This window comes from Schistocerca nitens, chromosome 7 (assembly GCF_023898315.1).
Source record: "Schistocerca nitens isolate TAMUIC-IGC-003100 chromosome 7, iqSchNite1.1, whole genome shotgun sequence".
NCBI lineage: Eukaryota > Metazoa > Arthropoda > Insecta > Orthoptera > Acrididae > Schistocerca > Schistocerca nitens.
Window position 1 is genome coordinate 1,446,644 of NC_064620.1, and position 144,179 is coordinate 1,590,822.

General features: G+C 41.1%; 1 protein-coding gene across 1 annotated transcript; it reads right to left on the bottom strand.

The window, feature by feature from the left end:
• Nucleotides 1-6,626: 6,626 nt before the first annotated feature.
• LOC126194724 (ARL14 effector protein) lies at nt 6,627-71,331 on the bottom strand. The gene is made up of 4 exons (XM_049932974.1): nt 71,174-71,331; nt 51,995-52,116; nt 44,835-44,981; nt 6,627-7,067 (listed from the first exon to the last, which is right to left on the bottom strand). The coding sequence occupies exons 1-4, from the start codon at nt 71,270-71,272 to the stop codon at nt 6,992-6,994; spliced, it is 444 nt and encodes a 147-aa protein (XP_049788931.1). The 5' UTR covers nt 71,273-71,331; the 3' UTR covers nt 6,627-6,991.
• Nucleotides 71,332-144,179: the final 72,848 nt, after the last annotated feature.

The window sequence follows — 144,179 nt, forward strand, 5'->3', positions numbered from 1 at the left end:
GGTCAGCTTCTCCAAGTTTTTCTATTCTTTTGTAAAAACTTTGTGTCATCATTTTGCAAACATTACCTATTAAAATTATGGCTCAGTAATTTGCACAAACTTCTTTGAAACTTGATTTATTCTTTTCTATTTAATTCTGGGAGTATTTCACCTGTCTTACATCCTGCTTACCAAGTATCTTTTCCAAGGATCTTACGAGGGTGGTTTGAAAAGTTCTCAGAACGAAATATAAAAAAAGTGCTTACATCACTGAAACTTTATTTTTCAATGAAGTTGATTAATGCACTTGGTCCAATGATGTTCCAGTGCCTTGATCCCATCTTGAAAATGAGTTTCCTCCAGGCCTGCAAAAAACTTTGTCAACTCCAGCTATCAATTCTTCGTTTGAAGTGAATTTTCGTCCACCAAGAAAAATTTGCAGTTTTGAGAAGATGGCAGTCTTATGGAGCCATATCAGGTGAATAGGGCAGGTGTGGCAACAATTCATACCTTACTTCGTGTAATTTTGGCATGGCGATGGCACACATTGGCTGGTGTGCATTGTCTTGATGGAAGACGAGTTTCTTCCTTGCTAAACCTGGCCTTTTTTCACCTAGCTTTTTTTTGCAATTTGTCCAGGAGGTTAGCATAGTATTCTCCAGTAATTGTTTGCTCAGTGGGGAGATAATCTAGGAACAGAATCCCCTTCTCATCCCCAAACAGTGATGCCATGACCTTTCCTGCTTAAGGGATTGTTTTTGCTTTATTTGGTGGTGGAGAATCAGCATGTTTCCACTGCTCTGACAGTTGTTTTGTCAATGGGGTGTAGTAGTGCACCCAAGTTTCATCTGTGGTCAGAAACCAGTGCAAAAAAAAAAAAAAATCTTGTTTGTTTCTCCTAAAATGGGCCAAACATTGTTCCGATATGTCCATTTTCATGTGTTTCTGATCCAGCGTCAAGAGTTGCGGCGCCCATCTTGCAGATAATTTTTTTCATTTCTAATTTTTCAGCTAAAATGTGATATATCCTTTCAGATGACTTCTGGCAAGCATGAGCAATTTCACACACTTTCAATTGGTGACTCTCCATGACCATTTTGTGCACTTTTGCAATGATTTCTGGAGTAGTGACACACCCTGTCCGAGCACAGCGCGGATCGTCACCTAAGCTCTCCTGACCAAATTTAAACTCATTGTCCACTTGGCAACAGTTGAATATGAAGCAGCAGAGTCCCCAATGTATTCTGGAAATCGGCATGAATGTCCTTTGCTTTCATACTTTTCTTTGCGAAGTACTTAATCACTGTTTAAATCTCTATTTTTTCCATCTTCGTAAATCACTACACGGGAAAAACAACAGAGCCATGTCACCAACACAGCTCTTTTCCAAGTGGACTGATGCAACTCGTGCTTACAGGCAACAGTCCAATGAATATCACATGAACAGCTCTTTGAGCTAACACAGACCTCTCATGGTGATTCCAAGAACTTTTCAAACCACCCTCAAAATAATTCTAAGGGAATGTAGACTTCTCCAGTGCCTTGTTTGGACTTGGGTCTTTTCACGCTCTGTCCAATTTTTTCCCACAGTGTTAAGAGTTCCCATATCATCATCATCATCATCATCATCATCATCTCCTCCTCCTCCTCCTCCTCTTTCTATAATATTGCCTTCAAGTTATTTTTGCTTCTATATATTCCTTACAGCTGTCAGATTTCACTCCTTTGCTTGGTATTGGCTTGCTATTAATTCATACAAGTGCTTCTCTTTTCTCCAAACATCTCTTCAGTCTTCCTGTAGGTGACATCTATTTTTTCCCCTAGTTATGCATGCAACTACAGCCACACATTTGTCCCCCAGCCATACCTGATTTGTCATTTTGCACTTTCTATCAATCTCATTTTTTAGATGTCTATTCCCTCTTACCTGTTTTATTATTTTATTTTCCCTTCCGTCAATTAAATTCAGTTTCTGATGTTAGATGAGGATTCCTACTGGGCCATATCTTTTTTCCTACATGATATGCTGCTGCTTTCACTATTCCAGAGCTACCCATTCATCTTCTTCTGTATTCCATTCCCTTCTTTCAGTCAATCGTTGACTAATGCTCCCTTTGAAACTTTCAACCACCTCTGTTTCTTTCGATTTACCTAGGTTCCACCTCTTATTCCTAACTCTCTGCAATTCTTTCGGTCTTAATCTGCAGTTAGTAACTGGAACCATCCCGGTATTAGCCTTAAGCGATTTAGTGAATTCATGAAAAACCATAGTCTGGATGATTGATAGGGGATTTGGACTGTCACCCTCCCAAATACAAGTCCAGTGTGCTAACCACTGTGTCACCTCACCCAGTGTTTTGTAGTTTAAAATCTGGTTTTGAAGTCTGTGTTAGATTAAGAAATTTATATTAACATTAGATCAACATAAGAGGTCAAAGTTACATCCCACTTCTTTCTCCATCATTACATTCAATTTTTTTACTTCAGTCATGAAATTTTAGAACTTTTCCTAAGTTTTACTCCTCTTTTCAATGATGTGTAAAGATTTTACAAAATATATTTTGTTGGAACCAGTACAGGACAGGATAGAAAAATCAAGACTGCAGTGGTATGGACACATGAAGAGAATGGATGAGGGAAGAATTCCAAAGAGGATGTTTGATCTGCAACTGGAGGGGAAGAGGCCCAGAGGAAGACCAAGAGATAGATGGGTGAAGGGAGTGAAGGAATGTGTGACGAGAAGAGGAGAGAACTGGACGAAGGTGGAAGAGGGGGAATGGTGGAAAGACAGAACACGATGGAGAGGCTTGTGTTCCCGACAGACCCAGCCAGTGGCTGGAAACTGTCCAAGATGATGATGATGATGATTTTGTTGGACAGTTCATTTGCTACATCTAGAATGGTGGAAGGGGTCAATCTGACACCACTGTAATTTCTCTTGTAAATATATGTAAGTAAACTAACAATGAATTTGCAACAATCAGCACTGTTGTGGAGCTGTTGCTGTTCATTGTTGTATCTTGGCACATACACATTCCAATCTGCAACAGTTTATATCTTGTAACTGGATACATAAAAAGTCTCACTGACCAGGGGCAGGAGCAGAAGCACGCACATATAAAGGTATAGAAATTTACAAGCTTTCGGAGCCAGTGGTTCCTTCAGCAGAATGGTTAAAGGAGAAGGAACCCTCCTGCCAGCAAAAGGAGCCATGGGCTCCGAAAGCTTGCAGAGCCTCATACCTTTATACGTGTGTTCTCCTGCTGCTGCTGCTGCTTTGTGAGTAGATTTTTATCTCTTCAATTACATTACATTTTCAAGAACTGACAATTTGTATCGTGTCATTTAGGAAATATTCTTTGTCTATGAAAGATCTTTTTGAACACAAGTCATCAGTGTGGGCTTTCTCACAAAGAAATTTTTGTAATTAGAGAATTCCAACATTGTATCGGAAATTGACTTCACATGAAGATAAGGATTTTGTACCAAGACAACTGAAGATTAAGACATTGTGAACAAGGAAGGATTAATGGAAGAGGATTCAAATGCTGATCTACATCAATTCTCACCTCATCCATCGCAACAGGCCCAGCTGAATGCCTCTACAAAGACGGCCACTAGGGATTGAACTGAGAAAGAGAGAGAGACTGCCAGTTTTTCATCTTCTGGATGGAGGGCGGTAGTGAATGATCTAAGGGAGAGAGGAGGGCCCATTACTTACACTTGTCTATGAGTAGAAAACTCTGTCGTTTTCCAGGTTACTTCTGATGAAGCATATGCTCTATCTCATCATTAAATACACAGAATCACACACAGAATCAAAGTACTAAAAAACAATAATTGGACCATGTCACTTCAGGTACTGGAAAAATTGATAGCCATCGTATAAGCTCAGGGAGTAATTTACGTCTGTGGGTGATCTTTGGTCACTTTTTTGGGGGTGATACTTTCGTCACAGATGTTGTTATGTTATTCAAAGGGGCAGATTTCGGGAGATTCTCACATTTCTCCATTTTTAAGAAAAACCAACCAGAGATTAATGCTAACAAATTTGTTCTTGTATCTGAAATTGCAGTAAGTTCACTGAAAACGATATTTGTTATTACCATCCTGGAGGAAGTACAATCATTGACGAACAATTATTACCACATAACACAAGATGCAGATTCAGTCAATTCCTGCCCGACAAATATGGTCTCAAGATGTGACAATATAGCAGAGAATGAGGGGTGTTGGTGTTCAAAACTTATTTTTCTGAAAGCAAGTTGGTTTTATCCAGGATTTCAATAAACCATATTATTTCCACTTTCTGCAAAACCACTTTTTTCAACATAATCTCTGTTCAGTGCAAAGGCGTTACACCACCTTACTGTGAAGGCATGTATGCCTGCATGGTTCTCTATGTTGGAGACGTCTCGCTGCACAAATAACCTCCCCATCACCCACATATTACTTCCTGCAGAGTGCATCCTTCATTGGATCAAACAGATGGAAGTCTGAAGGTGTGATAACCGAGCTGTAGGCAGATAGGAAGCCAGTGGTCACACACCTTTGAGTATACCAACTGGTGGACAAGTGTGTCAGCACTACCAAGAGAGACGCCCAGCTGCGCAGTGAAGTGTTTGATCGTGATCCGTCTACCACACTGAATGAGATTGTCTGCACTTTCTAACATTGCAAGAGTCACAGCAGTGTGCAGCTGGCCGGCACATGGGAGGTCGGATAGGTTTGTGCAACCCCATTGTGATGATGAAAGATGCCTTGTCAACGACTCCCTGTGCCTTTGTTCAATGCCAGGTCTCGGCAGATGTGCAAGTGCCTATGAACGTGTGCAACACACTGGTTTTCTTGCCAAAAGAAACTCAGTGTCAGTTCTCTACTTGGAACGCACCTCCGTTATAGATGCCATTTTGAAGGCTACGTATAGTGCTGCCATCTATCAGAACGTCATGAGCTGAAGTGGAAATATTCCACAATGCCCACAAAAAATTCAGCATTTTTTCAATATATATACTTTCATTATTCTTGACCCAAGTGTTGGCAGTTATTATTTTGTGTCCTAAGCACAGTTCTACCAGGAAGTTTTACGTTTCAAAATCTCCGTTGCACAAATATGTGCTGTATGAGTAATATGTGGTGCACACCCACATCAACTTGTAGACATCTGTTTGCAGAGTTGGGCATTCTGACTACTGCTTTGGAGTATATTTATTGCTTCATGAAGTCTGTTCTAAATATTCCACTGCAATTCAAAAGGAACAATGATGTACATAATTACAATAACAGAGGCAAAATGACATTCATTATTTCACATTAGCACAAAAAGGGGTGCACAACGCAGCAACAAAAATGTTTGATAACTCATCCAGAGATATAAAATGTCTGACAGATAGCAAAGTAAAGTTTTAAAACAAACTAAAAGTGTTTCTCCTTGACAACTCCTCCTATTCTGTAGAAGAATTTCAATTACTGTAACATAATTAAAAAAAGCCCTTTATAAATGCTCAGCAATATTTAAAAATTAATTTGTGATGTGTGTGGAAAATGACTCATTTCACATCATTATGAAGTATCACGCAAATGGTTCACGGAACATGAAACTAACTAACTTCCTCCCTCACGTTCTAACACGCCAGGGGGAAATGGGTGTTCAGTAAAGTAAACCAGGTTAGTAAGATATTCTAATGTATTCTTTTATTTAGAAATTTACAAATAAAAACTACATGTAGTAACCACGCTTACCCACTTAAGAGTCGCTAAATCGTGCACTTTTGTCAGGACAGATAATCTGATACTGGCCACTTCCATCATGAGCTTCAAACTTTCTCAGGCAGTATCTAAACACGCGAATGCTTCAGAGGAAGCCGGTATATTTCCAGTTTCATTTTCTGAATCACTAGTCGACATACTGAGAATTTCAGACAAATTCAGTTAATAATTTTAAAAAGACTTTGGGAACTAAATTTTTGACAATATAAAGTAAATGGACAGATAAAAATCTACTCTCCAACCGGCGGCAGGAGAACATGCACGTAAAAAAAGGTTTTACTTACACAAGCTTTTGGAACCAGTGGCTCCTCCTTCCAGCAGAAGGGTTGAAGGAGAATGAAGAGGGGGTAGAAAACACACTGGAGAGGTTTAGGAAAAGAGGTAGAGTTCGGAAAAGCCACGAAGAACTTGGGATCAGGGGAGACTTACTGGACAGGATGAGAAGTCACCTGTACAGAAGACTCGTTTATGTGCCATACACCACCAATCCCCACTAAAGTTCGGCCTATCCTTTTCTGATTTGTAACTTATTTATCCTACCCACCCAATTAAGGGCTCCAACATTTCATGCTCTGACTCAGTATTGCAGGGCAAGATCAGTCAATCATCCAGCATGTTGCCCTGAAAAGGTTGCCGATCCTCTTCAGAAACCTCTTTAGACTGGCCTCCTCACAGATATCCCTTCAATGTGGTTGCAGCTACAGTATGATTACCTGTACGATATATGCAAGCGAACCCTCACACAATGAGTGGACGAAATAGTTAATTATTAAACTACAACCACTGTAATAAGTAATAGATCTATTTAGGACCAAGTAAATATACAAATGAAGTATGATAATACGGGTAAAAATAAGAAGGTGCAGATTAGAGTTACATATTTATTTGTTCACATCAATATTGGAATTGACATCTCCAACTTAGATTCTGCTGTACAAACCAATAGCATATAAGATGTCACAGTACTTCAGTCATACTTTGATATATTAATTCTGTAAGAATATTCAATTCCTGTATATATTACTTCACAAAACAAACAATCACATAATTCAACTGCCTATTCCTTTTATGTGAATGAACTTCCTCATTTCAATAAAAGGTAAACCATTCCGTAATGATAAAAAACAATTTAACTTCACAGACACTTTCTGTAAATAACACAAATTTTAAAACCTGAAAGCACATTTCCATGTACGCAGATTGTAAAACTTCTTCACAAAAGAAGGCAGCAGAAGTTTACTTTTCATTTAAATTTGTTTTTTATGACAATGTCAGTGCCTTCAATTTCTATCTGTTCATAAACAAATTTCCTGTTGACTCTGGAAAAGAAAAAAAATGTTTGTAATTTTGTTGATACTCATTACTCAGGCTTAGCAAATGAAAAATAAAATCTTAATTTGAAATATTTTATTTCAGCTATTATCTAACACACAAACTAAAAAATTCGGAAATGGGTGGCAATGGCAATGGGCATAGGGATCTCCAACTTCAGGTGCACATTATTTACACTAGAACAAGGAAACAAATACAAATAAACATATCCTCAAAACAATAATCATGTTGAGTAACTGAAGAAAGTTAATGTTGAATGTGTTATGCATCTAAAATTTTAATTGAACTTATAATACTTGTGCACAAAATACTTTTTGCCACATATCATACTATGGCTTGCAGAATACAGACGTAGGTGCCAGAGGTAGAGAAAAACTGAAGGAGTGTGTGAGAAAAATTAGGAAAGATGCAAATTGCAATACAACAGAATAAGGTGAGCTAACTGAAATATGTGCTACACTCTTTAGTAAACAAGCTGATCTAGCTTTTATAAGGCACATAAATGCTTATTATTGCAATTTTTATGTTTCAATCATTGTAAGAAGGGTCATTTTCAAGAACATTTTCCCCACACAAGTGACTTATTATTTAACACCCCCTCCTACCACCCTTTTCCCTCGTACACCATAATCTGTCAGTTTTTGCTACTAACTGTGACACACACTGTATACTAATCTTGCACTTGTTATCCCTCTCAACTTGGCACCTCAACCACTACAAATTGTGATATGTCCTGTAAGATATCTTACAATTCTGATACCTCTAGCATCCCAAGCAATGGCTTGACACTTGGGCCTACTGGCCCTGATTGTAACTATTGATTCATTATACTACATGCATACATAATTATCATTTTATGAAACCTATGTTTGTTAGTCATAGAAATACTGTCAGATTTCCAGTATTTTGTAACTCACTCTCGAAGTGAGAACAGAGACACTGTTGTTGTGGTCTTCAGTCTGAAGACGGGTTTGATGCAGCACTCCAGGCTACTCTATCCTGTGCGGGCCTCTTCATCTCTGAGTAACTAATGCAAGCTACGTCCTTCTGGATCTGCTTACTGTATTCACCTCTTTGTCTCCCTCTACGATTTTTACCCCCCCCCCCCCCCCCCAACTTCCACCAAGTACTAAATTGGTCATCCCTTGATCTCTCAGAATGTGTCGTACCAACCGATCCATTCTTCTAGTCAGGGCATGCCACAAATTTATTTTCTCCCCAATTCTTTTCAGTACCACCTCATTAGTTACATGATTTACCCATCTATTCTTCAGCATTCTTCTGTAGGATCACATTTAAAAAGCTTCTACTCTCTTCTTGTCTAAACTATTTATCGTCCATGTTTCACTTCCGTACAGGGCTACACTCCACACAAGTACTTTCAAGAAAATACTTCCTGATGCTTAAATCTATACTCAATGTTAACAAATTTCTCTTCTCCAGAAACGCTTTCCTTGCCATTGCCAGTCTACATTTTATATCCTCTCTACTTCAACCATCATCAGTTATTTTGCTCCCCAAATAGCAAAACTCTTCTAGTACTTTAAGTGTCTCATTTCTTAATCTAATGCCCTCAGCATCACCTGATTTAATTCGACTACATTCCACTATCCTTCTTTTGTTTTTGTTGATGTTCATCTTACATCCTCGTTTCAAGACACTGTCCATTCTGTTCAACTACTCTTGCAAGTCATTTTCTGTCTCTGACTGAATTACAATGTCATTGGCAAACCTTAAAGCTTTTTATTTCTCCTCCTTGAACTCAAACTCCTAATCATGAAACTTTCTTTTGTTTCCTTTTCTGCTCACTCGATATACAGACTGAATAACATTGGGGATAGGCTGCTACCCTGTCTCACTCCCTACTTCCCTTCCATACCCATCGACTTATAACAGCCATATGATTTCTGTATAAATTGTAAATAGCCTTTTACTCTATGTATTTTACCCCTGCCACCTTCAGAATTTCAAAGCGAGTACTCCAGTCAACATTGTCAAAGACTTTCTCCAAGTCTACAAATGCTACAAAAATAGGTATGTCTTTCCTTCACCTATCTTCTATGACAAGTCATAGGCCTTGCATTTTTCTACATTTCTCTGAAATACAAACTGATCTTCCGTGAGATAGGCTTCTATCAGTTTTTCTATACTCCTGTAAAGAATCTGTGTTAGTATTTTACAACCATTACTTGTTAAACTGATAGTTTGATAATATTCACACCTTTCAGCACCTACTTTCTTTGGAATTGGTATCATTAAATTCTTCTTAAAGTTTGAGTGTATTTCCCCTATCTCATACATCTTGCTCAGCAGATGGAAGAGTTCTGTCATAGCTGGCCCTCCCAAGGCTATCGGTAATTCTAATGGAATGCTGTCTACTCCCGAGGTCTTGTTTCGATTTAGGTCTCCCAGGGCTCTATCAAATTATTCACACAGTATCATATCTCCCATCTCATCTTCATCTATGTCTTCTTCTGTTTCTATAATATTTCCCTGAAGCACATCTCCTTTGTACAGACCCTCTATACACTCCTTTCACCTTTCCACTTCCTTCTTTGCTTAGGACTGGTTTTCCATCTAAGCTCTTGTATTTGTATAGGTCGTTCTCTGTTTTCCTGTAGGCAGCATCTATCCTTTCCCCTAGTAATGTATACTTCTAAATCCTTACATTTGTCCTCAAGCCATTCCTGCTTAGCAATTTTGCACTTTCTATCAATCTCATTTACCAAATAAATGAAAAGTGCTCCTTTGCTTTTGTTCTACAGTATTACTTTTATTGTGTTAACTGGTTTTCAGCTTACAAGGCCATCTTCAGGTGTCTGAAAAAGGGCTTTTACACCAAAAACCGGTTAACACAATGAAAGTAATACTGTAGAAAAAAAAGCAAAGTAATGTCTGAAGATGGCCTTGTAAGCTGAAAACTGGTTAACACAACAAAAGTAATACCGTAGAACAAAGGCAAACTAGGGGTTTTTATTTATTATAATGTTGTTCTACCAAGAATGGGCAGAAAATTCAGTTAATGTAATTTTTCGAACATTTGTAGTCTCTTTCACTGCTTCATTTACTACATTTTTGTATTTTCTTCTTTCATCCATGAAATTCAGTACCTCTTGTGTTACCCAAGGATTTCTACTAGCCCCCCATCTTTTCACCTATTTGATCCACTGCTGCCTTCATTATTTCATCTCTCAAAGCTACCCATTTGTCTTCCGCTGTATTGTATTCCTTTCCACTATTCTTGTCAATCGTTCCTTAAAGCTCACTCTGAAACTTTCTGCAACCCCTAGTTGTTTCAGTAATCCAGGTTCCAACTTAAATTCCTGCCTTTTTGCAGTTTCTTCAGTTTTAATCGAAAGTTCGTAAGCAATAAATTGTGGTCAGAGTCCACATCTGCCCCTCGAAATTTCTTAGAATTTAAAATTTGGTTCCGAAATCTCTGAGTTACTACCATATAAACAAAAACTCGGCCAGCAACAGGAAGGGGGGGGGGGGGGGGTTTGACATAAAAGGAAGATAGGGAAGCCTACACAACTGAAAAAAGAGCATTGGCAAAGGCAAAGGCTGAGGCAATGGAAGAGTTGTATGAACAGTTGGAAAGAAGACAGGATGGCAGGCAACTCCTACAGGTTGCTAAAGCACGAGATAAGGTGACCAAGGACATAAAATCAATAAGGCAGATAAAGGATGAATCAGGTATAGTATTACACGACCTTGAGAAAATCCTGAATAGGTGATGGGAGTACTTTGAAAGGCTATTGAATGAGGAAAATGTACGAGAGAAGAATGAGGATGAAGATACAAATGAAGGAATGACCCACAGCATAAGTAGGAAAAAAGTTGAACACGCGATAAAGAAAATGAAAAATGGAAAGGTCTAGGGGCAGACCAAATTCCAATAGAAGCATGGAAAAGTCTGGGAGAACAGGGAACTGATATTCTCTGGGATCTAATGCAGAAGATCTGGAAAGGAGAAAGAATGCTGCATGCATGGAGAAGCAGTATACTGGTTCCCATATATAAGGGGAAGGGGGATATCCCAAACTGTGGCAATTATAGAGGGATAAAACTGATGTTCCACACAAGGAAGATCTGGGAAAGAATAACTGAAAAGAGGTTGCATCTAGAAACTGAAGTATGTGAAGAACAGTTTGGATTTATGCTGGGAAGAGGAACGACCGACGCAATATTTGCACTAAGGCAACTGATGGAGAGGCACAGAGAAGTACAAGTTGAACTGCATATGGTGTTTATCGATCTTGATAAGGCACATGACAGAGTGCCGAGGCAAGAGATATGGATGTGTCTGAGAAGTAAATTTCAGGGTGGTAGATGACATGTATGAAGGTGCAATGACACTAGTCAGGAGCAGTGCAGGTGCCACAAGGGCTTTCCAATGAAAGTAGGACTACATCAGACATCTGCTCTCAGCCCATATCTCTTTGACCTTGTCATGGATGTACTAGTCAAACACATGAAAAAAAGAGTCACCTCGGAGCATGATGTTTGCCGATGATGTAGTAATCTGTGAACCCACGTGGGAGGCACTTCAAGAAAGTGATGGAGGACTATAGGCCGAAATACAGCACAGGATAAATAGTGGATGAATGAACTGGAGGAAACTGAGTGGAGTACTGTGTGATAAGAAGGTTAGCTGCAGAATGAAAGGAAAGCTTTACAGGTCTGTGGTGATGCTTGTGATGCTGTATAGTGCAGAAACTTACCCATTACCAAAGCCCAAGAGAAAAAGATGGAAGTGGCAGAAATGAGAATGTTAAGGTGGATGAGTGGGGTGACACGAAAGGATAGGCTAAGGAATGAGTACATCAGGGGAACAGTGAAAGGGGGGCCCATAGGGAAGAAGATCCAAGAAAGTAGGCTAAGATGGTATGGACATATGCAGAGAAGAGGGGAGTACTATGTGGGGAGAAGAGTTGAAGACCTAGAAATTGATGACTTAAGGAGAAGAGGAAGACTGAAACTGAGAGGGAAAGACAAGATAGCAGGGGACCTTCACGAGAAAGGGTAGCTCAGAGAAGAAGCAGTAGATAGGCATTTATGGAAGAGAAGGATCCAGCGAAGCAACGCCAACCCCACATGACGTGGGAAAAGGCTGAGATGATGAGTACCACATAATCAGTCTGAAACCTGCCAATGTTTCCAGGTTCCTTCCACGTATATAACCTTCTTTCAAGATTCTTAAACCAAATGTTAGCTATTATTAAATTACTCTCTGTGCAAAATTCCAACAGGCAGCTTCCTCTTTCATTCCTTTCCCCTAGTCCACATTCACATACTATTTTTCCTTCTCTTTCTTTTCCTACTATTGAATTCCAGTCCCTCTTAACTATCTGAATATTTCTTTTATTTCATAATATATTTCTTCAATCTCTTCATCACCCGCGGAGCTAGTTAGCATATAAACTCTCACTACTGTTGTGGTGTGGGCTTTGTGTCTATCTTGTCTACAATAATGCTGACAAAAAAAAAAAAAGTGCCACAAATATTGGTAATGTAACTGGAAAAGTAATAATATGTCTAGTTATAATTTGATAATTCATAATTGTTAAAGACAATCACAATAAAACTTAAAACTGAATCATATTTATTTCTTATTTCTGAATATACCTCTAAGTTAACTTGCTATTAGCATTTCAACACCATGTGCATCATATCTGACGCACATCAATTTTTCCATTTTTGCCATGTCCATCATATTCGAGCATGCGAGGGTTTGAGAGTATTTGCCTGTGGTGCATACACGATCACACCTGCGTTGGAATCAAATGGGCATCGAATAATACCGGCCAGTGGGAAAAGTACTGTGATGTTGGTTTTGTAGTGGCAGCAATGGCTGACAGGCAATTGTTACCTGTTTACGGTGTAGCATCAATACATGTTCCTTGCTGGCACTGACATTTTGTTTATAGATATGGCGTTGTGGTGCTTGTTTTCAGTAAGATTTTGTAGATGTATGGTGAAAAATGGATTCACATGAGGACAGAATCCGAAAATGGTTGGAGGAATCGAGTTTATCAGGTGAATCACTGTTTGGAAGTGGTAGCGATTCCGACCCAGAGTACTGTGCTCATTCCTTGATCGAGAGTAGTAGTGAAGATGAAATAATTCCTCTGAAGAAACGGAAGGTACATATGCAAGTTACGAATAATACGTCTACAAATGGTGCAAACAAAGTTTCATCTTTCACTGACAAAAACCGTGAAAGTGAGACATTACTTGGAGAGATCTCTTGTGCTGGTGGGTTCCCTACTTCATGAATAAAGTGGTTTGATCTACAGGGAAACCTAAACTTTTTTTTTTCTTCTTCTGGTAACTGTGGAATAAGCAATGCACTTTTGGACAATCTACCTGCAAATAGTCATCCCATTGATGTTTACATTTTTTTTTTTTTCTTGGTGAAGAAATGTGCAATTTCATAGTGAATGAAACAAACCGTTATGCTGAGCGAAAGATTGTTAGTGGAATAGCTGCATGAACATTATCACCATCATCTAGACTGACTTTATGGAGTGATATCAGTGTTGATAATTTGAGGAGATTTATGGGGCTTATGTTGTGATGGGGCTTGATCATAAACCAAGATTGGAGGATTCTGGGGACCAGAATCCACTTTACAAAAAAACCAGGTGTCTTCTATCACACCCTGAAATAGGTTTGATTTGTTCCTCAGTTGCATACATTTTTGCGACAAAACAGAGATGAACATAACAAGGTGTCCAAAATTAGGAAGCTTGTGAACTCTCTGAACACAAAATTCCAGGAAGCTTTCATTCCACGTGAAGCTGTTTGTATCGATGAAACAATGGTTCGATTTCATGGAAGGTTACGATTTCACCAGTACATTCCTGGAAAACTGTTTTCAATATGGAGTGACATTATACAAAGTGTGTGCTGTAGGTGAATATACTTGGAAAGTTAAAGTGTATTGTGGAAAATAAATTATGCTATAGACTTAACAACAGCAACTTTTTAGAGTTAATGGATTCACTTTTGAATTCTGGAAGGACACTCTTTGTAGATAACTTTTACACTTCTATGAAGTTGGTGCACATTCTTCTAGAGAAACGAACTCATCTGGTGGGAACACTATGCGCAAAGAGAAGGAGGAATCTGAAAACTTTCATGACAAAAAAGTTGAAGGGGGAAACAATGATTGCAGAAAGCAATTCAAAGGTGGTGGTTAGAAAGTGATGTGACAAGAGAGACATAATTTTTTTTTTGACAACCAAACACAAACCTGAGCTTGTGGCTGTGAAAACAAGGAGAGGTGAAGTGAAAAAACCAAATGCAATTGTGGATTACAATGTAGTCAAGCGCTTCATTGATCTTTCAGATCAAAAGAAAACCTATGGCTCATGCTTGAGGAAATCAGTGAAGCAGTATCGCAAAGTGGCCTTTAAATTACTATACAATACTACTCTTGTAAATATATATGAAAATAGTAGCTGTTCTTTAAAGAACAGATACCATTGATGACCGTGCAGCTCCTCTAGAATAAATGATAATTAATTGAAACTCTCAGCTGCCGACAGGTGTTGTTGACATACTGTACCTCGATGGGGGCAGCTGAAAACGTGTGCCCCCTACCGGGACTCAAACCCAGGATCTCCTGTTTACATGCCAGACGCTCTATCCATCTGAGCCACCGAGGACGCAGATGAATGCGCGACTGCAGGGACTTATCCCTTGCATGCTTCTCGTGAGACCCACATTCCAAACTGTCCACAATGTACATACGTAATGTTCCTAATAGGTACTTTGCCCATCCACTCATTAGTCACGCCTACTAAGGTGACGATTCGGCAGCTGGGGGTTTCAATTAATTATCATTTACTCTTGTAAATGCTCATACTTTGTATGTTCAAACTACACAACAAAAAATGGGTATCACTGCTTTCCCCAAGGCTGTTTCAAATGCGTTACTTGGGATTGATGATGTTTGGGAGACATCAATGAATGGCAATCACAAACTGGTTGAAACTCCAGTGATAAGACATTTTAACAACTGTTACCACAAACTCTCCAAAGCAAGTGGGTGAAAGCATGCCATCAAACATAGCAAGCAGGTGTCAATGATATGCCAAATTTGTCCACATAGTTTCATGTGCATGGAATGTTTTCTTCTGCAATGCATAAATGTGTAAAAATGTACATTTTTTTATTTTGATAGTTAAAGCAATTATATAACAGCTAGTTGGTGTTTTTATTTTCCAATAATAACCTCTTCCTCAAATATATGGGTGTGCATCAGGAAAGATGTTCATTTGCATATAAAGCTTCTAGTTGCATCAGAAGTTTAAAATGGACAATGTGTATCATGTTTAATCGTACCATATTTATCAGGTTAGAACCTGATTTTTTACAATGTCAAGCATGATCAGATGTACAAACTTCAATGTTTTAAAATAACGTTGAGAATTAATTATTTTTCTTCATTTTGTTGTTGGATGTTGTGCAAGTCTGTTTGTTTGTTTTTTTTTTTTTTTTAACACACGTCAAAAACAGTTTTGAATCACCCCGATTCCCAGAACTCCTGAAGACAGACGTTGACTGTGGATATTATATCACAGACACAGTCCCATTGACTGTTCAAACATGTCTCTAAACCTGCCCAAAGGTGTAAACAACCATGCGTGAATAGTGCCTATTAGATAGAGGGGGTCTGACAGCTGATCAGTTCCATTCACTCCACCAGGAAGGAGGTGCACCGCTCCTGTTGTCTGTAGTTCAACTACGCCTATAGTCTGATTTAAAGTAGTTGTCACTTGACAGGCACGGGCTGCAGGGCTCCCGCCAGCAATAAACCAATGGCAGCCGGCACTGTTGGCTGCCACTGCGTTGCCACTTCGCTCTGCTGAGCTGACAGGCATTGTGCCAGCCAGTCCTCAGATGTCTGATGAAAGCAGTCGCAAGAGAGGGAGGCCGAGGCTGCACACTCCTCGGAAACCTCCAAAAAGTGGCGGACGTGGCGTCGTTATACGCAGTCAGGTGCGCGAATGTGTGTGTTCCTTAAGGGAGTATTTTGTTAGAGAGAAGGATGCAGGAGGGCCTGTCGTTCATTTGGATAAGGTGGTGGAGCGAACCGCAGCTGCTCTGCAAGTTAGCGAACGATCAGTAATAAGAATCTGCAAGGAGAAATTCATGAAAGAAGGCTCAAGTGAATCATCTGAATTGGAGACACCTGGGAAAAAAGAGGCGACTAGAGAAGAGGGTCACAAAACTTGACTCTTTTCAGGAAGATGGCATTCGTTGTCAAATATACGCATTTTATTCGAGGAAGGAGTACCCAACACTCAAAAAACTACATGCTACCCTCACAGCGGCTGACCTGTTTCAGGGTAGTAAATCGTCTTTGAGTCGTGAAAATGTTAGGATTCCGCTATAAATCCATCTCTGGCAGAAAGTTACTAATGGAACGGCAAGATATTGCAGCCTGGCGATACCGCTTTCTTCGAGAATTAGTGGGGACAAATTTTGATGATATCGTTTGGCTTGATGAAACGTGGGTGAATGCAGGACACAGTTTAAAAAAAGGCTGGACAGACGGTACCATCAGCGTTAGTATGGCAGCTCCGATCGGCAGAGGAAAAAGGATAATTGTAGCACATGCCGGAAATTCAAAAGGTTTCATTCCAAATTGTCTGCTGCTATTCAGTTCAAATAAGACCTCCGACTACCACGAAGAGATGAACCACAATACTTTTGTGAAATGGTTTGAAGACGGTGTGCTCCAGAACTTAACAAAAAACTCTGTCATTGTTATGGATAACGCTCCTCATCATTCAGTAATACAAGACAAAGCACCCACAAAGGCAACGAGGAAAAACGACATTGTTAGCTGGTTATAGAAACATAAGGTGCAGTTCGACAGTAATTTTACAAGGGCAGAATTATTAGAACTTGTATCGCAACACAAGCCAAAGAACCCGATTTACATTGTGGATGAAGTAGCAAAAAAAAGTAAGGGCATAAAGTGCTCAGATTGCCTCATTACCATTGCCATTTCAACGCAATAGAGCTGATTTGGGTTCAGGTTAAACGGCATATTGCTGCAGGAAATAAGAAATTCACATTAACCGAAGTGGAACGCCTTTTGAAAGAGGCAGCTGAAATTGTGACATCGGAAGACTGGCAGAAGGAGTGATACACGACGCATGGAACAATGAAGGTATCTTACAACAAAGTGTCGAAGACTTGATTATATCTGTCAATACGAGCAGCGAGACGGATAGTTCCACTGACTCTGACTCTGAATTAAGCGGTGTTTTCGCACTGTCTGATTAGTGTGCAGTGTACTTACTGCCATTAAATACTGTGTTTGTGAATTTATTTAGATTAATTCTTATTCTTGTTGTGAGACTAAGAAATAAATACTGTTTGGCCAGCTATCGTCATCTCCTTACGGTAAGTTAGACGGAATTTTAATTCTATTTCATTTTGTATATACACCGAGATGTTATTCAATATGTGTAATAGTTTTCGAGATTTGGGATCTAAAGAAGAAAACTTTTCTGGACGCGAAACTTTCTCACACTTCAACAGTTAATGTAACAACGGCCCTAATTAAAATTAAGAAAAGGTATTTGATATGCTTATAGATACCACTGAGACCGATACTGTATGTAAATTTCAAAATATTTACATAATATTTATAGGAGATAGAGATTTTAAACGTCATACTTGTTTCGAGTTCAGTACTGATAGGGTTGCTTGAAAACGCTGTTTTCAGAAATTTATATACAGGAAACGTAATGCACTACGAAAACTTTTAAGGATTCTTTGCCGAGTGCATTATTTTGGTAATGAATGGAAAAAAATATTTTGCTGTGACACCAATAGTTTTGCAGTAATGACGTGATAAGTTAGAAGCTGTTTGCGAAATCGAGAATTTAAAAGGTTTCAAACAAATTAATGTAACTCTTGTCCTTATTAAAATTAAGAATAGATATTTGACAGATTGAGAGACAGTGTAGAGATATACGTCATATGTGAGTGTGAAAATTTTTACTTACTTTTTGTAGAAGATACAGGCTTTAAAACGATTTACTATCGCCAGGGGTAGCGATGCGCTGAGGCGGCTGCTTCCAGCCAGTGCTTGACGTGACAACGCCGCAATTTCGCAGCGCAAACGTCAAGTGACAACTACTTTAAATCAGACTATAGTCTGTCAATACCGCGGTTTGATCGCATCTGTACTGGTGCTTTGTGCCAGGAAGGGCTCACAAAAAGAGAAGTGTCCAGATGTCTCTGAGTGAACCAAAGCGATGTTGTGCGGACATGGAGGAGATACAGAGACAGGAGCTATCGATGACATGCCTCGCTCAAGCTGCCCAATGGCTACTACTGCAGTGGATGACCGCTACCTAAAGATTATGGCTTGGGGGAACCCTGACAGCAACACCACCATGTTGAATAATACTTTTCGTGCAGCTGCAGGACATTGTGTTGCGACTCAAACTGTGCACAATAGGCTGCATGATGCGCAACTTCATTCCTGACATCCATGGCGAGGTCCATCTTTGCAACCACAACACCATGCAGCACGGTACAGATGGGCCCCTAACAACGTGCTGAATGGACCGCTCAGGATTGGCATCATGCTCTCTTCACTGATGAGTGTCACATATGCCTTCAACCAGACAATCGTCTGAGACGTGTTTGGAGACAACCCAATCAGGCTGTAACGCCTTAGACACACTATCCAGCACGTGCATCAAGGTGGAGGTTCTTGATGTTTTGGAGTGGCATTATGTGGGGCTGACGTACGCCGCTGGTGGTCATGGAATGAATGCCATCCTCCGACCAATAGTGCAAAAATATCAACAGCATATTGGTGAGGCATTAGTCTTCATGGACGACAATTCATGCCCCCATTGTGCACATCTTGTGAATGACTTTCTTCAGGATAACGACCTCGGTGGACTAGAGTGGCCACATGACCTCCAGACATGAACCTTACTGAACATGCCTGGGACAGAGTGAAAAGGGCTGTTTATGGACGACGTGACCCACCAACTACTCTGAGGGATCCATGCCGAATCGCCATTGAGGAGTAGGAAAATCTGGACCAACAGTGCCTTGATGAACTTTTAGATAGTATGCCACTTCGTACACAGGCATTCATCAGTGCAATAGGATGTGCTACTGGGTATTAAGAGGTACCAGTGTGTACAGCAATCTGGATGACCACCTCTTAAGGTCTCGCTGTATGGTGGTACAACATGCAATGTGTGGTTTTCATGAGCAATAAAGAAGGCGGAAATGATGTTTATGTTGATCTCTATTCCAATTTTCTGCACAGGTTCCGGAACCGAGGTGATGCAAAACTTGTTTTGACGTGTGTATGTTCCACGTATCTCTTTTTTAAAAGTAACATTACAGTAATTATTCTTTGCCCAGTAAGTTGTTTCTTGTCCAAGCAAGCTAGATGTGAAGATGTTAACATGTGCTCCTGTAAACAACACCAAATAGATAGTTGCAACTAAAATCAGAATTTATCGACAGGTAGCCTGGAGTAGCATCACTGAATGAAGAGGATTGAATTATTTTATTAATCATCAATAAAAACACAGTTAGAAAAGTCAATTATACGATTTAACGTCACAGATACTAGACGTTTGTCTGTTTTCAACGGATTCTATGAAGTCATAAACGGAACTTTTGTCAGAGAAACACAATGGAAATGTCAATTACATCTTTTAGCAATTTAAGCTAGACTTAACATTAAAATCTAAGAAGTTGTATAGAAACAATACATGGTAAGAAATGAGATTTTACTACTGAAGGTTTGCAAAGAAATTTTTTGCTCCTAATACAATACTACTACGGTTGTCGCAAAATTGAGACACCTCAAGGTCACACCCACTCCCTGGAATCTGCCGGCACTATGCCTCATGACTTAGTCGCCACACGTACACTGTTAACACAGCACAAGGTCAGTGCCAGCTGAATGATCTGTTTTTCTGTGTCATATCATCTTTTCATGGGTGGTTTCAATTTTCCATGGCACAGTTCACAGTAGTGAGTAAAATGCAGGAGCATGGGACCATGTGTAATGCTACTCCTGTTGGTGAGTGCGAAGGGTGAGAAGACATTTGAAAGCAATCTAAAATTGTCACATCAGATGTACTGGTTTTTTTACTGATCTGGCTGAAAGGGAAGAAGCCAGGAATAATGTAAATTTTGTGCAGTAACATCAGCAGAATCTCTAAATATGAGCACCAGTTTTGAATTTCCAAGAAAAAAATATAGATGAAAACTGAAATTACAGAATTTGACAATTCTGAAAATAAGTTAGTGCGTAGAACTGTGCTTCGATACTACGACGGAGAAGCGCATCCAACAGCTGGAAAAATACAGGGTGATCTACACGAAAAATGCTTGTTGGTTGGTTGACTGTTTTAGGGAGGAAACCAAACAGTGAGACCATTGGTCCCACAATCTAGGATGGCAGGAATCAAGGAATGAACAACACAAACAGCACAGCCTAGTCAAGGAAAGGGATAATGTACAAACAATGAGGGAAAAGGGGCATCAGGGCAGCATGAGGAGGAAAGAAGAGGTGCAGGATGGGTGGAAACCGGGAGAGCAGGGGTGCCCCAGAAATGCTATGCACGATAGGGCACCAGTACCACCACCCACATCATACCATTATCACAATAGAACAGGGACGACACCTGGGGAAGAAGGCACAAGAAAAGGGGAAACAAAAGAGCACAACAAATCAGACAAAAGTAGAGAAAGGGGGGGGGGGGGGGGGGGAAATGTGGCCGGGGTGGAGGCATGGTGAAAGACTCTGTAACCAATGCCTATGCTGAGAGACTCAAATGCTAGAGGAAAATTCAAGGACATGTACCTGAAAGCACAAACGACTTTCATGAACAAAACTGAAAACAGCCTAACCATGCATGGATTGTTTGCTAACATCTGAAACAAAGAAGGTGGGAGGGCATATTTAGTGCAAAAGGCCGAAAGGCAAGGGCAGTCCAGCAAAATATGGATCACCGTGAGCGGAGCCCCACAACTATAAAGGAGGCAGGGGGCTCGTGGCGGAGTAAAAACCAATGGGTGAACCTAATATGGCCAATACGAAGATGGCAGAGGATAGCAGATACTCACCAGGAGGGGCACAGGGAAGAATGCCACATGGTGGGGGTCTCCTTTTTTTATTACACAGGTGAGTGACTTCCTAAGGGTCAGCCCACGATTGAGCAAAATGACATTTGATGTAAAGCCGCGAATCTGTCCCCAGAGGGGTCATGGAGAATGGGGGATAGGTGGTCGCGACCCTCAGCCAGATGATCAGCAATTTCATTACCTGGAATACCTATGTGGCCAAGAACCCGAAGGAAATCAACTGAACATGCAACATCACGATTAGCTAGGAGGTCACGGATGGCATAGACCAGGTGTGGCGGGAAAACACCGAGTGAGAGCCTGAAACCCACTCACTGAGTTTCGAGCTAACAAAACTTGGGTGAGATAGGACTGTTTAATAAATCAGAGGCCCCAATAGATGGCTATCAGTTCCACAGTCGACACCCCACACGTGGCAGACAAGAGATGGTTTTCTGTACCAATAGAAGACATATCCCACAGGATCATCAGCGGATTTAGAGCCATCAGTGTAAAAGAACAATGTCATCCTGAAACTCCTGTAAGAGCATGTAGAAGAAACAATGGAACACCACTGGAACAATGGAGGCATTTGGTTCCTGAAAAAATCCATCTGAATCCGAGGCTGAGGAACTAAGCAAGGCGGGGGGAGGGGGGAGGAGGGAGGGGGGGGGAAGAATGTGGGGAAGAGTATAAGGAGGGGAGATCAAAGTCATGGTGGAGAGAAGTGAGGCAGAGCCCAGCTGGTAAACACACCCGAAAGTGGGCTGTGGAAGGGCAATTGCCTGAAACTGTGAAAAAAATAGAATAGGAAGAGTGAGCAGGGGAAGAGTGATACTGGTGGCATAGGAAACCAGGATCTGGGACTGCTGAATCTAAAGGGGAGCGATCCCAGTGTCAACCAGAAGACTATAAAACAGGGCTAGTGTGGAAAGCACTAGAGGCTAAACAGATATCACAATGGTGAACTGGGTGCAAGAGGAGCAGCATCGAAGGGGATGCTAATCTATGAACTTGACAACCGTAGTCCAGATGGGACAGAAATAATACCCAGTAAAGGCCGAGAAGGGTTGAATGATCTACATCCCAAGAGGTGTGGGCACGGAAGCAAAGAACACCGAGTTTACACAACCAACCAACCTTCAGATGACTGATATGTGGGCAAACAAGTAAGCTTGATGACAAAAAGAAGACCCAAGAAACAAACTGCAGGACCACAGTCAGGTGTTGGGCATCGAGGTAGAACTCTGGAACAGGATGAACCATAGTATGCCAACAGAAATGCACCATCCTTGACTTACTTGATAAATGCGCGTGAATGTCCACATGGAAGCACGCCGGTTGGCATCCTGGACCTGTTGTTCTGCTGAGCTCACCGATTGGGAGCTAGCCCAAATACAGAAATCACCCACATACAGAGCAGAGTGACCAATGATTTGGCAGAGGTCAAAAGTCCATTAATTTTGATTAGAAAAAGGACCTTAATACAGAATCCTGTGGAATACCATTCTCCTGGGTCTGTGAAGAACTAAGAACAGAGCCAACCTGGACTCTGAACGACCGGTGGAACAGTAACCGGGAAATAAAAACCGGGAGGGAGCCCTAAGATTCCACTCATCGAGCATAAGGACGATGTGATGGTGCCAAACTGTGTCGTAGGCCTTACAAAGATCGATGAAAATTGCAATAAGATGGCAGTGCTAAGAAAAGGCCTGCTGAACTGTGGCAGATGATCAATTGGAGACTGTCCCTCCTGAAAGGAGAGAAGAATCTAGAGGAGGCAACGCATTCGTGCTCCACCACGCAACTGGTCGACAGTGAACAGGGCACTTCAAGTGAGGAATGCTGGCAGCACGGATTATTTTATCAGACACGTCACAGACGACTTTATCGATACAACCTGAGAAAGAAGGTGGAGAAATGACCTGCGAGGTCAATTGGCACAATGGGAAGTCCAGTGGCGAAACCTGGACATTGGGAGGCAGGAAGGGAATGAGAGAATCAATGTAAAGCGGTCACTACCACACAGGTCATAGTATGGTGACCAGTGTAAGAAAGGAAGTAGGGGAGAAGAAGAGAGCAAAAGCGTAACTGCAAAGAATGTGCCTTACGCAGCAATATAATGAGCAGGGAAACCATTATTCAAAAGGCACAGGTCGTGGTCCACAAAAAATTGGACAATGATGAGCCCCAACTAGATGAAGAAGCACTGCCCCACAAACGGTGATGGGCATTAAAATCCCCAAGGAGAAGGGAGGGTGAGGGAAAGCGGGAGTTGCTGAAGAAAGGCAGTTAGGAGGGGGACACAGATTGCAAACCGTGACCACAAAAAGTGGTACCATACAGCAACCACTTCCGATATGATACGAAGTGGGATCCGTGTACTAACAATACCTGTATGGACCAATGCGCAAACATCGCCAGTAGCCCTAAAAGCACTGACCCGGTTCTGGCAGAAAGCATGAAACCCGTAAAGGGTTGGTGAGTGAGCATCAGTAAGAGGAGCATCCTGGAGAACAATAGAAGCTGCCGAGTAATAGGCAATAAGAGATTGCACCGAGGTGATGGTAGTATCCATTACAGTTCCACTGAATAATCACGGAGTGGGTATCCAAGTGGGAGGCGAACGGGCTGGAACCAATCACACTGCTGGGTCAACATCCTTCACCAACAACAACGGGGTGACATCCGTAAGACAGATGTCAGACTAAGGTTGTGGGTGGAGGGGTTGGGGAGATTTATCATCTGAGGGGCAAAGGGGGAAGCCTTCTCCTGGGACTCGGGTTTCTTCTTCTTCTCTCTTTCGTAAGTTGAGGAGGGCAGGGCACAACGCGAGAGCAGGCTTCTGTAAGACCCCGAACTGAAAGAGAGTGGGTGATCTCGGGGTGCACTGACTGTGTGTCGTGTGTCCGAGTTGCGGTAGCAGGCCTCCGACCTGAGAGACGCCGAGGGGAAGCGTCCTGGGAGCGAGCCCCATCACCTGTGGGTGGGGCACCCAGAGGGGATGTGGTCAGTACCGTAGGAGAGGGGAGGGGAGGGGAGGGGAGAGGACAGGAGAGGAGACGGGGAGAGGACAGGTGCAAGGAAGAGGGAGGAGAGGGAAAGGACATAACAAAGGCAAATGTAGAAATCATTGATACAGGCTGGAGTCTGTCTGACAAACCTCTTTCTTGTAAGCTGGGCAATCTTGTGAGCACGGAGAATGACTGTCGTGACAATTTACACAAATGGCTGGAGGAACATAGGGGCACCCTTCACGGAGTGTGTCTCCACAGTCATCATTCAGAGGATCCGCCATACATCGGCAATGCATGCCCGAAATGCAAGCACCTCATGGATGGTAGGATGTATGGCGATAACACACAACCTTAATCTTCTTCGGGAGGATATCTCCCTCTAAAGCCAGAATAAAGGTGGCAGTATCGGTCAACAAATTGTCCTTATGACCTTACTGCACATGTCGAACAAAATGAAAGCCGTCATTCTAGAACAGCCCGGCAGTCTCTCTCAGTTTTAAGGATGAGGTCCCAATGAAATAGGACTCCCTGGACCATATTGAGAGACTGGTGAGGTGTAATAGCCACCAAGATGATCACGAGCACATAGAGCTGCAGAGGGGGTGGCAGAATAAGCTTTGATCAACAGGGAACCCAACTGCATCTTACTGAGACTCCACTTCGCTATACTCTTCTACGATTTTTTTTTTTTAAATGAATATATATAGTGGCTTTGTGGTGGTGAACGCGCCCCCCCCCTCCCGGCTGTGTTAGTACAGACCAGGTAAAGGAAAAGTGTGTCACTCCATGCTGATGACTCAGGCCCTCCTCTCCGGCAAGGGAAGGCCAAAGAGTAATAAGAAGCAGAATTCGATGATCCACATTACCACTCAAAGAGACGGCTGTCTAAGAACGGTCAGTTTTTTGGAGCTTAATACTCTTCATGCGCAAAGCATTCCCATTCCTATCAGAAGCTCTCCCCGTGGGTGCCACCCAGCCACTGTAAGGGGCACCTAGCATGCAGGCCGTTGCTAGAAGTTCCTATGCCCCAGAATACCAGGAACCATTCTTGGGCATACCTGGGGTGGCAACAGCTCAGGTATTGGAATAGAGATCCCTGTGTTGTCAGAGGCTCAGCCAGATGGGTACATAAACAGCCCCACCACATGGACTGGTTACACACGCTGGTGACCTAGCAGGGCGAAGGGGGGCTACGGTGGGGAAGGAAGAGGGAAAGTAACAGGGGAGAAGAAGCCACGCCATAGATGCTAAAGAGTGAGTTCTTCGACCAAAGGCTCACACTACAGAGGGAAAATTTAGAAGAGGGGATCAAACCCCTAAGGGGACCAAAAACACAAAAGGATGAAAGGTAAAATGCTTGGGAAACCAGGTGGATGGCCACGTAGACATAAGTAAGAACACCGAAGGAGAGGAAGGTGGAGGCAGCCGTGAAGGAACGAGGATGGGGAAGGAGAGCCACAAAGAAGGAAATGCAGCTCGAGTAGGAGAATGGGCTGCAGTAGCTTGGGGCCCTGTGAGCGCCACTCAAGAACTCACGAAAGAACCGTGAGCCCCCTGAGGGGGTCCATGAAAAAATTAATTATTCTGCCTCAGAGACCTCCACTGTCAGTCTTCTCTGTTCACTTGATTTTTGATTCAGAAAGTGTAACGATGGAGAGACACTGCAGCAGCAAGAACAAATTTTTGTCTACAATGCACTTACTGCATGCAGAGACCAATACTCTTTGTAGTGCACTTTGATATAATTTGGGTTTTACAAAACCACATGCAAAAATACATTTTGTTCATTTTCGATGGCAATACTGGCTGAAAGTAGCAAGAGTTACTTCTGTACAATGTATTGAGTTATGGGTGCAGTGACGAGGGGTCAGTGAAAGCTGCAAATAAAAAAAATTATTTAGGTAGGGAATATTCTCGGTACTATTTAGGTCAGCTGTCTGAACTAAAATCCTGACAGCAGCATACCCTATACTTGTGCACTGTTGTGCACAGAGTCTCTTTTAAATAAAATGTGTTCATAGGTGACAATACGGTAGTGATATCCTGGCAGCAGCATACGCTATACTTGCGCACTGTCGTGCACAGAGTCTCTTTTAAATAAAACATGTTCATAGGTGACAATACAGTAGTGATATACTGGCGCGACCAACATTAAATTCATAGTTTTCTTAACAACATTCTCACTGGAAGTTTCCACAAAGTCCAACGGAACAACACAAATTCATTTTTTGTTACACAGGCGGATCAGTTTCCCACCTCTTTTGGTATTTTATTTTTTAATTCTGAATACTTTTATGTTCTCATGATAAAAGGTGGATCACATGCATCTATAAAATCCGAGACTGTTTGTATACTATTTTAGTCAAAATACGCCAGTTCTGCTTCCAGTTTGACGAAAAAAGAATTTTTTCTTCAAAATTTCTTGTTAACATTAGTTTTTATATTTCTTTGTAGCAGCTAGCAAGAGTGTTCTTACGGAAAGTACTCCATCAATTCTAGACTGAAAATGCGGATATCTAATATTTTATTCACAGCTTTTACTAACATTTGAAATTACCACAACTGGTAATGCTGTATGACAGTGAGATGGCCTCCGGGAGCCTGTTTTCGTGATACTGCCTCAGCAAATCAGCTATTCAAACTGTATGCAGATTCAAGAATACATGGAAGTTCTAACAGCAGAAAGCAAATCTGGGAAACAGAGCTCAATTTTGTCACGAATTCTTGGAATGTTACATGCGAAGCTTCACCATTTTCGTACTGCATGGGATAATGTAGCAGCAGCTGACAAAAATGTTGACATTATTTGAATGTTTGCAACTGGAAGAACATAGATTAACTGAGGCAAAACAGTCAAATATGTCCCAAAATACTTTATCTCTAAACAAAATAAGCAATCTGTCAAAACAAGCCAGCAGGAAAAGTTTACAGTTCTGTGTTTCAAATGCAACAAAAAATGTGCTTGTAGAGAAAAATTGCAGAAATAAACCATATAACAAATATTTAGCACATTGTAAGCAAAGAAAATCAATCTGACAGCTGCAAACAAAAGGGTCATTTTGCCAGATAATGCCAAACATATCCTAAAGACAGAAATCGGGCAAATGAAAAACCTAAACCCGTACAGAATCAAAAGATTTTAAACACAAAGCATTAGCCACTGCTGTATTATCTACTGCCAACATAAATGACAAGTTTACAATCCGACTGAGAAAAATATTTTGGTGCAAAGATTGTAGCCATGCAACATGTGACATTTTGGACGGACTGGCTAATAAATTACATAAAAATAAATCAGTATATGAAAGTTTTGATTGGCGACACTATTGAGTTAGAAGCATGTGGAGTTGGGGATGTCAAATTAGAGGCCTTTGATGTAAAACTAGTGTAACATAGTGGAAAATGTTTTATTTGACTGAATATAAACTTTATTTTCTGTTTCTCAAATCTCATGCACAGGCTATGTTCAGACTGCAAATGCAGACATCTCAATTTCCAAAACTGCTGACATTCTGGAAACTGTAGGAACAGGCAGACATGAGTGACAGCTGTAAAAAACCTTGTTTTGTAAGAGAGGAAGTAACAAATGTTTGACAGCAATCTCAATTAAAATGTGGCACATCAAAATGTGATGTACTAAAAAGAAATGACAAAGGTTATATTCATGATTGGAGTATGTATTGTATGTGTGTGTATCTACTGCAAACAACATCACAAATCTCATCCAACAAATATGAATGTTGTTAAAAATACTCTGCATGCAATTCATGTTGACTGGTGTGAAATGAATCTCATATGATTAAGCGGAACAAGGTATTTTTTGTTATATAAGATGATTTTGCCATTGCTGGACTGTTTATTTTCTGTAGACTTAAGAGGAAGCTGTCTCCCAATTAGAAACTTTGAAAAAAAATTGTGCAGTAACAGCCAGCAGCGTTAAGCCAAGAGCCCCATTATGCAAAGACAGGCTGAGTAGGGAGGGGCCAGTGAAGATGCTTGTTCCTTGAATTTCTGACCTATAGCTGAGATATAACAGAGGTTTTCTCACCTCAGGGAACTACGAGGGGCGTTTGAAAAGGCCGTGCAAAAATAAAAACTGCTTACGTGTTTAGGATAAATCTTTTTATTTTTTGACAGTCTCCATTTAGACTTATACACTTCATCCAACACTGTTCTAATTTGATGATCCCTTCTGAATAATACAAATTGTCCAAGTCTGCAAAATAGCTATTAGTTGCTGCAATCACCTTCTCATTTGAATAAAATCTTTGTCCCACCTGCCATTTCTTCAAATTGGGGAGCAAATAGTAGTCCGAGGGGGCCAAGTCTGGAGAATAGAGGGGGGGAGGGGGGGGATGTGGATGTGAAATGAGTTCCTTTAATTGTGCGACCACAACTGCTGACGTGTGTGCTGGTGCATTGTTGTGATGAAAAAGGGCTTTTTTGCAGTCCAGTCACCTGCGTTTTTCTTGCAACTTGGTTTTCAAAAGGTCCAATAATGATGAATAATATGCATCTATAATAGTTTTACCCTTTTCCAGATAGTCGATGAGAATTATCCCTTGCGAATCCCAAAAGACAGTCGCCATAACCCTTTCGGCCGAAGGAATGGTCTTCGCTTTTTTGAATGCAGATTCTCCCTTGGTAACCCATTGTTTAGATTGTTGTTTGGCCTCAGGAGTATAGTAATGTATCTATGTTTCATCCAGTGATGAATTGACGCTTGAAGTCCTGCGGATACCTCCTGAACAGCTTCAAACCATCCTTGCAACAGTTCACATGATTCCGTGTTTGATCAAGCGTGAGCAGTCGCGGAACCCATCTTGCGGATAGCTTTCTCATGTCCAAATGTTTATGAAAAATATTATGTACCTGTTCATTCAAGATGCCCACAGCACTAGCAAACTCTTGCACCTTAACTCTTCTGTCATCCATCCCCATATCATGGATTTTATCAATTATTTTTGGAGTTGTAACCTCCACAGGGCGTCCAGAACGTTCAGCATCACTTGTGCCCATATGGCCACTCCGAAAATTTTGAAACCACTTATAAACTGTTCTAATCAAAGGTGCAGAGTCATCATAATGTTAGTTCTCTTTAGTCTCCTGAAGCGTTTTGCCTTTCATAAAGTAACATTTAACCACCAAGCGAAATTCTTTTTCGTCCATTTTTTGACAATCACTCTACTTCCTTGATTCACACGAATGCCAAACACAAAGAAATAGACCAATATGGCTGAAACTTTGTGTGCGTTCTTTTGAAAGATGATACTAACTAAACATGACCTTGATACGCGCCGGTGGTGCCATCTCTCGAACTCTGCACGGACTTTTCAAATGCCCCTTGTAATTTGTCCGCATCAGGGTAATTTGATTGCACCTCTTCTGCAAGGTGACAGACATAATACGGGGGTAGGGAACCTAAAGCCCCTTAGTTGCTCTAGCTATGCATGAAGCACCATCAGTTACTAGAAGCCTCTATTCACACACTCTGGTCACAAGAGCTGCACAGACTTGTCAAACAAAATGGCAATTAAGTTGTTTACTCTCTTGAGAGCTTCACATGCTAGCATACGGATTGACACGAGTTCCCACACTTTTTAAGATCAAAATAGCACAATGAAGCAAAAAACATTATAAATACACAGTATCAAAATTCAGTTTCAGTTTCATATTTATATTTATTTCACTTTGGCACATGATTTTATCCAAAACATTGGCCAATGGGTATCAGTTCCATTCTGTAGGAAGTATACACACCTGTGGGTTGACAGCACCCATGTGGAGTCAAGTCAACATTCCCCCTCTCACAAACACGGAGGCTAAACAACACACTCCCTCTGCATCACACACGCCTTTGAGGTAAGTGACTCATAAAATGGCACATACAACAACGTCTGCTCTTAAAAACTTTTTCCTCAGTTCGTTTTGGGACAAGGTTTCATCTTGCAATACTGGAAAGTGTGATGAGCACACTTCACAGTTTTACACAAATTTATACTGATGTTTGTGTGTTCATTGGATTATGAGCGGTGGAGTATTTGTTACAGTACAAACATTTGAAGTTAGTGTTTTATCTCAAGGGCATGAAATTGGAGGAGAGCAAGAGAGTACCAATATCGCTGCAATAAGGGGAGGCTTGAGAGGGGGAATGTCTGTCTCTGGTTTGGAACTAACAGACACGAGTTCGTACACACTGTACCAAAAAGCTACAATGGTATAAATTTGTAATGAAAGAAACAGGTTTGAGATTGCTCATTATACACATAGATGTTGATCTTCAAATGTGTTCCTCACATGGATAAAGGAAAATGAGACTGTTTTAAAGGTGTTATAGCATTAAGAAATAAGAATAGAAAAATGACACTTCAGAACGATCTGACCATTCTAAGTGGTGACATAATCTTATCAAAATACAATTATTACCACTAGTAATTATCACTCATTTTATTATTTACACTGTCAATGCCAGACACTACACCATGGCAAAGCACCACTTCCCTCACATCTTTAGTGCCACAACAGTAAGATTTTGACTACGTCACCAATGGAAAAATATTCTGACTTGTTCTGAAAAGCCATGGGAATAGCTGAAAATGTGTGTTCTGTACTTCTGTCGGCCACTTTTCATTGTGGGTGACAAGGAAAAACTTTTGTTTTGTCAATTAACATCTTAACATAGATGTGATAAGAAAATGGTTTAGGCCTATTGTGTTATATTTTACACACAATTCTTTGAAACAAAGGCCTCCAGAAATTGCCAAAATTTCTCAGTTCTAAAATAATAATTAGGTCATCCAAATTTCCATAAATTTTACATAATCTTCAATTTGATCATAATTTACATGAGAAATGAGAGTACCTATCATGTCTATGCAAACCAGGAAGATTAACTGTATCCCTTATAAATGTCTAGATATGAGATATTACATTAAAAAGTCTGTGACATAAGAATTTATTCCCTAAAATGGTCAATACATGAATTTGCTTGGAAATTCGGGCTCTGGCCATTATAGAGCTGGCCAATTTCAAATGTGACACTTATTTGTAGCAAATATGTGGAAAAAATTAAGTCTGTTGGAATACATCACAGTGAATAGAAGAAAATGATAGATCAGTGAGGCTGCAAACAAACCCAAGACAGCTCACACAAAGTGCTTTGAATGTGGGCGATATTGGATGACAGGACTATGGATTGTCGCAACTATTAGTGCAGCTAAGGGTAATAATAAAAAATTGTTTTTAATAAAAGTTAAAGTAAAGTATTCGACCGTGTTCAAATGCTGATCACTGGCTCGCCCTAAGACTATCATACCCACCTGCCATCATCCTGACCAGTCAAATACCTTATAAAATGGTGTCAGAAGTGGGATCCTCTGGAAATCCTTTCCTGGGGAGAGAAGAAAACCTAGTCTTCCAATAGGGTATAGCGATGATTGGCATTGTTCGCGAAGTTCGTGTTTCATATCCGTATGTGGAAGCAGCACAAGGCAGATACTATCCTCCGTCGGAGCACATCTCTGCAGACGATGCAACGGAACGAGACCCAGCACTGAAGGTAGGACTTCAGCAGATACTGGCTTTGCTTGGTTATTCAGTATGGTAGAGGCACAACAAGATTTGCAGACTGTTATAGAACAGTTACGAGAAGAAATTCAGTGATTGGAAACAGATGCAGAAAGTAGAAGAGATGTGGGACAAGTGAATAGTAGCCTTTGGAATGTAGCCGATGAAAGCACAACACATTCAGCAGTAGTTAAAAAATTTTCTTTGATCCCCACAGTTCCAGTCTTTCGTGGGAAGTCTGATGAGGATATTCACGTGTTTTTTTAGTAACCTGGAAAACGCAGCAAGTGACTCACATAAAGTAACTGTGGCAAAATTGCGAATTCAAGATGATGCACTCTATTTTGTTACGTGTGATACCATGTGCACTCGAGCAGTTACCTACGACGTTTTTAAGCAGACACTGGTGCAATGGTACAAAGGGAAGAAGACAGCAACATTTTACAGGGAACAACTGCACAACATGCGTATATTGGACGGAGAATGTATTGAGCATTTTGCTGATCGCATTAGAAAAGTTAACAGTAATACGTATGAGCTCAGCGAGAACAATTCGCACAATGAGGAAAAATTGTTTGAAGCAGGAAAAAGGGCATTAGATATGTTTTTGAATGGGTTACAGGGTTAAGTCGGTTGTGCAGTCAGCTTGGCACGTTGTGAGACATTTGAAGAGGCCATACGAGGTGCGGCTGGAAAAAAACCGGACTGATGCTGGAAAAAACATTTATTTACAATTATATACAATTTTATGTTATCTCCTTCAATGTACTTTCCTCCTCGGTCTCTACACCGCTCCATACGAATTTTCCACTGTTCATAGCAATGCTGCAGATCACTTTCGGTAAGTCCATACATTACTTCCGTCACTTTTTTTTTTACTGCTTCAACAGTCTCAAATCTAGTTCCTTTCAAAGCTGACTTGACTTTAGGGAAAAGAAAAAAGTCACAGGGGGCCAAATCAGGTGATTAGGGTGGATGATCTAAGATGGGAATGTTGTGTTTTGCCAAAAACGTCTTCACTGACAACGCACTGTGAGCTGGGGCATTGTCTTGGTGAAGGATCCATGACTTTTTTCTCCACAAATCGTTCAGTTTTCTCCGTACTCGCTCACGTAGGGTAGCCAGGACGCTAATGTAGTAATGCTGATTCACTGTTTGTCCCTCTGGTACCCAATCAATGTGCACAATCCCTTTGATGTCAAAAAAACAATCATCATTGCCTTGAATTTCGATTTTGACATTCGTCCTTTTTTTTGTCGTGGAGAACCAGGAGTTTTCCAATGCATCGATTGGCGTTTAATTTCGGGATCGTAAGTAAAAAACCACGATTCATCGCAAGTAATAACATTTTGTAAGAAGGTGGAATCACTTTCAATGTTTTCCAGGATGTCAGAACAAATCATTCTTCGGTGTTCCTTCTGTTCAATTGTGAGACACTTTGGAACCATTTTTGAACACACTTTGTTCATGTTTAAACTTTCATGAAGAATCTGCCTAACACTTTCCTTGTCAACTCCTGTTAACTCAGACACTGCTCCGATTGTTAAACGGCGATCTTGAACAAGTTTACCGACTTTTTCAATGTTTGCATCAGTTTTTGCTGACAATGGTCTGCCAGTGCGAGTGTCATCACTGTTGTCTTCGCGGCCATCTTTAAATCGTTTAAACCACTCAAACACTTGTGTTCGCGATAAACAATCATCGCCGTACACTTGTTGTAACATTACAAACGTTTCACTTGCAGATTTTCCTAGTTTGAAACAAAATTTGATATTAACACGCTGTTCTTTCTGTACACTCAACATTTTCCGACGCACAGACAAAACGTCAACTACTTAAAACAGATGCCACGGGCAGACAGTGCAGGAGGCAGATGAAACTCTAGCAGTAGGCGGAGCGAGAGTCACGTGACAGGCCACGCGACTTCAGCCTTATTGCATTCGTTTTATTGTTTCACCAGTACTAGTCCGGTTTTTTTCTAGCCAAACCTCGTACAGATGGCAGTTCGATTTGTGGAAGAGCTACGGAGACCTCAAATGGACCACAAAGCGGATCGGCGTGTGTTCGAAGCTTATTCAGGAACCAGTTATCATGGGAATGGGCAACAGGCGGCCAATACTCATGGGAAGAAGATTCTGTGTTTCGTTTGTGGAAGGGGAGGCCACATAGCGCGGAACTGTAGAGGAAGGAATGCGAGGAGTACTTTAAACGACAGAGGGGACGGGAGGGCCACCACTACTTCCGCCCCCAAGAAGCAATAGGTTACTGCGAGCTCCACAAATGACAGTTCTGAAGGCCTGCTTGTTAATGCAATTTACAGTGGACAGAATGTCCGTTTTCTAGTTGATACAGGGGCTCAAATTTCTCTAATGTGGTGCCATGTAGTTAAAGAGAGAAGCTGGAGGCAGCCGAGCTGTACCATTAAAGGTTTAAACGGCAACCAGGTGCACAATTACGGAGAAGTTGTGGTTAACTTCGTGATAGGCCAAGATGAATATGAGGCTGGAATGAAAGTGATAAGAAGTAGAGAGAAACGATATGAAGGTATACTAGTGTTAGATTTCTTGTCAGCTAACCACGCTCAGATCGATGTAGCAAAGAGAGAAATTCGATTCCGTCATAACAATCGTGGCTGCAATGGGAACTCTAAGAGTCAGACTCAAAAGAATGTAGTGATGCTGAGGTAATGCGCAAATCTAGTAGCAGCACAGGTGTACCGTTCCGAGTTGACGTACATTTGACTGAAAGTGAGCGCATCCCCCGGGAACAGGAAAAACACTGTATATCGACGTGAAGATACCGAAGTGCCGAGGAAGTAATTTGTTGTTAACAGAGCCATCAGTAAACGGTGATTTGCTAGACCAGAAGCACTGTTATGTAGCAAGAACTGTCAGTGTTACTGAGGACGAACCAAATGGGAAACTGCGAGTACCAGTGAACATTGCTAACACGAGTAATGCGGAAGCGGAATTACCATGCGGAACTACTGTGGCAACAGTATCGAACCTAGATCCACAAGACGTGATAGAAATCCCTACAAGGAGAAAGATGTACAAGTAGTAACTTACGGTCCACCGAATGTCAATACAGGAGAGGCAACTGTCGAAGCACGTGGATCAATCGAACAAGAGCTGGTTACTAAATTATACCATTTATCACCGGAGGATCGAGAAATAATTTTACCAGTGCTACTTAGCGACTCGGATCTCTTCCGTGAGCAGGAGACTCTTCCAGCAACTCCATTAGCTCAACATAGAATACATACCAGAGGAGCAGCACCCATCGCTCAATGACCATTCAGAATTCCTTATAGCCAAAAAGACTTTGTTTGAGTAACCCCGTGTTGAAGAAGGGTCACGTTAAGAAATTTTAATTGCATTGGAAAGGGCCATATAAGGTCCTTGAAATCATCTCCCCGGTCACATTAAAAGTCCAATTGCCGTTTCGCTCTATCATAGTGCACGTGAACCGTGTAAAGCCATATTTGAGCAATCCAGCGCCGGAACCAGCCGACGAACTGGAAGAACGACCCCGAGGCAGACCCCGGAAGCAGCCGAGACATCCGCAGAGCACTCCCCGACGGTAACCAGCCGGTGTGCCGTCGACACCGAGATCCACGGTTCGACGACAAGGAGCCAGGACGCCGGCGAACGTGCCCCGGTGCGGCCCCGAGCTCCCCCTCGTCAAGGTATCTGCTACGGCCGAGACAACACTAAGCGCGTGCTAAGTGCGTATACGGCATTTACAGCAGTGTGCAGTGTCTAGTTGCGTATGTGCAGAAGTGGAAGTGTGTTATTCTGGTAACAACCAACTGAGTCAGTGTTAACATTGTTCTTATTGCAGAAGACTAACTTCTTGCCTTCATTATGTTAAATTTAAGGATAATGATTGTTTTTGCTTGGATCACTTGCTTTTATTTTAGGTTTTGTTTGTCTTTTAGAATCCTTCTGCATCAATCTGGTGTTCTTTTCGAACCACAAACTAGTATGGTAGTAGCTAGTGGTAAAGTATAACCTAAGTGAGGTAGAAGAGCAGTTTCAGAACATAAGTGAACTCATGAACCTTATTGAGGTCATTCCAGTCAACCATACGATATGGGATCCAGCACTGTTATGGTATCATAGTTGGGTTATGGCTAAAAACCAAGTCAAGGTAGCCTTTACCGCATATAGAAGGGAAATCGATTGCTTTTTAAATCTTTTACCCCACAATAATCTCGTTAGACATAAGCAGGCTCGGTTTGAGTTTGGTGGCAATATACTCAGAACTGTCTTCGGAACATTAACTAACTGGGGCTTGGTTGACGTGAGTAACAAGTTGGAGCAGCTAGGGGAAGAAGTACATTCCAATGCTAATGAACTGTCTGAACATTTAGTTATACTACGCGATATGCAGCAGACAATTGCTAATAATACCGTGTTCATTGGTAAGGTTGTTAAGCAGTTCATAGCTCATTTTAGGAATCTGTACAATGAGACTACAAGAGTCCAAAGGGAATTACGGAACGAAGTCAATATCTTGAATGCCCATGTAAAATTAAATACTTTGTTGTTTAGGATTACCGATAGTTTATCAAATGCACAACTAGATGCTTCTAATCTGAGGCAGGCCATTGAAACTAGCTCAGCTAATCATTTGAGCAGTGTTTTGCTGCATCCTGAAGATTTTTTGGCATTGCTAATAGCTACGGAAAGGAAACTAACTAATCCTGCGACTATGATCCTACCTGTCAATATGCAAAATTTGTATTTCTACTATCGATTGAGTTATGTAGATGCAATCATGATGGACAATGAATTGGCTCTAATTGTCACCATTCCCTTAGCAGACTCCAGACATCACTTTGAAGTTTACCGCTTGTATACCTATTGAGTATTTTGGGCGCCCCTCCATACCAATGTTCAGTACCATCTGCGGGAGTACTTTTTAATTAGTCAGGACCGAAGATATTTCTTAGCTTTATCTCAGAGCACTTTTCGTGAATGTGAGCAAAAAAAATCCCTTGTTTGTCCTTCGAATATCATATTTTTCGACAGTCGTGTACACAGCTGAGAGAGAGAGAGAGAGATCTTTTCATGAATGTTCAACCCCGGAACTACTGTCCCAGGAACCTGAAAACACTCACTCAACCCTCCTACAACGGTTCGCAGAAGGTATCATTATACTCTTCCAACTCAACAATTGACCTGACCTTCATGTGTAACAAGTGCTTCTCCCCCTTTATCCAAAAGATACAAGGTAGTGGTTTTGTGGTAGACATAGAAAACTGTGAGCTGTCAAGTGACTTTTTCCATGTACCCCAAATATCCCAAGGCACCTTGTATGTAGAAGGCAAGTTATCTGTAACTCCATTTCTACTGTATTCCACAATACTACTTACTTATTTGAGTCAATGAATTCATTCAACTTTAATTTAAGTGGGACAGTCGAACTGTACAACCAATTAGTCCAATCCATAAGTACTAATGGCAACGATTTGAATATGATTCATGCTTTTAACAGTATTAACCAGTATCAACAAGTTACTAAGAGCACCATTACTTTAAAGCTTTCCATTGGACTAACTACAACTTTTGCAATAACTTTGTTATGTTTGATCACCTTTGGTTTTTATGTATTAAAACGGTCAAGGCCCTCTGTACCTGCTGAGCTCAAATGTGTTACTGCCGGTGACATTGTAGTTTACTTGGCACCTATTGTGAATGAAGCCTAAAGTTTTTTAGAAGTTATTTGGAAGATTTGCGCAGTTAATGAGCCACCAGGTAGCTCAATTTTAATCGGGAGGGTGGTGTAAGGGAACGGGTAAAGTAGACAAGCGATCATTCACCCTCCAGCGCGGTACACATATTTCCGCCACCGCTGATTCCACATTGCCGGGATGCTGCCTGTGCGAGTCAGCTAGCAACGCAGAATAAATGTGGGTCTTTCTGTCGGCCAGGCGGCTGTTGTCATCAGACACCCTGCTGCATCGTCAGACACCGGGCTTCCGCATTGCATTCGGGTCGGTAGGCTGCGAGGACACTGAGCACTTCTGAGTATGTATGTAAAGAGTTTTTAATAAAAGTTAAAGTAAATTATTCGACCGTGTTCAAATGCTGATCACCGGCTCGCCGTAAGACTATCATCCCCACCTGCCATCATCCTGACCAGTCAAATACCTTATAAAATGTTCATAAATTAGTAATTTAAGTATTTTATTGTAGGCATGTACAATTTGCACATACATTTGGTAATAAAAAACAAACAAATCAATTTAATGAAAGAGCTTGCATATTTTTGCAAATATTTACAATTCTTGGTTGAACAGAAGAAAGTGCACGAGGTAAATCATTAGCAATATTGAGTTTGCTGTTTTTATTTTGATCGCTACAGCTGTTGAAGATGCCCTTTCACATAAATAAGTGCTTGAAAATGATAAGTAAAGTTGCTGTACTTGCTATGCTTGGATAAACTTTAAGATATTTTATCCAAGATAATGACTCATCCATCTTCTCAAAGTCATATTTGGCTGCAGAATCTTTTTAATTTCCAAAGCTTGTTCTTGTAGTGTTTCTGACAGCACATGTATGTCAACGTGAAAAGGTTCTGCTGCCAATCTGTACATAACACGAGGTAGGGAAGTAGCATTTGAATTCGTCAATGAGATGCTGAAAATGATTTGATATTTTATTTGTAGTATCAGATTGCTTAAATATATGAAAGCGTGCTTCTTCCAGGAATCCAAGTAATGTGGGAAAACAGGAATAATTGCAGGGCTACAATTTTATGTTTCCGAGGTTGCAACTTGTCAGTATATGCTGCGATAGCATCCTGATGACAAATTATGTTAGAATCTACACCTTGCAATTTCAAGTTCACAGAGTTCAATGAGCCAAAAATATCTGACAGGTAAGTCAACACAACTTTAACACTTGGCTTATAGAGTTCCACACACAATTCAGTTTGGTGTGGATTTTCCAAAAACTGAACCACTTCATCTCTTAAATTCAAATACTCTAGCTAACATATTTCATTTTCAGAGCCAGTGTACTTTTGTATGAAATAGCAATTTTTTATGTTCTGTTCCCAAATCTCCACAATGGGCTGTAAAAATACAAGTATTTAACGCACTCTTTTTAACATGATTCACAATTTTGACGCATAATTTTAAGATGTCACTCATTTCGTTTGGAAGCGTCTTAACTGCCAAGGCTTGATAGTGTATAACAGCGAATTGAAAAAACACTGATTCTTTTCTCTGACCATCTGCACGAATTCTGAGCGAGATTCCCGGTTTCCAAGTTAAAAATACACTTTCTCCCAGGTGAAAGTACATTTTTTCCGTGTTAATTGACAACATTACTTTTCACTGGAGCTGTGAAACATATCAATCCTTCAAATGGTAAAGGTTTTGTGTGTCAGTGTACAGCCTCTAGGCATATTAGGAAAATAAACATACAAAAAACAACCATTTTGGAAAGATCTTTGTTACATGACAATACGTACACTGCATAAATGCAAGTTACACCAATTACAGCATGGCTGCTTCCGAAGCACTGAAATACAGAGTGTGATCTCACCACCCAATGACAGCACATATTCAGAGAATAGTGCACGTTATGTAGTCAGCCAATGGCAACACCAGTGTTTAATAGTGTAAGGTTAATGGTTTAAATTAATATACATACACTATTGCTACAAGAGAAGCTAAGCTTTCACATATAACATTAGTAGTTAAAACTTTTTTGCCCCCCCCCCCCCCTCCCCCGCCTCTCTAGGCCTGTCAACTTTTAGAACACCCCGAACAATGCTACCCACAGCCCCAGCCCATCCACATTGGTGGCTTCATCTATGGACACCCTGCTCTTTAATCAGCAACACTAATTCGTATTTTGTTGAGCGCCTCACAACACAGGGATAAATAGTTCTTTCTCAGTGTACAGTCATCTGGACCTGGATATGCTGTATACTTCTCCACAAAGTGCTGGACGTGTTGATTCTTTGGCTTCTCCAATGGGATTTTGCAAGACACCATCCTCTCGCACAAGTCCTTGAAGAATGATTGCATGGTTGCAGATGGATTTGTCTGCTTAAATTGCAGTATTTGTCAGCATTCCCAGTTTGTGTTGAAGGATTGTGGGAGTCGCCAGCAGAACATCCGTAGACGCACAGTGAAGGATAGAATTATTCTGTGGTGGCGCGCACAAAGGAAAGATTGTTTATTCTTTGATTATATACAATAGTTCTGTTATTGATTCAATGTTAATATGAGCTTTTCGTTGCAATTAAAAAAAAAAATTAATAGCCTAACTACTTCGTGAGTCTTTTTGAAGATTGTAATGAGTAGTACGTGGCTAAAGTGGTGACCCCGTGTAAAGAATTTCGTTGTAGACAAACAAATGCAGCCCAGTTCAATATCATCTAAGGGTTTACCATATTGCCTCGCGTACCTCGACGACATCTTGTTTTTTTCGGTGTCTGAGGAATTGCACGAACTACATCTAAGGACTGTTTACCAAAGTATTGAGGCATATGGCATTTCGGCCAATGAATCGAAGTGTTTCCTTTGACAATGTCAGGTGCCATTCTTGGGCTACTCAGTGACAGCAGCCGGTATCAGCTCACTGCAAGACAAACTCGACCTTATCGAAGACATGACTCGCCCCACCTACTATCGCCAACTACTCCAGTTTCTTGGAGCAGTTAACTTCTACAGACAACATCTGCCTAATGCGGCGGCCATTCAAGCACCTTTGACATCAGCACTAGTCGGCAAGGATGCAGTAGGCAAACGACCTTTACAGTGGACATCATCAGAGATGAAGATGGCATTCGACAAGATCAAAACCTGTCTATGTCAGGCAATAATGTTGGCACATCCGGTTCCTCAAGCACGACTGGCAATTGTTGTGGATGTGAGCCAGCAGGCAATAGGTGCAGCTCTACACCAGAAGGTGGGGAACAATTGCCAGTCCCTAGGTTTCTTCTCCCGCAAACTTACATCATCACATGTAAAATGGAGTGCCTATGACAGGGAGCGACTGGTAATTTATGAAGCCATCAGGCATTTCTGACCGCAAGTAGAAGGCAAACCATTCATTGTTTTCACAGACCACAAGTGAGTTACCTTCGCCTTCTTCAGTAAGAACAAGGACGGTTGCTCACCACGACAATTTAGACAACTCGAGTTTATCGCCCAGTTTACGACAGACCTGCAGCACAAAAAAGGAGCTGAGAACGTCGTGGCAGATTTCCTGTCTAGGTTGGAAACAATCTCTCAGACTACTGACTACAAGGAAATAGCTGCAGCACAGGAAACAGACCAGCAATTTGCTAAACTCTCTCGTGATAGTATGTCCGGGTGACGCTTGCAACAAATACAACCTACGCGTGAACACTTCCGAGTTTGGTGTGACAGATCACAAGGAAAACCGAGACCGTTCGTACCTGAGAGAGTGCGACAACAATTATTTGATAGCATCCATGGACTGGCTCATCCGGGAATAAACGCCAGCGTCAAAGTAATGACAGACAGATTCGTGTGGCCCGGTATAAATAGAGACTGCCGTAATTGAGCAAAAATGTGCCTGGACTGTCAGAGGGCCGAGGTGGGATGACACGTGCATGAAGCGGTAGGAAACTTCCCACTTACCACACGTTTCAGACATGTGCACCTGGACATTGTGGGACCGCTTTTGCCGTCGGAAGGATACCGTTATCTCCTCACTGCAATGGACCGCTTCACCAGATGGGCAGAGGCGATTCGGTTATCAGATATTTCAGCAGAAACGGTGGCACGTGTATTTCTTTCATCTTGGATTGCATGTTTCGGCTGCCCTTTACATGTCACCACAGGCCAGGGGCGTCAGTTTGAATTGATGTTGTTCTCAGAATTGGCCCACCTCTGCGGGTTCCAACACAATCGCACCACAGCGTACCACCCGGCAAGCAATGGGATGGTGGAACGCTGGCATAGAACATTAAAAGCTGCATTAATGTGCCGTGCACAATCTTGGTTGTCAGCGTTACCACTAGTTTTGTTGGGCCTATGCACAGCATTGAAAACGGATTTAGGGGCATCCACCGCAGAATTGGTTTATGGTGAACCCTTACAGCTGCCTGCAGAATTCTTCACCGATAAAGAAGGGGCACGACAGACCAAATTGCCGTTTACATTGCAAATGGTACGCGAGCGTTTGGCCAGACTTCGCCCATCTCCTGTCTCGATACATGGAGTGGTAAATACGTTTGTGCACAAAGATCTACGCTCCTGTACACATGTGATGCTACGGACGGATGCTGTCAAGTCACCGCTGCAGCCTCCATATTCTGGACCTTACAGAGTGCTCTCACAGGATGAACATACCATGCAGATAGATCTAAATGGAAAGAGTCAAGTGGTATCATTGGAATGGCTCAAACCTGCACATATGTTGCTGACTGAAGAGGACACAGAGGTCAGGCACCAAGTGCCACCTTCCACACCACTGGACCAGGATGACACCACCTCACCACCACAAGAGGAAGAGAGGAAGCGGTACCGTCACTACCAACAACAGAAGCTGAAGAAGTTCAACCAATGCCTTCAGTACAAACAAGAGATGGGTGTCGGGTGAAATATAAACACCCCTACATTCCAGGAGCTCCGCTCTATCGGAGGGGGGCTGTGTGGGAGTCGCCAGCAGAACATCCATATATGCACAGTGAAGGATAGCATTATTCTGTGGCGGCACGCACAGATTGTTTATTCTTTGATTATATATAATAGTTCTGTTGTTATTGATTCAATGTTAATAAGAGCTTTTCGTTGAAATTTAAAAAAAGTATTATAGCCTAACTACTTCGTGAGTCTTTCTGTACTTCGTGAGTCTTTCTGAAGATTGTAATAAGTAGTACGTGGCTGAAGGATTTTTCCTCCAAAATCATGAACAAAACCTCGAAAATTCATGTTGTTTGAGCACTTTACTTTCAGCACGTTGATCTAGATTGAGTCTGTATTGAAACTGAAAAGACACAACCCATGTGTGACGTTTATGTTGTTAGCCACCTTTGTTTGCTTTGTTGAAGCTGGGCAACAATGTCTTACATCAAGCGATTACTGAGTTTATTCTAAAATTCTGGAAGAAAATAAGACTGGTCATTAAAATCCGGGTCCTAATGATGTGCCATTTGAAAAGACTGAAATCTACTGAAGCTTTAGGGAGTCTATTGCGACTTGCAACATCATCTTGCCTGGATATTAGTTTTGCTATTAATTACTTAAGCAGCTTTAGTAATAAACCAATGGTTTGTCACTGGAAAATGGTGAGAAATCTTTCGGTGCCTATAAGGAACTGTGAAGTAAGGTATATTCTTTGATAGAAGCTCAACACTGCTTTGACTATGCTGATTATGATTATGAATGCGATATTTCAATTAGAAGTGCCATCAGTGAAGTTCTAATCATGTGAGGAGGACCCACTGTCTAGTACACTCTAAAGAAATCTCCAGAAAAATACCTAACTACCTTTCTTCGATCGATGATATATATCGGATACGATGCCTTGTACAAGAACTTGGAATTTCAGGCTTGAATCAACTGACAAAACTGAGAATTGTCAATCAAGCTGCCATACGTAAACTAATACCTATGAAGTAAAAAAAATGAGCGTCAAGAAACATACTGAAATTACATGGATGTTTATTCAACAACATATGGAAATGATTATCAAACGGAAACGTGGAAATTTCAAGTCAATTTGCTAACACACTGACTAAACTACAGATTTGTCAAGTCTCTACGAATTAAGAAGAGAGATAATTAAGGAGGAGTGTCGAGAGTTAATTATTTTTGTATGTTTTATTTTTTAGATGTTTGTTCAAAGTGTTTTTATGTTTGTTCCAAGAATATTTTTTTAAATTATGCTGTAGTAATCACTCTTTGCTCTGTCAGTTGTTTCTTATCCAGGCATGTTGTATGTGTGTAAGTTGTATTGAAGTGTTCACCTTTAAACACCACCAAAACTAATTACTTATCACCGAAACTAGAATTTATCAAGACTGTATTACTTTTAATTAACATACAAATACTTCGGCAGCTGCACCCACTAAAATAGTGCAAGCTTAGATAGAGGAGTGCAAGACCAATGCAACACAAGATCAGGTTAAAACTGTCTTGATTTTAAGAAAAATCAGTGAAGAAATTTTGGAAAATCATTAAATGGAGCTTTAAGCTACATATTTGGGCATGTGTTGTTATTTCGGAGTACTAAAAATCCAAACTTTAAATCCAGGACACACTTTCACTTTTCAGCCACAATATCCTTCAATTGCAGCAAGTTTCATAATGTCGTAGAAGTAAGCGCAACTGATGAACATTTTTGTTTCAATTACTGGCAGGGGAGTGCTACAACAAGCAGCATAGATGAAACAGCTGGCACAACAGTGCCAGCTGCAAATCTTGTCTGCTAAAGGAAAACTGCAAGCAGCAGGTACAAATGAAACAGAGGATGATATGAGTCCCTCCATCAAATTCGTGACAGTTGGTACATTGCCAGGCAGTCAAGACTTTGGTCTGAAATGGCAGCAGTCCATACATTATCCATAAGAAAGCTTTCATCCCAGTTGATCACGCTGGCCACCAATCTTTATTTCCATTACTTCCGTGACCACAGAACCTCCAAGGGATAAGGCTGTGTTCAGAGTAAGATTGTCTTGTTTCCATGTAGTAGCCGGTGAAAATACCTTGTCTAGCCCCTGCAGATTATTTTGGCTGTAGAATACATGCGAGTCATCGCTTTACTATCTAATTTAATTTGACAGTGTGAGAGATTAGTTCTATAAAATCTTTAACCACACTGGCTTGAGTTTTATAGATTCGTTTTGTAAAAGAAAATTATACTTCAAAATACCCATAAGAGATGCTGGTAAGTGCAAGATAATTTTCACATGCTACAGTTTGATCATCTGGTGGCGATAAAGCGTTAATAAACATCAGCTTGTAATTTCCTGCAGCTGTTGTTTGGTACTCTTTCTTCACCGTGACTTTTCCAAATCTTATTTCTACTTACAACTTACCTGCACTCCTGCCCACATTTGTTTGAACGACATTTTGGGCATGGGAAGTGGCAGCCAACACATGTCTCATCTAGGCAATCACAGAGATCCTTTCCAGTGGCAATATAGATACCTCTGTCATCATATAAACTGGCGGCTTGCCTGCGCCTATAACATAAATATAAATACTGCATGTCAAATGGATTTATTTTATAAGAATAATCAACAGACTGGACATATTAAATTATACTGAAAGGTAACCCAAGTCTTTCTGAATATAATTATTAATCATACATTTAATTACATAATTACTAAATACTTATATTATTAGTAAATATCTTCCATTTTCTGCACTTATTGCTTAAACATAAATAGTATTTATCACAAATGAATGTGGGGCAGTAGAAGATTACCATCAACTATGGTTTAGATACTGTCTGTTGTTTTAAAAAATGTGGCTAAGGTCCTATCCCTACTCAAAAGGGAAAGACTGAGCTAGACAAAAATTGTAACCACCAAAAGGTACTCACTGACATTTCCATATGTACGAATGTTCAAGAATCCATTTTCAACGGTGAATGACATATTCTGACCAACTTTATAAAGCTGTATCAAATATCCTGATATAATGTAAAGCATGTAAGAATGAGGCCACACTGGAGTATGTGATACTCTATAACTGGGTCAAACAATATGATGTTAAACATGTTCTACAGAAAATACACAGTTCAGCTGGTTCAAATCCAATAACCTGAATCATTACCTTATCACACTTTGGGGCACACTTATAAACAAACCTTTTTTCCTTAAATGCTACACTGCTGCCAGACAATAACAATTACATGTTAAGGGTGGTGAGCACCAGCCAGGAGTAATTGGAACTAAAGTAGTCAATTAATCCAGGAGTAAATTTTTCATTTACTTCCGAAGTAAATTTATTTACTTCGTTACTGGTGGAGAGCATGATTGAAGAGTATGCTACTACATTAGTAACTTAAGGAGGATAAAATGCCAAAATTTACTCCCAGGCAGTAGTAGGAGTAAAGTAAGAGAGTAAGGTGCAATCTTTGAGTACTGTGTTTTAAGCATAGACTGCTATGGATTACATGGACTATGAAGAATATATGGAGATGGAAGAAGTAGTGAACATACCAAGAATGAGGGTTGTAATGGATAGGAGAGATCCATTTGTGATGTATAGCGACTGCGATTTCAATGAGTGGTTTGGGTTTCGTAAGGAATCTTTTGAGTTGCTGCTTGGTATACTGGAGCCATTACTGCAGCATAATTCTGACAGGAACCGTGCTTTGTCTCCTAGGCTGAAACTACTTCGTAGACTGCCAATCTTTCCCACAGGTACTTATCAAATCATAGCAGGGGATTGTACTACTGCTCGAAGAGCTTTTAACAGTGTGATAAACTGTGTCATTGCCTTAAAGCCACTGTACGTGTCCATGCCACTGAGCCAAGAAAATATACCAAAGAATTCTATCTAACGGGTGGATTCCCAAATGTCATAGGGGCCATGGACTGTGTACATATACCCATACTTTGTCATTCTGGAGTACAAGCAGAACTATACAGAAATCTCAAGGATTTCTTTTCTCTCAATACACAAATCATCCGTGATGCCAATAGGAAGATTTTAAATGTGGCAAGCCGTTGGCCAGGTTCTACGCATGATGCACACATTTGGGACATTGGTAGAGTTGCCGCAGAATTTGAAAATTGACAATATGATGGGTTGCTTATTGGAGATAGTGAATATGCTCTCTCCAAACATCTTACGACACCTGAGTTCCGAGCCCACACAGGAGGCGAATGGAGCTACAATTGAGCCCATATTGCTACCACATGTGTAATAGAGTGATCGTTCGGTGTCCGCGAGAAATGTTTCCAAATTCTCACTAAAACAATGCGATTTAAACCAAACAAGTGTGGGAATTTTATTGTGGCTGGTGCAGTTCTATACAACTTTGGAATAGATGTTAGAGATGTGTTTCACCCTGATGCTGTGGAGGTGAATGACATCGAACAATATGCATTTCAGCCAGAAGCAGATGATGCAGGCCAAGCTGTCAGAAGGTCTATTATACTTAATTACTTTAATTAAAAATTGTACCTAGTTTGCTAGTAAAATTAGAAGTAAAATAAGCCATAGGATTGTTATTACTGCAGTGAAAAATGACTCCTTTTATTTATGCGCAATTTATAGTCACTTTTTTTTCTTTCTTTTCTGCTAGGGAATTAACATTCTCATTTTATTTTGTAACTGAGTACACAAAGTCATACAATGTTTCAATTATTTTAAAAAAAATATTTTATAATATTGATAATTCAGATAAATATTAGAATGTGGTATTAACAAAAATTATTACCGATGCTAAAATGATAAACAGAAATATTATGCCATGCAAGAAACAAGAACATATTAACTATTTGAAAAAATACCAAGGAAATAAAAGATGTTTTATGCATATTAATATTTTCTTATTCATTCCATAAAACCCAAATTTCTTAAGCACACTGGTTGAAGGACTGGAACCTGAAGATTGCACCTTTATGTTCTTGAATTTAGTCATAATTTCCATTTTAAGGTTAAGCTCTTCTTATATGATTTCTCTTTGTCTTTCTATTAATAACATTTTTGCATTGTATTCCTCTTGTATTAAACGCATTTTTAAGGAATGAAGCTCATCTGCTTTTTTCAACAACTCTCGGTTCTTCACTACAACTGCATGTTCTCTCCCTCTTTTGCTGGGTGCATCTTCTGATAAGCTCCCGCCTGAGAATGCAGGCTGAGGTTCAATGACTATGGGATAAAGTTCCTCCTTCAGCAGTTTCATAGCTACTTTCAGAGCAGTTATCATCAAAATTGCTTGAAAGTATCACATTACCTTCAGATGTGTCATTGTCATTAACTCCAGCTAATCTCTCGGAAACTTGTGGAATCATTTCACTAATTATTTGGCTTATATCATCTATCTCATCTTACTTACTCCATCGCCAGTTCAAAATTGTTCTCGTATACTTCCAGCTTTTGTTTTCTTTGCTTTCACTTTCTTTTCCTTCCACATTACTGTAAGCTGCTCTTGTGAGCTTTGTGTAAGAGCTTCTGTGTTGTATTCAACATGTATTTTTTCCCAAGCATACTTTTTCCTTTTTAGCCTGTTGACATCGTGCTTTTTAGATTTAATAGTAGTTATGTACTTTTTCATTATTTCAGGAAACTATTCATTTTCTAATACGGCTTTTGAACATTTCTTGGCTATCTCCATGTTGCTGCTAGCTTGTATCTCAAACTGGTACTTAAATTAACACGTGTCACCAACCAACCATGGACAATGGTAGCTGTAGATGGCGGGGTTAACAACAGATTCATCCATTAATAGAACATTTCTTTTTCATAATACACAGATCTTGTCTTTAATTAGTAACATAGCATTTAGATTTTCCAATTTTAACAATTCAATTTAATAATCCTGTCTAGCTTCTAAAATTATAGCGATGAAATTAAGTTACGCAAAAAGTGATGCAATAATGTCTGCTGACAATCAATATTTTCCGAGAGGGAATGTAATGCTTGTGCCAGCAGTGTGCAGAAATGGCTTACTTTTATAGTAAAAAGGTGTTACTACTTTAGTTATAACTACAGAAGTAAATAGAAATTGAGCTCTCCAACAGTTACTAAAAGAGTATATTACTACAGAAGCAATTTACTACAGTAGTCCAGAGTAAAGAAGTAGGAGCACAAGAGTAATTTATACTCTTGGTGGTATAAATAGAAAAATTTCTTATGTCGCACACATTATTCCACTGACCATTGCAACTGTTTTGATGGAATTGAATGAAGAGTATGGAGACTTTACGTATTACTGCAAAGTACATCAGTTAAGTCAAGGGGCAGATTTGGAATGATTTTTTTGATTTAAAACTTGGTATTGCTGAATTTAAGCAGGAAAAGGAATGCAGGAACTAAAATTAAAACATCCAAATGGACTGCAAACCTCGCATTTTAAGTGGACTTAACTGCACACTGCTCACAGTGAAACACTGCAAGGCGAGGAACAACTTCTTTCCGATTTGATGGGAATGACTTTAAAAAGGAAAATTGCATTATAGAAGGGACACATTTTGACAAACAGTCCAGTTCCTTAAGCTCACTATAGTTAAAGAAAACACAAGGTTTGAATGTCAATTTTCCAACTGTTTTCCAGACTACTGGCCTTTCAGTTGAAAGCGCCCTTATGCATGTGCAGACGCAACTGAGTGATATGCAAGGAAATCCCTTTTAATGACAAATTGTTTTACATTAAAACTGTCCAGGATGTCTACATTGCGTTCCTCATGTAGAGTTCCCACATTTCATAATGAGGTTCCAAAAAGTGCTACATATTTCAATCGATATCTTTGTGTGAAAGACCCTTTTTTGATTATGAAACTAAAGAAGTCATGATTAGCGGCAACAAGAGGGCGCAAATCTGTGAAATTGCCTGTGCCTGTTGATATGCCAACAGTTTGTACCAGAGAAAAATTATTCATCTTCAGCGCTCCGAAAATAAATAATACCAAAGATTTGTTTTGTTTGTTATCTATGTTGCTGAAGAACATGAAATATAGAACCAAGTCGTACAAAGTGTGACTGCATTGCCATTTAAATGCTTCACTTATTCATTATCAGTGCAATTTAATATAATTAAGTGAGTACCTGTTCAAGGGGTGCGACAGGTACCTATCATATATACGTAATTGTTTCATTATGAGTGATAACAGGAATCTGTGTTGATAGTGTATTAAATACGTTGATTACCTAAGTACTAACAGACCAGTTATTTTCCAAACCTTTTATTCACACTGATAATCTCTATGTCACTATGCAAAAACAAATACATTTTTAAATTTGAAAACAAAACTGAATTAAGAGATAATATTTGATATTGAATACTTGAAAAGTACTGTTTTATTGTAAAGCAAACTGCAGGTTGTTAGAAACAGTGATTACCTGAAGTCAAATGTACCTTGTCAAGATATTGCTCAAGTCAAATAAAAGTGCCCTCAGTCTTACATGGTGGACCTGCCACAGTGTCAGGCACACAGTCACAATGATGTCAGGTGCTGTAATTTAGTGGATAAACACAACTTGTTGGCAATACGCATGCCAGTATAGAGAGGCACCTTTGCATTTACAAAGGCCACCATTGAAAACTTTGTAACTTGGCAATGGCTGCTGCTGTCAACAAAACAAAGTGACACCACATTCAATGTTTACTGCTGGCAGGTAATGAGATACAATGTTCACTATTCTACTACAAAATTTACATGCCTACCACGCCACTGAGATGGCAACGTCCTGTTCACACATGCACATTATCACCATCTTAATGCAAAACATCCACTTTTTCTTCACGGTGCCACAGTTTTCACAAACAATTATATTATCTGCATATCATATCTCATTATAGTTGAAACATCTAATATACTTCACCTCACTTATTGGTGACAACCTCAATGTTCTAGCACTGGGTTACTTATAACCTATCCAACACAGTTGCAGTTTTATTTTCACAGTACTTCAATTCTGGTAATTGACCGATTTTTTTTCCCCCCTTTTCCTTTTGAAACCATTTCTTCCTTTACTCGACAGGTAAAACTGCTTCAGTAAGTTATTTGTCCATCATTGTTCCCACTCAAAGCCTGTTCTCTATCTATGTGTTGATGTGTTCAACATCAATTAACAAAATATCCTTCACAGAGGATGATCTATTTTCATAGTTTCATCTTGGTCTCCACAAGACTGTTTTGACAGTTTCTCTGGTCCAGTCTACATACTACTTTATTAATTTACTGTATTTGTTCCCAACAGAATACACAATTAGGATGGATGAGCTGGTTTCCCCAAAATATCTCTTGTTAACAAACACTTCCGACCAACCATCTACAGCCTAGCTCCCCATATTAAAGACACAAACCATCTCCTTCACTGACTCAAATCATCCTCACTCCACGTCCCTACTCTACATTGTTAATGTCATCTCCCTACACATCAAGATCCGCATACCATAGTTTTGCCACTGTCTAAAACTAACTATTACAATGTCCTTCCAACTCCAAACACAACTCCTTATTCCTTATACGCCTAGCTAAATATATCTTCACACATTACTAGTTCCTTATTTTGCAGGATTGAAATACTAAAAAATGAATTATGGCATGGCCATGGACACTGTCATGACACCCTTCTATGTTAATCTATTTATTGGTTACCATAGGAAACCTTTCTTGTCTTCCAAATCAAAATCATTGCCTAGTTAAAGTTCATTAATGATATGGCCAAAGCCTAGCCCCCCCCTCCTCCCCCGACACACACACACACACACACACACACACACACACACACACACACACACACACACACACAGAGAGAGAGAGAGAGAGAGAGAGAGAGAGAGAGATATGCTCTCCGTACAGTCAGTGCGTCAGTGGTTTCACACACTATCCATCAATCAGCTACAGACAAATGAGTACCCTTTTTATTTACATAGTGAAATTTCTGGTGTTATTACAAACAAATACTTAAGTATTGACAAAAATCAGGAAGTGGTAATACTACTTAGCTTCTTTTAAAACAATCTGCCCCCAAGTTTCAGTGTACTTTGAAACAAAGGTTATACATTCAAAGAAATACATTGTTAATGAAGCTGCATTGCACACAACCATTTCACTGTCAGCAGAGTTGTGCAAATAATGGTGAATTTAGCCACACTTCTCTCTTCATCTAATAAATACAACACTAAGCTATCTTTCATCCATTACTATCCTGTAATCAATTCCTTTCAGCTGATGTGAAAACTAAGGTCAGTGAGCTGGGAAGAAAAGACCACTATTACTCCCAATGTTCTCTGAATGACTCTTCTTATTTGTAATTCTCCATCCCACATTATTAGTTAACAGCATTTCCAATTATTGTTTAATTCATATTATTTTAAGTATTTCCAATTATCTTCTTTTTGTGACTTTCCATCAGCAGCTTTTCATCTCAGTTTAGTGCTGCACATTAATCCAGTTTATATTTTTGTTATTGCAATCCATGAACTTTTCTTGTTGAAGTAAGTTATAATCTACGTATGATGTCGGCAGTAGAAATCCAAAAAATAAAATCAATAAGAACTTGCACTGCTTACCCTCCATGACTGATTTTTCGTGTCAGTTTCCGTTTCTCTCTGTTACTAGTTTCAGGGTTGAAATTTTCCATAAATTTCATGTCCTGGTTTCTTGTCAATTTCTTCAATACAGGATTTGACTTCTGAAACACAAATTTTGACTTTTTGTCATGTAAAATGCTTATTATGCCACACAGACACACGAAATAAATTTATTTCTACTTTGCTCAGTTTCTTTTGTTGCATGGAATTTTTTCTTTTGCATGGAGAACATTCTTTTCATGTGCAATCATATTCCAAAATATTTCAATGGATAGTCAAGATAACTTTTTAAAGCAACAAGAAGCTTATCTTTTTACAACACCAAAGTTCTTATGTGGAATGTCAAGATCACTGGTATTTCTATTCTATAGTGATCGCTTAGGTATCCAGAGTATGATGCACAACATGACACTGCTTCCTACACTTCTTTATTTCTGCTTGGATAACAATTTTGTGCATTTTGACTGACACGTGGTCAGTAACATGGATCTATGTTGGTTCTACCAATAAGGAAAACTATAAAATTGGAAAGAAGTACTGTAAATCTGCAATTTTTTGAAGCCAGCAAAAACATTGCACCAATACGGATAGTGCTAAATACTCTGAACATAATAAAGAGAATAAACTCTTACATGTGCCTGTTTTCTCTGCAGTCCATTATCATTTTGTATAGTGCAGTTCTATTTTTATCGACATCACATTAAATGTGTTTTGTTACTCTACTCGAGCAACATTATGCACAAAGGTCTTCTTACAGGTTCTGTTCAAGTTACTTGCAATGTCTCACTGCAGAGGAATGTACGGGAAATTCTGCAATACATTCAGTGTAAAATTAAAAGCATATTTAATCTAATGAGCCTCTTTTGCATGAATAACTGTTCATTATAAAGAGAGGCCAATACTCATGAAATAGAAGAGTCAGTCAGTAAGCACACACTAAATGACAAAAAACTGTTACTAAGCTTCATCTCAGTTTTCCTCCAGTGCTCTCACACATCCTCCCTCCCTTGTCAACCCATATCAAATTCTGCATTACAGGGGAAACTGGTTGTAGCAGGGACCGAAGTGGGGTCTATTACAGTGAAATAATAAGGTATTTAATTTAATTTATTTATTTAATTTATCAGGTCATGGAACAAGTAACTTCATAATTCACAGAAAGCTTGTAAGAAAATTTAATACAAAAACAATATATTTACAATAGTACTGACAAATATGTTACAGTAAAAGGCACTAAAATTGTATTAGGAACTCTTTCACAAAATTAAACGAGCTAATGCCAACACAAGTGAGCTTTACAGCTTACATACGAATGTTTTAGGTTTATTGACTGAAATTTTTCCATTCTGCTGGCAGCCAGCTGAACAAGAAATTTACAGAATAGTGAACACCTTTCTGCACACTAAAAGTGTGATCCAAATACAGATCATTTCACAGAATAAGGCCATTTGGATATGTGGATGAGACCAGTGACTTTTTATCAGATTAGATATAAAAGTCAATGTATTGCTCACATGCTACTTTGTGGACTTATTAAATGTGTGAATAAAGTGAACAAGTTAACACAAAAATTACAACAGCAACACACAGTTGCACAGTCAATACATGGAAGAATAAGATCAGGAACTGCATATTTATACAGAGGAAACATGTTTTTCCTTACTGATTAACTGAAACAGGATTTTATTTTTTTCTAAAAATTTTGCTCTCACTAACAGTTCTTTTACTACATTTTTGAAATCTACATACCTTAATTAGGTTCAGAAAATAATCTCATGAGATATGTTCTTTTTGCCAGACTCTCCTGAATGTAATGGTTGGCTCTCTCTAACATTTCATTTCATTTGGCATAGCTTCAATTTCCTGACAAACTAGTATCTTAAGGTCATCAACTGTGCACGGCTTGTTCCTGTACATACTCTATTTAAAGCTGCCCCACAAAAAGAAGTCACAGGTTGATAGATCACATAAGTGTGGGGGCCGTGGAACATCACGATATTGTGAAATGACATTTCATGGAAACAACTGTCAAATCACTTCCACGAATGTTCTTGCCAAGTGAGCTGAGCTGTGGCACCACCATCTCTGAACCACATTTCTCTCATGTGTACATGACACCTTTGAAGTTCTGGATGAAGAATGTTCTTTAACAAGTCAATGTAGCATGCTGATGTCTTAGCAAATGCCGTTCCTCTGTCTTCAAAAAAGTAAGGTCGAACAATCCCTATTTTCTAGGTTATCTGCTAGGACATCACTGGCTAAAATTGAGGGTAATGAATCAGTTAGTCTTATCACAACAAAAGTTAGGCAAACTATTAAAATACATGCCACGCCACTGATAAAGGGGCACCACAACTGCAGTAATGGGGAGCTTTTTGAGAATGTATTTGTGAGTCAATCCATACTCCAATTAAAATTACTTTGTGATTGCTGTTGCAGCGAGTTGAGTGTTCAGACTAGAGACCAGGCACCACCCAATCTTAGTTCTTTCTTTTGCATCATGTGCTGGCTGTGTTGCTTATTTTGCAGGTTACATGCAGCGCGTTGTGACGACTGGCTGGCTGCACGGTGGCAACACTCCACCCCTGCCACTGCAGTCGCTACACGGTTAATCTGAGTATAGTGTGACCAAGACAGAGCTGGCAGTGAATTTTAGGTTCTCAACAGGACAAACTGCATGAAGACGTCTGTGCAGTAGTTTTTTATTTTATGGTACATAGCTGGGTAATGGTAGCTAAAGCACACTACTCTCTAATAAATAACACTAGGAGTTGTTGGGATAGGGTCCTACATAGGCCAGGAACCAGTATCTGCAATTCTAGGGTATCCTTTTTCAAAGGCTCTTGTCAAATGATCTGCAAATTTGTTTTCTGGGATTTTGATGTGGCTAGAGGCCCAGGTAAATAAAATCAACCATCTGGTGCTTTGAAGCTCGTGGGAGAAGTCTTGACTGACTAAAACCAGTAAGTGTCAGGGATAGAGTTTGAACTTGTAAACTGTTCAGAGCTCCAATGACCTAGTGTGAGAAAAGTGCAACTGTATCTTAAGCGCACTATCACGTGCAATACTTGGGTGCGAGATGTCTTTTGGCATGAAGGCTGGATCTAGATGAAGTTGTGAGCAACAGATCCTCTTAACAGGATGTCTGCGAGGATGACAGAGAAACATCTCAGAAAGTGTTCTGTGTAGTTCAGAGGCTGGACCGTAGACAAGCTGATACTGAGACAACGGACAGCATTTTTGTGCACGCCTTGTCCTTTTATCCAGGAAGGGAACAAGGCGATTTGGGTGTTCTTTGACGCCTCATTCATGGGCAACACAGTTAAATAATAGTTGGGGCTGTCTCAGTATGGTCACCTCTGCCAAGTTGTTATCTACAGGGCTCTTTCAAAGGTGGTGTTGCGAGTCTTCTAATCCATGAGCCAGGCTACCATAGTCCAAGAGGGGTGGTATGAGACCTCTTTGAAGTCACAAAAAGGTGGTCTGATCAGTGTCCCAAGAAGAGTTGGTGAAGCAGTGTAGGATATTAAGTTTTGTCTGGCATGTCTCTTTCATGCTGGTGTTAGGTTAGCATAAACATTAATTCTATGAAGTGATATGTTTCTACTACTATAAGTGGTTTATCACAGAAGTAAAGGTTCTGCTGTGGGTGGACAATTTTGCAACAGCCGAAATGCATTATAAATTTTGGAAGCAGTGAATTGGATAACTCTGGTGAGGGTCAATCCGTACAATATACTGAAGTTAGCATTTTACAACACTTACATCTGAAAAACTAATTTATACTACTAAATAGCTAAAACTGTCACTTGGTCCCAGAAGCAGGTTGCCTATCTAAAGGCTTATATGGGTAACACAAATTTTATTATCAGCATTTCATACAATTATTGACCAAATCTAAAAATTTGTCAATCTACTCATTACTAGGCATACTGTTACATTAAAGGTTTCACACAATACACCAAGTACTAAAGTTAGAAACTGTGTCTATATCTTGAGGCAGCATAACATCAGACAAATTACACAGCTGTATTCATTCAGTTCAGTAATTGAAAGTGAGAGCACCTAGAACACTTGTGAAACATTTCTCACTGACACAACCCACTAAACAATGAAACGTAAAAAGTTTACCAGTTATTACAATTTTGCTTTTCAAGCAGTAAAATTTCATTAACAAGCAAGAGGTTTTTATTAATTCTTTATTGTTAATTTTATTTGCACCACATTTTGTAGATAATATCCACACTGTGTGTACCGGCAAAGTCGGATCATTGTACGACATATCTTACGGAGATATGATGTCACTATCACAGATACGTGACGAACTAGTTTGTAATGCAATCAAGTCAATAAGAGTACGAAAAGCACAATACCATTGGGTACTGATATCCTCAGGTGGGTATAAATAAGCCTGTATAGTCACATTATACATACTTGAATTAATGTTGAAGCATTTTAGTTAAATTTATGTAAATTCATGTTTATTAATTGTTTCAAAGATGCACCAACAATTATTATCAACAAAGTTGTAAACTCTTTGACCTTGTTAAGTCTCTGTTCTTGAATGTGCACTGTCTTAGTGGGAGAGTAGTTTTAAATGGAAACATTATTTCATTAAAGAATCACTGGAAGCCACCTGACTAACACAATCCCTTAACCAGTTAATATCTCTTCATGTCAGAAGTAGGATCCAAGACAAACATATTATCCCACAGAAGACAATGAGGCCACAAATAAAATAACGAGGTAAGTGATATTTTATAACTCTAGATGTGGATGAGGGATTCAATCCAAGTACTTAAAATAAATGATCAACATCTTGTTAGAAGATGTAACTGAACATTAAGCACTGAAGAATCCCATCACAATCTTTTCTTAAAATGGAGTGCAAATTAACTGGACTATATTGATCTATATACGCGGGGTGTATGAAAAGTCCGAGCAAAGTCCAAGAGATGGCACCACCGGCACGTATCGAGGTCATATTTAGTTAGTAGCATCTTTGAAAAGAACGCACACCAAGTTTCAGCCATACTGGTCTATTTCTTTGTGTTTGGCATTCGTGTGAATCAAGGAAGTCGAGTGATTGTCAAAAAAATGGACGAAAAAGAATTTCATGTGGTGATTAAACGTTACTTTATGAAAGGCAAAACGCCTCAGGAGACTAAAGAGAAGCTCCATAAACATTATGGTGACTCTGCACCTTCGATTAGAACAGTTTATAAGTGGTTTCAAAATTTTCGGAGTGGCCATATGGGCACAAGTGATGCTGAACGTTCTGGCTGCCCTGTGGAGGTTGCAACTCCAGAAATCATTGATAAAATCCATGATACGGTGATGGATGACAGAAGAGTTACGGTGCGTGAGTTTGCTAGTGCTGTGGGCATCTCTAATGAACAGGTACATAATATTTTGCATAAACATTTGGACAAGAAAGCTATTCCCAAGATGGGTTCTGTGATTGCTCATGCTTGACCAAAAACAAAATCATGTGAACTGTTGCAAGGATGGTTAGATGCTGTTCAGGAAGAATCTGCAGGACTTTAAGCTTTGTTTCGTCACTGTGGATGAAACATGGATACATTACTATACTCCTGAGGCCAAACAACAATCTAAACAATGGGTTACAAAGGGAGAAGCTGCACCAAAAAAGGCGAAGACCATTCCTTCGGCTGGAAAGGTTATGGCGACTGTCTTTTGGGATTCGCAAGGGATAATCCTCATCGACTATCTGGAAACAGGTATAACTATTACAGATGCACATTTGTTGTTGTTGTGGTCTTCAGTCCGCACATTATTCATCATTATTGGACCATTTGAAAACCGAGCTGCAAGAAAAACCCCGGCAACTGGGACTGCAAAAAAGCCCTTTTCCATCACAACAATGCACCAGCACACACCTCAGCAGTTGTGGTCGCAAAATTAATGGAACTCTTTTCACATCCCCCCTATTCTTCAGACTTGGCTCCCTCGGACTACTGTATGTTCCCCAATTTGAAGAAATGGCTGGCGGGACAAAGATTTTATTCAAACAAGGAAGTGACTGCAGCAACTAATAGCTATTTTGCAGACTTGGACAATTTGTATTATTTGTAAGGGATCAACAAATTAGAACAGCGTTGGTCGAAATGTGTAAGTCTAAAAGGAGACTAAGGCGAAAAATACAAAAGGTTTAACCCAAACACGTAAGTAGTTTTTATTTTTGCACGGGCTTTTCAAACGCCCGTTGTGTATGTTCTCATTACGTGAAAGAGAAGCTGTTTTATACATGGGAGTTAAATGCTTTTAAGTGTGTGTGTGTGTGTGTGTGTGTGTGTGTGTGTGTGTGTGTGTGTGTGTGTTTCAAGGAGGCACTTTTTTACAGAATCGTTACTGTTCACGCATGGTACTTATTTGTAGCAAATAATATGAAATCAAATTAATCCAGTCCTGACAAAAATATTCAGTGAGTAAGAGAGGAATAACATTTAAAATATGCATTAAACTTTTACATCACAAATAGTGTAGCCTGGCTGTGTGACATAAACTGAACATCGAGTACGTATGTATATAAAAATCAGGATAAAATCAAACTTTGATGTTAAATCAGACTTAATCAGAATCAGTAGCTAGTTTTCAAATTTAGATTCAGATGAAAGGATATCCAGGCTACATCTTTCAGTTGGAAACAAGTTGCTGTTTATCGATAATCAGAGCTTCAAAGTCTGGCTCGAATGAGCTCAACTGTACTCAAGTCCTCAACACACAGCCTGTTTCCGCATTTATTTATAATGTACAAATCAGAAAACTTGCTTTCACACACATATGTAGTAACAAACGGCACCAAAAATCAGACTGCTTGTTTGAAAAGAGAATGTATTCTGTTTTGTGATTACACGGGAAATTCGCCACACCACAGACATTGGCCGCGTGGCGTGGTAGTCATTCGTTTCGGTTTAGCTCAGTACACGGTGTCTGACAGATTTATTACACACTAGAACAAAACAAATGATAATTAAGATTTAAAAAATAAGTCACTCGTTTGTTGAAGAAGCAGATTTTTATGTAGCATGTACCAGTTTTCTATTGCTGTTTACCTGTTGAAGACGCATTACTGCTTCCTCCTTTGGCACATTTCTTCATGGCTTCCCTCTTTGCTTCTCGATGCAGATACCCTAATCCTTATAAATGTTCTTGTTCTTAGATGTAGAGCCATAACTGCGTCATGAACGTCACGAAACTTTCGTTACAAAATAGAGCACAGAGACTTTACAGTTTTTCTTTGCCCAATCGATTTCCATGAAAAGCAGCATCATCTTCAAATACTTCACTTTTTGTTGCTGGAAAACCTAACGATTTATGGATGTTTTGGCACTTAAACGCAACATAGGCTGCAATGTATTTCATTGCATCTGGAAGAACATCTGAGATTACAGAATTGTCGCACATTATTACCACATCTATTAATAAATTTTATTCGATGTTCACAGCTTCTGGGATTTCTAGTACTGCCTATTCACCATCAACATAGAGCTCACTCGTAATTAAACTTAGTGGCGCAGAATCTGAAGCGGCCCCTAGATGGCCAATAATATTGTGCAATATTATTGATGTTCTCCTTACCCTGCTCAATAATATTGTGGTTTGGACTGTTGACGATAAAGACAATGTTTCTGTGACAATTGATCTACTCTGTTGCGAGCAGAAAAAAGAGGAGGATGAAAAATTGTGCCAAGGAGTGTCGAAGATCAGTCACGGAAACATATTGGCGGAATTTGGGTTAAAAAAAAAAAAAAAATAATTATCGTAACTTTTTATGAGTTGATTGTCCAACATCTGATACACTACTGTGAATGATTATCAGCATATATAGGAACCCCCCCCTTTCCCTCGCTCGTGGATTATGGTGTACAGTGATTTTATTCATTATAAAATTTTATTTACTTGATGAAACCGTTTTGGAAAGGCAACAATCTGTCTCCATCACCAACTTCTTTAGTGTATTCACCTAACTTGTGAGATTAATTCCAAATCCACGATGCATTCATGTTTTGGAGCTGTTGGAGTTCAAGACATCAAAGACGTCGTTAACCAGTGCAATTAAATTACTTTCAATGTCTTTGTGAAGAATATAATTCAAGTGCACTGCAGTAATGCGGTGTGTTACCCTACGTTTAAAAAGTTTTTATGTAAATGCCTTAATTATTTTGGACCCATTGGGTAGCTTAATGAAATGAATCCTCAATAACTTTGGCGGTCAATCAATTTCAAATCACCCAATATAAATAAAATTTGTTGCATAACATTTTTATTTTCCTGATTTTTTATTGTGAGTTTGCCATAGGCAGACAAGCACAGAACACCGTTTGAAAAAAATTTTCAATGCCACAGTTTTTTTTTTTCTGGCCGTCATTCTTAAAATGGCGGTTGGGCAAGTTTTAATGGAAAACGAGGTTTGCAGAAAGTTTAATTGTCAAGTTATTTTAAAGTATCAGAATAATTAAAAAACCAGTGTGTTCAGAATGAAATGAACTTCAGGCATACATTTTTAAATTTTTTTATCATGCAAGAGTCAGTCAAGCCCATTCCGGAAAACACAGAAAACAAATTATCAATCATTAATCATTAAGACCATAATTTTTTTTTATGAAGGAAGACAGACTCACTCATAATATGTTAGTTCTGTATTGAGTACTTACAGAACCACATGCAGTACACGTTTTAGTACTGAGAATGCACTCCTTTCTTTACTAGAGCATTTCAAAAAATGGCTGAAATCTTTATATGTCAATTTTCACAGGTCACTATCCAAGAAAAAAAAAAAAGTGAAAATTTTACAGAATGTTCTTTATACCCACAGGAATATTTCACAAATAAATTATGACAGACTCAACTACATTGAGAGTAACAGAGCAGTGAATTTCAGTAAATTGCAACACATATACGATCGTTCAATGCCAAGTTAGTACACAAATGCTTGAATATTTAAGTCATTGCATACAATAAATGATCAAATATTTCTACTTTTAAATAACAAAAGGCAGTCATAACAGGTTAGATCTCTACTTCTTAAACTTAACTTACCGATACATTTGTTGTACTACACTTGCATAGAGTATACACACAATAATGTTTCTCTATGTATTTAGATTTAAACTGTAGGTGTGATTTACATCCCAGATACAATTTCCATTAGAGAGTTAAACAAACCTGGTATTTCATTGCGTAGTTTATCAGTATGTTCTACCAGACACCATCGTGAGTTTCAATGGAGTCACTTTCTGTACTATTGTCTTTGCAGGCACTCTGCACAGTATCATTTTTGGAAAGCTGAAAGGCAGTTTTTGGTCCATAAGGGTGAAAGAAATGCACCACAACAACCTTGTTATCTTCACTTCTATCTCCAGTAATTCCAAGCCACTACATCTCATAATATATACAAACACAAAAGTCATTATTTGTGAAAGAGGATATGTTTGTAAAATGTACTGAAGTTTGATGATCATCAAACTCTGAGCCTGTAGAAGTAAGAATGCATCTTATTTGATTGTCACTTATAGGGACGTATCTGTGATGGCTCCTTTTTTCTTTTAACTGGTAGACAACATTCAAATCCGTCAGTTTTGTTTCAATTTATTCAATTTCAGGTAAAGAAAGAAATATATATCTCCAACTCCAGTAATATTCAGTATTTGAATATACCTTGTGGAGTCAGTATAAGTTCTACGTAAGGTCTTTAAAGGGAAGATCGTGTAACTTCTTGTTTTGTTGTTCCACCTATCCCATCACAAGAATTCTTTCCATGTTATGAGGCACAGTCTACTATACTAATAAATCAAAGTCATTTTTGTGTTTGGAAACATTAATGAAGTTTCCTTTTTGTACTGGCTGCTGAAGTTAATAACCATTTCAACATTATTATGATATTCTTAATTTCCCTAATGAGGTGATTGTTGGTTGGATTAAAAGAGGGGGAAAGGGACCAAGCTACAAGGTCATCAGTCCCTTGTTCCAAATAAAACAATGCCCCAAGTGTGAGAATAAAACAAACGAGACTGGGAACTCAAAACGGAATGAAAGGAAAAAAAAAATCACAAGAACGATGAAGGGCAACAAACATGTAAATGGACAAACGGGGACAACAAAACCACAGAAACGGAATTAAGAGATTAAAACAACAAAGCAGATTACCATGGCTGGCTGACCGTGAGAATAACAAAGGGGAAGCCAGCCACCCTGCAACACATTAAAATTTCCAACCTAGAAGCACTAGGGTGGAGGACACACAGCGACAAAGGACATGCACTAAAACTTAGATCAAATGATAAAAACCATCCTCACGAAAAAAACGTAAAACTAAATCAGCCGACGAGGCCTTGTCAGATAAAATTAGCGGCAATGAGTCAAGTAACCCAAGACTTCGTCGCTGGGCACTCAAAGTGAGACAGTGCACCAGAATATGGGCCAGTTTCAACTGGGCGCTGCACCCACACTCAGGCGGGTCTTCATGGCGCAGGAGGAGACTGTGGGTTGACCAACCGTGCCCAATGCAGCTGATTCCCTGCAAGAGGCCCGCATGGAAGACTTCCACACATTCGTAGTCTACTTAATGACGCGTAGTTTGTTCTGTGTACTCTTATACCATTCCGTCCCCCAAAGCCGAAAAACCCTACAGCATAAGTCAGAACGCAGGTCAGGTTCAGAGATGCGAATCTCCAGAAGTAGTTTCTGCATAACCTGTTTGGCCAGCCTGTCGGCAAGTTCATTGCCTGGGATGCCGACGTGTCCTGGGGTCCACACAACCACCACTGAACGACGGGACCAGTCCAGGGCATAGATGGACTCCTGGATGGACGCTACCAATGGATGGCAAGGGTAGCACTGGTCGATAGCTTGTTTGCTGCTCAAGGAGTCAGTACACATAAGAAACGATTACCCGGGGCATCAATGGATATACTGAAGTGCACGAGAGATGGCCACCAGCTCTGCAGTGAATACACTACAGCCATCAGGCAAGGAATGCTGTTCAAAATGGCCTCTGTGCACGTAGGCGAAGCCAACATGACCATCAGCCATCAATGAGGCGAAACTGAAAGGTGTACACAGTCATGGTATTGTGATCAAGGTGGTCATTAATTACACAAATAGATTTGCATCACACTTTGTCCTAATTTTTAAAGTAGGTGACAAAAGAATGCAGTGGTGGTTGTGTTTTAGTCCAGTGAAAACTTTGAATTTCATCCTGTAATGTAAATGTATAGTTTTCTGCAAAATTAACAATCATTTCCTTGAAATATTGGGTTTGAGCTTTTATGATAAAAGTGGTGGGATTTTAAAAGCACCAGCTTATCAACAACAAGAGAATGTAAAAATTCATCACTGGGGATTACCTGTGTAGTGATCTTGGCTCTATTGGTTTGTACCAGCGTTGGAAAATTACTTCATCAGGAAAGATGTCAAGTTCCTTTAAGACGCCAAGTAGGTTATTTGGTCCAGGACATTCTCCACAGGTGCCAAGCATACATTTTTCACTATTAATGTCACATACCATGAAAGCTACCATGTCTTTATAATTTGCATTAAGATGGTTGGTCGGTTTGTGGGGGTCGAAGGGACCAGACTAGAAAGGTCATCGGTCCCTTGTTCCACGACCATAAAAACAAGTAAAAGAGGTAACAAGGGACGACACAGAACAAGAAAGACACAGACAAAGACCAGAAAACAAGGAAATAAAAGCACATAGAGATTTACAGTGGTTGGGCGACCATGGAAACAAAAAGGAAAAGCCAACCACCAAGAAACACACTAAAAACCACAATCTAAAACCGTAGGCCAAAGGCCAGACTTAACACAAAAAAGGACACAAACCCTTAGATCGAGCGATAAAAGCCCCCTGCACGAATAAAACTCTGAACTAGGTATGCCACTGCTGTGTCATCCGATAAAAGTCCAGGGAGCGTACCAGGCAGCGTAAACGTCTGCCTAAGTGCAGTTAAAAATGGACACGCCAACAGGATGTGGACCACTGTCAACACCGATCCACAGCGGCAGAGAGGTGGGTCCTCACGGAGCAAGAGATGACTGTGCGTCAGCCAGGTGTGACCAATGCGGAGCCGGCAGAAGAGAACAACTGAGTCCTTGCGGAAGGCTCTTAAGGAGGACTGTCACACACCGGTCGTCTCCTTGACGGCCCGAAGTTTGTTGGGTTAAGGCAGGGTGCACCATTCTTCACTCCAGGTGCGAAGTACCTTCTGCCGCAAACCTGACCTGAGGTCACTCTCCGAAAGGCCAATCTCCAAGGCCGGTGCACCGACAGCCTGTTTGGCCAGCGTGTCAACACGTTCATTTCCTGGGATACCGACACGACCTGGGGTCCACACAAAGACCACAGAGCGGCCGCAACGGGCAACAGTACGGAGGGACTCCTGGATAGCCATCACCAGACAAGAGCGAGGGAAACACTGGTCGATAGCTCGTAAACCGCTCACAGAGTCACTACAGATAACGAAGGACTCACCTGAGCAGGAGCGGATACACTCTAGGGTGCGAGAGATGGCGACCAGCTCGGCAGTGAAAACACTGGAGCCAGCCGGCAATGTGTGTTGTTCGTAATGATCCCCTAGAGTAAGAGCATAACCGACACGACCGGCAACCGTCGAACTGTCAGTATAGACAACGTCAGAGCCTCGAAATGCGGCAAGGATTGAAAAAAAGCAGTGGCGGAGGGCCTCAGGAGGGACTGAGTCCTTCGGGCCCTGTGCCAAATCGAGCCGAAGGTACGGGTGGGGGCACACACCACGGAGGTACACACATATGGGCCCGGAAAACAAGAGGGAGAGGGTAAAACTCGAGCCCAGAGAGAAGAGCCCGGACACAAACTGAGATCGTACACTCTGATCAGGGCCGCCGCCACTGGCAGATGGACAACTGAGTTTGGGAGTAGCAGACGGTAATTCGGATGCCTGGGCGAGCTACAAACGTAGGCAGCGTAAGTGGCCAGTAATCACTGTCGCTGGATCCACAATGTAGACACACCAGCCTCCACAAGTACGCTAGTGACAGGGCTTGTGCGGAAAGCTCCAGTGGCGAGTCTGATTCCACTGCGAAGGATGGGGTCAAGCAACCGCAACGCGGAAGGGGATGCCGAACCGTAAGCCAGGCTCCCATACTCTAGATTTGACTGGATTAACGCCTGGTACAGGCGTAAAAGGGTAGACCAATCGCCACCCCAGCTGGTGTGACTCAAGCAATGAAGAGCGTTAAGATGCCACACACGCGTCTGTTTAAGCTGCCGAATATGAGGAGCCAAGTCAACCGGGTATCAAAAACCAATCCCAAAAACAGGTGTGTGTCTACCACTGAAAGAGGTTCGCCGTCAAGATAAAGCCGTGTCTCAGGGTGAACAGTGCGAGGCCGGCAGAAATGCATAATGCAGGTCTTGGCAGCCGAAAACTGGAAGCCGTGCGCTACAGCCCGAGACTGCGCCTCGCAGATAGCGCTCTGCAGCTGCCGTTCAGCAGCTGCAACGTTGGTGGAGCTGTAGTATAGGCAGAAGTCATCAGCATACAAGGAAGCTGAGACAGACGTTCCCACTGCCGCAGTGAGCCCATTAATTGCAACTAAAAAGCGGCAGACACTCAAGACAGATCCTTGCGGGACCTCATTCTCCTGAACTCAGGAGGAACTATGGGAGGCCACGACTTGCACACTGAAGGAACGAAGAGACAGAAAATTTTGTATGAAAATCGGGAGCAGACCCCGAAGACCCCACCTATGAAGCATAGCGAGGATGTGATGTCGCCATGTCTTACCATATGCCTTCTGCATGTCAAAAAAGACGACAACCAGATGCTGATGGCGGGCAAAGGCCATACAGATGGCAGACTCCAGGTACACCACGCATTTGAGCAACTTGCAAAGAACGTTGGTGAGGCTAATGGGGCAGTAGCTGTCCACCTCCAGTGGGTTCTTGCCAGCTTTCAACACAGGGATTACGATGCTTTCCCACCATTGTGACGGGAACTCACCATCAACCCAGATACGGTTGAAAAGGTCTAGGAGGCATTGCTGGCAGTCCACCGAGGGGTGTCTGAGCATCTGACAGTGAATGCAATCTGGCCCGGGAGCCGTTTCAGGGCAAGCAGCTAGTGCACTTTGGAATTCCCACTCACTGAATGGAGCATTGTACGAGTCAGGGTAGTGCGTGTGAAATGAAATGCTCCGACGTTCCAACCACTCTTTCAGGGAGTGGAAGGCCTGCAGGTAATTTGCAGAAGCGGAACTCTGAGCAAAATGCTCCGCGATGTGGTTTGCAACTGTGTCCGAGTCAGTACAGACTGCTCCATTCAATGAAAGCGCAGGTACTCTGATGGGTGTCCAACTGCCATAGAGTTGCCTAATCTTGGCCCAAACCTGCGATGGAGAGGTACGGAGGCCAATGGTGGAGATATACCTTTCCCAGCACTCCTGTTTGCGTCAGCGAATGAGACGGTGGGCTCGCACACAGAGCCATTTAAAGGTGATGAGGTGTTCATTTGAGGGATGCTGTTTGTGACGCTGGAGGGCCCACCTGCGATCTTTAATCGCCTCAGCGATCTTGGGCGACCACCAAGTTACAGTCCTCCACCGAGGGGACCCAGAAGAACAGGGAATGGCAGATTCTGAGGCAGTAACGATGCTGATGGTGACCGAGTGAACCACCGTATCAATGGCATCATTGGAAAGAGGCTCAATAGTGGCAATGGAGGTGAACAAGTCCCAGTCAGCCTTATTCACAGCCCATCTGCAGGGGCACCCAGAAGAGTGACACTGGCATGACAGGAAGTTCGGAAATTGGTCACTACTGCACCAGTCGTCGTGCACACTCCACTGGACACACAGTAATAGGCTAGGGTCGCAGATCGAAAGGTCGATGGCTGAGTATGTGTCATGCGCCACACTGAAATGTGTGAAGGCACCAATCTGAATATTAAATGGAGTAACTGTAGCAAAGGACTGACCTCCTTAAGTCCATTATACCATGAGGAACTGAGGTACAGCTGGGAGAGTCTCTGAATCTTTAGCCTAATTCCATTTACATTTCATACATATAGACTGAGAAGGCAATTGGCTCATTGCGAGAAATTCCCCCACGATTGCCAGCATCTCCAGTGGCAGGCTCCCTTCAACTGCGGGCGGGGGGCCTCACCAACCTTAGCCAATTGTTCACACCTACTGAACTCCTGACAGAGGGACCAACTGGAAATTTGGGAGGGTAACAGCACAGGCAAACATCCATCCCTGGGCCTGGCCTGTATCAGAGGGTACATGTGAACACTACCTGTTGACCCAGGGCTGGGAATTATGTATTCTGATGTCAGGCTACTGAAAATTCACAACACTTTCCCAAAAAGTATCATGTTCCCAAGGGAGCGGAAAAAAGAGTAGCAGGAGGATAGACGTGCAGCACAGAAGGGAAAAGATGCTGCAAAGTTGTGGTAACCAAGCACGAACTCGCCAAAGAGTGGTGAGTGCCCTGGGGGCACCAAAAGACTGACAGATAGCCAAATATCATTTAATAACAAATAAAAAATTTCTGAATGACAACACCTTCTATTCAATACATGAATTTTTAGAAATAAATTAGTAATCTTTAAAAAAATATCTTTGGAGCAAGTATTAATCTAATCCAATAAAAAGGACTCACTATCTGTTCTGGAACTAGTAGCATATTTTCTCTTTGATTAATGTATCTGTTTTCCTCCCATGGCATACCTACAGGAGAAAATGTATTTGGATTATATCTCTCAGCATTTTAACTGCCTTATCTTATCAATGACACTGCTGCGGTGGAGGGGGGGGGGGTTATGAGCAGCAGCTTGCGATAGTTTTGGTCTCTTCATTATGAGTTTTCCATCTTGATGCCACACACTCAAGCCCAGTGCTCTTTTGATGAGCAATGCCATGACAAATTGCCTCCAGGTATGGGTATTTGTCGCACAGAGTTCTCTGGCTCTAGATACGATGAACACATACTTCTAGGCGCACAGGGGCACCAATAGTTTGCAGTGTCACCCCTGTGTGGTTGGACAACAGTCCAGCAGGTACTTAATAACTGGTCTGATTTCAGTGTGGTACAGCCTAGGTTCTGATGTGAGATTTCTACTTACAAATTATCTTTTTCTTATGTTGAAATATACCACAAAACACTGCCTGGGATCGCCTCTCATCACTCCGCATTTTGCAAACATCTACCCAACCTCCGTATTATTTAAGGCTTACATCTACATCTATACTAGTAAAGCAACTGTGAAATACATGGTGGAGAGTACATCCCATGGTGCCAGTTATTACGGTTTCTCCCTGTTCCTATCACACACGGGGCATGGGAAGAACGATTGCTTGAATGCCTCTGTGCATGTAATTATGCTAATTCTCTTCTCACAATCCCTATGTGAGTGATACATGGGAGATGTAGTATATCCTTCAGAGTAGTCATTTAAAGCCAGTTCTTGAAACTTTGTTAGTATTCTTTCTCACAGTAGTTTACATCTTCAAGAGTCTTTCAGTTCAGTTTCTTACGCAGCTCTGTGACACTCTCGCACAAGTTCAACAAACTTGTGACGATTTGTGCTACCTTCTCTGTGTATATTCAGTATCCCTCTTATCCTATTTGGTTTGAATCTCAAACACTTGAGCAACATTCTGGAATGGGTCATGCAACTGATTTGTAAGCAGCTTCCCCAACATTCTACCAGCAACGCAAAGTCTATCGGCTGCTATACCTATGACTGAGTCCATGTGATCATTCCCTTTCATATCCCTACAAAGTGTTACACCCAGGGATCTGTTCAAGTTAGCCAATTCTAACTGTGACTCATTGATATTATAGTCATAGGAAACCATGTTTTTCAATTTTTTTGAAGTGCATAATGTTTCATTTCCAAACGTTTAAAGTAAGATGCCAATCTCTGCACAACTTTGAAATCTTAACATCTAACTGAATAATTATGTGGCTTTTTCCAGACAGTACTTCATTACAGATAACTGCATGATCTGCAGAAAGTCTGCTGCTACTATTAATTTTTGCAGTAAAGTGACCGCATCAAATGTTCAGTCCCAAAGTACCACATTGCTGTCCTTAATGTTCAATATCTCTACTATTGTTGTCACATCACTTCATAAGGCTAGCTTTGATGGGTGCGCGCACACACACTACAAGATTCTGGTCAGAATCAATTTTACTCGATGACGCAATAATCAGAAATGCATAACAGATACAGTTTTTCAATTAAGTGGGTTGGAACAATGCACAAAGCTATTGCAATCCACAACACTTTTAATTGTTCTGTTTATTTGAGTATTATTTACAAAATATTTCTCTCCTTTTATTTATAAGTACAATGTGGTTCTTTTAAGGTGAATGAGCACCACATTCTGCAGAGAGGCAATGTTGTGAAGTTACAGATTTGCTCAGTTTCTCTTAGCCCCCAATCACAAGCTGTAAATGCTGTCTCCTGGCAACAAACAATAATGATTGTATGATTTATGCGGAACCTGTATCAGCTCTGCTGCTGATTTTGGTTCAAATGGCTCTGAGCACTATGGGACTCAACTGCTGTGGTCATCAGTCCCCTAAAACTTAGAACTACTTAAACCTAACTAACCTAAGGACATCACACACACCCATGCCCGAGGCAGGATTCGAACCTGCGACTGTAGCAGCAGCGCGGCTCCGGACTGGAGCGCCTAGAACCGCACGGCCACCGCTGCTGATTTTAAAAACTTACATAGAAACAATGTAGTACGGCAGCATCACTCCAACAAGTAGCTTCCACCACTACAGAAAAATGTCAATATGGCATTCAATGTAAAAAGACAAAATTAAATGTTGACAGATAGCCTACCTGAAGATTAATCAGTTGGTTGAACACTGTAATAGCCCTACAACCATATAAATTGAGTAGACTATCAAATAAGACTGATTGGTGATCCTATGACATCATTGATACCATTGCAGACATGATAGAAACATCATAGTGAGAATGGCACGACAGGTTCAATTGTGTGAGATTCTGGCAACATTGTGTCAACGTGACATCTCATAAATGCAACAGTGAAGGTGATGTCAATCACATTTAATCATAGAAGGCATCAAGAAACTAAGACTCTGATATAGTGTTTTGTGTCCTCTGAAAATGATTAACAAACATACACTGAAACTCTTTTTAGCAACAGAAGATAAAAGATTTGTAAGCTTCCATAGGATTTTGTGGCAGAGGGTCAAATAAGAATATATGAAAAGAGAACTTTAAAAAAGTTAGTTGTGTCTGTAACAATTACATTTATTTCATTGTAATATGTTTCAGAAGAAAATGAAAACAACTATTTTGTGTATGCTAAAAAACTTCTGGTGAGAAAGAGTGATTTCGTGCAACTTAACTAAAAATAGGTGCTGCACATCCAATTTTACAAACACTAACTTACATCGATATTACAAAACTTTTCACTAGCGACTCCGAACTCTGATACTAAATAATTCCTTTTCTTTCACAATGGTGTAAGAAAAATGACTAAATTATATCTGTACCAATTTTCGTAGTTTACCGCATGTAGCCTACCATTCGTTAATGGGGAACCACGTATTCTCAAACAAAGTACGAAACTTCAAAATGCAACTTTTAATCTGAGCTGCTTGTTCCGACGGCTGCGTTTCACTGCATTTATTGCTATTATATGCTTCTGTAGACGGAATACAACACCATGAATGTAGTAAACGTCACATGATAAACAACACCGCACACTCACTTAAACTAAAGACGCTCGTATCAGTTTCACATAAAGTAATTAACTCTTTAATAGACAGTGTTCCGTATCATCATTTAACAGTGTTCATCACTTCTTACACATAACGTTCCAAAAATTTACATGCAGCAGTATGTTGTGCAAATGAGACAACCTCGCCACATCGAAAACGAGCGTTGCCGCCGACATTTTTGCTACTTACAGCATCAAAGACTTACGCACGTATATGCAAACGACGAATGAATTACATTTTGCCAAACAATCAACAATAATAACAACACCAATACAATGTATAGCACGAACGTTTCAAACAAAGAGTTACGTATGAACGCACTCCAATGCAAGTACAATGCTTACACCTAGCCGCTACATTTATATGTGTTGACTGAGTATTACCGATTGCGCTGACTTCGTAGTGTTTTCATTGCTGGCCTCACTCAAGTTAGAGGAGTCTTCACATGAATCAATACTCAGAGCCCTGAGTGATCTTTCCATCGCATTCACAACAAAACATCCGAACTCGCTCCTTTTTCCCAACGATACCACTTCTTCGGAGTTAAAATTTCACGTATATCGATTGTTAACATCGTTGAGGGAAATGCTGTGAAACGTTTGTTCATTGGACTTCCCGGTTTCTCTATACCGCTGCCCCACAAAGTCTATAGTTTAGTTTTGTATTATTATTTGACATTGTCAAATACGGTGACAAGTGATCTGTTATGTTGAAATGTATGGATTAAAAATCCTAGTTCACAATCGTAAAAAAATATTTACTGACAACTTGTTTCAGCTCATGAGCAATCTTCAGACCTTGAACAAAAAAATGACCAGGCATGATTGAAGAAAACTGCCCATGATCTGAAGGTGTCCCATTTCTGTCCTACAGAGCCGCTTTGATCACTACAGGGACAGTTTTTGTACATGGGTTTCCGCCTGTATTATCACACTTACGATACGGATGGTTTGAAAATGGACTTTAGGTGGCCGAACTTAGTCATTGTCAAGAATAAGGAAGATACTTTTTAATGCATATTATGACGGAGCTAAAACCATTGATTTCAAACATAAATTGCAGTCAGGCACTTCGTTTGGCTTCAGGAAGCAAGTTTCCACAGAAAATGCTATTCATTCTCTTGTATATGAGCCACTATTTTTTGTATGAAGTACTAGCAGGTCTAAATGATAGGCTGAAGACAGAGTTATTTTACTTGATATTTTAAAAGCATTTGATTGTGTGAACCATAAAATATTTTTGGATGAGTTTGAACAACATAGGAATAGGGAAAAACTCAACAGTTGTTCACTTTGTATCTATAAAGTAGAAAGTTGATGATTGTCCTCCATTTTCAACAAATAGGGAGGAGGTCTGAATACGACTAGGGTCATGTAAAGAGGGGGGGGACACAACAAAAGTTTTGATCTGGGCCCATTTCTTTTCTTCATATATATCAATGGTCTTCCAATAAACATAAAATATGACACAAAAATTGTTCTCTTTGCATATTACTCAAGTGTTGTAGTGAAAGATTGTGAATGTAATATAAATAATGTATCTAATAAGATAGTCAATAACTGCAGTATGTAGCTTTCAGAGAATAGATTAATGCTTAACTGTAACAAAATGTATGACATTCAGTTTCATGTAAAAGCAATACTTTACTCTACAAAAGTGGACATTCACTCATGTTAACTATCATATATCAGATTCACATTCAAGATACTCTGTAGAAGCTGTATGCTACCCTCTCTATAAGAATTATCTACAATATCTCTGGCACTGAAACATGTATGTTGTTATATTTTGAGGCAACTCTGTGGACCAAAAAAAAAAATCTTTTAGTCCAGAAATGGGCAGTCAGACTCATCTACAGGGTCAGTTAGCGAATTTTGTGTAGTTAGTGGTTCAGGTGTCTTGAAATTTTAACTTTTCCCTCACCATACATATATTCCATCATCAGATTTCTTGTTGGCAACACTAAGTCATTCAGAAGAAACTACAACATTCGTTCTGTGAACACTAGATAGAAAAACCATTTACACTTGGATAACACTCCCTTAAACAGTGTATAGAATGGTTTGCACTATTCAGCATGTTCCATTTTCAGTAAAACTCAGCAGAACTTATAAAAAATACATATGAATCCCAAGCATTCACAAATCCAAGACGTATTGTCCCCTTGTGGCATATTTCAATTACTCTGTACATGAGTTCTTCACAGTAAATGGTTACTTGTTCCATGGATCAGATTTGCAATAAAAATTATTATGTGGTACATGTCAACAGAACAAATGAAACACTTATATATGCAACTAAAAATAAAATATAATATTTACATTGCTACATGTCAGCCAATTACAGGATTTTTCTTTTAAAAATTACTAATTACTTAAAGAATTTGCTATGGTACAGAAGGAGCTGTTAAGGAGAAACTTCTTTAATCTACATTTGAAGATACAGAAGTAACTTTGAGTGTGCCCCAGGGAAGTGTGTTGGGATCCATTTTGTTCATGTTGTATATTAATGACCTTCCAGATAAAATAATAGTAAATTCAGGGTTTTTGCAGATGATGCAGTTATCTGTAATGAAGTGCTCTCTAAAAGAAGCTGCATAAATATTCAGTCAGACCTTGAGAAGATTTCAAAGTGGTGCAGAGATTAGCAACTTGCTTTAAATGTTCAGAACTGTAAAATTTTATGCTTCACAAAACGAAAAATCATCGTATCCTGTGACTATAATGTCAACGAGTCACAGTTGGAATCAGCCACCTCATACAAATACTTGGGTGTAACACTTTGTAGGGATATGTAATGGAATGCTCTCGTAGGCTCAGTCTTGGGTAAAGCAGGTGATAGACATCTGTTTATTAGTAGAATACTGGGAAAGTGCACTCAGTCTACAAAAGATATTGCTTACAAATCACTCGTGTGACTGATTCTAGAATGTTGCTCAAGTATGTGGGACCTGTACCAAATAGGACTAACAGGAGATATTGAACACATACAGAGAAGAGCAGCTCAAATGGTCACAGCTTTGTTTAATCAATGGGAAAGTGGCACAGAGATACTGAAGGTACTGAACTGGAAGATTCTTGAAGACAGATATAAACTATCCTGAGAAAGTCAATTAACAAAGTTTCAAGAACTGGCTTTAAAAGATTACTCAAGGTAGGAATATACTACAACCTCTTTGTATCATTCACACAGGGATCGCGAGAATAAGATTAGAATAGCTACTGCATGAACAGAGGCATTCAAATAATCGTTCTTCCTGTGTTCCATATATAAATGGAACTGGAGGAAACCCTATTAACTGGTACAGTGAGCTGTACCCTCTGCCATGCATCTCAAGGTGGTTTGCAGAATATAGATGCAGATGTAGATGTAAAGGAAAACACTGCTATCATGCAGATATTTTATTTCCAATGATAAGTTATCAAAGAGTTCTATAGTTTTGTATTTTTGCCAGTTTCTGCGCCAAAGTTGGATTCATTAAAGGGTAAGGCAGATCATTTTTCCTTTTAATGTCGTACTTGTGAATATGTCTGTTGATCTCAGACTGACTGTTGATAACAAATTTCATAACTGAATAAGACTGTGGTTAATATTCCCAACTGCTTAAAGAGCAAGATGAACTCCACACACAATTCTAAATACTTGTTTTGTGGAATGAATATTTTTTGCCTAGGTGAGCAATTACTGAAGGATATTATCCCTGAAGACATCAGTGAATGAAAATATGCAAAATATGTGTACTTACAAGACTATATCCCCAATATTGGCAATTATTCTTATGGCAAAAATAGTCGTACTGTGGCAGAATGCTACATATATTTGTTAAAAAATAAAACAAATGGAGTTATTGTATTCTGATGAATAATTCATCCTGTGATTCTAGAAGTGTTAAAGTGCAATATGTTTTGTGCAACGAACATTAACGTTTGGAAGAAAAGAAATTATTTCTAGAGAACTAAAGATAATGATATCGAACCGTCTTTACTTTATCTGTGTTGGTCAATGAAAGAGACCAGATAAATTGTATCATATTATGCTCTTGTCTTCGATTCTTGTATGAATGATAGGGGCCATGGTACACTGGATAGAACTGTGTGTGAGTTCTGGAATATAAATAATATTTTCATGCAATAACATTTACTTTTGTACAGCTCACACCTCTCATATCAGTGAATCAACATTTTGTGTAAATTTGTTGTTTTATCGTGTGCTCTGGAGGGGACCATCATTTCTACATCTACATCTACATTTATACTCCGCAAGCCACCCAAAGGTGTGTGGCGGAGGGTCCTTAACGTGCCCTGTCATTACTTTCCTTTCCTGTTCCAGTCGCATGTGGTTTGCAGGAAGAACGACTGCCGGAAAGCCTCCGCGTGCGCTCGAATCTCTCTAATTTTACATTCATGATCTCCTCGGGAGGTATAAGTAGGGGGAAGCAATATATTCGATACCTCATCCAGAAACGCACCCTCTCGAAACCTGGACAGCAAGCTACACCGCGATGCAGAGCGCCTTTCTTGCAGAGTCTGCCACTTGAGTTTGACAAACATCTCTGTAACGCTATCATGCTTCCCAAATAACCCTGTGACGAAACGCGCCGCTCTTCTTTGGATCTTCTCTATCTCCTCCATCAACCCGACCTGGTACCGATCCCACGATGATGAACAATACTCAAGTATAGGTCGAACGAGTGTTTTGTAAGCCACCTCCTTTGTTGATGGACTACATTTTCTAAGGACTCTCCCAATGAATCTCAACCTGGTACCTGCCTTACCAACAATTAATTTTATATGATCATTCCACTTCAAATCGTTCCGCACACATACTCCCAGTTATTTTACAGAAGTAACTGCTACCAGTGTTTGTTCCGTTATCATATAATCATACAGTAAAGGACCCTTCTTTCTATGTATTCGCAATACATTACATTTGTCTATGTTAAGGGTCAGTTGCCGCTCCCTGCACCAAGAGCCTATACGATGTAGATCTTCTTGCATTTCGCTGCAATTTTCTAATGCTGCAACTTCTCTGTATACTACAGCATCATCCGCGAAAAGCCGCTTGGAACTTCCGACACTATCTACTACGTCATTTATATATATTGTGAAAAGCAATGGTCCCATAACACTCCGCTGTGGCATGCCAGAGGTTACCTTAACGTCTGTAGACGTCTCTCCATTGAGAACAACGTGCTGTGTTCTGTTTGCTAAAAACTCTTCAATCCAGTCACACAGCTGGTCTGATATTCCATAGGCTCTTACTTTGTTTATCAGGCGACAGTGCGGAACTGTATCGAATGCCTTCTGGAAGTCAAGGAAAATAGCATCTACCTGGGATAGCATCTTGCAGCATAGGTCGGCCATTACGCTGGCAAAAGAATTATTCGTATTAAATGATTTATTCAACCTATTCCCAACTGTAAACACACCAACCAGGATCACAAAAAATTCAAATACAGCTCTAGACCAGATTTTCATAAACGCAGACAAGCTACACCACTCAATCACCAGCACAGGTTACAGTGACCATGAAGCCCAAATACTAACGGCGAATTTAAATTACACAGGACAATATCCCACAATAACTAAAACGCAAACGATGATAATATAAGGCTTTTTAACTACCTGTTAAGGGCCGAAAACTGGGGAGAGGTCTATAAAGAAAATGATGTAAACTACATATTTAATTCCTTCCATGAAACATTTCTCCACCTGACTGATGACCATAGATGTTAAGTCCCATAGTGCTCAGAGCCAACCATTTCTCCACCACTTCAATACTGCATTTCCACTGAAATCCAGGAAAATCTGAAAGAAACACACAAACTCATGGGTAACAATATGGATAAGGATTTCCAGCCAAAAAAAGCGTGACTTCAAAAATCACATGAAACACCATGAAGTCGATGATCAGTTTAGGTCATATTGTAAGACCTATTTTGCAATCTACAGAAAAGTAATCCAACAAGCAAAACGATTATACAATGATAAATTTATAAAGGAATCTAACAATAAAAAGAAAGGCTTGTGGACAGTTGTAAAAAATGAAACAAACAGTAAGGAGCATGTTATTAACAAAACATTAAAACTAAACCTAAATAATGAAGTCACATCAGATCCCCAAAAAATAGTAAATTGTTTTAATGACTATTGTAGCAAAATAGCAGAAAACCTGATAAAGAAAAACTGCCACAGCCCAAATACTCAACACCAAACACTAATAGAAACCATACCAGTAGAGGCATCAATGTTTCTTCACAAAGTTTCCAATACTGAAGTACTTACAGCTATAAAAGGACTAAAGAATAAGTACTCCAGTGACAGTGACAACATTCCTAATTTATTTGTAAAGAAATGTGGAGAATCCATTGTAGAACCCCTAACCCACATAATATATGCATCCTTTACAAACTGAGTTTTCACTGACCTACTAAAGACTTCTAAAATTACCCCACTTCACAAAAAGGGCCCTAAAAATGATGTAGCCAATAACACGCCTATTCCACAACTCAGCTCAATCTCAAAAATATTTCAAAAATTATTGTACACCAGATTGGAAGACTTTACTAATAAACTATCCTTATTAAAAAAACACCAGCATGGTTTTAGAAAGCAAAAGACAAGTACCACAGCTATTTATGAGTATCTCAACAAAACCTTAAAAGCACTGGATGGTAAGGAAAGCACTACTGGTATCATTTTAGATTTATCCAAAGCCTTTGATGTAATTGATCATACCATACTCCTTAGTAAGTTAGCAAATAAAGGTATAAGAGGAATTGCAAAGAAATGGTTAGAATCTTACCTGTCAGACAGATTTCAAAAGGTTGAAATTAATTTTGGGAAAGAGAATACAACCACCCATCAACCTACTGTCCACTCCTATGACACAATCCTATTAGATATGGTGTGCCACAAGGCTCAATCCTGGGACCCATACTGTTTCTGCTATACATTGATGACATCAGCATGAAACTTGCTACAGGACATACCACACTATCTGCCGATGACACAAATATACTAATAACAGGTACTGAACAGAGGGCCACAACCAAAAAGTTAAGCCGCTTATGTCGCCACTCAGCAAATGGTTCGATGAGAACAAACTGATTATAAATATACAGAAAACAACGTACATCAACTTCAGACTCTCATCCCAAATGCCCGATGTGATTCTAAATAACCAAGAGCTTATGTGTGTCGAGTCTGTCATGTTTGTTGGCATATGGCTTGAAGAAAATCTTAAGTGGGAGACACACAAATTGTTGTTGTTGTTGTGGTCTTCAGTCCTGAGACTGGTTTGATGCAGCTCTCCATGCTAATCTATCCTGTGCAAGCTCCTTCACCGCCCAGTACTTACTGCAACCTACAGCCTTCTGAATCTGCTTAGTGTATTCATCTCTTGGTCTCCCTCTACGATTTTTACCCTCCACACTGCCCTCCAATGCTAAATTTGTGATCCCTTGATGTCCCAGGACATGGCCTACCAACCGATCCCTTCTTCTAGTCAAGTTGTACCACAAACTTCTCTTCTCCCCAATCCTATTCAATGCCTCCTCATTAGTTACGTGATCTACCCATCTAATCTTCAACATTCTTCTGTAGCACCACATTTCGAAAGCTTCTATTCTCTTCTTGTCCAAACTACACTCCTGGAAATGGAAAAAAGAACACATTGACACCGGTGTGTCAGACCCACCATACTTGCTCCGGACACTGCGAGAGGGCTGTACAAGCAATGATCACACGCATGGCACAGCGGACACACCAGGAACCACGGTGTTGGCTGTCGAATGGCGCTAGCTGCGCAGCATTTGTGCACCGCCGCCGTCAGTGTCAGCCAGTTTGCCGTGGCATACGGAGCTCCATCGCAGTCTTTAACACTGGTAGCATGCCGCGACAGCGTGGACGTGAACCGTATGTGCAGTTGACGGACTCTGAGCGAGGGTGTATAGTGGGCATGCGGGAGGCCGGGTGGACGTACCGCCGAATTGCTCAACACGTGGGGCGTGAGGTCTCCACAGTACATCGATGTTGTCGGCAGTGGTCGGCGGATGGTGCACGTGCCCGTCGACCTGGGACCGGACCGCAGCGACGCACGGATGCACGCCAAGACCGTAGGATCCTACGCAGTGCCGTAGGGGACCGCACCGCCACTTCCCAGCAAATTAGGGACACTGTTGCTCCTGGGGTATCGGCGAGGACCATTCGCAACCGTCTCCATGAAGCTGGGCTACGGTCCCGCACACCGTTAGGCCGTCTTCCGCTCACGCCCCAACATCGTGCAGCCCGCCTCCAGTGGTGTCGCGACAGGCGTGAATGGAGGGACGAATGGAGACGTGTTGTGTTCAGCGATGAGAGTCGCTTCTGCCTTGGTGCCAATGATGGTCGTATGCGTGTTTGGCGCCGTGCAGGTGAGCGCCACAATCAGGACTGCATACGACCGAGGCACACAGGGCCAACACCCGGCATCATGGTGTGGGGAGCGATCTCCTACACTGGCCGTACACCACTGGTGATCGTCGAGGGGACACTGAATAGTGCACGGTACATCCAAACCGTCATCGAACCCATCGTTCTACCATTCCTAGACCGGCAAGGGAACTTGCTGTTCCAACAGGACAATGCACGTCCGCATGTATCTCGTGCCACCCAACGTGCTCTAGAAGGTGTAAGTCAAATACCCTGGGCAGGAAGATTTCCGGATCTGTCCCCCATTGAGCATGTTTGGGACTGGATGAAGCGTCGTCACACGCGGTCTGCACGTCCAGCACGAACGCTGGTCCAACTGAGGCGCCAGGTGGAAATGGCATGGCAAGCCGTTCCACAGGACTACATCCAGCATCTCTACGATCGTCTGCATGGGAGAATAGCAGCCTGCATTGCTGCGAAAGGTGGATATACACTGTACTAGTGCCGACATTGTGCATGCTCTGTTGCCTGTGTCTATGTGCCTGTGGTTCTGTCAGTGTGATCATGTGATGTATCTGACCCCAGGAATGTGTCAATAAAGTTTCCCCTTCCTGGGACAATGAATTCACGGTGTTCTTATTTCAATTTCCAGGAGTGTATTTATCGTCCATGTTTCACTTCCGTACATGGCTACACTCCATACAAATACTTTCAGAAACGACTTCCTGACACTTAAATCTATACTCGATGTTAACAAATTTCTCTTCTTCAGAAACGCTTTCCTTGCCATTGCCAGTCTACATTTTATATCCTCTCTACTTCGACCATCATCAGTTATTTTGCTCCCCAAATAGCAAAACTCCTTTACTACTTTGAGTTTCTCATTTCCTAATCTAATTCCCTCAGCATCACCCGACTTATTCGACTACATTCCATTATCCTCGTTTTACTTTTGTTGATGTTCATCTTATATCCTCCTTTCAAGACACTGTCCATTCCGTTCAACTGCTCTTCCAAGTCCTTTGCTGTCTCTGACAGAAATACAATGTCATTGGCGAACCTCAAAGTTTTTATTTCTTCTCCCTGGATTTTAATACCTACTCCAAATTTTTCTTTTGTTTCCATTACTGCAAACTGTATTTACTGTTTTGTTAAAGATAGCTAACTTCCCCATTACAAAATAATGTAAAATCAAGAAGAAAATCTTAAGTGGGAGACTCACACAAGTTATATCTCAAAACAGCTATCAACTGTGTGTTACATTTTAAGGATACTCAAAAAATCAGTCACAAAATCTGTTCTCTACATGTATATTATGCCTACTTCCATTCTACATTACAGTATGGAATCATATTTTGGGGGAACTCACCTTTAGGTACATATATTTTCAAGAAGCAAAAAAAAGGCAATATGCATAATATGAACCCAAGACATAACGAATCATGCAGACAACATTTCAAAACAAATGGCATTATGACCCTGCCTTCTGCTTACATTTATAATATTGTCTCATTTGTCAAGTCGTACCTGTTAAACAATGACTGCACATTAAAATTAATTGGAGATATTCATAACTGTGCAACAAGGCAACAATCTGACCTACACATGATTCAGTCCAGAGCTACCTGCTACCAAAAAAGTGTTTTAAATGTTGGGATACAAATGTATAATAATTTAACAAATGAAATCAAAGCACAAAGAACCCAAGAGCCTTCACACGTAAGTTAAAAAAATATCTCTTGGACCATTGCTTTTATGCAGTTGATCATTTTTTTGAAAGGGGTTAAAATTGTAAACAATTTTGTGATAAATGTTCAATTAGGTCTGAAAATTATATACTGTGCATGTCTAAGAAATATACTGGATTATTATATAATGTGCATGTCTTTGAAATATACTGGATTATTTTACTATTACATTTGTATTGGCTGTTTGTATTTTACTATACAACATTTGTATTTACTGTTTTGTTAAAGATAGCTAACTTCCCCATTACAAAATAATGTAAAACCAATTTATTAAAAGTTACTTGCAAATATTTTCTCATGAGTTGTCCAGTATCATATGTACAACTGTACAGTAAGTTATATGATTTGTATTAACTGTTTTGTTTAAGCTAGACAATTTCCTTGCTACAAAATAATGTAAAACTCAATTTGTAGAAATTACTTGTAAATAGCTCTCTTGACCTGTCCAATATTATATGTACAGCTGTACAATACTACGATTGCCTGGATCAATAAAAATACAATACAATACAATATTAAATGTAAATGTGAATGCAGGAGAGTGTGTTTTTCTCATTCAATGTACTAAAGCCAGTAAAATTAAATTAAAGCTTCAGTCATTAATATTTTCGTTGCATTGAGTTCAGTAAACTTTCGACTGGCCACTTAATCGCAGATGACGAGAATCTCCATGGCTTTTCCTTGCTAATGAAAAATAATCAAAGCAGTTTATTACTTTTCATGAATACAGAAATATCTCAAGTATTAATTGTCGTTTTAAAATTGGTACATAATTAAACTAGTTACCATAATTCCCCCTGATAACTAATTTTTATTACAACATTGCACATAATATATGCAGATTTTTATTAACAATAGCAGACACTAAAGCAAACAACCGGAGGAGGCAGTGAGTCACGCACTGTGTTTCAAAAATTGCTGCACACGCACTGTGGAAAATCCAAGGTCTACGTAAATGCTTGTGGTAGTATTAAGTTTGCTGAACAGTCTCATGCTAGCCAAAATCAGAACCCAATGCTAATGATGACCATTTCTTTTTAAATCAAGTACCACAACAGGAATAGGAAGTTACAATATTACATAATATTATCATCCACCAAATAAAAATATTATTTTTTATATATACCACCACAGTACCTAAACATTTTTCTCGGTTAAGTTTTCTTCAATATGCACATCTAAGAACTTTCAGTTTTTTACCAAACTTATTATTTCTTGTTGGTATACTGGATTTACAAGAAGTGGGAAATATTTGACAGTGTGAAACTGTGTGAGCTGCGTTTTTTCAAGGTCTAAAGTTGGTAGATTTGACCAAAACCATTCAGTAACTTTCAAAAAAATCATCATTTACTATTTCCTGTGTTGGCCCTTCTTGCTTAGCTTTACAGCAGTACTTCTATCATTCTGCCTCATGACTGAAATAAAATGACCAATCATTAACATAATTTAACAACAGTAGTGGGCAAATGATTAAATCCTGAGGGACTTCCACTGTAATATTTCCCTGTGCAGATGATGTTGCAGCCCTGTTTGTATTACTTGAACAGCCTAGCATAACTTATTGCATTCCGTTTCGTAAATAAGAACCAAACTACGAATTTGCTGATTTACATATTCCATAAAAATTTAACTTCTCTAATAGAATATAGTGCCCGACACAATCAAAGCCTTAGGTGAGTCACAGAAGATCACAACTGGTGTCAATTTATCGTTTAAAGTTTTGTAGTAAATGCTCAGTAAAGTGATATATAGCTGCCTCAATAGAAATGCTCCTTTGAAATAAAACTGTGATTGGTGAACTGTTCCACACTACACATGTTGGTGACATTGTGGAGTACAAAGTTTTAGAAAAATGAAATAAGTCATAGTTGAGAACGTTTGTATACAGGGTGAAGCAAAATTCGCACACTCGGGCTCTATAGCATGACTCCTTACATGCCAGTGATAAAAAAACGTCTGTTACGAAATTTCGTCCAGCGCATACATCTAGCAGAAAATGGACATTAGTGTGTGGCAATCTGGCAACACTGTAACCACATGTATGGTAATGAGCTCTCTCAACACATATTAGTCATTCTATACAGTGGATAGAGTTTTGGGTTAGCATGCAGGATGTCGATGGTTCGATCCTGGGTTGATACATATGTTTTTTATTTGGTAAATATAGTCCAGGTGGAATGGTATCTGGTATCTTAATCGTCAACACCAATTGCAGTGGGTCCTCTAGAAAACATTTGCGCTTACATACTACAGTCATAGTATTGGATGATAAGCTTTGAAAGAAACCCTTTCACACCACTTCATCTACTAGATGCGAAACCTATTTTCTTTGTACCCTCTCCAGTGGTCCCATAGATTAGTACCAACTATTATTCTTGCTTTGTTCAGGTCCATTACATTTCGTTAGTGTCCAAACTCAGTTACTGTTTGTATGTGTTACTACCATTGTCCCACTAATTATGCCTTTCAACATTGAGTTTGGTAACCGCATGCAGTTTAGTACATATCTCAATGCATTATTATTATTATTATTATTATTATTATTATTATTCGATCAATGGGATTGTGTAAACATCACGTCTATTACCATTAGGCAAAAAGTGTAATTTGATACCAAACATTTCACAATTAGTGTTGTCGGGATGAATGATGCAGAACAATATCTGCCAGAAGGGTAATGGGCATTAGATGGAACAGTGCGCAAGACCCTTGGTGCATCTCATAACCAGACTGGTGCTGCGACTCGTGAATATGCTGCTAGATATCCTCATTGATGCCATCCAGATAAAAATGTGTTTTGTTGTCTGGTGCTGCGCCTTCGGGAGTCAGGCTGTTTCCTTCCATACAAATCGTGGAAAATCTAATAATTCACTGTTAAAGAAAACACTATAAAACACAACAAAACACTAGGAAAACACACGAAACGTGCCATTTTGAGTTATCAAATTCCTTATTCTAAGTAATTTCACTTACAGAATTCACACACATATCGTCCTTTATAATTAACCTGCACATTCAATGTGCGCACACACTTTGCATATTAGACACATTACCCATTCTTTCCCTGCCTCGTCCTGCGAAAATTTATGTGAGCAAAAGTACAATCGGCATCTTCATTTGTGGGTACACTGCTATCCAAAACGATACCGAGGGTGGACGAATGATTTCTCACTCTGAAAACACCCTCAGAATCATATGACTCTTGGTTATTAGGCTGTGGTGGCTTCTGCTTCTTTGTCTCCTGTTTATTTGTTGCTGTCGTCGATATTTCAAGAGATCTCGTGCATGGAGACGAGATTAGGACTGCTGATGAACCTGCTTTTCATTCTCTGGTACATGGCCTCTTCTTTGTTTGTGGAACGGGCGAGATAGACCACGGTGTAATTACAGATGTAGTGGAAGATGTTCCTTGTCTCGACTTGAACACTAGCCATTCCATTTTTAGAATGGTTCATTGACTGAATAATTGGTTAAATTCTTAAGTATTCCTTCATTGTCGACAGTGAACTTCGCTTCTGTGAAAATATAAGGTTTTAATGGGTACATTACTGTCATCCTAAACCCATTTACTGCTATCTCCATTGTCTGGTTTTTGAGTTAAGCCTTCCCACAGAGTTCTGAGATGTTCATATTTGTTATTGGACGTGCATTTTCTCTTATCCTTACACGTATCTGCTCAGAGTAATAGGCTTTCAAAAGACTCACGAAAGTTCTATGTGCTTCTTGTAGGAGGCTTGAGGGGGCAGACTCCAGATGCTGAGATGGTATTCGCTTGTGAGATTTATAACAGCCAAATTTCTGAAGTCGTTGTAATGCCCATTCAGAATCACCTCTCTCAGGAAATGCTGAAACCGATCAGGGAAGAGCTGGCTTAGAGTTCATCCAGAGGGATAGCATGGAAGAAAGGACTCAGGTGGGGCACCTCTCATTAGCTGACTGCTGCGGTTCGAGCGAGGGAATATCATCATGGTAGGGAAAAAATTTCCTCTAGCACATACGCAGGTGACAACGGTCACAAGTGATTCACGCTCTGCATAATAAATGGCTGCTACTTGTCGCTTTCCCTTTTTTGCAACGACGCACAGCGGGTCAGAGTCTTAAAAACGTGGTCAAAAACAAAAAAGAAAAGGTTTCTACATGGGAATTTGGGGGTATCAGATTGGCTACAGTAATGTTGAGACTACTGAACCTGGATCAGCTGTTCATTTCCTCTGTTATATTTCAAGTCAAACGTGGTAATTCATTGTTAGCGGCTCTTACAGCCGGCGAGGCTACAAAATAGTCTTGAAGTTAAAGATAAATATTTGTGTTCTTTGTAAATGAAGCGAATATTTTCAATATGGAAGGTGTTCCAGGAGGTTTGTACTAATTAAAACATTTATATCATTATTAAATAAATTACCAGCCCTCGTCCAGAATTGTACCTCTTCCTCTTCTATACAGTGAGAATACGAGATATTTTGGTACGGTTCACCAAATTAGATGAGTGGGTCCATGACCGATTAGACAATAACGAATACGTGACAGACGTTCGAAAATTGAAGAGTATGTAGGCGCCACGAAATGCACCATTTCTCGAATCCCACACGAAATAGAGAAACAGCTCGCAAAATTATCACATACTTAAACATTTCCGAGGCCCCACGCTACAACCTGTAACAACGAGTGTTAATTCAACTTCAACAACATTTCCTCATCGAGCTTGAGCCCTATTCAGATGATCCAAAGAGCCAAATCATGTAGTAGAAGATATTGCGGTAACGGCTGAGACGTACATAGAAACAAAGATGATCCTCCTGTGTATGGTAACGTGGATCGGATAAACCAGACCCACATGGATTAAATAGAAAGCGTAAAACCATTTCAATTGGTCATCCCAGAGGAACTCAATTCACTGAATGCCACGGGGGGGGGGGGGGCTGATTCAAGTTCTCCAGGCTCTCAGTGAAGACGTAAATGCCTCAATCCCCATGCCAAAATACTCCGCGCTTTTCTGGATATTTCAAGCCAAGCGTATGGGACTTGGGACTTCCCAAAGGGGACATTTTGCAGTTGGTCGGCTTTCTGAGTGAGGAAGGGGCCGAGGAAACCACTACGTGTATGATAAACGGTGATCTTTCCATCGCCTCTAGCACCACCATACATCTGTTGCCCTCTATGTGCAGGCGAAATCTAGAAGATCAATCCTGAAAGGTACTAGGGTACATGAACCATTCTTTTGTGAACCTTGCGGCATCTGGGTGCAGGACTGTAAGAAGATCGTTTGTGTCGGTGATCGAACAGATAAACTTAAATGAGCAAATAGATATTTCCTTTTTACTTCTACGTTGGCATTAGTCTCAGATTACAGGAAGAAGAAAATGCCCCTGTGTGCTAAGTGTAGAAAGCTTCATAATAAGCCCGTTTGTAATGAAGGAAATGATACTAAGACTCCTGCGGCTTAGACAGTCATTACTTCTGAGGGCAGTTGACGTTAAACGTGAATAAATGTAACATATAGCACATACATCACACATAGGAAAAGAAATCCACTACTTTACAACTACACTATTGATGACAAACTACTGGAAATAATATCTACCGTAAAGTATCTAGGAGTAACTATCCAGAGCGACCTTGAGTGAAACGACCACATAAAACAAACAGTAGCGAAAGCAAAAGCCAGACTGAGATTCATAGGAAGACTCTTAAGGAAATGTAACTTATCCACGAAAGAAGTGGCTTATAAGGAGCTGCTTGTTTGACCGATTCTTGAGTACTGTACATCATTATGATCAATATGAGATCCTTACCAGGCAGAACTGACAGAATAGGTAGAAAAGATCCAACTAAGAGCTGCGCGATTCGTCACGGGATCGTTTAGTTGAACAAGAGCGTTACAGAGATGCTCAGCAAACTCCTGTGGCAGACGATACAAGAGAAGAGTCGTGCAAGCGGAGGGGTTCACTGTTGAAATTTCAAGAAAACACTTTCTGAGAAGAGTCGGACCACATATTAATCCTCCTACACACATCTCGAGGTTCGAATCCTGCCTCGGGCATGGATGTGTGTGATGTCCTTAGGTTAGTTAGGTTTAAGTAGTTCTAAGTTCTAGGGGACTGATGACCAAAGAAGTTAAGTCCCATAGTGCTCAGAGCCGTTTGAACCATCTGAATCATTTTTTGAACCACATCTCGCGAAATGACCACGACGAGGAAGTTCGAGAAATTACAGCTGATAACAGCTTACCAACAATCATTCTTCCTACTTGCCATTCGCGACTGTAACTGGATACGGGGTGGGGGAGGGGGTGTTCACTTAATGGTAGCAGATAGTAGCAGAAGTACCCTCCGCCAGACATCGTTAAGTGGCTTGCGCAGTGTGAGGTAGACGTAGAGAAATAGCTGTTATTCCTCATGGATTCACGTACTTTTAGACAGCGCAAGTGTGTCTCAGGACATACAAGACTGGGTAGAAAAACTGGATGTGTGCTGGATTTTGGAAGCCAATCCAGCTTCATAGCAAAATCGCTGACTGGCGATATGGAACTGCGGACTCTAGATAGGCGAGAATTAACTGTTTGTTCATTTGAATCAAAGTCTACATCCTCACGTCACTCTACACTTGTTCATGTTAATGTGAAGGGGCTTTGGAAGAATTCTTGGGTGTCACTCACTGCCTTTGAAAGTCTTCAGATGATCTCACACCAGCCCCCTGGTCCAAAACATGAAAAGAGTTATCATACGCTCATTACATTACGCTAACAGATCGAAAAATGGACTCAGCGGAAGATACTCCCGCGAAGATGCTCATAAGAGGCGATTTTTATGGGAAAATGGCGAAGAAGAGAACGCCAACACGTGGCTCTGAATCTTTAATGTCAGTTCCTTACCTATTCTGCTTGATACTTGGTGGGAAGAAGTCAGGAGCCTGTATGCAAGCAACCAAGGTGAATTTTGTTCATTCTGACTGGTCTCCTCTGACCTTGGATGACGACATCAGACACTTTTGAGACCTAGAGGCTGCAGGGATTACAACAATCAAGATAGATCCGTGAGCAACAAGGACACAAGACTTCTTAAGGAGTTCAGAGCGTCTTTCTGTATGAAGGATCAACGAGTCTAAGTTTCACTGCTCAAAAGACAGGATAAAGCCCTTTCAAGTAACAGACTGAGGATATGATTTCAATGTCAAGAAGCCTTTATGCGAATGTACAACGACTTAACACTAGACTACACTCCGAAGGGGCAGACAGAGGTAATTCCAGCTTAGCTCTTAGGGAAGGCACTGTTTTATCTCTCTCATCAAGCAGTGAGGAGAAAGAAAAACACGGGAAGACTAAGTGGAGGAAAGTCTTCAATGCCTCATCCCCCAAAAGCAATGCACCTTCTCTGAACGAGGTACTAGATACAGGAGCGAATCTACTATCTGAGATATTAGAGATTTTACTGCGATTCAGACATTCCACTGTTATTGTCACACACATCACGCAGGCTTTCTTTCAACTGGTCTTGAATGAAGAAAAAAAAAAAAAGACTGAAGCAGATTCTTCTGGTTCAGAACTAACCAAAACAAAATGGGAGATCTTCGAACCATGGATGGCATTGTAGGTATTGTTTCCCTACCTCTCTCAGGAAGTATTGGATGCCAGATCAAGAATGAAGCTGGCATAGCAGTACCCACGTGAGCACAAAAGCACGTCGGTCGGAATATTTTTGGTACTAACTTTGTCACTCACCGGGCTCTGTAGCAGGTGTGGAGACTGTGTGGCATGGGTGAACCTTCAAACTCCATGACGAGTGTCTCAACCTCAAGTGTGTCGCCACATGGCGTGTACGTCAAGACGCAGGTTCAGGGCTACAGTGATGCTTACAGCAAGAGGAGAAGAGCCAACTAAGCTAGGCTGGCAGAAGCCTCGCCAGACCAAGAGATATCTTCTTTGGATCGGTAGTGACCCTAGTGTCCAGATATCCTGTTGAGTGGCAGAATTGACTGCTTGTGGAAGAAGTTTGCACGTGAAGAAACACTCGCTGTCACTTAGTTTCCCCTCTCTGTGAGTGGAGCTCAGGTGATGAGTGAGCTGGTGACGATGAAAGCTGGCACTGATGATGGTGTCTTCTAACGGCGAGGCCTCGGCTGGTGGTATCGACGCTGCAGGTGGCGATCATGCGTCGGAGGCGAGCGCCAGATAACGGAGCGCCATGTATGAGATAGGTGGATAACTGGCTATCTGTTGTGTTGGGTCACTAGATGACAGCTGGTGGTGAGTGTGAGTGACGAGAAGCTGGTGGCGGGGGGGGTGTGGAGTGGCGGGCCTGTTCGACGTGGGGCTGTGTCCCATGCTGCACACTCAGCTTTGAGGAGGCATTGGAAATGGTTGCTGGCATGAGGCAGCGGAAGGAGGGTTGTGCTGGCATTGCTGGGTGGCTGCAAGCAGGGGCAGACAAGTGGGTGGCCGCATTTGACAGATGAAAACACAAGTAATGGGTACTGTGGGCATGCACCACCAGTGCCTCCAGTGTGAGGACGGTTGGTGGCATATATGGCGGTGGCTGTGCAAGCACATGAAGAAGACTACTTTGGGAGAGGCAGGGGTGCTGATGTGGCTTAGGGGGCGCAGTCGGCTGATGGCGGTGGAGGAGGCGGAATCGTGTGAGGAGTATGCTGTGGGGAGATGGGGGTTCATGAGGATGAGTGTCTTAGGCGTAATGGGTGCTGGCGACTGTGTTGTCTACAGCTGGTCAATCAGAGGCGGTGCTGATGTAGCAAGATTAGTTTCCCACAATGTCCCAAGCTATAGTGTGGTAGGCAGGTATCTCAAGGGCCTCATGGCAGAGGTTCTTGAGTCGAAGTTGGCAGTAGTTGGCGTTGTCAGCGGCACAGGCATTGGCAGCAAGGTACTGACAAACATGGTAGGCAGGCTGTGCAGCGTGAGATTGAGCAGTATATAGGCAGGCCTCAGCCTAGCAATTGAAATGCTGGTAGGGGTGCCATGGAGATTCAGAGTAAACATCTTGGAGCTCCACTTCAAGATCTATGGGGAACGGAGTACTGTGGAGGCTAGTGAGCATTGATGCACAGCACAACATGGGTGCATGAGGTGAGGTCGCCATGAATGAATGTCAGGCATTTGCCATGGTGCTGCGAGGTGTTGCCCACAGAAGGTTTATGCAGTCCTGCAAGCTGGCAATGAATTCAGCAACATGTCATCTGTGGGAAGGTCAGTAGGCTCTAGGATATCACCTGGCGCAGCGAGCTGCTGGTTGTAAACAAGGTCAGCAGCTGATGTCTCAAGGTCCATCTTATGAGTAACAAGGAGGCTGAGAACTACTAGCAGCAGAGTAGCAGTCCACCTGCTGTTGTGGCAGGTATGGTGGAGCCATTCCACCATGCTGTTGGTTATAGAATGGTAGCTTAACATCAGATGCAGAGGTCCATCAGGGCCTGAAAAAGGATTCCTGATAAAGGACTAATGTAAATTGTCGCCTGTGGGCAGCTGACATGGACAATGGAGATGAAAGTAGTAGCTACTGTGGCATCAGTGATGTCAGGTATTGACATTGCTTCAGGCCAGTGGATGAATCTGTCCATCATGGTGAGGAGGTAGTAGCAGCAGTCTGAGGGAGATAGAGGGCCATTGATGTCCAAGTGAATGTGAGCAAAACGATGCTTGACATCTGCAAAGGCGGTGATGGGTGGTGCATATGCGATGACCAACATTGGCATGCTGACAGGTGAGACAGGCGTGGGCCCAGATCCTCTAGTCCCTCTACATACCTAGCCATACGAAACTCTGTATTACCACAGTGGTGGGGTGTGCCAGGTTGTGCAACCAGTTGAATGCAGGTTTATGGATGGCAGCAGGAAGCAATGGGCATAGTGAGTCAGTAGATACCTCATGGTAGATACAGCTGTTTGACCTGGAAGCTGATGTACATTGGAGGTGGAGTCTGTAAGGGGTGGCCAGGAGTAGATGGGAGGGTTCTGGGTCATGCTTCAAGGTGGAGCTAAATGCATCATAGGCCAGGGAAGAGGCGATGGTGCATGTGTGTCTGAGACGGTTGGTGATGACATTGTCAGTTCTGGCACTGTGACTTATGTCAGTTGTAAATTCAGAGATGAATGAGAGTTGCTGCAATTGATGTGGGGAGCACAAGTCATAGTCTTTTGCAAGGGCAAACTTGGTATGCTTGAAGACTGTGAAGTGATGGGCCTCTACCAATGGCTGAAAGTATTTGATTGCCTTGTGGAGGAGGTGAGGAGCTCTCCATCACATGTGTTCCAGAGTAGTTATCTGACAGAGAGCTTCTTGGAGGAGAAAGCGAGCAGCTGCCAGGTGTCACTGGCATGTTGCTGCAGGACAGCGCCAGTGGCCATCTGGCTGGCGTCGACAAAGACACCAAGTGGGGTGGTGGAGTGGGGGTGGGAGAGCTGGGTAGCGTCCATCAAGGCGCACTTGGTGGCAGAGAAGCTATCTTCCATTTGCAGCATCCATGGCACTGTCTTGTTGCCTTTTGTTTTGGCGCCATGAGGGGTGGTGATGACTGGCTCCTGCATAGTAGCGGAATTCCTCAGATGATGTCAGAAGAAGTTAAACATACCAAGAAAGCAATGAAGGTCCTTGAATGTCTCTGGGCCCGGGAATTCGAGGATAGCTTGCATCTTGTCTGGCAGGGGACGTGAACCGGCGGCGGAGATGATGTGGCCAAGGAATACCATCTCACTGGCATCTATAACGCACTTTTCTGTGTTGATAATGATGCCAGAATCCTGGGGACATTCGAACATATTGTGGAGGTGCTCGCAGTGTTCCTCAGATCCTGGAAAACGAGTACATCCTCCAAGTAGCCGGGAAAGCCTTGCAAAATGCTGTCCAAGAAACGCTGCAGCATTTGGGCAGCATTACAGAGGCCGAAAGTCATAAAGGCACTCTCATAGAGACCAAATGGCGTGATGATCCCGGTCTTGGGATATGCTTTGGTCTGACCAGACTCTGGGTGAAAGCCTTGGCATGGAAGATTGTGTCGATAATTGTAGCCCCGGCCAGACCGCTGTTATAGCTGTGTAGGAGCGATACAGGATACTGGTTAGAGATGATACAGTGTCATAACTTCTGCTAATCGCTGTTTTGTCGTCATGAGCCATATTTCTTCTCGGTAAGGTGAAGGGCAGATGTCCATAGGTTCTTTGAAGGATGCTGCTGCCAACAGCAAGCATCTAATTAAACTCAGCCTTGGCGATCTTGAGTTTGTGTGGTACTAGGACCCATGGCTCGTGGAAGACAGGTGGCCTGGGGCTGGTGTTGACGTAGTGGACACTTGAATGGCGGGCCTCTCGAGGTGCGCTCGACTGATGTGTGAGCACAGGAAACTGTACTGGGAGCTCAGCAAATACACCAGAGTATGCCTCCCACTTCAAATCAAAGAAAACAGTGGAATAAGAGGTACACTTTGTTGATCTGGCCGTATTGCTGTCAATGAGGTGCCAGCTGGCACTGTCAGGAAGCAGGCAGCAGTCCCCAATGAAGTTTGCTCTGATAACAGGGTCAGTGAAGTTGGTGATGGTGAAGGTCCAGGGCAGGTATCATTGCAGGCCAAGGGTGAGGACACAATGAAGTGTGCTGTAAGTGTCGATGGTAATTCACTACCATCAGAAGGATTGCTGAGATCGCACCAATGTCCCATACAAGAAACCATGGAAAGATAGAAAACTTAGAGCTGGTGTCAATCAGGAATTGTATGCGCAATGAGTGTCATGGACCAACAGCTCTAGAAGACTGAGGAGCAACTGGGCACACCTAATCCTGGAGGCCATTTGTGTTTAGGTGCCAAGAGTACGTTCTCTGCAGGTCGCAGTGTCTGGGCCAAAACACTTGTGGTACCAGCAGAGGCCAGCTGTGTCAGCAGGCTGGCCAGAGCTGCAGTGGCAGTAACTCTCATTGCACAGGCAGCTGGTGCTGCATGGAGGGCTCTGGTTGGAATCGAGGTGGGCCACAGTTGCCTACAGTGTTGTCATGTCGACACTGAGGCATGCCTTATACTCGTGGCTGCTGGGTGCTGTGCTGCACAGAGGTGATGTCATTAGTGACACACTGAGCGGCAGGGAGGGTGGGGAGATGGTGAGCTGTGGGTAGGGGTCGGACTGGCACGTGGCAGCGATGGTGGCAGGCAGGGAGGCCAGTGTCTCGTGCATCCTATTGGTGAGGCTGGCAGCATCGGTGAGGGAGAGGTCTGCAATGCACACCACAGCTGTCTGTATTGGGGCCAGAAGGCGAGCTAGCCATACGTTACATAGGAAGCCACCAGAGACCATGTGTGGCTCCATCAGGCTTCGGAGGTGGTGCAGGAATTGCCAGAGTTGCCAGTCCGTTCACTGCTCGATGGGAAGGAGGACCCAGGCGTGCTCCATCTCTGACAACGTGAGTTGCATCACAAGACAGAGCCGGACTATCATGTAGCTGTCAGTGATTGGGGTGGACGAGAACATGTCACAGACCTCCATCAAATATGTCAGCCTGAGCTGGCTGATCACCATAGTGAACTTGATGGCATCCTGGGTGATGCTACAGCTGGCGAGGATGCGTTCACAGAGAAAAACAATAGGTGCGAGTCTCCAGGAATGAAGGGTGGTGAATGGGCCACATCATGGAGTGGCGGCAGCGAGCAGTGGATCAAATGTCAACGCGTCAGGATCCATAGAAAAGGCGGCAGTGGCGGTGGCAGGAGATGCAGAGGCCGATGTGGATATTGGTGTGGAGTTTGGCACCGACATTTGGGCCGATGGTGATCACATCACTGTAAGTTGAGTGCACAGCTCGGTGTAGCAACATTACAGCTCTGTGAGGCTCACCATCAGGTCAGCGATTAAGTTGTGAGTGTTGGAGCTGGAGCCATGTGTGGTGAGGCATATGTTGATCTCATGACAAAAGCCATGGTTGCCAGGTTGCACAGGGGACAAAAACACACAAGGAGAAGTGCAAAGTGCAGTAGAGTCTTCAGCATATTAATGAAGTCGTTGATGGAACATGTGTGTGCATGGGAGTGGGAATGTATGCCTAACGGGGTGGGGCGATAAACGACGTGCCAAATTTCAAAATTAATTTGCCAGATTTTATTGTCAGGTCACCAGTGTGCGTATTATTTCCCAACCTAATTTACTAAAACTAAATGCAACCTAATGGAGTGTGGCATTCTAGGTGCTGTATAAAGAACAGTACTGCACGTGGGTAGAAAACGACACTTTTATTAAAAACCTAGTTGTTAACCCAAGAAACATGAATTAGTCTTACAGATTAATTTGTCCATGGAGGAGGTCACTTGGTAAATTCCATGGTGCTAGGTAAAGGAGCATGCTGCAATAGTCTCTCGTGGGAAGTATTGGGGGACAAGATTAAGAATGAAGTTTGAACGGAGGTACCCACATGGGCACGAAGTGCACGCCAGTCAGAATGTTTTGGGACGAACTTTGTGACCTACCGGGCGTGGAGCAGGTGAACCTTCAAACTCGAAGGCGGTGTCTCAACCTCAAGCATGTCGACACGTGGCGTGTCTGTTGGGATGCAGGCCTGGGACCAGAACGATGCTAATACCACGAGCAGAAGAGCCGGACTTAACGGAGCTAGGCCGACGGAAGCCTCGTCAGACACCGAGCTACCTCTTTTGAACTGGCAGCCAGTGACTGTAGTGTCCAAATATCTGGTCGCGCGTCCGAATAGACAGCCTGTCGCGGAAATCGGCGCTCGAATAAAAGCTCACTGCCTTAGCAGACAGGCTGTCACAAAATACAATATCGCTTCACCAGTCTCCCTTTCTACCTGACCTGGAGCTCTTTTTTACTCTCTGCAACTCAAAGAGAACACGCCTATGAATGTATGAGATCATTTCCAACCATGCTTCCTCTATAAAGAGGAATACATGCATTGACGATTTTCCGATTGCAGTAAAAATTGATAATTCGGCGATCATAATATACTATGATCTTTTAGTCCTAATGGAGCTGGTCATTCTTCCCTTATAGACATTGGCCAAACCACAAAAACTTAAAAATATCTGGGTAAGAACCCCACACACAGACTCAGGTTTTAGGTGTAGACTGAAACAGCGAGGTTGAACACTTTTGTATCGACTCCAGCGATTAGCAAGGCACAAAACGATAGTAACTGCAACGTACAGTTATGTTATCTTATCCACTTGGACTGTTCTCCTCTGTGTCGCTTGCTAGAAAATTGTTGTTCCAGGGCACATGGTGCAGGGGTATTGGCTGGGATGAACTCATGCCCTCGGAACAAGGAGAAAGATGGCACACTTGGATATCGAACCTACCATCGTTGTCACAGGCACGTCTGCTTGGATGGCTAGCCACAGCTCATGTTCTGTGACACACTCAGAAATGCATATGGAGCAGCTCTGTACAGCCCTAGAGTATAAATTTTTAACTCATTTAGTCTGTAGCATGAACAGAATTGCTCCTGTTATGAAGATGATCTTCCCACGAGCTTTTAGCGGAAGTAGTTGGTAAATTGGTTGGTTCGAGGGACAAATCTAAATCAGGATGACCAGACGGGGGTCTGAACTGTTGTCCTCCCAAATGCGAGTCCAGTGTGCTAACCACTGCACCACCTCGCTCGGTGGGAAGCAGTACGAAACTGACTACTGTGTTACTTCTGACATGCAACAAATTTAAATTCACTGACAGGATGGCACAGTCACGCATACTTGGATTTGCTGTGATTCAAACACAAAGACCTTTGTTTGTAATTGTATAACAGAGGAAAATATCAAATGAGTCCCATACAATGGAGTTACTACTCAGGACAAGACAGGCCAGCTGATCAACTTTCGTGAGGACTCCTTGGAGGTCGAATACATCCCCTGGAAATTTGGTGGCATGGACCATCTTGGTTTGCAGGCCATCCTGAGTGTTGGCCAGCTGATAATCTGACTGAATACCTCCTGAGGAGAATATGAAGAGAAACCACAGCTAAGTTCAAAAAATGATTCTGAGCACTATGTGACTTATCATCTATGGTCATCAGTCCCCTAGAACTTAGAACTTCTTAAACCTAACTAACCGTAGGACATCACACAACACCCAGTCATCACGAGGCAGAGAAAATCCCTGACCCCGCCGGGAATCGAACCCGGGAACCCGGGCATGAGAAGCAAGAACGCTACCGCACGACCACGAGCTGCCGACTGACAGCTAAGTTTTATCAATTTCTGCACCGATCAACCTCATAAAACTAGATTAAGTTAGGCCATACTGGAGGCTCATTTGTAGAAAACGATGGAATCTGTTTTCTATGCAATAGTCGTCAGGAGGATAAATCTTCAGAACTTACAGCCGCTGAAGTATCAGCTGCCCGAATGTATTATATACGAGAGAATATTTTTCCAGAGACCTACATGCACTTCAGATAGCCTACCGCTTCCAAGAGAGTCACGGAGGACAGACTGATACACGCAGTATGCTAGTGTCAATAGGAAATAAAATCAGCTGGTTCTCCCTGATAGTACCCACCATTTCACACACTTAGTTATTCGAGAGACAGATGTCCACCTCCATCACTGTGAGTACGTTCTGTACTGTCGGAACTCAGAACTGAATTTTAGATCCTCAAAGCTCCCCAGGCGATCAGAAGAATCCTACACTCTTGCTTCACGTGTAAGATCCTGAAGAACCCAAGAGGGCAACGAATTAAAACACAGCTCCACCTGGGCGAGTTACGCCTGCTAAACCATTTGGTGTAATGGGGACAGACTTTGCTGGACCACTACTCATCAAAGTGGGAAGAGAAATGCACACGTTACATTTCGCTCTTTTCACATGCGCTGCCACATAAGCAGTGCACCACGAACTCTATACAGACTTATCAATATATAAGTTTCTCAGGGCACTCCAGCGATTCGTCAGAAGACGTGAACTACCATACACGATTTACACAGACAACTCGAAATCATTCCAGACCACAAACATGAAGCTATGATAACTCTGGAAGCCTTTAACAACCAGGAAAAACCACCAGTTTCTTGCTCACCAATGTATTACATGGAAATTCATTACCTCACGAGCATCTTGATGGGGAGGACGGTGTGAAATAATGATGGGCCCTACAAAGCATTGTCTGCGGAAAGTATTGGGACTCGCAAGGCTCTGTGAGGAACAAGTGACACCACGTTCATTAGTATTGAAGCTGCTGTGAACTCAAGACCCATCACACAAGGAGAAGATGCTGATGCACTGACCTCTTCCTATTTTCTGAATGGAGAGAAACTCTTAACAATTCCAACAGGATTGGAGCCTACTTCGAACACGAGCCTAGAAAAATAATTCTGGTTGAGACAGATGTTTCCGACAGCTTTTTTAAACGTTTGGTCGAAAGAAGATCTATTGAATCTGAGGAACTTTTATGAAGTTAAATGTCCACCGAGATAGCTCATGAGATTCTGCCCTGGGGACGTCGTCCTGATACAAGAGGCCACGACGACACATGTGGAGGAAGTTGAGACTAGATGAGGAGGCTAGAACAACAATCTTCAGCACTCAGGAAGGTCACACGATCAGTCGTCCTGTGCAGCTTGTAGTACTTCAGAGGTCGACCAGGGTGGGGAGGATGTGGCGGAATGAAGTATCTGTTACGAGTGAAACATTATTTGATTCTTCTTTCGAGAAGTATCTCTGACTTGTTGATATATGTGATTCTGTAACGTGAAATACAGTTTGTTGTTGATCTAGTTTGCAGTGTTATTACTATAGTTTCACAATACTGTTGTCACACACTGCTTTCCACAGCCAGCATATACTTTTATGCACTGTGCTGCATGTTCTCGTATGATGTTTTTAAATCAGAGCTATGTGGTTGATTGTGTCAGAAGCTTTAGATAAATCCAGAAACATAGCAGATATACAGTTCTTTGTCCAACAGACTAATAAAAGATTCTGTTACTTTAGAGATAGCCATTTCTGCAGATTTCCCTTTCTGGAAACTGCGTTTTGCCAAAATCAGAATATTGCGGTTCTCTAGGAATTCAAGCAGTCTACTATGCACAACCATCTCCAGTATTTCTGAGAAACCAGATGTTATACATGCTAATATGTAGTTGTTTCGGTCATCCTTTTCTGTATATTGGTAATACTTGGTTTATTTTTAATTTTTCTGGGAACAATACTACTATGAAAGAGTATCAAACAGTGATTCAGTCATTTCCTCACTCAAATGCTTTATCAAAGAATAAAATGTTCAATATCTCCTGCAGACTTCTTGGATTTTTGTTTGTGAATGGCTGTTATGAGTTCCTGTTTCGTCGCTTTGTCCAGGAACACTGAGTGGAGTGGTTGCCCAATTCTTCAAGGATGCTTTGGTCTATGATAATTTCTTTCATACTGTAGCAACTAGGTTGAGTGGCCACTATGGTGGGTTGTGAGCTTGGTTGTAATAGGTCAGGATGGATTCAGTTCACCACCCTGGGTGTGGCTGCAGTGGCGTGGTGGCAAGTGTTGGGCAGCAACCCATCAAGGAAACAATAAGTCATTTATTTCATAACAATTACAGCATTAAAGATATAGCTAGAAAAGCAGTGAATGCCCATCTCCGTCCCCAATGACGTAGGAGGCCACAGCTGGTGGAACATGCTGATATCAGCGTGGTCCATTGAGAGGATGGCGCACTCGGACCGCATGTTATGTCAGGCAATGGCGGGAGCCGGCAAGGTGCCGCTGTCAGCGCAATGCCAGCAGTGCTGGTTCAGCAACAGCGCCAGGTCGCGCTTGGCAGACGGGCTCTGTGTGGAATGAGGCACCTGGCCTGTTACTGCTGCTCAGCACTACGTGTGCTGGGCCAAGCTGGCTGAAACTGTGATCTCCCCCAGCATGGTCGATGATGGTGGTGTACGCTCACACTGGGCGGTATAAGACGACAGTGTGTGCTTACACAAGATGGTGATAGCTTGGCAGCTAGATGGCCCAGACTCCAACCCCACTTTGTCAGGAAAGCGACCAGCTGCAGATGATAGTTTCCCAGTGGGTGGCCCACTGATGCAAGGCTGCCCAGTTGGCAGCATTCAGACTTGGCACAGGAGGCAGCAGTCTGTGTCTATTGGCGACAGAGTCTGACTTTGGCAGCATGCTGTTTCATCTCGGATGGTACTTCACACTGGACCTTTGCTCATGGCTAGAGGCTGGTGATGACCGAGGGCCTACTTAGGCGGTATATATGGAAGCAAGGTCGGCTAGTGTTTCTGAGGTGGCAGCAGTCCTGCCCACTAAGTCAAAGCAGGTGTGAGGTGCTAGGCTTAATCATTGTGCAATCACGGCATCATTTGCCCTGGCTCTCCTGTCTGTCAGTGCGTCCAGAAGCGCTCTCAGTGCTGTGATGTGTCCTAAGGTCCCATTTTAGAAGCGCTGGGCAGCGCCATCTGCTGTCACAACTTTGATTCCATAAGGAAGGAGGGAAACACAGCAGTCAGTCGCAGTCTCATTAGCTGTATCACTCTTGCATATCTAGATTTAGGATATAAATATCCATCTTCAGTGCATTAGACTTAGAACCCAACAAACTTGTGGCAGTACACGATTTACTGGTATGTAGACGGAAGGAAACTTCTGAAGTGTCAGCTAACTGAATACATTTTCTTACATACTGAAAACATGTTCTCTCTCCAGGGCACCTAGTTACTCAACTGGCTTGCGATGCCCTCCTTGTGACATCGTTTTGTTGAGTCCATCACAAAAACCATTTGCTGTACCAGGCAGAACAATGGCAAAGCACTCCTCTCTCCATTTGGAAATATGGCCCACTGCATTGGCGTCTGTTTATGTTTTTGGAATATCCTCAACAACATATTTTTTGGTTTGACATACAGATGCAATACATTCCAATATTCCTTACTGTGATTTAGTGTGAACCAAATTGTTCATTGCATATTTTTACATTAGAGTCAGAACCACAATTGCACCAGAAATTGAAACACTTATTGTAATGACTTTTCTGTGTCATTCATCATGGTATTTTTCTGATTATCATTTCATCGTCCACTCAGGTTGACCCCGTTCTTCGCAGGTTATGATAACTGCTTCTGGTTTGAACACAGAATAGATCCAGTGGATACTGCCTCTCTGGAAGTAAGGATGTGGGACTGGGATGTCCTCTGAGCATCCTCCTGTTTCTGAATTTCCTAAAAAAAACTGTACATTGCATGCCTTGTGTCGTTCTGGACTATTCAGACACTGGACTCTCGCATAGACAGAGTTCGCCTTCTCACATTAACACATAAATTCACCTTTCTTTAGAGAGCTTATGTTCTTACCCATATGTACTTCCTAGAGCTTCCCACTTCATTGGGTAAGATTGGCTGTAAAACAGTTCTAGTGGATAGGTGAATGTCAAGCTGTGTTCGACATTTCAGAAGCGTTAACAATTATCACTGTGATAGTATTCTCAGAATATGATAAAGAGTTGATCCTGTTGTGTGATGTTTCCATCCAGTGTTAGGGTGTGTTCTGAGCCAAGAAGTGCACAGAAAAGAGCATACAGTAGCCCATGCATCAAAGCAGTTGAATAAGGCTGAGACGAATTATTTGAGCACAGAAAAGGAAATTTTGAGTTTGATACATGATATCAGATACTGCAGGTATTAATTGTATGGCAAGAGATTCACAGTATTAATGAACCATGCAGCATTAAAATGGTTGTTAGGTTTAAAAGGTTCTTCAAGCAAGTTGACTCATTGGGCACTGAAATTGTGGGACTGAGCAGGAAGACTGGCATAATGTGTTTGGTCGTAGCCTTTTGGAATGCAGAAGGGATAATCTGCCGACAAAGACTGCAAGCTATTCAAAACACAGCTCCACTTCGCCGTTCTTGGTGACTTGTTATTTAGGACAATGAGGATTGGGCTGCATATTATAGTACCTGCTGCACTTTACCACAGGCAAACACGCCAAATGCAGACACTCTTTGATAGTTAATATCTTTGGAACAAAATGAGACATCGTTGCAATTTTGCGTAGTAGCTTAGTCTAGTGCTCTATCTACAGACCTTGGGGAGCCTTTTCCAGCAGATGACAGTGAAGCAATGACTGAAGTAAGATTGTCGTTCGAGCAACGCAAGGCCTTATTGAAGTGGTACTGGAAGTACGAAAAGCTGATGGAGGTACAACAGGAATGAGATAATGTGTACAGAACTCAGGCCCCAACACGTACGACAATTTATTTGGATTCAATTTGAAGCCGACAGCACTGTTCAGGTCGTGCATAAGGAAATGTCTGGCTGACCAAAAACATCAACAAGTCCAGCTTTCAGCGCTGCTGTGTTGCAACATTCACTACGTCAGCTCAAAAATCTGTGAAGCAAGGTGCACTTGAAAGGGGGGAAGTCGATCAAGTGTAAGATGGATTGTGAAGGCTGCAAAGTGGAAAGTGTATATTGAAAGATCGCTGCATGCTGTTTAGGAGGACTTCTAGGATCGAAGAATGGAGTACTGCTAGTGGTTTTCAGGCATGCTTCCCGAGGATGAACGGTTTGCAGGGATGGTAATTTGGCCTGATGAGGCGCAGTTCAAACTGGCTGGCACTATAAAACACCACAACTGCGTGTACTGGACTTCTGACAGTCCTCAAATTTACTTGGACAAACATGTTAATCTACCAGGTGGTAATATGTTTTGTGGTCTATCATCACTTGGTTTGATTGGCCCATTCTTCTTTGAAGGTATAGTAACTAGTGGAGCGTGTCTCCATGTGCTGCAAACATCGATTTTACCTGCCATCCAAGAGGTGTTTGGATATGAAAGATTTTATCTGCACCAATATGAAACTCTGCCTCACTACCGCAGAGATGTCAGAGCCTACTTCAATGAAAATCTACCTGGATGATGAATAGGACGAAGAGGAGCTGTTGAGTACCCACTACTGTGCGCAGACCTTACACCTCTTGACAGTCATAAGGCATCGACTGCACACTAACCGGCACAGCACCATGAAATGGCATCGAATAGGCACTGACTGGTGCCCAAATAGAAATAGAGGGCACCGCCACAGCTCCAGGACGACAGAGTTCAGCGCCCCCTGTCGGTGCTGACTGAGCCAGCCGCTCACCGCTGGTTGGGCCCTGGTCCGTCGCTCACATCGAGAGCATCTGTACTGGTAACAGGGAGATGATACTTAGCCTGCATTCTGTGAGTAATAGTAGTGTATATACAGGGTGTTTCAAAAATGACCGGTATATTTGAAACGGCAAAAAAAAAAAAAAAAACTAAACGAGCAGCGATAGAAATACACCGTTTGTTGCAATATGCTTGGGACAACAGTACATTTTCAGGCAGACAAACTTTCGAAATTACAGTAGTTACAATTTTCAACAACAGATGGCGCTGCGGTCTGGGAAACTCTATAGTACGATATTTTCCACATATCCACCATGCGTAGCATTAATATGGCGTAGTCTCTGAATGAAATTACCCGAAATCTTTGATAACGTGTCTGGCGGAATGGCTTCACATGCAGATGAGATGTACTGCTTCAGCTGTTCAATTGTTTCTGGATTCTGGCGGTACACCTCGTCTTTCAAGTGTCCCCACAGAAAGAAGTCACAGGGGTTCATGTCTGGCGAATAGGGAGGCCAATCCACGCCGCCTCCTGTATGTTTCGGATAGCCCAAAGCAATCACACGATCATCGAAATATTCATTCAGGAAATTAAAGACGTCGGCCGTGCGATGTGGCCGGGCACCATCTTGCATAAACCACGAGGTGTTCGCAGTGTCGTCTAAGGCAGTCTGTACCGCCACAAATTCACGAAGAATGTCCAGATAGCGTGATGCAGTAATCGTTTCGGATCTGAAAAATGGGCCAATGATTCCTTTGGAAGACATGGCGGCCCAGACCAGTACTTTTTGAGGATGCAGGGACGATGGGACTGCAACATGGGGCTTTTCGGTTCCCCATATGCGCCAGTTCTGTTTATTGACGAAGCCGTCCAGGTAAAAATAAGCTTCGTCAGTAAACCAAATGCTGCCCACATGCATATCGCCGTCATCAATCCTGTGCACTATATCGTAAGCGAAAGTCTCTCGTGTAGCAATGGTAGCGGCGCTGAGGGGTTGCCGCGTTTGAATTTTGTATGGATAGAGGTGTAAACTCTGGCGCATGAGACGATACGTGGACGTTGGCGTCATTTGGACCGCAGCTGCAACACGGCGAACGGAAACCCGAGGCCGCTGTTGGATCACCTGCTGCACTAGCTGCGTGTTGCCCTCTGTGGTTGCCGTACGCGGTCGCCCTACCTTTGCAGCACGTTCATCCGTCACGTTCCCAGTCCGTTGAAATTTGTCAAACAGATCCTTTATTGTATCGCTTTTCGGTCCTTTGGTTACATTAAACCTCCGTTGAAAACTTCGTCTTGTTGCAACAACACTGTGTTCTAGGCGGTGGAATTCCAACACCAGAAAAATCCTCTGTTCTAAGGAATAAACCATGTTGTCTACAGCACACTTGCACGTTGTGAACAGCACACGCTTACAGCAGAAAGACGACGTACAGAATGGCGCACCCACAGACTGCGTTGTCTGCTACATCTTTCACATCACTTGCAGCGCCATCTGTTGTTGAAAATTGTAACTACTGTAATTTCGAAAGTTTGTCCGCCTGCAAATGTACTGTTGTCCCAAGCATATTGCAACAAACGGTGTATTTCTATCGCTGCTCGTTTAGTTTTTATTGCCGTTTCAAATATACCGGTCATTTTTGAAACACCCTGTAAGTACTTGCATGTGGGAGGCAGAGGAAGCTAGTTAAGTTATGTTTCTTTAATTTTTAGAAATAAAGTCTCCTATTAATTTAACAGCGTTTTGTGCAGATCACTTTGGATTCCTGTCACTGGCCATCGCAACCTCTCTCATTTCTTGTTTGCGTAGGTGCCGACTCCCACAGTAGCCGACACAACGCTACCTATGAGGCACCTTGAAAAATGAAGTTTATCAGCAGAAGCCGGGCTACACTCAACGAGCTACGACAAACCATCGAGGCATTCTGTGCAGCTACCTCATCGGCAGCATTGACAGCCATGGTTTGGTCAACAGTTCAGTGGCATCGACGTTGTTTGGCTGCTAATGGGTGTCACTTTGAACTCATAAAATATCCTACCAACCCATCTAACGGTATGTCATTTTGTTCCATTAACATTGACTACCAATGAGTGTCTGCTTTTTCTGCACCCTTATGTACAGAAACGTGTTCACATTGGTCACTCGGTTCCCTTCAAAGCTGCCGCCTTGCTTGCCCCTCCCAGGTGAACTTCCCGGTATAGCTGTCGTCTGTAGATCACAAATATTGCCTTTAACAGGAAAGTACTCCAAGTTTACAACTGAATGAAACACAGTTTGATTATTGCCGTACAAATATCACTTCTTTTATTTGTGGAGAGTGAGCGGTTGTGGGATCAAAGTGGCCCATTCTAACGCAAACAATGTGTTTATTAGCTTCAGTACATACTGCTTTGTGGCTCAGTGAGGTAAACACATCTCCCCCTGTTGGTGTGGCTGGCGGTGACATACGGGCGACGGCGTCCACGTGGAATGCCGTGTCAGCACCTGGCAGTACTGACAGAAGGCAGTGGACAGCCAGCAGCTTACTTGGCCACAGCCGTGACGTCAATGGCGTACTGCTTCTCTCACTGACAGCAGTGGCGCTTCTGAACGGCTCATTATGGCATGCACGCGTTCACCGCAGTGGGGCGTGGAAACTGCTCTTCTTGGGATCGACCCACTGGCCTCAGGCAGGAGTCGGGCTGTGGCACCGGGTCCTCCTCGGAACTCAGTGCTGGCAGCACCAGGTGACGGTGGCGGGCTGACACTGCTACGTCCCACCAGGAATTTAGCACTGAAGTTGGCAGGTGCAGCCCGGACTCGAACCCACGGGTGCTGAGGCGATGCTCCACCGTCCTGCAGCATGGTGCGGCCCTAGCGCCATAATAGTGCTGCAGAACTCGACAGCGATGTGGAGAAGGCGAATGACTGGCGAATCAATGACGAATCTGCCCTGCCTCAAAATACAGTCCTAATTACATTTCTCTCGAGCACATTTGTTTCCATAGAACTCATGGCCAGGCATGTTAATCATAACAGAGACCAGCCCTGGTTTGGTGACATCGCTGCGCCCCATGCGGCAGCTATTGCTGGGCTAAAAATTTTTCTGCTGCGGTGAGCTCCTTTGCTACATAACCCACTTACCTGTCTGTTTATGCTGTCCCTACATGTTGAGGCAGGGGCTTCCAGACTGGTGGCTAATGCAATCATTATTCAGGCTAATTTACCACTTCTAATTACTTTTTACTAAAACGTAGATCTTGGCATTACAATAATAAATGCGTTAAATAATAGTTACAAATGTATTTTTTTCATAATTTTTGGAAGGTAGTATGTTTGCTTCTAAAACTCCTGTGTCGTATATTGATATTCATGACATGCTCTACACATTACTTAAATAATCACAAATGTATTGTTGTGGCTTAAACCATTTAACCCTTATCCATGAGGATGGTCTATGACTGAAACCGATCGATATTTGGGTTTAAAATAGAAACAGTTGATGGTCAAACATGCATTTTATATGATTCTTGAGTTTCTCCCGGCGTATTTGATAATCAAAATATCCACGGGTGTACTGCCGGTCTACAGTGTCCAACGGGCACAATATTTCGGCGATCATACATGTCGCCATCATCAGGTGAACTGACGGACTGAGCTCCTGTGAACGTGCCGGCACGGAGATCCGTACACTATGGCTGCTCAGGTGGAACTGAGCAGCCATAGTGTACGGATCTCCGTGCCGGCACGTTCACAGGAGCTCAGTCCGTCAGTTCACCTGATGATGGCGACATGTATGATCGCCGAAATATTGTGCCCGTTGGACACTGTAGACCGGCAGTACACCCGTGGATATTTTGATTATGCATTTTATAAGTTACAAATACGTTACTATATACGTTTTCTCTTGCTATTCTCGTGTTTTTCAGATTAGAAACGCTTTTACAGTACAAGTTTTGTGAGGCTGAATTATTATCTGATGTTACTTACGATTTCTGACGTCATTAATACATGGGTGTCGTCCTGGAGATGTATGTAGTCGGTCTGCATACTCCTGATGGCCGATTATCGGCGTTTTTTTGACCGCATTTATTTTAAAACTTGACTTCCAGTTTTCACTGTATATTGGATGTGTATGTTGGCAGTTTGTAGTGTTGCCAAATGTTGTTGTCTGTGTGTCCTTCGTCTTTTGCTTGTATTGTTGTGTCTATGTGTAGTTTGATAGTTGTTATATATGTGTGGTTGTCGGGTTACGTGTATGAGTGTGACATTCTTTGTGTGTGTGTGTGTGTGTGTGTGTGTGTGTGCATGCGCGCGCGCGCGTGTGTGTGTGTGTGTGTGTGAGAGAGAGAGAGAGAGAGAGAGAGAGAGAGAGAGAGAGAGAGAGAAAGAGAGAGAGAGATGTTCATGTCTCATGTTTTATCAGGTGTCTGATAAAGGTTGAATTGCTATTTTCATACTTCTGTCTTCTTATATGTTTCATATCCACACAAAATCAAAATTTAGTGGTTCTAAGACACATAGACTGAGTAATATCCCACTCAGCAAAGAAAATTATGAAAAATAATTACGAATATACAACTCATAACCCAAAACAATGGCTATAACACCTATGTATGACAAAGACTCAACCACAAAATCAAAACACAACTAAAGAAAAGTGAAACCCAGCAGAGAACACAAACATAAAGAACAGAACCGCAAACAGTACAGACACTACAGTACACACAGAAACACAAAACATGACTAACGGAAAGACATACTAACTTTAACATACAAGCACAAATCAGGGTACAGAGTAGCAAATATACTAAAGGAATGATCGAGAAATAGGGGAGAGAGCCTCGGTGGCATGATATAGAATCTGGGGTGGACATCATTACAACAAAGACTTTTTCGTTGCGGTGGAATCTTCTCACGAAATTTCAATCACCAACTTCCTCCTCCGAATGCGAAAATATTTTGTTGACGCCGACTTACATAGGGAGGGACGATCATCATAATAAAATAACGGAAATCTGAGCTCGCACGGAAAGGTATAGATGTTCGTTTTTCCGCACGCTGTTATAGACTAGAATAATAGAGAGTTATTGTGAAGGTGGTTGGATGAACTCGCTGCCACGCACTATGTGTGATTTTCAGAGTATCTTGCAGAACAAGAAAGCACTCCAGTCACATTTACATACAGCAATAGGCGAACCAGATAAATAATAAGAAGTAGCTGTACACCAGTTACAATGTCAAGAGTGCAAGTCAATGTATGTGGGAACAACAACCAAAAATTTCAAAACTAGGTATGGAGAACATACACTGAGATGACAAAAGTTGTGGAATACCCCCTAATATAGTGTCGGATCTCCTTTTGCCATTCCCAGTCAATGATTGGATTCATGTAATGTACACACAGCCCACACCACTATGGAGCCACCACCAGCTAATACAGTGCTTTGCTGGCCCATGGCTTCATGGCATCAGCGCCAGACTCGAACCCTACCATCAGCGCTTACCAACTGAAATCTGGATTCACCTGACCAGGTCACGGTTTTCAATCGCCTAGGGTCCAACTGATATGGTAACGAGCCCAAGAGAAGTTCTGCAGGTGATGTCGTACTGTTAGCAAAGACACTAGAGTCGGATGTATGCTGCCATAGCTCATTAACACCAAATTTCGCCACATTGTCCTAACGGATACGTCCATCGTACGTGCCACATTGATTTCTGCGGTAATTTTACGCAGTGTTGCTTGTCTGTTAACACTGAAAACTTTTACATACAAAGAACCGTTGCAATGAACGATAAAGTAATTAATGACCAAGTCAATACAACAAACAACGCACTGATCATGTCTGCAACCAAAACAATAACTAGCAGAGATGCGAAACATAACCAGACTAAATAATAAATTAATATCTCCCTCTCTCTCTCTCTCTCTCTCACACACACACACTGTGAAGAAAACGGTTCCTGGAGACTTACTATGACCGTGAATTTGTAGTCAGAAAATGTTTAAAGAAAAACTGCATGAAGAAAATTAATATTGTGTAAACCCCACGAACCCATTTTACTTCTGGAAACTTCAAAAGCACACCTCTATGTGAGAAGTTTCCGAATCCTGTTAAACTCCTTATAATAAAATCCTTTGATAGTAGAAAACAGTAAAACAGTCTGAAGCTAATTTGATAAATAATGACACAGTGTACTATAATTTTGCCTACTAGTAACAATTAAATCCATCGTGGAACTTCGACGAACGGATCCGGCTGGACACCCGAGAACCTTGGATACAAATCCAGATAAATTTGCACCTTAACATGGATGAATGGGAATATGACGTTAAGTGGCATTTAAACAAAGATCGTGTACTTTGACTACCGTCAGATTCAAAGTTCCCTCCAATACGCTAACTTGAACCAATGACGAATAAGCTACTTCTTTGTAATTGGTTGGTGTAAATAACTTCAATGGAAGCTGTCTCAACTTACACGTTTGGCCACATTTCGCAGTGCAACACATATTCTCCTGTCTAAATTACTGTATCTGCACATCGAAGCATGCCCTTCCAAAAGACACATACAAAGCATACAACGACTATTACAAATACACTGAAAAGCAAAAACAAATAAACGATGGCAATAACTATTAGGAGTGGGGTCAACAATCACTGAAGGTGAACAGTCTTTACAATACATTACTTTTATTTACAGAGAGCAACATTAAGAGAAAGTCTATTACAAAGCATAATGCAATTAAATTGGTTACTATTGTGTTTCTCAGAGAGAGGAATGTTTTTGATTCTTATCTGTTCTGGGTCGGCGTGATGTGGTGATGGCGGTAGAAGTAGGTCCAAGTTGCTGATATGAATCCTATAAATTCATTCAGTCGTGTCCTTGGCATTAAAAATATCCTCTTTCCTTACATCCTGTTTCGACTGGCGGTGGTAATAATTGGCGTAGCCTCCATTTGTCGTAGGCCAGAACAAAGTAAATGCTTATGCAGGACCTGAAGGTCGTATTAGTTCAACAGCAACTTTCAGACACGATAGTTTGGCACAGCCCACATTGTGTTTAAATTAACATTCGACTTGCTATACTTTGCCAATTGTGAATCTAGACAGTGCATCTACTATTAATATTCACGGTTCATAATAACGCTCTTCCCGCGAAAACAGTCACTTACGTAGCAACACGGTTCACAGTTTCCACATTGGCAGTTAATGTTTTAGCACACGTCATATAGCGTGGTCAAGAAAATGAGCAGTATTAAATTCACAGTTCATGTAATGCAGCTCAATTCTAAACCGACGACAATACTGTCTGTTCACGAGTGCATTGTCACTGCCACAAGCACCGTTCTGCAGAAACTAACAGCGTTTGCGTAATACACCGTCCGTTTAGAATATCCATCATAAAGTTAAACTTCAAACCGGTCTAACACAAGGAAGTCCGGTATTAATATCGCGTTAAACGCACACCATTACCACACACAGTACTCGCTTCCGTACCACAATGCTTTCGAGCCATCTGCCGCTGTCTGCCTCACTGTTCGACCCAACAACTATCGATACCTCTTTCACACCACATTCTTACAACACTTCTGTCTATTGTATTCTGTTTCACACAATACATTTAATAAAACTATCTGAAAGATCACCAGAAACAAAATCCAAGTCTTTAAATAAGGAACTCGTACAGAAAATAGCACAGCAAACATAGTCATACACTGTATGTTCTACACTACATAACCAAATGAAAAATATTCTGTCATCGGAAATATATCTAGGGAGTACAAGGTCTCGTTATCACACACACACACACACACACACATCAAACTACACGTACACACGAGAACACAAACAAAAGACGAAGGACAAACAGGCTACGGCAATTGGCAACACTACACACTGTAAACATACACATTCAATACACAGTGAAAAGTGGAAGTGAAAAAAAGAAAAAACAAAAGAAAAAAGTAGTCGAAAAACTGCCGAAAATTGGCCATCTGCAGTATGCAAAATCCGTAAGTAATACCAAATGATAATTCAACCTCACGAAACGTGTGCTGCAAAAGTTGCTTCTAACCTGAAAGAATGTGCGTAATAAGAGAAAATGTAATATAGTAACGTATTAGTAACCACTATTTAACGCACTTATTATATATATAAAACAAAAATGTATCACAGAGCACTGAAGATGCATCACAAATAAAAGAAGCGAAACTTGTAAGACGAAACACAAACTGCCCTTCATTTAGTTTATAAGACGGAATATACCTCCATGAGAAAGTTAATAGGTACGTACAACTGGGTAGATCGAAAGAAGCAATAAGCTATTTGGCCTTCAGAGTTGAACCACGTGATAAAAACTAGAACCTTAGAGGACGCAAAGAGAAAACAAGAACTTCTGCAGGATATAATTTTGTCAAAAGCAGAAGTTCTGAGCTCGTGGCTGTCTACAAAGTATACGTTGACTGTTACAGAGAAGATAACAGCAGCCCGTCACTTTTTACGATGATATTTATTTATTTAAATACCGCCGTTACCGGTTTCGAACCGACATCTTCATCTTCAGACGGTTCGTTCACATTAAGATACGACTCACATTAGCTTTCACTTTTCGTTTTCCCAAATGATGAAATTTCGTTGTGGTGGTGGTGCCGTTGAAAAATTCGCTCCATTACGTTCCAGTGTTGACTGCTAGTGATCATGCAGCAGCGAAGACTGTATGAAGCACTTTCTTTACTCGCATAATCTGAAGCACCACTCACACACCAGGAAGTTTCACCACATGGAAGTATGTATACAGAGTTGGTAATACAGATTGATTCTTACAGAGAAGATAACAGCAACTAGCCCCTTTTTACAATGCTACTTATTTACTTAAATGGCGCCGTTACAGATTTCGCCTTCTCTGTGTACATACATTAATGTGGTGAAACTTCTTGGTGTGTGAGTGGTGCTTTAGATTATGTGTACACATATGCATAAATAAAGTGCGTCATGCAGTCTTCATTGTTGCATGATCACAAGCAGTCAGCACTGGAACATCATGGAGCGGTCTTTTCAATGGCACCACCACCCCAAGGAAATTCCATCATTTGCGAAAACAAAGCTAATGTAAAACGTATCTTAACGTGAACGAGCCGTCTGAAGAGGACCCTGTAATGTTCGAAACCGGTAACGGCGCTATTTAAAAAAATAAATAGCATTGTAAAAAGTGGCTTGTTGCTGTTATCTGCTCTGGAAGAGTCAACCTGTACTTCTGAAGGAGACAGCTGAGAAGCAAGTTTACAAATATTTAATGGAAAAACAGAATATACGACCAATAAAAGCAATTCGCTGAGATTAAAAAAAAAGAAGTATGGCAAGATCAAGAAAACAGACAGCGTTAAATAGCTGGAAGAAAATATAAACATAAAAAAGCGAAAAAGAATCAGTTATAATCACAACATGTGGGGCGGCGGGTGGAATTATGATTGCTGTATAAAATTTCTGTTTGTAGAATGTAGAAACGCTGCATTTCCCGGCCGATTACCAATATGTGGGGCGGCGGATAGAATTAATTGTTTAACTGTTGCATAAATGTTTGTTTGAATGTTGAAACACATCCCGGCCGGTGCACCATATGTGGGGCGCCTAGTTGGAAATAGTACGTTGTTATATAATTTGTTTGAATGTAGAAACACTTCCCGGCCGATTCACCATATGTGGGGCGACGGGTGAAATTATTGTTCTTAAAAATGTTCCTATTATTTTTGCTGTTGTTTGCGTTCTCAACACTGGCTCTCTAACTACAATATTGGCTACCAGAAAGTGATTAGCAAAACGTGAAGCCTGTAATTAGAATTCCTAGTGCCCACTTCATCTGAGAATACACTTATAGTTACAGCTTATAGCTCTGAGGAATTAGGAGATTGTCCGGGATTTATAATGAAAAACGATTTTCTAAAATAGTTGAGTATATTCTGAAAGTCACAGATGGAAAACAAAAGAATCCACACAACCTAACTAACAGAGCAGTTCAGAGTCTAATGCGCTGATGCAAGTATAATTGTCCAAATTGAATATTTAAATGAATGCTCGCCATAATTTGATGATTAGGTTCATCAAACGCCACGCTAAATAATGGTAGAATGTTTGTCCCGCGGCGGCACGTGAAAATACGACAATACGCAAACTGAAGCTAGATAATGAAAATCATCCCAGAATTAACACTTCACTCGAAAATGATTTCATGGTTACGCGTATCTCGAGTAACTTAATACGGCATCCGAGGCTGTTTGTAGCAATGATACCGACGCGACGCGACTCCCGACACAGATGGCGTGCTGTTCAGCGTCTGGAGAGAACTGGGGCCTTCCTTCCTCGCGCAGCGTTCTTATATATAAAGCCGCGGTGAGGACGGCTAAGGCAACGCCTGATCAAATCGGCTCTCCCGACTAGCCGCTGGGCTAGTAATGCACCACTTTAAGTTACCGAATAAATCATAGCTTCTCTTGCTGATGGCCGATGAAGCTCTTAATTTAAATGTGCATTCAGCACGCAGGTAAGTATTGATAATAAAATTTTGACGTGGCTAAGTTAAATATTTTGGGCGAGAGAATTAATTTAATTACACTGCACGCAGTAGACGAGCTCTGAACTGTCCCTTTCGAGATACGCTATCACTATAGTTTTATAGGTATTCAAATGAAACTTCTCACATCCTTATGGTGATAGCGGATCTCCATTCTACTTAAATATAAACATCCTAGCCTTATTAATTAGCCTACTTAATCTATCTTGCTTCCTTAAGTTTTAAGACGAAAACCAGAAAATCATGAATTTCCACTAAAATTTTAATTTGTGAAATCCATAGTACTGTTTTTATTAAATAATTATGAAAAATGAAGTTAATTATAAAATTTTAAATCCCTAGCTCTTTTCTGTTGCGCCAATGATTTTTACAGAAAAACGTCAAAATTTCGAAAATGGTTAAAGTTATCGAACTGATATTCAACACACATTAATTTAGTATTACTCCTGACATGCTAGAAATGTTTTAGGTTATTTGCTTGATTTTTAAAGTATTGCGCAGGATTTATGACGTCAGAGCTAGTTACAGCAGACTGGCTGGCACACAATGGAAAGACTGATGTGAATTTACTACAGCGTGAGTAGGCTGCTTCCCTACATCACCCTCTACTTAAATTTTTTGTTTATGAATGTTAATGAACGAAAAAAAAATTTAATTACAAAAAGGGAAGCAAGAGTACAGCTTAACTTCCTATGAAAATTTAAAATTGAAATGTAAGCATGTAGAAACATTAAAAGAAACTGATTACCTACATTAATTATTTAAATTGTGGGCATGTTCACTGCCTCTTAAGCAACATTATTACTCAAAATTTTTAAGCAAAGTCCATGAAACACTTTGGCATACATATTGCCTTAGACAAACAAACACATACAATATGAAAAATTATGAAAATCTTAAATCCATTAAATACATTTTTACATACACAAATTCAGAGAAAATATAACGTGATACATAAACAGATGATTATCTCTTATCAGTCTTTTCTAAACCTGAAAGAAAATTTCACAAATAATTTTTACACACGTGGTTGTAGCCGCTCTGGCTGGCGTCCTACAGTTCCATTCACAAGGGTAGAGGAGGGGAAGTTGCTATGGTGTGCGTCCTTCACGTTCACTCTAAATTACATGGGAAAGGGGAGGGGTCACTGTGAGTTGTGTCCAAGTCACTCCACGCTTTCACGCAGCTACCAGGCTGCCATTATCTGGAGTGTCCTGTAGAACAAACAAAAAGAGTGCCTCAGACTCTGTTCACCTAATATCTAAGGGTGGGTCACAATGAAATGGGGATATATATATTTTATCGTTCAAAATTTTTCTGGAACAAAGTTAACAGAACTTTTTCAATTTTACTCTTACGGTTACTTAACTGTCATAAAATCGGTAAACAAATGGCTCAAAACGCCGTTAGTAACGTACTAGAGAAAATTAATGCTCAAGGCAAACAATCATGAATCCTATTTAACATCCATTTATTATTTCTGGGCCGGAACACTGAACCAATGCTCGGTACATTCCTGACAAATCTGTATTTTACTCACTTAGCTGACTCATCTTCGATTACCTTATTCTTAGAGATAGTATGAGTATATTTGATTAGTAGTTTTCTCAGCTTCTTTGTACATATGAGTAACTTTTGGTAACAGTACAGTTGTGAGTGTTCAAAACACACTACGTTTAGTTGACTACTAAATCCACTTATTGGTCCCCTGCTGCTGTGTCAGTTCCACATCTGCAATTAGGTACTTACTTACTTTGAAGTGTATTTATGCTGAGCTATAAATAATGTTTTACGTCTGCCATTAGGTTACTTAAATACGTTGCTAGTGTATGTACTTATTTAACACTCACTCTATTAATAATTAAAGCATAGGATAGCACATTTATTTCATATCTATAGTGTATTGCAGCTGATCAGTTTGCTCACGTGGCAATCCATTTCCACTCGATCGGACGGTGAAACCACAGGTAGTCTCTCTCGACCTACCACTAAAGTGCATCAAGTAATTATGGACGAGCGTAATGCTAAATTCCTTAAACCTATAGGACACCATGAGCTGCTCTGTCTCATCTAACATAAGGGTACCTATGGTCGCATTCACGCCTCCAACTCATAACCTCAATACGTGTAGGTGTGTCCTGTCACACACTACACCAAATAACGGCCAGCTCCAACCTTATAAATACTTCAGGGACGTGTCCTTCATGTCTCAACCACAAACACTGCTCAATTCTATTACACTGCCATTCCTTGCTATACAAGGTGAGTTTATTCTTACGACTTGTCTGCATATTTTTCATAGCACTAATCAATCTCTCTTACTATTTATTAGTTAGCTCTACAGCATACAACAGGTTTCACTGCCACTTCAGATCCAGCTTGAACACGAATTTGTACATCTTTTTAAATTATTATTGTGGGACCATTTCCAATAAAACAACACTTTGTACTTACTATTTTACCAGGGTTCTATACATAATTGTTACTCAAATACATTTATATCTTAATTACGTCATACTTCTCTATTGTTTGTCACTATTAGGTTTGTCACATTAGGTATTTTCTTCACTAATTGGTGGATAGAATGGTTACAGAACTCATGGCTCGATAGCCATGACAGAAAATTTTTATATTGCAAAGAAGAAGTCGAACCTTGGTGGATAGGAAAGATGAAGAATGAGTGAGACCTGAAATGGAAAGAAGATCTCACACAGCTGGGACTGCACAGCTGCCACACTGTGTAGAGGTTACAGAACAACCTCCTCCCTACAGCATTCATTAGCTTAATGCTGGCTTGATAGTCATAACGGAAAATTTTAGTATTTGGAAAGAAGAGGTCGAAATTTTAGGTGGATAGGAAAGATGAAGAATGAGTGAGACCTGAAATGGGAAAGAAGATCTCACACAGCTGGGACTGCACAGCTGCCACACTGTGTAGAGTTTATAGTACAACCTCCTCACTACAGCATTCATTGGTTTCAGAAAATTTTCGTAATGGATAGAAGGGGCCGAAATTTTTGTACATAGGAAAGATGAAGATTGAGTGAGACCTGAAATGGGAAAGAAGATCTCACACAGCTGGGACTGCACAGCTGCCACACTGTGTAGAGGTTACAGAACAACCTCCTCCCTACAGCATTCATTAGCTTAATGCTGGCTTGATAGTCATAACGGAAAATTTTAGTATTTGGAAAGAAGAGGTCGAAATTTTAGGTGGATAGGAAAGATGAAGAGTGAGTGAGACCTGAAACGGGAAAGAAGATCTCACACAGCTGGGACTGCACAGCTGCCACACTGTGTAGAGGTTACAGAACAACCTCCTCCCTACAGTATTCATTAGTTTCAGAAATTTTTCGTATTGGAAAGAAGAAATTGAAATTTTTTTTTTAGATAGGAAAGATGAAGAATAAGTGAGAGCTGAAATGGGAAAGAAGATCGCACACAGCTGGGACTGCACAGCTGCCACACTGTGTAGAGGTTACAGAACAACCTCCTCCCTACAGTATTCATTAGTTTCAGAAATTTTTCGTATTGGAAAGAAGAAATTGAAATTTTTTTTTTAGATAGGAAAGATGAAGAATAAGTGAGAGCTGAAATGGGAAAGAAGATCTCACACAAACGGGACTGCACAGCTGCCACACTGTGTAGAGGTTACAGAACAACCTCCTCCCTACAGCATTCATTAGCTTAATGCTGGCTTGATAGTCATAACGGAAAATTTTAGTATTTGGAAAGAAGAGGTCGAAATTTTAGGTGGATAGGAAAGATGAAGAATGAGTGAGACCTGAAATGGGAAAGAAGATCTCACACAGCTGGGACTGCACAGCTGCCACACTGTGTAGAGTTTATAGTACAACCTCCTCACTACAGCATTCATTGGTTTCAGAAAATTTTCGTAATGGATAGAAGGGGCCGAAATTTTTGTACATAGGAAAGATGAAGATTGAGTGAGACCTGAAATGGGAAAGAAGATCTCACACAGCTGGGACTGCACAGCTGCCACACTGTGTAGATGTTACAGAACAACCTCCTCCTTACAGCATTCATTAGCTTAATGCTGGCTTGATAGTCATAACGGAAAATTTTAGTATTTGGAAAGAAGAGGTCGAAATTTTAGGTGGATAGGAAAGATGAAGAATGAGTGAGACCTGAAATGGGAAAGAAGATCTCACACAGCTGGGACTGCACAGCTGCCACACTGTGTAGAGTTTATAGTACAACCTCCTCACTACAGCATTCATTGGTTTCAGAAAATTTTCGTAATGGATAGAAGGGGCCGAAATTTTTGTACATAGGAAAGATGAAGATTGAGTGAGACCTGAAATGGGAAAGAAGATCTCACACAGCTGGGACTGCACAGCTGCCACACTGTGTAGAGGTTACAGAACAACCTCCTCCCTACAGCATTCATTAGCTTAATGCTGGCTTGATAGTCATAACGGAAAATTTTAGTATTTGGAAAGAAGAGGTCGAAATTTTAGGTGGATAGGAAAGATGAAGTATGAGTGAGACCTGAAATGGGAAAGAAGATCTCACACAGCTGGGACTGCACAGCTGCCACACTGTGTAGAGTTTATAGTACAACCTCCTCACTACAGCATTCATTGGTTTCAGAAAATTTTCGTAATGGATAGAAGGGGCCGAAATTTTTGTACATAGGAAAGATGAAGATTGAGTGAGACCTGAAATGGGAAAGAAGATCTCACACAGCTGGGACTGCACAGCTGCCACACTGTGTAGAGGTTACAGAACAACCTCCTCCCTACAGTATTCATTAGTTTCAGAAATTTTTCGTATTGGAAAGAAGAAATTGAAATTTTTCTTTTAGATAGGAAAGATGAAGAATAAGTGAGAGCTGAAATGGGAAAGAAGATCTCACACAAACGGGACTGCACAGCTGCCACACTGTGTAGAGGTTACAGAACAACCTCCTCCCTACAGCATTCATTAGCTTAATGCTGGCTTGATAGTCATAACGGAAAATTTTAGTATTTGGAAAGAAGAGGTCGAAATTTTAGGTGGATAGGAAAGATGAAGAATGAGTGAGACCTGAAATGGGAAAGAAGATCTCACACAGCTGGGACTGCACAGCTGCCACACTGTGTAGAGTTTATAGTACAACCTCCTCACTACAGCATTCATTGGTTTCAGAAAATTTTCGTAATGGATAGAAGGGGCCGAAATTTTTGTACATAGGAAAGATGAAGATTGAGTGAGACCTGAAATGGGAAAGAAGATCTCACACAGCTGGGACTGCACAGCTGCCACACTGTGTAGAGGTTACAGAACAACCTCCTCCCTACAGCATTCATTAGCTTAATGCTGGCTTGATAGTCATAACGGAAAATTTTAGTATTTGGAAAGAAGAGGTCGAAATTTTAGGTGGATAGGAAAGATGAAGAATGAGTGAGACCTGAAATGGGAAAGAAGATCTCACACAGCTGGGACTGCACAGCTGCCACACTGTGTAGAGTTTATAGTACAACCTCCTCACTACAGCATTCATTGGTTTCAGAAAATTTTCGTAATGGATAGAAGGGGCCGAAATTTTTGTACATAGGAAAGATGAAGATTGAGTGAGACCTGAAATGGGAAAGAAGATCTCACACAGCTGGGACTGCACAGCTGCCACACTGTGTAGAGGTTACAGAACAACCTCCTCCCTACAGCATTCATTAGCTTAATGCTGGCTTGATAGTCATAACGGAAAATTTTAGTATTTGGAAAGAAGAGGTCGAAATTTTAGGTGGATAGGAAAGATGAAGAATGAGTGAGACCTGAAATGGGAAAGAAGATCTCACACAGCTGGGACTGCACAGCTGCCACACTGTGTAGAGTTTATAGTACAACCTCCTCACTACAGCATTCATTGGGTTCAGAAAATTTTCGTAATGGATAGAAGGGGCCGAAATTTTTGTACATAGGAAAGATGAAGATTGAGTGAGACCTGAAATGGGAAAGAAGATCTCACACAGCTGGGACTGCACAGCTGCCACACTGTGTAGAGGTTACAGAACAACCTCCTCCCTACAGCATTCATTAGCTTAATGCTGGCTTGATAGTCATAACGGAAAATTTTAGTATTTGGAAAGAAGAGGTCGAAATTTTAGGTGGATAGGAAAGATGAAGAGTGAGTGAGACCTGAAACGGGAAAGAAGATCTCACACAGCTGGGACTGCACAGCTGCCACACTGTGTAGAGTTTATAGTACAACCTCCTCACTACAGCATTCATTGGTTTCAGAAAATTTTCGTAATGGATAGAAGGGGCCGAAATTTTTGTACATAGGAAAGATGAAGATTGAGTGAGACCTGAAATGGGAAAGAAGATCTCACACAGCTGGGACTGCACAGCTGCCACACTGTGTAGAGGTTACAGAACAACCTCCTCCCTACAGCATTCATTAGCTTAATGCTGGCTTGATAGTCATAACGGAAAATTTTAGTATTTGGAAAGAAGAGGTCGAAATTTTAGGTGGATAGGAAAGATGAAGAGTGAGTGAGACCTGAAACGGGAAAGAAGATCTCACACAGCTGGGACTGCACAGCTGCCACACTGTGTAGAGGTTACAGAACAACCTCCTCACTACAGCATTCATTGGTTTCAGAAAATTTTCGTAATGGATAGAAGGGGCCGAAATTTTTGTACATAGGAAAGATGAAGATTGAGTGAGACCTGAAATGGGAAAGAAGATCTCACACAGCTGGGACTGCACAGCTGCCACACTGTGTAGAGGTTACAGAACAACCTCCTCCCTACAGCATTCATTAGCTTAATGCTGGCTTGATAGTCATAACGGAAAATTTTAGTATTTGGAAAGAAGAGGTCGAAATTTTAGGTGGATAGGAAAGATGAAGAATGAGTGAGACCTGAAATGGGAAAGAAGATCTCACACAGCTGGGACTGCACAGCTGCCACACTGTGTAGAGTTTATAGTACAACCTCCTCACTACAGCATTCATTGGTTTCAGAAAATTTTCGTAATGGATAGAAGGGGCCGAAATTTTTGTACATAGGAAAGATGAAGATTGAGTGAGACCTGAAATGGGAAAGAAGATCTCACACAGCTGGGACTGCACAGCTGCCACACTGTGTAGAGGTTACAGAACAACCTCCTCCCTACAGTATTCATTAGTTTCAGAAATTTTTCGTATTGGAAAGAAGAAATTGAAATTTGTTTTTTAGATAGGAAAGATGAAGAATAAGTGAGAGCTGAAATGGGAAAGAAGATCTCACACAAACGGGACTGCACAGCTGCCACACTGTGTAGAGGTTACAGAACAACCTCCTCCCTACAGCATTCATTAGCTTAATGCTGGCTTGATAGTCATAACGGAAAATTTTAGTATTTGGAAAGAAGAGGTCGAAATTTTAGGTGGATAGGAAAGATGAAGAATGAGTGAGACCTGAAATGGGAAAGAAGATCTCACACAGCTGGGACTGCACAGCTGCCACACTGTGTAGAGTTTATAGTACAACCTCCTCACTACAGCATTCATTGGTTTCAGAAAATTTTCGTAATGGATAGAAGGGGCCGAAATTTTTGTACATAGGAAAGATGAAGATTGAGTGAGACCTGAAATGGGAAAGAAGATCTCACACAGCTGGGACTGCACAGCTGCCACACTGTGTAGAGGTTACAGAACAACCTCCTCCCTACAGCATTCATTAGCTTAATGCTGGCTTGATAGTCATAACGGAAAATTTTAGTATTTGGAAAGAAGAGGTCGAAATTTTAGGTGGATAGGAAAGATGAAGAGTGAGTGAGACCTGAAACGGGAAAGAAGATCTCACACAGCTGGGACTGCACAGCTGCCACACTGTGTAGAGGTTACAGAACAACCTCCTCACTACAGCATTCATTGGTTTCAGAAAATTTTCGTAATGGATAGAAGGGGCCGAAATTTTTGTACATAGGAAAGATGAAGATTGAGTGAGACCTGAAATGGGAAAGAAGATCTCACACAGCTGGGACTGCACAGCTGCCACACTGTGTAGAGGTTACAGAACAACCTCCTCCCTACAGCATTCATTAGCTTAATGCTGGCTTGATAGTCATAACGGAAAATTTTAGTATTTGGAAAGAAGAGGTCGAAATTTTAGGTGGATAGGAAAGATGAAGAGTGAGTGAGACCTGAAACGGGAAAGAAGATCTCACACAGCTGGGACTGCACAGCTGCCACACTGTGTAGAGTTTATAGTACAACCTCCTCACTACAGCATTCATTGGTTTCAGAAAATTTTCGTAATGGATAGAAGGGGCCGAAATTTTTGTACATAGGAAAGATGAAGATTGAGTGAGACCTGAAATGGGAAAGAAGATCTCACACAGCTGGGACTGCACAGCTGCCACACTGTGTAGAGGTTACAGAACAACCTCCTCCCTACAGCATTCATTAGCTTAATGCTGGCTTGATAGTCATAACGGAAAATTTTAGTATTTGGAAAGAAGAGGTCGAAATTTTAGGTGGATAGGAAAGATGAAGAGTGAGTGAGACCTGAAACGGGAAAGAAGATCTCACACAGCTGGGACTGCACAGCTGCCACACTGTGTAGAGGTTACAGAACAACCTCCTCACTACAGCATTCATTGGTTTCAGAAAATTTTCGTAATGGATAGAAGGGGCCGAAATTTTTGTACATAGGAAAGATGAAGATTGAGTGAGACCTGAAATGGGAAAGAAGATCTCACACAGCTGGGACTGCACAGCTGCCACACTGTGTAGAGGTTACAGAACAACCTCCTCCCTACAGCATTCATTAGCTTAATGCTGGCTTGATAGTCATAACGGAAAATTTTAGTATTTGGAAAGAAGAGGTCGAAATTTTAGGTGGATAGGAAAGATGAAGAATGAGTGAGACCTGAAATGGGAAAGAAGATCTCACACAGCTGGGACTGCACAGCTGCCACACTGTGTAGAGTTTATAGTACAACCTCCTCACTACAGCATTCATTGGTTTCAGAAAATTTTCGTAATGGATAGAAGGGGCCGAAATTTTTGTACATAGGAAAGATGAAGATTGAGTGAGACCTGAAATGGGAAAGAAGATCTCACACAGCTGGGACTGCACAGCTGCCACACTGTGTAGAGGTTACAAAACAACCTCCTCCCTACAGTATTCATTAGTTTCAGAAATTTTTCGTATTGGAAAGAAGAAATTGAAATTTTTTTTTAGATAGGAAAGATGAAGAATAAGTGAGAGCTGAAATGGGAAAGAAGATCTCACACAAACGGGACTGCACAGCTGCCACACTGTGTAGAGGTTACAGAACAACCTCCTCCCTACAGCATTCATTAGCTTAATGCTGGCTTGATAGTCATAACGGAAAATTTTAGTATTTGGAAAGAAGAGGTCGAAATTTTAGGTGGATAGGAAAGATGAAGAATGAGTGAGACCTGAAATGGGAAAGAAGATCTCACACAGCTGGGACTGCACAGCTGCCACACTGTGTAGAGTTTATAGTACAACCTCCTCACTACAGCATTCATTGGTTTCAGAAAATTTTCGTAATGGATAGAAGGGGCCGAAATTTTTGTACATAGGAAAGATGAAGATTGAGTGAGACCTGAAATGGGAAAGAAGATCTCACACAGCTGGGACTGCACAGCTGCCACACTGTGTAGAGGTTACAGAACAACCTCCTCCCTACAGTATTCATTAGTTTCAGAAATTTTTCGTATTGGAAAGAAGAAATTGAAATTTTTTTTTTAGATAGGAAAGATGAAGAATAAGTGAGAGCTGAAATGGGAAAGAAGATCTCACACAAACGGGACTGCACAGCTGCCACACTGTGTAGAGGTTACAGAACAACCTCCTCCCTACAGCATTCATTAGCTTAATGCTGGCTTGATAGTCATAACGAAAAATTTTAGTATTTGGAAAGAAGAGGTCGAAATTTTAGGTGGATAGGAAAGATGAAGAATGAGTGAGACCTGAAATGGGAAAGAAGATCTCACACAGCTGGGACTGCACAGCTGCCACACTGTGTAGAGTTTATAGTACAACCTCCTCACTACAGCATTCATTGGTTTCAGAAAATTTTCGTAATGGATAGAAGGGGCCGAAATTTTTGTACATAGGAAAGATGAAGATTGAGTGAGACCTGAAATGGGAAAGAAGATCTCACACAGCTGGGACTGCACAGCTGCCACACTGTGTAGATGTTACAGAACAACCTCCTCCCTACAGCATTCATTAGCTTAATGCTGGCTTGATAGTCATAACGGAAAATTTTAGTATTTGGAAAGAAGAGGTCGAAATTTTAGGTGGATAGGAAAGATGAAGAATGAGTGAGACCTGAAATGGGAAAGAAGATCTCACACAGCTGGGACTGCACAGCTGCCACACTGTGTAGTGTTTATAGTACAACCTCCTCACTACAGCATTCATTGGTTTCAGAAAATTTTCGTAATGGATAGAAGGGGCCGAAATTTTTGTACATAGGAAAGATGAAGATTGAGTGAGACCTGAAATGGGAAAGAAGATCTCACACAGCTGGGACTGCACAGCTGCCACACTGTGTAGAGGTTACAGAACAACCTCCTCCCTACAGCATTCATTAGCTTAATGCTGGCTTGATAGTCATAACGGAAAATTTTAGTATTTGGAAAGAAGAGGTCGAAATTTCAGGTGGATAGGAAAGATGAAGAATGAGTGAGACCTGAAATGGGAAAGAAGATCACACACAGCTGGGACTGCACAGCTGCCACACTGTGTAGAGTTTATAGTACAACCTCCTCACTACAGCATTCATTGGTTTCAGAAAATTTTCGTAATGGATAGAAGGGGCCGAAATTTTTGTACATAGGAAAGATGAAGATTGAGTGAGACCTGAAATGGGAAAGAAGATCTCACACAGCTGGGACTGCACAGCTGCCACACTGTGTAGAGATTACAGAACAACCTCCTCCCTACAGTATTCATTAGTTTCAGAAATTTTTCGTATTGGAAAGAAGAAATTGAAATTTTTTTTTAGATAGGAAAGATGAAGAATAAGTGAGAGCTGAAATGGGAAAGAAGATCTCACACAAACGGGACTGCACAGCTGCCACACTGTGTAGAGGTTACAGAACAACCTCCTCCCTACAGCATTCATTAGCTTAATGCTGGCTTGATAGTCATAACGGAAAATTTTAGTATTTGGAAAGAAGAGGTCGAAATTTTAGGTGGATAGGAAAGATGAAGAATGAGTGAGACCTGAAATGGGAAAGAAGATCTCACACAGCTGGGACTGCACAGCTGCCACACTGTGTAGAGTTTATAGTACAACCTCCTCACTACAGCATTCATTGGTTTCAGAAAATTTTCGTAATGGATAGAAGGGGCCGAAATTTTTGTACATAGGAAAGATGAAGATTGAGTGAGACCTGAAATGGGAAAGAAGATCTCACACAGCTGGGACTGCACAGCTGCCACACTGTGTAGAGGTTACAGAACAACCTCCTCCCTACAGTATTCATTAGTTTCAGAAATTTTTCGTATTGGAAAGAAGAAATTGAAATTTTTTTTTTAGATAGGAAAGATGAAGAATAAGTGAGAGCTGAAATGGGAAAGAAGATCTCACACAAACGGGACTGCACAGCTGCCACACTGTGTAGAGGTTACAGAACAACCTCCTCCCTACAGCATTCATTAGCTTAATGCTGGCTTGATAGTCATAACGGAAAATTTTAGTATTTGGAAAGAAGAGGTCGAAATTTTAGGTGGATAGGAAAGATGAAGAATGAGTGAGACCTGAAATGGGAAAGAAGATCTCACACAGCTGGGACTGCACAGCTGCCACACTGTGTAGAGTTTATAGTACAACCTCCTCACTACAGCATTCATTGGTTTCAGAAAATTTTCGTAATGGATAGAAGGGGCCGAAATTTTTGTACATAGGAAAGATGAAGATTGAGTGAGACCTGAAATGGGAAAGAAGATCTCACACAGCTGGGACTGCACAGCTGCCACACTGTGTAGATGTTACAGAACAACCTCCTCCCTACAGCATTCATTAGCTTAATGCTGGCTTGATAGTCATAACGGAAAATTTTAGTATTTGGAAAGAAGAGGTCGAAATTTTAGGTGGATAGGAAAGACGAAGAATGAGTGAGACCTGAAATGGGAAAGAAGATCTCACACAGCTGGGACTGCACAGCTGCCACACTGTGTAGAGTTTATAGTACAACCTCCTCACTACAGCATTCATTGGTTTCAGAAAATTTTCGTAATGGATAGAAGGGGCCGAAATTTTTGTACATAGGAAAGATGAAGATTGAGTGAGACCTGAAATGGGAAAGAAGATCTCACACAGCTGGGACTGCACAGCTGCCACACTGTGTAGAGGTTACAGAACAACCTCCTCCCTACAGCATTCATTAGCTTAATGCTGGCTTGATAGTCATAACGGAAAATTTTAGTATTTGGAAAGAAGAGGTCGAAATTTTAGGTGGATAGGAAAGATGAAGAGTGAGTGAGACCTGAAACGGGAAAGAAGATCTCACACAGCTGGGACTGCACAGCTGCCACACTGTGTAGAGGTTACAGAACAACCTCCTCACTACAGCATTCATTGGTTTCAGAAAATTTTCGTAATGGATAGAAGGGGCCGAAATTTTTGTACATAGGAAAGATGAAGATTGAGTGAGACCTGAAATGGGAAAGAAGATTTCACACAGCTGGGACTGCACAGCTGCCACACTGTGTAGAGGTTACAGAACAACCTCCTCCCTACAGCATTCATTAGCTTAATGCTGGCTTGATAGTCATAACGGAAAATTTTAGTATTTGGAAAGAAGAGGTCGAAATTTTAGGTGGATAGGAAAGATGAAGAATGAGTGAGACCTGAAATGGGAAAGAAGATCTCACACAGCTGGGACTGCACAGCTGCCACACTGTGTAGAGTTTATAGTACAACCTCCTCACTACAGCATTCATTGGTTTCAGAAAATTTTCGTAATGGATAGAAGGGGCCGAAATTTTTGTACATAGGAAAGATGAAGATTGAGTGAGACCTGAAATATGAAAGAAGATCTCACACAGCTGGGACTGCACAGCTGCCACACTGTGTAGAGGTTACAGAACAACCTCCTCCCTACAGCATTCATTAGCTTAATGCTGGCTTGATAGTCATAACGGAAAATTTTAGTATTTGGAAAGAAGAGGTCGAAATTTTAGGTGGATAGGAAAGATGAAGAGTGAGTGAGACCTGAAACGGGAAAGAAGATCTCACACAGCTGGGACTGCACAGCTGCCACACTGTGTAGAGTTTATAGTACAACCTCCTCACTACAGCATTCAAAGGTTTCAGAAAATTTTCGTAATGGATAGAAGGGGCCGAAATTTTTGTACATAGGAAAGATGAAGATTGAGTGAGACCTGAAATGGGAAAGAAGATCTCACACAGCTGGGACTGCACAGCTGCCACACTGTGTAGAGGTTACAGAACCTCCTCCCTACAGCATTCATTAGCTTAATGCTGGCTTGATAGTCATAACGGAAAATTTTAGTATTTGGAAAGAAGAGGTCGAAATTTTAGGTGGATAGGAAAGATGAAGAATGAGTGAGACCTGAAACGGGAAAGAAGATCTCACACAGCTGGGACTGCATAGCTGCCACACTGTGTAGAGTTTATAGTACAACCTCCTCACTACAGCATTCAAAGGTTTCAGAAAATTTTCGTAATGGATAGAAGGGGCCGAAATTTTTGTACATAGGAAAGATGAAGATTGAGTGAGACCTGAAATGGGAAAGAAGATCTCACACAGCTGGGACTGCACAGCTGCCACACTGTGTAGAGGTTACAGAACAACCTCCTCCCTACAGCATTCATTAGCTTAATGCTGGCTTGATAGTCATAACGGAAAATTTTAGTATTTGGAAAGAAGAGGTCGAAATTTTAGGTGGATAGGAAAGATGAAGAGTGAGTGAGACCTGAAACGGGAAAGAAGATCTCACACAGCTGGGACTGCACAGCTGCCACACTGTGTAGAGTTTATAGTACAACCTCCTCACTACAGCATTCAAAGGTTTCAGAAAATTTTCGTAATGGATAGAAGGGGCCGAAATTTTTGTACATAGGAAAGATGAAGATTGAGTGAGACCTGAAATGGGAAAGAAGATCTCACACAGCTGGGACTGCACAGCTGCCACACTGTGTAGAGGTTACAGAACAACCTCCTCCCTACAGCATTCATTAGCTTAATGCTGGCTTGATAGTCATAACGGAAAATTTTAGTATTTGGAAAGAAGAGGTCGAAATTTTAGGTGGATAGGAAAGATGAAGAGTGAGTGAGACCTGAAACGGGAAAGAAGATCTCACACAGCTGGGACTGCACAGCTGCCACACTGTGTAGAGGTTAGAGAACAACCTCCTCCCCACAATATTCATTAGCTTCAGAAAATTTTCGTATTGGAAAGAAGAAATTGAAATTTTTTTTTTTAGATAGGAAAGATGAAGAATAAGTGAGACCTGAAATGGGAAAGAAGATCGCACACAGCTGGGACTGCACAGCTGCCAGACTGTGTAGAGGTTACAGAACAACCTCCTTCCTACATCATTCATTAGCTTATTATTGACTTGATAATCATACCGGAAAATTTAATGTTGGAAAGAAGAGGTCGAAATTTTTGGGGACAGGAAAGATGAAGATTGAGTGAGACCTGAAATGGGAAAGAAGATCTCACACAGCTGGGACTGCACAGCTGCCACACTGTGTAGAGGTTACAGAACAACCTCCTCCCTACAGCATTCATTAGCTTAATGCTGGCTTGATAGTCATAACGGAAAATTTTAGTATTTGGAAAGAAGAGGTCGAAATTTTAGGTGGATAGGAAAGATGAAGAATGAGTGAGACCTGAAATGGGAAAGAAGATCTCACACAGCTGGGACTGCACAGCTGCCACACTGTGTAGAGTTTATAGTACAACCTCCTCACTACAGCATTCATTGGTTTCAGAAAATTTTCGTAATGGATAGAAGGGGCCGAAATTTTTGTACATAGGAAAGATGAAGATTGAGTGAGACCTGAAATGGGAAAGAAGATCTCACACAGCTGGGACTGCACAGCTGCCACACTGTGTAGAGGTTACAGAACAACCTCCTCCCTACAGCATTCATTAGCTTAATGCTGGCTTGATAGTCATAACGGAAAATTTTAGTATTTGGAAAGAAGAGGTCGAAATTTTAGGTGGATAGGAAAGATGAAGAGTGAGTGAGACCTGAAACGGGAAAGAAGATCTCACACAGCTGGGACTGCACAGCTGCCACACTGTGTAGAGGTTAGAGAACAACCTCCTCCCCACAGTATTCATTAGTTTCAGAAATTTTTCGTATTGGGAAGAAGAAATTGAATTTTTTTTTTTTAGATAGGAAAGATGAAGAATAAGTGAGACCTGAAATGGGAAAGAAGATCGCACACAGCTGGGACTGCACAGCTGCCAGACTGTGTAGAGGTTACAGAAGAACCTCCTTCCTACATCATTCATTAGCTTATTATTGACTTGATAATCATACCGGAAAATTTAATGTTGGAAAGAAGAGGTCGAAATTTTTGGGGACAGGAAAGATGAAGATTGAGTGAGACCTGAAATGGGAAAGAAGATCTCACACAGCTGGGACTGCACAGCTGCCACACTGTGTAGAGGTTACAGAACAACCTCCTCCCTACAGCATTCATTCATAACCTTTAACCACGCCACGTCGATCTGAAAATACTTTATGATGCCTTTTTAGAACCTGTCTCAGTTCTTCCTTCTGATTAGCTGAAATTTTATCGATTTCCTGCAATTTAGCTTCTATTTTGTCTAAAATAATTGCTTCTTTTTCTTCTGTGTTTAGCTTACTTGTACTAAGATTAACACCATCGTCCCAATATCTCCTGTTTTTCAGAACTCGTATAGGCAGCTCCCAAGTGTCATCATTAGCTACTACATGTTTATCACTAAAAGGTACTGTAATTACTCCGGTTATTGGCAAGACCATTTTTAACTGGCTTCTTTCAAAGTCAACAACACTCTGATATTTTGACAGGAAATCTATGCCAATTAAAACCTCAATACTGAGATTGTTTACAATTAAGCATGGATGATCAATTAAATTACCATTAATGTTAAAGGGCAGCAAAACTTCTTGCTTTACCGTTTTTGACACCTTGCCAGTAGCACCAATTATTCTTAGTCCTGATACCCGCATTACTGTAAGTTTGTCTTTACCAGGTAATGCATCAAAGAAGGACTGAGATATCGCACTCACCTCACTTCCACTGTCTAAGAGACAACGTACATTGATACCCAACATATTCACTATTATTATAGGGTGGCTTATTCTAGGTTGTGCAAGTGGTTCCTCAAACTCATCCAATGGTTCCTTTTGGATTTGTCTCCAACTAAAGTGATCGACATCTATCTTCATTACATTTAGGTCACAGTGTGTAGGGGTTTCCTGAATTACATTTTCAGATGCCTTTTCCAGTCGGTCTATTAATTTCAAATCGAAACACCGCACGACTTCATTACATTTAGTTTGCTGAACATAACCCAAATTACTGTAGTCTGGGCGATTCTGCGCCTCCAGACCGGGCATAAAACTAGTTACAGCTAAACCACTTTTACTATTTTCGTCGGGTTCCTTCTCCAGTGACAACTGGTCACAGCTACTGGGTTTATCGACCCCCAACAGGCTACCCTCTACACTCTCACTTACCTCCTGTCCTAAGTCTATTAGTACAGTATCAACATCCTGCACAGGCACTTTAGATAAGAGCACATCATTCTCATCGTAAATATAAGCATGAATTTCTTCTGCTTCTTCACCTGACAATTCAATATTTTGCAGCTCTTCCCTATCATTTAACAGCTGCGCCTTCTCTTTCTCTTCCCACTTAGAAAGCGTCTCTAATACGGTATCTATCAAATACTGTGAGTGATATAATATTTCTGTTGTATCCTTAGATGCTACCGACACTTCATCCACATGTTCAGTTTGAGTATTCTGATCTGTCTTACCAATTATTGTAATTACTGGCTTAGGAAAAGTAACCGCCTGGTGAGCGCCAGTGTCCTCATAGACGGGAACTAGTTTTCCTGCCTCGGCCTACTGCTGTTTCCTTTATTTGCATTATAGTTAACTGACATAGCATTGCTTTCCGTACTGTTGTTTACATGCATAATTTTGTTTGGAACAAAAGTACTATCATTGGGATGCCATTGTTGGTCCTAATAATTACTTCTACAATTCCTACCTCCCTTAGGATGGCGAACACCTACTGTTCTGATGTTTACATTGCCATTCTGCTCGTTCCTAAAATTACTACTATTGTTATTAGCATTTCTGTTATTATGTGCTTGCTCCTCATTGGCAGCAACACGTTCTACACGTTCCAGATACTCAATGAAACGATCCAGATTGTCTCTAGGGGCAGATATAATTCTAGTTTGCCAATACCATGGCAGTTTGGCTTCAAGACCTAGTATAATCATTTCAGGTTTTAGCTTTTTGGCCAAATGTGACAAACGTGAGATCCATGACCTAGCAAATTCTTTAATTGATTCCTTGCCTGCATTGAAGCGTCTTCCACTCCAAAATTCTCTCAACACTTCATTTTGCATATTACTAGACCAATACTCATTAATGAAAGCTATTTTAAACTCCACTAATGTTTTACATTTCAACATAACATCAGCTGACCAACGCATGGTGTCACCTGCTAAATGGCTTCTAATAAATGAGATTTTCTCTCGTTCAGACCAAGCTGGTGGAATCACATCTTCAAAATCGTTCCAGAAATCTAGCGGGTGGATAATTTTATGTGGATCGAACCGCAAGAACTGCCGACACCCGATAAAAGCGGCGTTTGCAGCTACAACTTGTTGTATACTACCATTACCAGAAGTTACTGAAGCTACTTTACCCTCAATGTTAGCAATGTTAGTACTAATATTTTCTAGTTTCATTTCAACATTATCTACTCTTTGTACAATATGATTAGTATCAGTTTTGATTGCATCTACGTCTGCTTGACATATGTTTATTTTTATACTAACATCTTTAAACCTACCTGAGCACAGTTCAGATTCCGCCTCGATCTCTTCTGTTAACTTGTGCTCCAGCTTCGCATCTTCCATTTGGAAGTCTTTGCGAACCTCAGCAACTTCGGATTTTACTGTTTTATACATTTCAGAAAATTGTTGAGCAACCTTTTTCTTAATATCCTCATGATTGTAATCAATTTTATAATTCAAACTGTCTAGATCCTCTTTCAACTTATTGCAACCAGCCTTGAAGGTATTGTCCATTGCCTCAAATCGTTTATTAAAATTAGTTTGGCTGGCCACAATCTCATATTTTAATTCAGCATTACTGGCTGACAATTTTGCATTACTGGCAGCTATTGCTTGTAATATAACATTTAAATCAATAGCCCCAGTATCTTTGGGTTGCTCACTAGCTGGCTTTTTATCACACTCAGGTGACGAAAAACTAGCTCCAACAGCAGAATCATCAAAAATAAATGAAACTTCTGATTGATCAGTCATATCTAACTTATCCTTTCTAAACTCTACCACCTCTGATGGCTGTTTCGTTTTTAATTCATCAGATAAACTATCATCCAATAAATTAACAATTTCTGAATTCTGTTTCACTACAGGGGTCTCTATTATTGAATCATTGCCTCTTTTTACACTACTGTCAGGAGACAATACTTCATATTTCACTTTAACGTTACTACTTTCATGCATATTTACACTTGAACCGTTGTCTGGATTTACAGTCCTCTCAACAGACATAGGTTCTGATTTAAGTCTAACCTCAGTGTCTTTTGGCGGTTCCATCGCCGACAGTCTTCTAGTGCAGGTTAGTAAAATTTTTAACAGCTTTTCACTTAACTTAGTTCCTTCTGCACAACGTATGGCGTTGCCGGCGTGGCGTACCAGGATTACTGACACGACGCAGCACGCTGAACTGTAGACGGCACTCCGACGGCTGCTGTGTGTTTGCGTGGCCCACAACTGCAGGTGCGGCTCCGGTTGCTCCGGCGGACGACTGCGGTGAGGCGAAACTGGCTTCTCGCGATGCCAGCAGCGCCGCTAGACTCAGTGCCGGCTCCGTCAATCCCAATGCGTCGTTAATCCAATTGCGTCGTCCACATGCACACTTTCACTGTTCTATTACTCAGTTGCGTGTCGCATTTCACTTCGGAATTCGAATATTTAAAAATCACTTTCACTTCTACTCAGTTTGTTTCTTTCCCGGCTGATGCACCATATGTGGGGCGGTGGGTGGAATTATGATTGCTGTATAAAATTTCTGTTTGTAGAATGAAGAAACACTGCATTTCCCAGCCGATTACCAATATGTGGGGCGGCGGAGAGAATTAATTGTTTAACTGTTGCATAAATGTTTGTATGAATGTAGAAACACATCCCGGCCGATGCACCATATGTGGGGCGCCTAGTTGGAAATAGTACGTTGTTATATAATTTGTTTGAATGTAGAAACACTTCCCGGCCGATTCACCATATGTGGGGCGGCGGGTGAAATTATTGTTCTTAAAAATGTTCCTATTATTTTTGCTGTTGTTTGCGTTCTCAACACTGGCTCTTTAACTACAATATTGGCTACCAGAAAGTGATTAGTAAAACGTGAAGCCTGTAATTAGAATTCCTAGAGCCCACTTCATCTGAGAATACGCTTATAGTTACAGCTTATAGCTCTGAGGAATTAGGAGATTGTCCGGGATTTATAATGAAAAACGATTTTCTAAAATAGTTGAGTATATTCTGAAAGTCACAGATGGAAAACAAAAGAATCCACACAACCTAACTAACAGAGCAGTTCAGAGTCTAATGCGCTGATGCAAGTATAATTGTCCAAATTGAATATTTAAATGAATGCTCGCCATAATTTGATGATTAGGTTCATCAAACGCCACGCTAAATAATGGTAGAATGTTTGTCCCGCGGCGGCACGTGAAAATACGACAATACGCAAACTGAAGCTAGATAATGAAAATCATCCCAGAATTAACACTTCACTCGAAAATGATTTCATGGTTACGCGTATCTCGAGTAACTTAATACGGCATCCGAGGCTGTTTGTAGCAATGATACCGACGCGACGCGACTCCCGACACAGATGGCGTGCTGTTCAGCGTCTGGAGAGAACTGGGGCCTTCCTTCCTCGCGCAGCGTTCTTATATATAAAGCCGCGGTGAGGACGGCTAAGGCAACGCCTGATCAAATCGGCTCTCCCGACTAGCCGCTGGGCTAGTAATGCACCACTTTAAGTTACCGAATAAATCATAGCTTCTCTTGCTGATGGCCGATGAAGCTCTTAATTTAAATGTGCATTCAGCACGCAGGTAAGTATTGATAATAAAATTTTGACGTGGCTAAGTTAAATATTTTGGGCGAGAGAATTAATTTAATTACACTGCACGCAGTAGACGAGCTCTGAACTGTCCCTTTCGAGATACGCTATCACTATAGTTTTATAGGTATTCAAATGAAACTTCTCACATCCTTATGGTGATAGCGGATCTCCATTCTACTTAAATATAAACATCCTAGCCTTATTAATTAGCCTACTTAATCTATCTTGCTTCCTTAAGTTTTAAGACGAAAACCAGAAAATCATGAATTTCCACTAAAATTTTAATTTGTGAAATCCATAGTACTGTTTTTATTAAATAATTATGAAAAATGAAGTTAATTATAAAATTTTAAATCTCTAGCTCTTTTCTGTTGCGCCAATGATTTTTACAGAAAAACGTCAAAATTTCGAAAATGGTTAAAGTTATCGAACTGATATTCAACACACATTAATTTAGTATTACTCCTGACATGCTAGAAATGTTTTAGGTTATTTGCTTGATTTTTAAAGTATTGCGCAGGATTTATGACGTCAGAGCTAGTTACAGCAGACTGGCTGGCACACAATGGAAAGACTGATGTGAATTTACTACAGCGTGAGTAGGCTGCTTCCCTACATCACCCTCTACTTAAATTTTTTGTTTATGAATGTTAATGAACGAAAAAAAAATTTAATTACAAAAAGGGAAGCAAGAGTACAGCTTAACTTCCTATGAAAATTTAAAATTGAAATGTAAGCATGTAGAAACATTAAAAGAAACTGATTACCTACATTAATTATTTAAATTGTGGGCATGTTCACTGCCTCTTAAGCAACATTATTACTCAAAATTTTTAAGCAAAGTCCATGAAACACTTTGGCATACATATTGCCTTAGACAAACAAACACATACAATATGAAAAATTATGAAAATCTTAAATCCATTAAATACATTTTTACATACACAAATTCAGAGAAAATATAACGTGATACATAAACAGATGATTATCTCTTATCAGTCTTTTCTAAACCTGAAAGAAAATTTCACAAATAATTTTTACACACGTGGTTGTAGCCGCTCTGGCTGGCGTCCTACAGTTCCATTCACAAGGGTAGAGGAGGGGAAGTTGCTATGGTGTGCGTCCTTCACGTTCACTCTAAATTACATGGGAAAGGGGAGGGGTCACTGTGAGTTGTGTCCAAGTCACTCCACGCTTTCACGCAGCTACCAGGCTGCCATTATCTGGAGTGTCCTGTAGAACAAACAAAAAGAGTGCCTCAGACTCTGTTCACCTAATATCTAAGGGTGGGTCACAATGAAATGGGGATATATATATTTTATCGTTCAATATTTTTCTGGAACAAAGTTAACAGAACTTTTTCAATTTTACTCTTACGGTTACTTAACTGTCATAAAATCGGTAAACAAATGGCTCAAAACGCCGTTAGTAACGTTCTAGAGAAAATTAATGCTCAAGGCAAACAATCATGAATCCTATTTAACATCCATTTATTATTTCTGGGCCGGAACACTGAACCAATGCTCGGTACATTCCTGACAAATCTGTATTTTACTCACTTAGCTGACTCATCTTCGATTACCTTATTCTTAGAGATAGTATGAGTATATTTGATTAGTAGTTTTCTCAGCTTCTTTGTACATATGAGTAACTTTTGGTAACAGTACAGTTGTGAGTGTTCAAAACACACTACGTTTAGTTGACTACTAAATCCACTTATTGGTCCCCTGCTGCTGTGTCAGTTCCACATCTGCAATTAGGTACTTACTTACTTTGAAGTGTATTTATGCTGAGCTATAAATAATGTTTTACGTCTGCCATTAGGTTACTTAAATACGTTGCTAGTGTATGTACTTATTTAACACTCACTCTATTAATAATTAAAGCATAGGATAGCACATTTATTTCATATCTATAGTGTATTGCAGCTGATCAGTTTGCTCACGTGGCAATCCATTTCCACTCGATCGGACGGTGAAACCACAGGTAGTCTCTCTCGACCTACCACTAAAGTGCATCAAGTAATTATGGACGAGCGTAATGCTAAATTCCTTAAACCTATAGGACACCATGAGCTGCTCTGTCTCATCTAACATAAGGGTACCTATGGTCGCATTCACGCCTCCAACTCATAACCTCAATACGTGTAGGTGTGTCCTGTCACACACTACACCAAATAACGGCCAGCTCCAACCTTATAAATACTTCAGGGACGTGTCCTTCATGTCTCAACCACAAACACTGCTCAATTCTATTACACTGCCATTCCTTGCTATACAAGGTGAGTTTATTCTTACGACTTGTCTGCATATTTTTCATAGCACTAATCAATCTCTCTTACTATTTATTAGTTAGCTCTACAGCATACAACAGGTTTCACTGCCACTTCAGATCCAGCTTGAACACGAATTTGTACATCTTTTTAAATTATTATTGTGGGACCATTTCCAATAAAACAACACTTTGTACTTACTATTTTACCAGGGTTCTATACATAATTGTTACTCAAATACATTTATATCTTAATTACGTCATACTTCTCTATTGTTTGTCACTATTAGGTTTGTCACATTAGGTATTTTCTTCACTAATTGGTGGATAGAATGGTTACAGAACTCATGGCTCGATAGCCATGACAGAAAATTTTTATATTGCAAAGAAGAAGTCGAACCTTGGTGGATAGGAAAGATGAAGAATGAGTGAGACCTGAAATGGAAAGAAGATCTCACACAGCTGGGACTGCACAGCTGCCACACTGTGTAGAGGTTACAGAACAACCTCCTCCCTACAGCATTCATTAGCTTAATGCTGGCTTGATAGTCATAACGGAAAATTTTAGTATTTGGAAAGAAGAGGTCGAAATTTTAGGTGGATAGGAAAGATGAAGAATGAGTGAGACCTGAAATGGGAAAGAAGATCTCACACAGCTGGGACTGCACAGCTGCCACACTGTGTAGAGTTTATAGTACAACCTCCTCACTACAGCATTCATTGGTTTCAGAAAATTTTCGTAATGGATAGAAGGGGCCGAAATTTTTGTACATAGGAAAGATGAAGATTGAGTGAGACCTGAAATGGGAAAGAAGATCTCACACAACTGGGACTGCACAGCTGCCACACTGTGTAGAGGTTACAGAACAACCTCCTCCCTACAGCATTCATTAGCTTAATGCTGGCTTGATAGTCATAACGGAAAATTTTAGTATTTGGAAAGAAGAGGTCGAAATTTTAGGTGGATAGGAAAGATGAAGAGTGAGTGAGACCTGAAACGGGAAAGAAGATCTCACACAGCTGGGACTGCACAGCTGCCACACTGTGTAGAGGTTACAGAACAACCTCCTCCCTACAGTATTCATTAGTTTCAGAAATTTTTCGTATTGGAAAGAAGAAATTGAAATTTTTTTTTTAGATAGGAAAGATGAAGAATAAGTGAGAGCTGAAATGGGAAAGAAGATCGCACACAGCTGGGACTGCACAGCTGCCACACTGTGTAGAGGTTACAGAACAACCTCCTCCCTATAGAATTCATGAGTTTATTATTGGCTTGATAACCACACCGGAAAATTTTGTGTTGGAAAGAAGGAGTCGGAATTTTAGGTGGATAGGAAAGATGAAGATTGAGTGAGACCTGAAATGGGAAAGAAGATCTCACACAGCTGGGACTGCACAGCTGCCACACTGTGTAGAGGTTAGAGAACAACCTCCTCCCTACAATATTCATTAGCTTCAGAAAATTTTCATATTGGAAAGAAGGGGTCGAAATTTTTGTAGATAGGAAAGATGAAGATTGAGTGAGACCTGAAATGGGAAAGAAGATCTCACACAGCTGGGACTGCACAGCTGCCACACTGTGTAGAGGTTACAGAACAACCTCCTCCCTACAGTATTCATTAGTTTCAGAAATTTTTCGTATTGGAAAGAAGAAATTGAAATTTTTTTTTTTAGATAGGAAAGATGAAGAATAAGTGAGAGCTGAAATGGGAAAGAAAATCGCACACAACCGGGACTGCACAGCTGCCACACTGTGTAGAGGTTACAGAACAACCTCCTCCCTACAGCATTCATCAGTTTATTATTGGCTTGATAACCACACCGGAAAATTTTGTGTTGGAAAGAAGGAGTCGGAATTTTAGGTGGATAGGAAAGATGAAGATTGAGTGAGACCTGAAATGGGAAAGAAGATCTCACACAGCTGGGACTGCACAGCTGCCACACTGTGTAGAGGTTACAGAACAACCTCCTCCCCACAATATTCATTAGCTTCAGAAAATTTTCATATTGGAAAGAAGGGGTCGAAATTTTTGTAGATAGGAAAGATGAAGATTGAGTGAGACCTGAAATGGGAAAGAAGATCTCACACAGCTGGGACTGCACAGCTGCCACACTGTGTAGAGGTTACAGAACAACCTCCTCCCTACAGTATTCATTAGTTTCAGAAATTTTTCGTATTGGAAAGAAGAAATTGAAATTTTTTTTTTTAGATAGGAAAGATGAAGAATAAGTGAGACCTGAAATGGGAAAGAAGATCGCACACAGCTGGGACTGCACAGCTGCCAGACTGTGTAGAGGTTACAGAAGAACCTCCTTCCTACATCATTCATTAGCTTATTATTGACTTGATAATCATACCGGAAAATTTAATGTTGGAAAGAAGAGGTCGAAATTTTTGGGGACAGGAAAGATGAAGATTGAGTGAGACCTGAAATGGGAAAGAAGATCTCACACAGCTGGGACTGCACAGCTGCCACACTGTGTAGAGGTTACAGAACAACCTCCTCCCTACAGCATTCATTCATAACCTTTAACCACGCCACGTCGATCTGAAAATACTTTATGATGCCTTTTTAGAACCTGTCTCAGTTCTTCCTTCTGATTAGCTGAAATTTTATCGATTTCCTGCAATTTAGCTTCTATTTTGTCTAAAATAATTGCTTCTTTTTCTTCTGTGTTTAGCTTACTTGTACTAAGATTAACACCATCGTCCCAATATCTCCTGTTTTTCAGAACTCGTATAGGCAGCTCCCAAGTGTCATCATTAGCTACTACATGTTTATCACTAAAAGGTACTGTAATTACTCCGGTTATTGGCAAGACCATTTTTAACTGGCTTCTTTCAAAGTCAACAACACTCTGATATTTTGACAGGAAATCTATGCCAATTAAAACCTCAATACTGAGATTGTTTACAATTAAGCATGGATGATCAATTAAATTACCATTAATGTTAAAGGGCAGCAAAACTTCTTGCTTTACCGTTTTTGACACCTTGCCAGTAGCACCAATTATTCTTAGTCCTGATACCCGCATTACTGTAAGTTTGTCTTTACCAGGTAATGCATCAAAGAAGGACTGAGATATCGCACTCACCTCACTTCCACTGTCTAAGAGACAACGTACATTGATACCCAACATATTCACTATTATTATAGGGTGGCTTATTCTAGGTTGTGCAAGTGGTTCCTCAAACTCATCCAATGGTTCCTTTTGGATTTGTCTCCAACTAAAGTGATCGACATCTATCTTCATTACATTTAGGTCACAGTGTGTAGGGGTTTCCTGAATTACATTTTCAGATGCCTTTTCCAGTCGGTCTATTAATTTCAAATCGAAACACCGCACGACTTCATTACATTTAGTTTGCTGAACATAACCCAAATTACTGTAGTCTGGGCGATTCTGCGCCTCCAGACCGGGCATAAAACTAGTTACAGCTAAACCACTTTTACTATTTTCGTCGGGTTCCTTCTCCAGTGACAACTGGTCACAGCTACTGGGTTTATCGACCCCCAACAGGCTACCCTCTACACTCTCACTTACCTCCTGTCCTAAGTCTATTAGTACAGTATCAACATCCTGCACAGGCACTTTAGATAAGAGCACATCATTCTCATCGTAAATATAAGCATGAATTTCTTCTGCTTCTTCACCTGACAATTCAATATTTTGCAGCTCTTCCCTATCATTTAACAGCTGCGCCTTCTCTTTCTCTTCCCACTTAGAAAGCGTCTCTAATACGGTATCTATCAAATACTGTGAGTGATATAATATTTCTGTTGTATCCTTAGATGCTACCGACACTTCATCCACATGTTCAGTTTGAGTATTCTGATCTGTCTTACCAATTATTGTAATTACTGGCTTAGGAAAAGTAACCGCCTGGTGAGCGCCAGTGTCCTCATAGACGGGAACTAGTTTTCCTGCCTCGGCCTACTGCTGTTTCCTTTATTTGCATTATAGTTAACTGACATAGCATTGCTTTCCGTACTGTTGTTTACATGCATAATTTTGTTTGGAACAAAAGTACTATCATTGGGATGCCATTGTTGGTCCTAATAATTACTTCTACAATTCCTACCTCCCTTAGGATGGCGAACACCTACTGTTCTGATGTTTACATTGCCATTCTGCTCGTTCCTAAAATTACTACTATTGTTATTAGCATTTCTGTTATTATGTGCTTGCTCCTCATTGGCAGCAACACGTTCTACACGTTCCAGATACTCAATGAAACGATCCAGATTGTCTCTAGGGGCAGATATAATTCTAGTTTGCCAATACCATGGCAGTTTGGCTTCAAGACCTAGTATAATCATTTCAGGTTTTAGCTTTTTGGCCAAATGTGACAAACGTGAGATCCATGACCTAGCAAATTCTTTAATTGATTCCTTGCCTGCATTGAAGCGTCTTCCACTCCAAAATTCTCTCAACACTTCATTTTGCATATTACTAGACCAATACTCATTAATGAAAGCTATTTTAAACTCCACTAATGTTTTACATTTCAACATAACATCAGCTGACCAACGCATGGTGTCACCTGCTAAATGGCTTCTAATAAATGAGATTTTCTCTCGTTCAGACCAAGCTGGTGGAATCACATCTTCAAAATCGTTCCAGAAATCTAGCGGGTGGATAATTTTATGTGGATCGAACCGCAAGAACTGCCGACACCCGATAAAAGCGGCGTTTGCAGCTACAACTTGTTGTATACTACCATTACCAGAAGTTACTGAAGCTACTTTACCCTCAATGTTAGCAATGTTAGTACTAATATTTTCTAGTTTCATTTCAACATTATCTACTCTTTGTACAATATGATTAGTATCAGTTTTGATTGCATCTACGTCTGCTTGACATATGTTTATTTTTATACTAACATCTTTAAACCTACCTGAGCACAGTTCAGATTCCGCCTCGATCTCTTCTGTTAACTTGTGCTCCAGCTTCGCATCTTCCATTTGGAAGTCTTTGCGAACCTCAGCAACTTCGGATTTTACTGTTTTATACATTTCAGAAAATTGTTGAGCAACCTTTTTCTTAATATCCTCATGATTGTAATCAATTTTATAATTCAAACTGTCTAGATCCTCTTTCAACTTATTGCAACCAGCCTTGAAGGTATTGTCCATTGCCTCAAATCGTTTATTAAAATTAGTTTGGCTGGCCACAATCTCATATTTTAATTCAGCATTACTGGCTGACAATTTTGCATTACTGGCAGCTATTGCTTGTAATATAACATTTAAATCAATAGCCCCAGTATCTTTGGGTTGCTCACTAGCTGGCTTTTTATCACACTCAGGTGACGAAAAACTAGCTCCAACAGCAGAATCATCAAAAATAAATGAAACTTCTGATTGATCAGTCATATCTAACTTATCCTTTCTAAACTCTACCACCTCTGATGGCTGTTTCGTTTTTAATTCATCAGATAAACTATCATCCAATAAATTAACAATTTCTGAATTCTGTTTCACTACAGGGGTCTCTATTATTGAATCATTGCCTCTTTTTACACTACTGTCAGGAGACAATACTTCATATTTCACTTTAACGTTACTACTTTCATGCATATTTACACTTGAACCGTTGTCTGGATTTACAGTCCTCTCAACAGACATAGGTTCTGATTTAAGTCTAACCTCAGTGTCTTTTGGCGGTTCCATCGCCGACAGTCTTCCAGTGCAGGTTAGTAAAATTTTTAACAGCTTTTCACTTAACTTAGTTCCTTCTTCACGACGTATGGCGTTGCCGGCGTGGCGTACCAGGATTACTGACACGACGCAGCACGCTGAACTGTAGACGGCACTCCGACGGCTGCTGTGTGTTTGCGTGGCCCACAACTGCAGGTGCGGCTCCGGTTGCTCCGGCGGACAACTGCGGTGAGGCGAAACTGGCTTCTCGCGATGCCAGCAGCGCCGCTAGACTCAGTGCCAGCTCCGTCAATCCCAATGCGTCGTTAATCCAATTGCGTCGTCCACATGCACACTTTCACTGTTCTATTACTCAGTTGCGTGTCGCATTTCACTTCGGAATTCGAATATTTAAAAATCACTTTCACTTCTACTCAGTTTGTTTCTTTCCCGGCTGATGCACCATATGTGGGGCGGTGGGTGGAATTATGATTGCTGTATAAAATTTCTGTTTGTAGAATGAAGAAACACTGCATTTCCCAGCCGATTACCAATATGTGGGGCGGCGGAGAGAATTAATTGTTTAACTGTTGCATAAATGTTTGTATGAATGTAGAAACACATCCCGGCCGATGCACCATATGTGGGGCGCCTAGTTGGAAATAGTACGTTGTTATATAATTTGTTTGAATGTAGAAACACTTCCCGGCTGATTCACCATATGTGGGGCGGCGGGTGAAATTATTGTTCTTAAAAATGTTCCTATTATTTTTGCTGTTGTTTGCGTTCTCAACACTGGCTCTTTAACTACAATATTGGCTACCAGAAAGTGATTAGTAAAACGTGAAGCCTGTAATTAGAATTCCTAGAGCCCACTTCATCTGAGAATACGCTTATAGTTTCAGCTTATAGCTCTGAGGAATTAGGAGATTGTCCGGGATTTATAATGAAAAACGATTTTCTAAAATAGTTGAGTATATTCTGAAAGTCACAGATGGAAAACAAAAGAATCCACACAACCTAACTAACAGAGCAGTTCAGAGTCTAATGCGCTGATGCAAGTATAATTGTCCAAATTGAATATTTAAATGAATGCTCGCCATAATTTGATGATTAGGTTCATCAAACGCCACGCTAAATAATGGTAGAATGTTTGTCCCGCGGCGGCACGTGAAAATACGACAATACGCAAACTGAAGCTAGATAATGAAAATCATCCCAGAATTAACACTTCACTCGAAAATGATTTCATGGTTACGCGTATCTCGAGTAACTTAATACGGCATCCGAGGCTGTTTGTAGCAATGATACCGACGCGACGCGACTCCCGACACAGATGGCGTGCTGTTCAGCGTCTGGAGAGAACTGGGGCCTTCCTTCCTCGCGCAGCGTTCTTATATATAAAGCCGCGGTGAGGACGGCTAAGGCAACGCCTGATCAAATCGGCTCTCCCGACTAGCCGCTGGGCTAGTAATGCACCACTTTAAGTTACCGAATAAATCATAGCTTCTCTTGCTGATGGCCGATGAAGCTCTTAATTTAAATGTGCATTCAGCGCACAGGTAAGTATTGATAATAAAATTTTGACGTGGCTAAGTTAAATATTTTGGGCGAGAGAATTAATTTAATTACACTGCATGCAGTAGACGAGCTCTGAACTGGCCCTTTCGAGACACGCTATCACTATAGTTTTATAGGTATTCAAATGAAACTTCTCACATCCTTATGGTGATAGCGGATCTCCATTCTACTTAAATATAAACATCCTAGCCTTATTAATTAGCCTACTTAATCTATCTTGCTTCCTTAAGTTTTAAGACGAAAACCAGAAAATCATGAATTTCCACTAAAATTTTAATTTGTGAAATCCAAAGTACTATTTTTATTAAATAATTATGAAAAATGAAGTTAATTATAAAATTTTAAATCTCTAGCTCTTTTCTGTTGCGCCAATGATTTTTACAGAAAAACGTCAAAATTTCGAAAATGGTTAAAGTTATCGAACTGATATTCAACACACATTAATTTAGTATTACTCCTGACATGCTAGAAATGTTTTAGGTTATTTGCTTGATTTTTAAAGTATTGCGCAAGATTTATGACGTCAGAGCTAGTTACAGCAGACTGGCTGGCACACAATGGAAAACTGATGTGAATTTACTACAGCGTGAGTAGGCTGCTTCCCTACAAACTGAAAAAATGACACATAGAAGTGAGAAATCTGTACTATAAAAACCTTTGTTCTGAAGATATTAAATTACGCTTTATAATAAACTGTAAAACCAGAATTTATCCATGGGTCGCAAAAACTACGTTCATCTGGGTGCAAAACAAAGTTAAAAGATTTGAAAAAGATAGAAAGTAAGCTTCACAGCGTTTCCCGGTGTGAGAACCGCGATTAGTGACTGTACAAACCAACAGAAACAATACCATCCGCCCTCGCAAGAGGCTATTGTGAACAGATGAAATTGTTGGCCGCTTGGGGCGCTGCTATTGTACTGGTTAAAAAAAATAAAAAGCAAGCAGAGGTGTCGCGACTGAATGAGATTGACTGTGCTGCTAACACTGGCTCCTGGTCGGGGTCCGCTGATTAGTGCAGAGAAAATAAAGAGACGAGGAGACAAAAGGGGTTCGTGGAGAATATACGCGCACAGTGAAAGCACTTCATAGCCAAGTATTCGCGCCCAGTTGTGACAGGACGTGAAATTTGAAGGCCGTACGCTCAGCGGGGGCGTAAGAGGGACTCGGACGTTCTCTGAGAAGCTCACCGCTACGTCGGCGAGCAGCGACTGCGTATAGTATACTACCCGTGCTCCGGCGCCACCGGCGCGCTAATGAAGTTCCAGTTGTGGCGTTTCGGCAGTGGATTTAATGAAGAGTAATTATTTGTCACTCGCAGAAGACAGCTCATATTTCGTCGACATGAAAGCGCGCCGCTCTCGGACACTCGCTAATGACACGCGGATTGCCGCGGCCGTAACGAGCGACATTTTTCATGTCACAGGGCGGGCTCGCTAATCTCCGCCGCCGCGTAATGAATGGCGACGGGACCTGGAACTGCGGCTGCGGTGAATGGCGCGCCGGCCGGACCTTTGTCGTGCTCACGTGCTCGGGGGCTGCGCAAGGCGCGGCTGCGAGTGCGGTTCTGCAGCACAACAGTGGCTCTGGTGTGTTGCGAAACGCTGCCGCTTAAATGTCCGGACTTTTAAAAATGGAGCCAGGTCAGAATAGACGTGGCTAAATGTCCGCCTGCGTAGCCGAATACTCGATTAAGGGGAGCTGGAACGTCCTATCTCGCCAATGTTAAAATTTTTATCTTTATGTTCCTTTT

Coding starts and splice junctions, on each gene's coding strand:
- LOC126194724 (XM_049932974.1), bottom strand. CDS start 71,272: ATGGAAAGATCACTCAGGGCTCTGAGTATTGATTCATGTGAAGACTCC. Junction 52,117..71,173: donor CTACGAAGTCAGCGCAATCG/GTAATACTCAGT, acceptor TTTGTGTTTCAG/AAGTCAAATCCTGTATTGAA. Junction 44,982..51,994: donor CGAAAAATCAGTCATGGAGG/GTAAGCAGTGCA, acceptor TTTATGTTATAG/GCGCAGGCAAGCCGCCAGTT.